We start from the raw sequence: 123,455 nt of genomic DNA, 5'->3' as shown, positions 1-123,455 counted from the left end.
TCTCGTCAAGGAGGCTAGCGCCATTGCCGAGGGCAAGAAGAAGGAGGATGTCTCCAAGAAGCCATACGCCGTCAAGTACGGTCTCAACCACGTCGTCGGCCTGATTGAGAACAAGAAGGCCGCTCTCGTCCTCATCCCCAACGATGTTGACCCAATTGAGTTGGTCATCTTCCTCCCAGCTCTCTGCCGCAAGATGGGTATCCCATACGCAATTGTCAAGGGCAAGGCCCGTCTCGGTACGGTCGTCCACAAGAAGACCGCCGCTGTCCTCGCCATCACCGAGGTCCGCTCCGAGGACAAGACTGAGCTCTCCAAGCTCGTCCAGGCCATCAAGGATGGTTACACCGACAAGTACGAGGAGGCCAAGAGGCAGTGGGGTGGTGGCATCATGGGTGCCAAGGCCAACGCTCGCCAGGAGAAGAAGCGCAAGGCGCTCGAGTCTGCCATCAAGATCTAAGTGTAATAACCCAAAAGTCTTGATTGCGGCTGGTGTCCTTTGGCGTTCCTGGTATGGTTTCAGTAACAGACCGTGGGATTGTCATATCTCTCTAGCTAGCTCTGTATCCATGAATGATAGCTCGATGATACCAATTTTACGGAGCAAATGCTTTTTTATGAACCTCTTTCACGAAAATCCATTGATTCCCACAATGTTTACCGTGTTAGTCACTTCGCGATTTGTTGATTTGTTCACCCGGCGCAAAAATTTCTTTGTTTACGAGTATATATTTGTGTTCTTCGCCAATATTCTCACGAAAAAGAAATTATCGTGCCAAGGCAAATATTTGAGGCGGCGATGGTGTGATTTTCGTAGTGGGCGAATCTGGGCGAATAGCATTGTTGAGACGAGATCTGTTGGTGGGTGGCAGGCGAAACGGGGGTCAGACGCCCCAGACGGTGTTGTAACATCGAATGGTCACTGAGTAAACTGTGCATTTGTCGGCCCGTTGCTCCTCGAGACAGGTTCTTCATGCAATATTATCATATATTTTACAAACTTATCCCATCTCCCTCGTAACTATAATTCGTAAACTCATTTTCCTCATCCTTTTGACGTTTTCGGTCACTGTCGGCGCTTTTCTCAACGAACAAACCCTAAAAACCTTATCGATTAATTCAGATAAAGCTTTTTGCTTATCACTCCACCACTCGACCCGCGGACCCCCGACCGAATGCCGCCGACATAGGAAACGCCTGCACTCGATCCATACTCACCAACAAACAACATCCTAATACCCGACGCTGCTCATTACCACCGAATTTCCTGTCGCGATATTGTTCGAAGGACAATTATTATTTGACGAATTCTGAGTCATTACGAGCGAGAACCCTAATTTACAACCTCGGGTTTGTGCCGGGACAAGCCGCACGTAGGCATTCTCAACGCCTCTCAACATCAATCATCCTCCGACCCCTCTAAGTCGAACCACCCTTCAACACTCACAACACAGTCGCAATGCTTCCCACAGGTATGCACGCAGACCTGCCACATTCCTCGCATCCTGATCACGACCGCGCGCCTCTCGTACCCTCTAAAGACCTCCACTGACCCCCACGCAGCCGACCCCTTCTCCCACGCGCTCTCCTCCAACGCCTCCTGGGCCTCCTACAAATCGCACCAGAACCCGGCCTTCTTCCCAACGCTCGCGACTGGGCAGACGCCCACTATCCTCTGGCTCGGATGCTCCGACTCGCGCATCCCTGAGACCACGGTCCTTGGATTGCAGCCCGGTGACGTCTTCGTCCACCGCAACATCGCCAACATCGTCAGCCCGACCGATATCAACTCCAGCGCAGTCATCGAGTATGCTGTCGCGCACTTGAAGGTCCAGCATATCGTGCTGTGTGGACACACGAGCTGTGGCGGTGCTGGAGCGGCGCTGGGAGATAGTCGCGTTGGTGGAGTTTTGGATACATGGCTCACACCGCTGAAGAAGCTGAGGCGCGAGAACAAGGCTGAGCTTGAGGCGATTACTGATCAGGCCGCGAGGGCTGCTAGGTTAGCGGAGCTGAATGTCGCGGCGGGCGTGGAGACGCTGTTGAGCAATGTTGTTGTTGAAGATGCGGTGAACGAGCGCGGGTTGCTTGTTCACGGTGTACTGTTTGATATTGGGAGTGGCAAACTGAGGGATCTGGGAGTGGGTAATTCGAAGGCAAACTTTGTGGAGAGCGAGAGGATTGTCAGGGGTAACCATGGGATGTTGGTCTTTGGGGGTGAGGGCTCTACGTTGGCGACTAGGTGATGAATTTGTATCATCGACGTAGAAATCAATCATTGCAATGCGAAAGCATGGAGTAGAGGAGTTGATACCCGGCGAGGAGGGAGGCAGACGCCGGTGGATTGGAGCAGTCCCGGTTTTGATTTTTAAACGGCCATGCGGAGTGCTGGTTTTGGGGGATGGGGTTGGAGGCACAGTCTACTGCAGTACGAACATGACTCTATTCTTTTAACAAGAAAGAAAGGTGGCTATAGGTCCGTTGAGTGTATTTCTCTTTTCTCAATGTAGCAAGCGCTGGAGAATAGGAATGCCCATTGTGCAACAAGAATTGGTCTTGTACCTAATTGTCTATACGTGTTGAGGTTTAATTTGTGCAATGCGTGATGATACCGTACGAATATCCACCATAAAAATTGTCAGGTGTATCCAATATCAAATCTCTCCTGCCAAAGTCTATTCACTTCTATTTCTTTGGCTTGTGGTGAGTCTCGGGGGAATCGGAACAAGTCGCAAAACGGGCTTTGCATGTGAAACTATGTATGACAAGCAACAATAGCACAGTCGAACCTAGATATATGCATAGCCTTCCGGCTTCCGGCTGCTAATATAGTGGGTATGTTTATATATCTTATCTTGCAGCAAAAGCCTACTCGTGCCGCCCGAAGAGAGAGTGCCGTTGCGGGGGTTGATGCTAGCAATTTAGACAAATGGAATCATTTCGTTGGCTCTATTTCTCAGCAACTGGCTTATTAATTGCAGCCTTCGGTGATTGAGCGCCTATATTTCAATCATAGTTGATGTAAATGCCAGATATTGTACACTTCTGCACCATCTTTCTTCAGACATTTGGGCGGCGTGTGTTGTGGGAACTGAATATCGTCAACCAAAATAGGTACATATTGACAGATTTAGAATAATTAAACCCTACGTGTAAGAGCATTATGATTTTGAAAGTTCATGAAAGGCACTACGAATGAAAGGGCAAAAGATCACACGAAGCTATTGAGTCTTTGAGGAATTTAATAGAACAAAGCCCTGGATGTGGCACGACCCGCCACTGGTCCAAAGCCCAATTCTTTCCAACATCCATGGTGAAGAACTTGGTACATGCTAGGTTTTGTTTTAAATCTTTATTGCTTTGGATATATACATTTTGTTGTGTCTAGAGGTGGTGTCGTCTTGTGGGTAATTTAACGGAACTTCTTCTCCAACTGCAGACACTGTTAGCATTGATCTCTGACTTCAACACCCACAGAATCAGACTTACCCTCCATGGGTTGTTCAACTCGAATCCCGGGGGCGCAATGGCACTGCCGGTTTGGCCGCGGAGGAAGCCCGTTAACCGCCTGTCGCGGTCCATCACTGTGAGAGGTCAGCCAATATCCCTTTTCGGTTTCTGCCATCCACTGCAGCTATTATATAGAATTCAGGATCTGAGAGGCTCGTACTTTGCTAAAAGACTGTTAGTTTTGCTGTCGTCAATGGAGGGGGTTTGGGGAAAGACGTACGCTATCCCACTGATCGACGGAATGTCTTCCACGCTTTCCACCGTTCTGCATCGCTCTGACCTTCGACAATCCAGCACCGGTAATGCCGAACATCTATACCGCATTGTTAGTATCCAAACCGCCGGGAGATTGAGGGTGTAGGCGTTGGGGAAGTTGACGTACGGTCAGCATGATGGCGAACGGGATGAGGGTTTCGAAAGGGACACCCATTGTGGCTTCGGTGTGTAGCTATTCACTCAATTGTTAGTCTACACACTCTTACATTCCATATCTCGAAGGTAGTGGCGGTCCAACATACCTTGCGCTCGTATCGGGTGGTGTAAAGGCCTGATTGTACCTCTTTCTCGGGAGCTTGAAGTGGACGTCGTTGATTGCATCGCTTACGTAAGGCACCGGGCAACACCACGACGACAGCCCAGCCAGAGCCTCGCCCACGCCGCGACAGCACAACTCTAGAACTGGGGAAATTCGCGTAGTAATTTGTATTTACGCGTCGCACCGGTCTAACCTCTCTACAGAGTCGCGCAGATTCGCTGAAAAGTGTTGTGGTGGACAGTTAGGGCCGCGACTGGTGATTTTGAGCCTCGATCTTCCCACCTCCAATCTAGGGGCGCGACCACAAGGAGCGCGACGAGCGCAAAGGCGGAAACTGAGCGCGGCGGAAGCTGTGCTGCTCAATTCGATAACTGCAGACAAGGCCCATCGCACTCCTCATACGCCTACTTATGTTGAGGTGACGCGGAAGCGCGCTGCTGCTTTGCGAACAGACGAGCTCACCTCGAATCCACGTCCCATAACGATACGAATCGCAACCCCTATACCACTCATGCACCCCGCTACTCCTGGCTGAGACCATGGCGGCCGCGATGCTATCGGAGGAGCAGGTGCAGCAGAGCATGCCGACGTCGGAGGACGACGCGGAGTATGAGGAGGACTATGACCAAGACGTGGACATGGGCGCGAATGCTGAGGCGTTTGCCGCGAATAACCAGCTACTGAATGGAGTTCAGCAAAACCATACGGATGGGAGCGCATATGATGAACACGGAGACGAAAATAATGAGGACGAAGATGAAGACCAAAGGCAGGAAGATGACCTGTCAGATAGAGATGCGGAGGGGGAAGACGACTATGAGCAGGACCATGGAGATACCATTAGAATGAGCATGGGGGCCGATGGAGCCATGGACGACGAGGAAGAAAATGAAGATGACGAGGATGGAGAGGGAGTCGGTGCTGTCAAGATCCAGCCGAGGGAGCTAGAAGATGATGAAGAGGACGCAGAATTTGGACAAGAAGATGCCGAAGAAAGCGAAGATGCGGCCGATGATGCGTCGCATGACTCGAGTGATGAGTCTGAAGTCGAGGCCGAAGCTGAATGGGAGGCCGCTGTGGCGCAAGACGATGAGGCGGAACCTATTGATCCTAACCGTTGCATGTAAGTTTGCCTCGCGGAATCTCCCAATATACTGCTGTATTAATACGTGCAGTTTTTGCCACCAAGACGAGGATCATGATCCCAGCCCTGAGTTTGAGGAGTATCTTGCTTGTGCTGTTTGTGGCGATAATGGTATGGCTATCCACGGTATACCCCTGGATCTAGAACGATGCTGACAAGTGTGTGCACAGCACATCGACAATGCTCGCGAGATGCGGAAGCACTCGAAGTAGATGAAGGTACGGCCCATTGAAACGGTGTATGAGCTTTAACTGACCATTCCAGATGCTGCGAAATGGCGTTGCCCAGGATGTGTGTCCAATGCCCTGGAACCGGAAACCGTAAACCAGGAATCCCCATCGGTAATCACCCTCCAACGGTCGTCAGCACCGAAGCTGGCACGAGACTTACTCCCTTCCCAGAGAGGGGCAATTAAACCCGACTCGCATTCCGTTTTCAATAACTTAATTGTTGACGATGACCCAATGGATGGCTCGAGATTACTACGGAAGCGTAAAACCTCGTCTGCGGAGGCAGAAGAGGGCGTTATATCGTCCATCGGTAAACGCCGGAAGCGAACCTCTGACGGATCTTCGAATGCAATAATGACGGACGCTGAAGCAGCCGAGAATATTGATGGCCACAAATTGGAACCAGCCGAGGGGTTCAACAATGAAAACAAAGCAGCCGAGCCCGCTAGTTCTCGGCCATCTCGATCACTTCGACCCCTAAAGGTTACAAAGCCACCGGTAACAATCGAAAAACATTCACGCACAAGCCTTATTATTCGGATTCGATTGAATGCGACTGACTTGGCACGCATCCTTTCTAACCCCCCAAAACCAGTGAAGAAGCGACCAAGGTCAACACCAGCCGCACGTAGGGCATCAATATCAGCTCCTCCTCCGGCATACGTACCGCGTATCTATTCTCAGCCATTCTATTCTTTCCATGATAAAGACATGGATGAACTGAAGTCGAAACCGTATGGTGGCATACTCACAGAAGCGCAGTCGGATACAACAAAAACGCTGCCCCAGGCTGATGACCGTCGAATGTTTGATAACGCTCGTCAAAAGGCAGAAGAAGAATGGGCGCAGAAGACCGCCTTAGAACATGCGGAAGCAGAAAACGTTAAGAAACCACGCAAGGTGTCCGGTCCAGCATCTCAAATTGAGTGCATCAACTTTGGAGGCTACGAGATCGACACGTGGTATGCGGCGCCCTACCCAGAGGAATACAGTCGAAATCGTGTGCTCCACATTTGTGAATTCTGTCTGAAATACATGAATTCGGAATATGTCGCCTGGCGCCACAAGATGAAGTGCGCAGCAAAGCATCCGCCAGGAGATGAAATTTACAGGGATGTATCCATCTCAGTTTTTGAAGTCGATGGACGAAAGAATCCGGTTTACTGCCAGAACCTATGCCTCCTTGCGAAACTTTTCTTGGGTTCAAAGACTCTCTACTACGATGTGGAACCATTCCTGTTCTATGTTATGACAGAATACGACGAGTTCGGCTGCCATTTTGTGGGATACTTTTCCAAGGAAAAGAGGCCAAGCAGTCAAAATAACGTCTCGTGCATTCTCACCTTGCCCATCCATCAACGCAAAGGCTACGGCAATCTTCTTATCGACTTCTCTTATTTGCTTACCCTCGTGGAGAGAAAATCTGGATCCCCGGAAAAGCCTCTTTCAGATATGGGCCTCGTGTCGTATAGAAACTACTGGCGTCTTGTGTTATGCTACAGATTGCTGGATACAAGAGAGCAGAAGAGGTCGATCAGTGTAATCGAACTATCTCAACAAACTGGTATGACGGCTGACGACATTGTCTCTGCCCTCGAAGGGCTTCGGGCTCTGGTTAGAGACCCAGTCACTGGCACATATGCTCTGAGACTCGACTACGACTTCTACGAAGAATATATCAAGAAATGGGAGGACAAGAACTACGTCAGACTTAACCCGCACGGGCTCGTCTGGACACCCTATATCATGGGCCGCAACAACCAGAATATTATAGAACATGCACCGCCTATGAGCGCTGTTGCGCCGCGCGAGGATGAGGATGAAGATGAAGATGAAGAAGACGAGAATCCAGCTGGCGCCACGCAACCTGCTTTAACCAATGGCGATATCGAAAGCGGACAATCCAACGGTTTAACAAATGGCGTCTCTTTCGCTTCACTGGACGTGGAAGGCGAGCAAGCTGACGAAATGGACTTGGACCCATCCCTCGCTGAAACCTCTGGCCAGGGCTCTCGCCCAGCCACAGAAACAACACCCACGCCGGCCTCCCCCCCATCAAGCCGGCCGTCACTCCAACCTTTCACCAACGGCGGACCCCACCCCGACTACCCCCTCGCCATCAACACTGTTGACGACTTCTCCCCCATCCCCCCATCCCGTTTCGAAATCTACCCCCCAATCAACGCCTCACGCATCAAAGCCCCTCGACTCTCCCTCTCCCAACCCTCAGGCACACCCCGCAGCGCCCGCCCCACCGCCTCCCGCCCCAGCACCGCACGCCGCGCCACAGGCTCGCGCGCACGCTCAACGGGGTCAAGTCGCAAGGCGTCGCGCTCGCGGCGTTCGGCGGGTGGTACAGGACGTGGGCCTGGGCGTTGGCCGAAGGGGACCAAGAAGAGCGATTTCGGGAATGCGGATAGTGGACCTGGGTTACCGCCGCGGCTGAAGGAGAGGAGTCGACTTGGGGTCGAGGTGAGCCTTGGGGAGAGCCTGGACGAGGGGAAGGAGGAGAGTAGTGAGGAAGATGAGGGGATTTTGTATGAGACGCCTGGGATGAGTAGGCGGAGGAATGGGGGTGGACAGGGGAAGGGAAAGGGGAAGATGGTGATTAGTGATGAAGAGGATTTTGTGGTTGGGGATGTGGATGTTGATGCTGAGGGAGAGGATGATGAGTGAGAGATTCTGGCTTGGAGAAGGTGTATACTATACGGCGTCGACATTTATTGCGCGGTGGGGAGTTCGCGGTGGTGTTTGGTGAATGCTGGGTTATAATTCGGAATGTAGTGAGGCGTTGGGTATGGTGGACAAGAGAGATGCTAAGATTGAGAACTGGAGGCTATACAGATAGGTGGTTGTTGTAAACATACGGTGGCTGCTCCTCAGCTCAAAATGTAAACGCTAAGTTGCACTCTCGCTGGCAATTCGGTTAACTTTAGGGGATGAAGTCTGGTGATATAAATATTTTAATGGTTACAAAATTTTAAACTTAAAAAAAACCCAAATCAATAAATAAATAAGCGGTCACATTGTCAACGTTCTCGTCAACTTTGATGGCACAAACCGGTGCTACACACCGTATATTTATGACTCAGTGATGGGCTAACTTATCTCTTATTCTTGCCTATTGGATAGTATGGATAGTGGTTGGGTTTGGTAAATATTATGGATGGTTGCTGCGATGAAAGGGACTTGCTTGGCACTATCACGAATATTTATCATATTTGGCAAAATACTCACCATGGACTTTTAATCACAGAACAGTCACTCACAAAGCAAAAACGAGACACGTCAGAATGTATTTTTTTGAGGGTACCACACAAAACAACTAGCCATTAAAAACATCAAATAATAATAATTTCCCCGAAGCCGCAACCCCGCCACCAAGCCCTCGAGTCTCCACCCCACCTTCCCTCTCAAATCGGTGTCTGAACTATCGGCGCTCATCAAAATCGCCTCTACCACGGCCGCGGCCTCTCCAGCGATAACCGCAGTAAGGGCGATGCTCATCACGGTGGTAACCACGAAATCCGGTGTTATGGCGACGGGCTGCAGCTTCGCGTTCTTCACGGGTATCTTCACGCTCCAGGAAGGACTTAAGACTGGGCGACATGTCACGACGGTCTTCGTAGCTGCGGCGCTCACGAGAACGGCCACGGCGGTCGTGGCGGTCGTGGAAGAGCTCTTGTCCCGAGTTGCTGGGGCTCGATCTCCGTACATCAGAGGCGTAGTGCCGGCGGCTCTTGGGCCTCACAGAGACGTGGTTGGTGTTAGAGAAGGTAGAGAAGGAGCGCTTCCTGGGGGCGACTGAGGCTGGGGTTGGCTCTGTAACCTGGCCTGGAGAGTTCACAGAGTCTTCATCGGAACCCCCTCTCGCAGTTGATCTCGTCTTGGAGCGTCCAGGGAACCTGTCGGCAAATACATCTTCGTCGTCTGTCATTTGAGCCTCTAACTTGGCCTTCTCCTTGTCTAAAGCTTCGATTTTGGCAGCACTCTCGAGGAGGTGTGCCCTTTCCGTGGCCTTTTCCGTGTTGATGGCGATGATGGCGCGGTGGCGCCCGAGGGCGCGTTTGCGGTGAGCAAGATTGTCCCACTTAGTTAGCTTGAGCCAGTCGCGGAGATCATCGTTGCTCAGGAGAACTTTCTCCAGTGGTGAATGTTTTTCTTCCTTCGGGCTATGAATCATGTTGATACTATTCCTATTATTTGCATTTGAGTTATCTTTGTCCTTGCCACAGCTGTCAAGTCGAGGCTTGTCAATCGTATTTGCGTTTGATCCACGTTGTCCAGAATATTCATGTCTTGGTGCAGGCTTCTTGTCCGGTGTAATTGCGCTCCTGTGGAACCCAATGAGACCTTGCATTTCCACAGCACTGGGTGTCGATGGCAATTTTTCCTTCCTCACAACCTCTAGAACAAGCTCATCCGTCAGAACCTTCTCATGCTCTTCTTTGGGTACAGTTCTTCTCTGCTCAATATCTTGAGAAGCTCTGGCCTGAGTTGAAGCTGGTTTTGAATGCATCAAATTAAGCTGCGTTTGGGATCCTTTTGATTGTGCAGTGTTTTGTACAACTTTAGTGGCATCCGGCGATGGTCCAATCCCTGAAGTAGGCAATCCATTGGAACTCAGATTCTTCTTGCAGTTCTCTTCAACAGCAGCTCTGCCAGCCTCAATGAGTTTTGCAACCTCATTCTCGTCAGCCTTGGGTCTTCCTAATATGTCGCAGGCCAAAGTTTTTCGTGCCAAATTAGGTCCAGTATTGCCTGAAATAATTTCCTTTGTAATAATTTTTGGTCCAGTAGAGGACACGATAGAGCAACTCCTGGGACCCTTCGGCTGATTTCTGGGCATAGTAGGAGAGCCTCGAAGCAAACTCGCCATCTCTAGTGACGTTGGATCGAGAGTGCCGGCGACAGCTCCATCTGATTTCTGCGCATTTTTGGCCTTGGCACGTTCCTCTTTGCTCTTTATGAGCTGGGCCTTTAGCTCCTCCGCCCTAGAGTTCAGAGCCATGTTAGCAACAGGTTTGCGTAACGCAGCAGGTTCAGTTGGTGTGTCGGGCCGAGCTGATGTGATGGACCGAGTTGCTTGAACAGAGTGAGTTGATACACCAGGACGGGCCAGCGCAAGAGGCTCCATGGCCTGCTCCTGTGGGGTGTTAGTTCAGACAGGAATTGCTCGGATAAAGATGGAATGATTTGAAGGTATTGCGAGAATGGTGAATATAGATCAGTACTTGGATCTGTAATTCTTCTCTAGGAAGGAGCACAACTTCATGCTCAACTTACCGGATTGGCTGGATTGGTGAAAGAGGCTTGTATAAACTCGTTGTTCCCAAATCCAGGCATTGGATGGAATACGTTTGGCATGTAACCCCCGAAATAGTTTGAACTTGGCGGCGGGTAATATTCAAACGGAAATAGTGGATACACTGGGAAGCCAGCAGTATGGTGAGGGTAGTTAACAAAGTCTTCGCTACCCTGGTTGATCTCACCTCCTTGGTAGTTCTCCTGGTTGGTGTTGCTTTGATTGTTGTTATTGTTGTCCCTGGCGCCGCTGTGGGTGGGCGCGCTGTTGCTTCCAAAATTGTTGCTTCCGAAGTTGTTGTTGGGCCACATATCTGGGCGTGAAATAAGTGGCACTTTCAATCTAGACTGAACTGCTCTTTGGGAGAATACCTTCAGCCTTCAGTGCCACCTTTTGGCAGAAAGATTCGTAGAAGACGCCCAAGTGTGAAATACCAGGGCGTCAAAATCTTGGTGGCTGATCCGGTCGAAGAAGTGCAAGCGAGACGAGCATGAGATTAGTACTGGAGTTCTGGGAAGGATTTTGTAAGAGGTCTATCCAGCCGACCTAGGCTGGGTATTTGGGAGATCGGAGTAAGCAAGGCCAACAAAGGATTCTTGTAGAAAAGTTTGAATAGACCTCAGAGATCTGAGAAACAGACCTAAACACTAGACTCCCGTGTTCGTGGTAAATTGAGGCCCAACAGCAACCTGAACGGTAGTGGCCAAAATCAACAACGGTATTAAAGTTGGCGCGGAGAGTAAACTAGCAATTCATGAAAGGTAGGCTCCTGTTACGTTGTTTCGGGGCTACATGCATATTGAACAAAGAAAGTAGCGTGAGGCAGGCAAGCGCGGAAACGGTCTTGACTATGCTTTATGTTTAGTTTGATAACGACCGTACAAGAAACATGGACAAAGACATGTTTGATAAAGGTGTGAAGAGTTTTGGTGTTTGTTGTCGTTGGTTGAACCGGGTTGAACTTTGAACGCCAGTTTATTGGCAAGAATTACCTACCATCCGCTCACAAAATGAGCAAAACAAGTATCCGGCAGCCTAAATCAATCATAAGTAGAAACAGAGACTGAGAAACACTATTTATATTTGATAGTACAAAAATAGAAGGCTCTCACAGAGCCGTTAACCTAAATACGCTATGCAGGCGGAAGGAACGATGCAAACAGAACCGCCTGGATGAGTCCATACATGACCATGTACATAACCACACCCCTTTCCCAACCGCTACACCTACTTCTTACTTTCGCCTTCCCCTCAACCTGTCCAGCGTCTAGTAAGCTATATGCCAGCCACAAATACCACACGGGCGAAGCAGATGCTAGGCGCGTAATAATCTGGACATGGTAATTGGTGATCGCGAGCACTGCGAGAACAATCTGTGGATACGCCAGACTCCTGAGCAGGCGGATCGTGCGTTGTGAGAGGGCGCGTTCGGTCGGAGTCACTTTGTAGTGGTCAACCTTGTGCGAGGGTCTGGTGGTTTCCCTTGATGTGAGGTCTGCTGTGCGGAGACCGGAGGATAAAAGAATCATGAGGGCCGGCGCCGCAAGAAGGAAGAGCGGAATGTTGGATACTTTCCAGTAGCGGAGGAAGCCCACGTCCCTACCATTCGTGTTAGCACCTGGATACGGAGGAGACAAAGTAGAGACATACCAGTAGTGTTCCTGCACAAAAGTGTAAATACTAGGAGCCAAGCTCGCGCACCACGGCCGGGGTGAGGCGGAAGAGCAGTATTCTTGGTACGCAATGTACTGTGGTAGCAAGAAACCGACAGCAATGCAACATCCACCAGCTCCTACAGCAGCCAATCGTCTGATTTTCTGGACCGTCAACCCCTTTGTAACACTCCAGGCAACTAGCACCGCCTCCTCTGCAAAAACAATGCCGTTTAGCAGCGCATTGCTCCTCACAGTGGTTGCCAACCCCAGCGTCACACCCGCAAGCACCACGAACCCATCCTGCCTCACCGACGACACACCACCGACAGGCACACCCCAGGCAAAAAACAGAACCCCGGCAAAGGTCAAAAATGCAGCAGTGCTCTCACCGCACGGAGCGGAGAGAAAGATCCCGGCCGGTGAGAGGATGTGCAGGCATCCAGCGATAAAAGCTAGCTGTGGCCCAGATGGGCCAGGAAAGATGGCGCAGGCTAGGTGGTAGAGCGCGAAGACCGAGAGGCCGTGGGAGGCATGGGCGATGGTGGCACCTACAAGACTTTCAAGTGGGAGGTATGCGAGGGAGGTCTGGCCGAGATCTGTGGGGCGTTAGTTCGTAAATGGGGATATATATGGAGAGAGGCCTACCGGAGGAGAAAAAGGATATCAAGTTCGTCCAGCCCCATGCAAATGCCCATTCTTGCTCATAGAGATAGCCGCGTCTCGCAACTGTGGTAAAGTAGATGGCATCCCAGGATGTCAGTTTCTCAGCAACAAGCTCGAAAAAGGTGGTCAGGGATGAGCCATCGTTGACAGGGAGGGTGAGAAGGCTGGCAGATGTATCGTAACCGGGGCCAGGGCTGAAGAGGGCGATTAAGAGGACTAGGGACTTATATGCTATGAAGAGGTAGAGGAGGGACTGGTGGGGGGAGTCCAGAGGCCGCGTGAGGAAAAGGGGCTTTGGCATTGGGGCGGTTGTGGCTGGTTGGCCGCTGTCTGTGATGGCGGATACCCTGAAGGGCTTCAGCGGTTCAAGGTAATTTATATATGTCACGTGACACAAAACGTGAAGTTTGATTTCTACGAATGTACCGCTTGCTGGCCAAAGTATTGTACCAGAAAGATGCAGCTATCGTTGCAGTTGTCCGTCCTGCATTCTCCTGAGTTTTGACCTTCAATGGCCGATTGAGTGGTTCCTTAGGATCGCCGCGAAGTATAGGTTGCCGCATCCAAGATACACCCCTCCCGGTTTCCTCAAGCCGATCACTTCATAACTCTAATGCAATAGTTGCTTCTTGTTCTTGTTTGATATTCCTCCATTTGCTCTGGTATACATATACAGTCTTCCCAAATCCCAATACGCCGCCAATGCACTCATGCCGTATCCTACAACAGTGGCTCCCAATATACAAGTATTTCCCTCCGTAGGCTCTTTCGAAATCGTGCTTGCACTCCTCCGGCTCTCCTCATCCTGATATACAGTAGCTTCACATCTTCCGCCGCGTCCTGCGCTCCCTTCACTTCCTCTTCCTCGGTCCGACAATCTGGGGGTACATTCTCGACAAATGGTAGTTGATGGTGTTCTTCTTCAAATCCTTCGATCTCTGTAATCGCATAATTTATTAGCTCTCTATCCCATCTCGGCGTGCACCCTATCCTGCGAAATCTGGAGTAACTTACCGGTGTGTCCATGCATACGCGCAGTGATGTCTCTAAAGCGCTGCAGCCCGCCACGCTGTACCCCGAAGAAGCCCAGCAAGCTATTGTAGATTTCCGTTAGCAACTTGCTCGGTTTGCCCTTAGCTACAAGGATATTTGGTTCTGGGGAGACCTACTGAGAACAGAAGTCATGATTCCCAAGCAAGGGTTGTTATTGTTCTGATTCGGCCTCTTGACACGAAGCTTTGGCAGAGGTGGCAGACGGGTTGCTACCGCTTTCGGCACAGCTACTTTCTTTGGCGGCATCTTGGAAAATCCTCAGACAAACTGTTTCTCTTGAGGGCGAATGCTGAGAGATCTCGAACGGTCGCGAGGAATGTCGTCCCAATTGGTCCCCCAAAAACTTTCGAGGATCAATCAGGCACAAACTCAGGCACAAACACCTCGGTGACGCTAGTGCGTACTTGGGATAGCGGTTGGCCGGTGCGCTGCCGAAAGAAGTGGTGGATGTAAACAAACGAAGAAACTCCCAGTCGATAACAGACAGAGTATTGTTCTCAACGGGACTTATCCTTAATTTACGACTTTGATGCGGTTTTGACGCGTGTACTTTGAGGGAACGAAGGATTTAATTATATTCCTTCTATATTTGCGAACTTTGAACCCCCGATTTTATGTTCTAAACTATCAGTTTTGACGAGCAGAATAGCAGCGACAATGGCTGCGTCGGAGGGTCCTAACCTGCAAGACTGGTATGTACTACTACCTCATTGTGACCACAATGATTGCTTATAATGAATTAGGAATATCAGCAAGTCTGCATTTCTACCCCCTACGAATCGCGGAGCTCTTCGAGCTTGGGACCGCGCGAAGGTGCCCTCACGTGCCCCTCGACTACACGGCAAGAAGGTCTGGAAGAAGGTTGCGCGAGCCTTTGAGAAAGATACAAACGACGAGGAGGCACAGCTGGAATTACAAAAGGAGGGCACGGGATCGAGGAAGAAGTCGCGGGCAACCAGCGCGAAACAGAACATAAGGGATGCGGAGTGGGATGGCACAGAATGGGAGGGCTTCCCAGACGAGATCAGCACTGCTGTTGAAAGTGCGGCACACGCTGGAGATGACGAAAGCTCGATACAAGACGACCTGAAGTTTGTACCGAGGAAAAGGAGGAATGACAACAAGGTCGTCTCGCCAAAGAAGTCCCTCCGCCAAACCAAACTCAACATACAAGCACAATCCGAGCCGCTGCAGATATCACCCGAAGGCGCCATTAAGAGAGCTACGCGGCCGCGGAAATCCCTACGAAAGAGCCTGAGGAGATCGATGCTTATTGACACCGAAGCTGTTACAATCCCCCCTCAGACCGAATCTCCGAAAATCACTCCGGATTTCGACCTAGCGAACGAAGTCTCAATGCTGGAAGTCTTTTCGCCAGTGATTCGATCACCTTTAAAATCTCCCGGAAAGAAACAGAGGTCGCGCGCCGCGAAAGAACAGAGGTCAAGCGCTGGAGGGGACCTTAGGCTCTCTGGAGCCTTTTTCGCTGGTGCTGATAACGAAAGCTCAGCACCCAATGGACCCAGCACAGATAATGCAGGGGTTATGGGAACCCCTGTTCGTGCGGCAAAGGCTACAGCAGTACCAGCTACCGCCCCTCCCAAGGTCCATCTCAGCAGGAGCGAACTCGAGAATCAAATGGTTAACTTCTTCACCCCTATCGCGAAGATGAAGAAGGTGAAGAGGCGCTCATCTCCTATCAAAAGCTATCTTCAGGAGCTTCTGGAAAAGAAATCGCTACCTCTGGAGCCTTTAGAGAAGGAGACGGAAGAGTGCCTGGCATTGGCTGATGATCACATTTCTACTGGGACTGGTGATGTAGAGCAAGGTCAAGAGCAAAAGGACGAAGCTTCCACAGAACCTGCCACTTCTGAGAGTGACGCCCCAAGCACCGATGATGCTCAAGAAATACCTGTGGAACATGAAGAGAATGTTACGAGTGCTACAGATATTACATCAGAAGAACAGGAAGCAACGGACGCGGAGGCCAACGATGCCTCTGAGGACCCAGAGCCAGCAGAAGCTGACAACACTTCTCCCACCCAGCCCGAGCAACCCGTCTTCGAGCACACTGAGGACGCCACCCACTCGGACAGCCCATCCGAGTCAAGTGAGTCCGCCGACTCTCACGAGAGCGCTGAGTCTGCCGAGTCCGCATCCTTCACCCCCCCGGCGGTAGACTACGATCACGACGACACCGACATGCTCCGCTCCTTCCTCACCCGCGTGCAAGCCTCAAAAGCTTCCAAATCTTCACCGAAACGCAAGCGCTCCCCACACTCTCCGCTGCGCATCCCACTGGGGGATATGGATAGCAACCTCTCCCCCTCCCCCGTAAAGACCGCTTCGAAAGAGCCCGTCGACCCGACGTCGAGTTCGCCTGTTAAGCGGTCGAAGCGACTTAACTCGTCGGCGCCGGGTGACGAGCCGACGGAACCGCAGAGTATTCGCCGGAGCGGCCGCACAAGACTCCCTGTTAAATCAGCGGCGCCGGGCGCACCTAGTTTTATTCCAATGAGGAGGCTTGGGGGAGAGGATACAACGCTCACACTTGGGGGGAAGAATGAGGTGAAGGAGCTCGCTGCGCTGACGCGGGTAAATACAAGGAAGAATAAGGCTGGTGCACTAGGCGCCATGGAGTTGCTGGCAAAGAAAGCGGAGGAGAAGGATGACCCTGTCTTGAGGCAGCGGTTGCTGAAGGAGGTGTTTGATGACAAGGAGAAGAAAGGGAAGGGGGGAAAGCCGAAGAAGGCAGTCGTATGGGCGGAGGAATTGACATGTGTGAGGGAATTTGACGAGAAGAAGATTATTTCTAAGAGTATTGCTGGGCCCAAAGGGGCTACGAAGAAGAAGACCGTAGTGGTTGAGGAAGATAAGGAGGAGAAGGCGACCAAGGTCAGGGTCGGGATGGCGAGTTCGAGGGAGAGCAAGATCGCGCTCGGGATGGGTGTGAATGGGACGCCGGCGCCGAAGAGGCGTATCCGGGAGCCAAGGGTGAAGGTGTGAAAGGGGTGCCATATACCCGGACATGTGAAGGACGGGAGAGGAGTTTTATTCAAGGCGTTTAGTTTCCCACGGATTATAGGCGTTTCACTGGCTAGGACGGATGAGCTGGATCGGTAGAAAGGGAAATGATGAAGATGTTCAAACCACCTGCTTGGCGTGATTACTACTGATTACCACTGATTACTACTGATTACTACTGCATGTCTCAGTAGCCTGCGAACCTGGGGAAGCTGAGATCTCGCAACTGTTCCTCTTTTCATCTCTCCAGAGTCGTTGCCACCATGCGTCGCCCTCACCGACGTCGCATCGTCTTCATAAAGTACTGTATCATACACCGCTCTGAATCAACGCGTCTCCCTCTTCGCCCCATCTCGCATAGCCCCCCTTGTAAACCCTCATTCCCCCTGATCTCCCACTATGCACTGCAACCTCGCAACCAACCACCAATCTGCCTGCCGCGCAGCCACAGCCGCCATCGCAGTCCCCGGCACGCCCGGCTGTGTGGAATTTACCAGCTGGCGAGAAAAGGTACTGTACTGTACTATGCTGTATTGTATTGGAGGGAGGTGGTGTGAGGTGGAGATCACCAGCGTCGCCGCCGCATGCCAGGAACAGACACGGGACGAAGCGGACGGCGACAGTGCCGGCTGCCGTGTTGAGGCGTATTTTAGGAGCCTGTGTGGCTGAAGACGGGACGAGGCGTTTCGACGGTGAAGGGGGAGGGGGGAGGGGGAGCCGCTGGATGGATGGGTGGGAAGATGGGACGATGGGGATTGTGGTGGGGAGAGGGGTGGTGGTGGGTACGAGGGATGGAGGGGGTGTTTACTGATTGATTGCTGTGATGTGCTGGATTGATGTACTGTACCTTACGAGTCGTGGACGAGATAGTGGAGTGATGTTTGATATCCCTCGCAGCGATAGATCGTCCCGTTGGTATTGTTGTTGTCGCTGTTGTTTACTTGCAGAAAAATTGCTGGGTGGTACTTACCTTCTTGCAGTATTGTTGTATGTACTGTACTGTACAGGCACGACCGGACAGGAAGGAGTATACAGATACAGGACGCAACGCAAACCCCGACGCGCAGCTCAGGGGGGTCGAAAGGGGAAAACCTGGCAGGACGAGACATCGTTTCGTGCTGCATCTGTCTTTTCCTTGCTTTTCTCCAGCACCAGTAACTGCCGTTGCAGTGCTAGACAGGACAAGAGACAGGACAACTTTCTGTCTCGTCCAGTAGACAGTATTGTCTCTCTCCTGAGACACTGAGACACGCAGCCGCCACCACCTATTCTGCAGCACTATTACAGTAAAATCCCCATAGTACGTGCAATCCGTACCCACCTCTTCCCGTCCCAGTCCCCGCAGGCCAAACCCCTAGCTCCGCCCATCGACAGGTGCGCATCATACCCGCCCGAGTCAGTGGTGCACAGTAGCACGGCGTCGGCTCCGCGGCAGCGGGCCACAGCCAGGGAACACAGGTAACTAGGTAGCTAGGTCGTCTACAGTTCTGTAGCGACCGAAAGAGGTAAGTAGGTTTCGATGCATGCAACGGCGGGGGATCGGCCGGGTCCCCGCGTAGTGCCTAGGCGCTGCCGTCGTCTCGGAATGGGAAGGCTGCGTTCCCGATCTGTCGGCGTGCGTAGGGAGGCGGCGGGGAGGAGAGCTGGTGTCTGGTAGCGGACGAATTAGGGGAGGGCGCCGTGTCTTGGGTGCGAGGTGGGCGGGTGAGGGGAGATGGGATGGAGGGGCATGGCTGCCGTTTGGCGATGGTAACATCACCAGACACGGCGACGACGAGAGTAGTAGCAGCGCAGTGTAGTATCCTTAGAAACATCGACCAAGGTACACACGTGGAACACCTGCGCACAGTACCGTATTGATGGAATCTGTGTGCAAAGAGCGAGACAAGAGTGTCTCATCCCACCCTTCGCTCCCCACAAACTATTGTCTCCCCTATCCCATCGCAGTGAGTCCTGCATGAAGCCGTCGTCTCCTCCCCCAAAACAGCAGCGGCCCTCGAGACGGCGACCCAGATAGGCCAGCCTCTCAGACTCTGCAGCGGCGGCTGTACCGTCGTGGGGACGCTGCGGCCCGTTTAGGAGACAGATCGGCGCGATATATGCACACGCGATCGAAAGCGTCCTGAGGCGCCGAGACGGTGGGTAGAGGTGAACTGGTCAGTGGGTAGGATGCAAGACATGCAGCGCTGGCGTGCCGCTGTCGAGGCACGAAGTGTCATAGCTTCTGGTGCTGGTGGACTGGTGATGTTCCCCTGCTGGATAGTGGCTTCTGCAGCAGCACAGGGCTGGCGTAGGTCTTAGGACGGGTGTGCGCTGTGATGCTTGTTGTTGACGCTTCCTGGATGCTGCATGAGGTGTGTGAGGACGCAGAGACAGGCGATGGTCTGGGCGCTGGCGATCGATGCAGGTCGGCGCAGGTCGGCGCGCGCGCAGAAGCAAGACGATGGAGATGGCGATGGCGATGGCGATGAGATGAGATGCGATGGCCGGGAGAGATCGGTTCCGTGAGTGGCGCAGAGACTGATCAGATTCCTGTGGTGTTTTCCTGAATGTACTCGAGTACAGATGGTTCCGGGTATCTGGGTATTTGGAATCTTTGATGCGGGATGTTGGATGTTTGGACGCCTCGTTGCTTGGATTTGAGCGTGCATCTTGAGAGTGTCCATCGTAATCTGACTTTTCACTGTACGAGAGAGTATCTTGTTGTATGCGATGCTGTATACGATGTTGTATACGAGAACAGTAATCTCCCATGCCACTATCACAACTACAGTTGTTGACAGTGACAGTGACGGTGACAGCGACAGCGACAACACCACTGACTTCCTCTTCCACAGCCTCCAATAACCTCCTTCTATGCCACCCTTTAATTAATTGTTAAACCCTACTACTCGCTTCACCGACGACGATTACTCGTTACCCGTTACCAAACTCGGTATTCCCAAATATACCAACCCTGCCTCATATCCCCGTCTCGAGCCTCTCAAGCCCCTCAAGCCTCTCTCTTCCCCATCATGATATCCTCCAATGCGCTGGTTCCACCAGTAGCAAACCCCGACCGTCCCCCGTTCCCCGGGTTCGATCCCACCCTCACCCACCCCTCGCCCACAAACACCCTGTACCCCCCGTTCCTGTAGCGTAAGATTTACAGCGCTAGGTACCAAGAAACCAGCTAATACCGCTATACTACCACACTCTAACGCCGCACCATGACACCACCAAGTTCCCACAATTCCCAGCAGTTCCCCAGCGATCCCCCCTAGCCTCCTCAGAGTACTGACTGTACCTACAGGACTACCGCCGTACTGCCCACCACCCGCCCCCCGCTCTGGGACTCGTCAGATGTCAGAAAATGCCCTCTAAGAGACACACACACACACACGCCACTCGCTGCGGGGCGGGCAGACCCTTGTCCATACCGTACTCTACAGTACATCTGGGAGCGTACTCTACCGCACGGCACAGCGGCGCAGGACGGGGATCAGGGGTCTCAAGGGCCCAACAGACCGGGCGTGTGGATGCACTGGCTGGGCGATCGGGGCGGGCTGGATGGGAGCGGGCGAGGGGGGATGGGATAGACAGCGTCGAGACAGGCTGGAAGTGGAGGAGGGGGATGATGTGCTGATGCGGATGGGGTGGCCGGGGGGGAGGGTGGATATGAATAGAGGGGGGTTCGCACACTTCTTGAGGAGGGGAGTGAGATAGATAACGGACGATCGATCGAACGAATGTGCTGATTGCAGTAACGAGATATACTGCTGTCGACTTGTCTTTACTGGTTCGACGACGGAGATATTGACTATAACGGAAATTCGAACGCACGCTTGCACTTCTTTCTTGCTGGGAGAGCAAGACTTGATTTGACGCGTACAGACGCAAGACAGACGGAGGGAGATATCGCCAACAAGATGTGTCCGTTTACACAGGTCCGTTACAAGTGCGGACATCGTGTATTCACGGTGCGGGCGTGGTGCGAGACGTATGAGAGGACGCACGTCCGGTGCAAGGTGTATGTTGTTGCGTATGAGAAACGGTATGTTTGTGTGTTTATTCGCAGTTCTCACTTCGGCGGCCGTCGTTCCATTTTGTGGTTCTCTGTTCGCAGGTCTTACTTCCACATCCCTCTCTACAGTTTTCACCTCCACATCCCACCTTCTATATATCTCTTCCTATATCTACCTCAATAACAAAACACTTACATCCCCCAAGCAGCTACGCCTGCGGTCCCTGCCGCCCCGCCGTCGAAGCGCCCTGGATGGAAGCCCTCAAGATCCCCATCCTCACCCAACGCCGCCTCAGCCGTGTATGGCGCCAACAGCCACCTCCTCGCCCCGTCTGGAAGAGCCCATCATCCATCAAATGCCCTCCATCCATGAAATGGGCAGACCACCGGCGGACCATCCTCTCACCACTTCACCAACAACACTCACATCACCGGCATCACTCACCGGCACTGGTAGCATAGGAAGGACATATACGACGGACATAAGATTACACATACGATACAATGATACATATACGATAAAATCGAGCGGCTAGATTTGGTTACATATCCCTATACCTATACCCATTCACATACGCAAAACAATACACCATCATCAAACAGGAGCAAAACAGGAGCAACACGGCGAAAAACAGGCGAACAACAACATGGGACAACAACAACTACAACAACGAGCGGCGGTGCAATATCCCCCCCCACCAAATTTTACTTCCTCGTAAACCTCGGGAGTCAAAGCAATTTTTTTTCTCTCCCAAATTTTACTTTCCCCTCGGAAACACACCGAGTGGAAACCGGGTCGCAAATCAGGCGTGTGACGACGACAAAGTGGGACGACACACATGGATGGAACGGAGAGGGGGACTTGGGAGAGGGCACGTTCGGGCACGTTCTGGTAAACAGCGCGATGACAGGGGGAGCACACACCGCCGACAGGGACACGGGTTGCTGTGCTGGGTGGGTGGTATCGCGATGGGGGGGCATGGATATTGGAGTACGACAGGGGGTTTTGTCGGGACCGGGCGTGGGGGGGGAGTTACTTTACTTTACTTACCTCACTATTTGGTGTACTGGGAAGGGACGGACGGACGGGGGCGGTGTATATTTGCGGGTTTTTCGTGCAATATATATTTCACCTTTGTTTTTCTGTAACGTGGAGGGACTGACTGGTAACTGGGTGACTCTTGTTGTAACGGGCGGGATGATAACGTTGTGCCGTTGGGGGAGGGCGATTACGACATATTGGTGTTATCTCGTCCCATCACACACTCCCTCCCACCTATCCTTCCCTTCTCCAGAGATTGACGACGAAGTCCGAGTCCGAGCCCGGAGATGCATGGAGATGCACGAACACAACAACCCCCCCACAGGGAGTCAGACCCCTATAACCTGGTTCTCCCCTAAGCCACCCCTGCGTAATCTGCTCACCATTACCTACTCCTTGGCAAGAAGCAGTAAATTTAGGAACTTCCCACACACCCACCACCGTCGTATCCCCAGTGCACACCCCCCCCGCTACACAGTGGCTGGCGACCCGAACCAAGTGCTCGGTGCGCGCGCTAGCGGTGATCCCTTCCCACCGGGTGCCTGGTTAGGGCATACCTCGGTATATCACCGTGCTTAGTCGCGGTAGATGAGATGAGGGTAGGAGGCGCGTGGGCGGTGGGATGGAATGAGGGTGAGGGCCAAGAGGGACGAGCGGTGATCAGGTGGGATGGTTAGGTTGAGGAGTTGAGAGTTGGCCGTGGAGTTAGGGACGTTTAGTTTCTGTTAGCACTCGGCACGGTGCGACGGTGCGGTGCGAGGTACGGGGTACGTACAGATGCGAGAGAGACAACGACTGGTACCGAGAAGAGGATGGGCAGAGTGAGTGGAGGGAAATTAAACGTCCCGACAACCCGCGAAGGAAAAGGATCGATGGATAGATGAAATGATGGACATTGAATGGAAGGAAGAACCCCCCCAGAGCCAGCGTATGATTGCCACCAGAGAGGTGTGTCGGCATACCAGTGTTGGAACAGGACATGATCTCACCGATGCGACGCTGATCGCGTACCACATCGTCACGTTACCCCGTCGCTTATGCCCGGTGCGATGCACGATGCTGCGCCGTCGTGGGCGGCGGCACTATCACCGCCGTCATGTCACAGCCACGGTGCCTTCCACGCATAGCCCTGGAGCTGGCCGATGCGACGTCAGGCAGGAACCTCATCTCCGCGGCCATGACTTCCACTCTCATTCCTGGCATCAGCACCAAATCCCGATTCAAATCTCCCTCTAACACGACTTAAAAGCGACCTGTCACATTCTAACACTTCCAAACCAACAGCCGCCCCCCAAATCCGACAGTCCGGCTCACAACCCACGGCCCCTCTCACCCCTCCACCATTGCTGCCATCACTCTCCACACCCCATACTTCACTCCCTAATGCAGCTTATAATAGCGACGCCCTCGACCCGTGGGTGTGGGTATGGTTCGGCTGTGGGTCTCATATAACGATGGACATGCTGCGATGTGATGCGAGATGAGACGCGCCGGTAAGAGGGGCGGGAGGAGATAGATGCTGTAGGTCGATTAGTCGATGGCGGCAGGGAGGTGGGATGGAACAGCAGGTATTTGGAAGAGTTGTCTGGTTATGGAGAGATGGCGGGGAGGGTTGGTGGAGTGATGGGCGCTGCGCGTTGGTATGCGAGGTGTTTAATTACTCGCGGGAGGTACTTGTTGGTTTCAAAACGTCCAAGATGACGGGAAGAGTAATTTCCCGGTTCGAGCCGATGTCTTCGATGCCGGTGCTATCATTGTCGTGATCAGCGGATGAGGTGGTGGAAGGGGGTGGATGCTGTACCAGTCAAATCTGTGAGCGATCCCCATCCGTAACAACCGTAAATTCTTACACTTCCGCCGTTGACAACATCGAACGATATACTCGGTGTAGTAGTATACACGGGAATAAATGCAACCCCTTTTCCATTTAATGCTCCTATGTGGTATCTGTAGACTTTCGGGGCGGGGTTACCGCAAAGAACGCGGTTGACAGCGGCACAGGAAGTCGTGCATTCTTCAAGCGGGTACGACTCATTCACCGACATATCTAGTGCCACATTCCCTCAACACACACAACACACAACAAACTCCTAAAACCACCATATACATCCCACTCACAGAGAGAACAATCCATAACCTCTATACATCTATCTACCCCCCCAAACCCACCACTCCAACCTAACAAAACCCTCAAAAACGAACAACACAAACCCCGAAAATATGCCCGCTATATGACTCCCCCCCCACCCAAGCCATCAATGCGCACTGCTATGCCGGTTTTCCAAGCCCCAAAGCCTGCTCCTGTTCCATGCCATATCGTATATAACCCTGTTCCCATTCATTCAGCCATCCAGACCAGCTCGTGTGTTTCTCTCCCATTCCATGAAAATTTATGTTCTTTCCCAAAGCGAAAAAAAAGGGGCATCAAAATATGCACATGTTTATACGTCTGCTGTTCACACCGATTTCATATCCCACACCTCCCCCAGTAATCGTCGATCAGGCAAAGTAGCTCTTCCACAACACGCCCTCCAGATCCTCCAACTGCTCAGGCGTAAAGTACTAGAAACCCGTTAGTCAAACGCCCCAAACTAAAAAGTAGTACCAAATTAGAAAAGGGGAGAAAACAAACCTTCTGATCCGTCCCCCAAGTATCCTGCCTCGTCTTCTTAAAATCCGCCAAAACTCCCTTAACCGTCTTCCCCACCGCCCCCGCATCCGCCGCCGCCCTCCTCGCCAACATCGCCAACACCCCCGGCATCCACGCTGGCGGCGGCGTCGCATACGGAAACGCCTGCACCAGCGCCCCCAATCCCAGCACCGCCGCATGGCGCCTCAGGACCTGCTTCGCGTGGTCGACTGGTGTATCTGTGCCGGGTCGCTTGCGGGGCATCGGGTTCGCGTCCAGGAGATCCGAGAATTCCTTAATCAACGCCGTGATGGCCGAGGTGCGGAGCGCGAGCGGCGAGCAGCGGATCATCCCTGCCAGAGTAGTGGCGGCGCCCATGCGGACCTCGAGTTGGGTGTCTTGCAGCATAGCGGAGACGGCCGCGAAGAGGGCGGATTGCTGGGCCGGCGCAATCAGGAAGATGCGGCGGAAGTAGAGAACTTGCATGTTAATCAGCGTGCGGAGACGCTGGTGCCAGGAGGTGCTGGAGCGCCCGATGCGGATAAGGGCGTCGATGAAGGCGGCGTCACTGCCGCGGATGGGGATGTTGGGGAGGTGGCGGTAGACGTGGTAGGCGAGGCGCTGGAGTTCGGGGTCCTCTTTGACGTCCATCATGTGCAGGAGCTCTTCCATGAAGGTGTCGGCGAAGAACGGGAGGAGGGACGTGCACTCATATGAGCAGAGTGTGGTGTCGAGCCAGAGCATGACGGTCTTGGAGCCGGAGGTGTACGAGGATGGTGTTTGCTGGCCTGGGGTGCGCTCTGTGCGCCATTTCGCGAGCTGAGTGAAGACGCCTGTGATGGTCGCGGCAAACTCGTCGGTGGGGACGTATGGCTCGATGCCGATCGTCGACTCGGCCTTGTTCGCTGCCAACAGTGCCGGCACGTCCTTGAACGACTCGTAGTAGCGTGTGCGGAAGATGGTTGCCAGGGTACGGCCCATAGCTTCACGCACGCTCTTGTACGGGTGGTCGATGTGGTCGAGAAAGTCTTGCACGATCGGCTTCTCGAGGCGGAAATGCCACCCGGCGTCCGCGATGGCAAACTCCAGCAGCTGTATCTTCGAGCTCTCTTTGAACGCCGCATTGGATGTCATGTCGAGGCGGAACGCCGCGAGACGGTCCACAACCTCGCGCAATCTCCGTGGATCCTTCGAGTTCGTAATCAGATGCAGACACGTCATCCAATATGCGATGTTCTCTGGCGTCAGCCCGTCCGCAAACACACCCTGCATAATCGGCACCGCATATCCCCAGATCTTGTCGCGCAGCTCCAGCGGCTCGTCCATCACGCCAGCAAGGAGGGCGCCTATAATCTCCGCCGTCGCACGATGCTGGTGCTTGTCACTGCCATCCTCAAACACGCGCGTGACTTCCTCCTTCACGTCCTCCAGCGTCGCCGCCGTCAGCCCGTCGTAGAGAAGATCGAACGTGTGCATCAGCAGCATAACGCTGGCCATGCGGAACTGGTCCGATCGCGTGTCTCGCGGCTCCTGCTTCAGGTACGCAAAGTACTTCGCATACCACTCACGTGTGATCAGCTTACCGATGTGTATCCGCGTCTTCATCTCGAGCTCGTCGTACCCGTCAAAACGCTTCGTTGGGCGCGCCGTGAAGGCGTTGAACTTGTTGCCCCACACGAGCCAGCCGGGGTGATCGCTATCGACGAAGTACTCTGGCATTGCCGGGTCGGCGAAGCTGTCAAGGAAGTTCTGCGTCAGGTTCGGGTCGCTGCGGTCGACAGGCACTTGGATCTTGTTTGGCTCCGTCTCCTTCTCCAGGAGGAAGTTCTTGTACTCGTGCGCGTACACGGCACGGAGGTCAATGGTCGAGAAGATGCGTGTGAAGGCCCCCGCGTAGCAAGCGCGGAGCCCGGGATGTGTGTCTATGGCGCCCTGCGCCGAGATGGCGATGAACGAGTCTGGCGCGATGGTCTCGAAGCGTAGCCCGATATTATTGATAAACAGCACACAACGGCTTGCAACAGCCCAGTGCGCCGTCTTCAGCATCTCGACCAGCTCCTCTGCAAACTCTCTCTTCTTCGCCTCGACCGCCGCGCGGCGCTCGACGATGAAATCGTGTCTGCTGTTGATCGCCGCAACCACCGACTCAGATGGCTGGATATCCGCCAGCAACTCCTCGTCTAATATCACCATCCGCTCCAGCGGCCTCCCAAACTCGGACAGCGCGAACAATGCGCCGCCGGTCAGCTTCTGGATGGACGCTTTATCCACGGCGCATGCCTCAAGATACAGTCTAATCATCTCTGGTGCAACCCGCCAATCCTTCGAGATAGTCTTGAGCAGGCTTCCAAAGAGCAGCGTATAGAGACCGCCCTTAACGCGATCGAGGTCTTTAGCCGCAAGAGCAGCCTTGAACGCCTTCAGGAGCGGAGGAATAATCAATGGACGCCCACCAATGAGCACCTTGAGCGCAGACTCCGCTGCCGCCTGCGCATTGCGACGCACTTCCGTGTAGAGCGACATGCTAGACTGCGTGAGGTCGAGAAGCAGCGCCTTGTCGGTGCCGCACTTCTGGCGCCCCGACGCATTATGCCTAACACGCTGAAGATGGTACACGCTGGCTCTCTTGATGAGAAGCGGACGCGGGTAGTTCTTGCGTAAGCCACTGACCTTGAACGGGTTGATATCGGCATTGTACAATTTTATCACGCGGTCGAGCGTGTGCGCCGAACGCTCGGTACCAACATCCGTGATCCACACCTTGTATGCGCTGTATAGCGCCGTGAAGCATGCGACATCGTCCTCCTGGTGCTGGTTGAGGAATGCATGAGTGCGCGACAGCAGCTGCCCAACCTCGCTACGCAGCACGTGGATGCGCACGAATTCCGGGCTGTCTGGCTGGAGGAGGTAGCCCGCCTGGTAATGGAACTGCGGGCGGGTCTCATCATCATCGCCTTCAGCAAGGAGACTATTTTCTTCATCATCCTCGTTCCCATCCGCATCCGTCATATCCAGATCGCGATCCGCGTCACCCTCACCATTCGCCTTATGCGTGCCGCGTTCCCCAGACGCCTCCTTGGGATCGAACAGCGCCGAAAGGCCCGAGATGACGAGACGCAGTTGTGTTAGGTTGCGAGACACCTCGTCAGACCAGACTTTAACCTTGCCGCTGCGGCTCACAGACGGATTATCGCTCATCAGATCCGTTAACCTTTCCGTGGCCGTCTTAACCTGCGACTCGAATAGCTCGACCGCGAAGGCAATCTCTTCCTTGGACGGGCGATGCCAGTTGATGGTAAGCTCCGACAGCGGGGTCTGGCGGCCCCAGTCCTGTGCGTCAACGCCGCGCGCGATCACACTAGGCTCGTACAGAGCGTTGTCGACAGGGTACGTGAGAGTCAAGTTCAGGAGGAGATGGTGGATGTAGTTGGAGATGTGCACTGTAGGCAGTCCACGGCACTTCTCCTGCATGTACAGCGCGATGTCAAAGAGCTCCGTCTTGTAGTCCATGACGTCGGCTCCGACGTGCACGATGATCATGCTGAGCATGCTGATGTGCCATACGAGCGCGCGGTCGCGAGGCAGCACGTCGGTGCCGCTACTACGGTCGGATGCCGCGCCGTTGTGGTCGATCTCGTTGCGGATCCCGACGATGAGCATAGGTACGAAGGTACGCAGCGTCTTCTTCGGGTTCGCCTTGCACATAGCGTTTGTCATGAATGCCACGGCATCGCGAGCCTGATGGACGACGTGTCCGCCTACGAACGCAGCCAGCTTCTCCAGCGCGACTTCGAAGACCTCCGGCGACATTGCGGCGAACAGCGGCGTCAATGCAGCGGGGAGCGTATTGATAACGTTTTCTTCGGGCGATCCGCTCCTGACCCTCGCCGCATCGGGCAAGTTCTCAAGCAGCGTGAATATCTTGCCCAGCAGAGCGCGCACAAACTCCGCAAAGCCCGCGGTGGAGCTACGCAGGATATTAACTTCGTCCTCGTCGCTGAGCCCCTCCTTGTAGTCCAGCACCACGTCCTGGCCCTCAATCTCCATCTTCTCCATCTCGCCCTGTACCCACTGCATCGCCAATGAGGTATCGTGTATCCCGCCGTCTGGCCGCGTGATATCAACAAAGGGAATGCTATATGCGACCGCCTGGAAGAACGTAAGAGTATTCATAGTCTTATCCAGATCATTCGCATCGATGCCAGGCAGCGCGAGTGCCAGCAGTGCCGTGATGTGGCAGCGGAAGCCCTTCTCCCTCGCCATAATAGGCGCCACCATCTGCAGCCCCCGTAACGACGAGCTCGTGCGGTGCACCTCAACCAGACCTTGCAGCGATGGATAAAAGCGCTGTAGTGCACCCGGTAGAATTACGCTAGGCTCCAGGTACGCTAGGCCCTGCAAGGCAGAGAGGTAGTGGTTCAGCGACTTGGAGCTCTTGGCAAAGATTCCCATGAAGGTGACTTCCTTGAGGCACAGCACGAAGCGGCGCTTCAGCGCATCGTTCAGTCTGCGTTCGGGTGGAGTGTCCATCTCGCCGCTGCGCTCGCGGTTCCAGCGCATGACGAAGAAGTCGACGAGGTAGTACGTCAGCTGCGATAGCATTGTCGTCCAGCCACCCTGGTTCGACGGGTGGAAGAACGTATCCACCGACTCTATGAGACCTTCTAGGTTTGCCAGGATGGAGCCCGGGGCGTCCAGACATGCGGGAGACAGCGACATTACGATCCATCGCGAGATAGTATATGCGATGGGATGCTTCTTCTTGTCTCGCTCGAGGTATAGCGCCGCGCCGACGCCGAGGTCGACGTTGCCGCTGTACGGTGATGAGGCTTGGCCGACCGGGATCTCGGTCAGGCGTAGGATGGCGGTGAAAATGAGATCTGATTGCGCCTTCGAGAAGACACCGTGCTCACTAAATGGGACGTGCTCACATGCTAGGATATCGCGTGCAAGCCGGGAGAAAAGGTCGATGAAGATAGTATCGAAAACCTTGGACCTGTTAACCAGCGCCCACAGGTGGAAAAAGGTTGGTAAGTAGTCCGCTGGCTGCAGCTGACCCGGCTCATCCGGCGCCGCTGTCGTTGGCATGAGCACATTCAATACACCCCCTACGATGAACGCCCCTGACACCTCCGAGGTCGAGAAGTACGGGAAGATCTCCTCAAACATCGCTTGCCGCTCCCGCGGATCAAAGTACAGCTGCGCCAGCATACAGAAGCGCGCAAGATGCCTTGAGGGCCGCCTCCTCAAATTCTGATGCGGCGCCGTCTCGGTCGGCAGCACGAGGCTGCGGATCTCACTCCACAGTGGCCGCCAGTCGAGGGTGAGGTCCTTTCCGGGCTTGAGGTAGTGCTTCTTCTTGGTGAGCACGAGGAACATGGTGAGGAAGCGCTCCGCGGAAGATGGGTCCAGGCCAGGCGCAAGGCTGAGCATGTAGTACAGCTTGGCCAGCTTAACACGCAGTTCTCGCGTGATCTCAAACTTGAGACCCAGCCAGCCCTTCAACTCTCGCGTCCAGTGCACCGCGCCCGGTGCAAAGTCCTCAGCCCGCACCGCCGTGTATAGCTGCTTCAGGATCTCTTGTAGGGCGACATTGCGTTCGGTATCGGCTTCGACGGGATATGGTAGAAGCTTGAAGTAAGGAAATGTGCGTGGTCGGTAGCGGTGCTCGCGCTCGGAGTCGCTGCTGCTGCCGTCCCAGCCAAGGCCAGGGGAGGTAGAGCGGGAGAAGGCATCGGAGTGTGGGGTCTGGGCATGTAAGCTGCCATTGCCGAAGTTGTTCATTGTGTTTGTATTTTGGAGGGAGTTTGTGCGCAGATCGCTAGGAGGAGAGGTGGTCGTGTATGACCGTGTTCAGCTGCAGGTCTGGGAAGTAGTTAGCTATTTGTGTTTGCCATTGGTGTGCTTGCCATTGACAAAGGGTGAATCAAGGCTGTAATGTAGAGTCCCATCTTGAAGCAGGTAGAAGTGCATATATCACAGCCTCGTAGACCTCTGTGAGCAGCGCCAGCATCAGACTCACCTTAAATAACCTCAGCTCACCCAACCTTTCCTTCCTTCCCTGTCGACCGAACCAGCCTTCAAGCTTCCCAGCAGCTCACTCAGCCAGCGTCTCCCAAAGGCGCCGTCTATTCCGCGTCTCTATGTCAGCCTTGGCGCAGACGCAAACGATCAATCGGGCTCGTTCTATTCGGTTCCAGTATCTTGGATTCCTGCACAAACAAACAAAAACTGGTTGTGCAGAAGATTGAAGAGGGTGTACAGTGTATAGTTTGTGTAGTGTGGCCTGGTCTCGAAGCTCTTGTCCACAGCCTTGTTGCATAGGCGCCGTCGGTTCAGCGATTACCTAATGCAGTGCAGTGGAAGCTCGGGTACAAGCTCCTAAGCGCGGTGGAGGTGGTGATGGAAGTACCGTGGCAAAGTGGTACCGTGCACACGACCTGTTCCTGCTGTTCCCCACAAAAATGACCTCGTGGGTGTTTGTTATCAACGATCCAAGAGACCCGTATAGTAAACAAATTCAAATACCAGGGAATATAGAACAAGCCTGGTCTCGTCTCAGTCTGTGCAATAATAGCAACTGCAGCATAGATGAAAAATCTACCACAAGAAAATTAATAATATCAGGTTTTTCGTAGAATTATTCTCAAAAGAGAAATTAAAAGGGTTCTGTGTTCCCCCGGGATCCGGGGCTGCGCCGTCTTTATGAGAAAATGCTATATCCCAGGCTCCAAGAAGCTTTACGCAAGCCTCACTGTCACTCACGACTGCTGACAATTAACGCCCATAATATACGTGCTTGTGGCACAGGCAACATCTGTGAACCGCCACTAGGGGCAAAATAATAAGGGGCTGGTAATTACTATACTTAAAGTAAGAACATCACTGGTTTAAAAAGTATACAAAAGGTAAGGGCCCGCGACAGGAACCCCTTCATACCCCTTACCACCAACTGGCCAGTAACACCATCATCATATAAAATCCCTTAACATCAACTAGCTCCCTGCATAATCCAAACAAACGTTATTGATAAATATAGCTAGAAAAAGTCCCGGAATATGACAAAAGTGACAGAAACCGAGATACCAGGCGAGCCTCGGCCGCACGAAATGAACCCGGAAGCTCGAACAACAATCAGAACAGAGCTAGCAAGAAAACTCCTCGAACCCACAAATTATTCAAGTCATTGAAATTCATCAACTATGAGTTTAGAATAGGCTCTAAACTCGTACGTGCGCTCGGCTTTATAGTGAATAAATGTATCCATTAGATCGTGGCGATCGGTGACTAACGAACGTGCTGTAAATATAAATATCCAGGATCACTAATTTTTTAGAGCATCAAGACTGCAACAAGAAAGCCCGCACCGAGGCAAACAGTGCTACCCAGTACTTTGTTGGCAGACCCGGAGTAGACCGGCGATGTACTCGTAGCATTATCCGCCTCCGTGGCCGCTTCAGTTCCAGCAGCATTACCACCAGCATTCACCTCCGCCGCCGGATTCGTCACTGTGACAGCGGCGCCTCCTGCGGTCACGGTTTGTCCTTGGTAGACGACGACGGAAGCAGGTGCGACACCGACGCCAACTTCCGTTGCGCCAATGGCAGGGACCAAATACGTGGAAGGGACGGCACCCTCGCTGTGGATGACTTCGAATCCACCAGGGCCGAGACTGACAACTTGCTGTGGCAGTGTTGGTGCGGCGCCGGCGGCTGAAGAGACTTCGGCTGGAACGGATACGACAGGTGTGTCGGGGTTTGGCTGGTTGACAACTGGAGTATCGGGGTTTGGCTGGTTGACAACTGGAGTATCAGGGGTTGGCTGGTTGACAACAGGAACGTCAGGGGTTGGCTTGTTGACAACTGGGACATCAGGGGTTGGCGCAGTCGGCTCAGGAACAGCAACCGTGTTCGTAGGGAGGTCCGGAACAGCAGTCGGTCCTGTAGCTGCTGATGTAGTTGGTACTACTGGCGGCACAACAGGTGCAGTCGTCGTCACTGGGAAAAGCCCGTCTAGTGTTGGCATAGCATACGGAGGATCGAAGAGCCCAAACTTGTTCCCGACGTTGCCGCAATGGTTCCAGTATGGCAGCCCCATTTGCTTGATCGCCTTTGGGATAACGAGGTTTGGGTTGCAGCGAGAATCAGCGTTCTTCACCGGGTGGGTGTTTGTCATCGCCTCGCTGTTTTCGGTGGTTGGACAGTTCTTGCCGAGATCGCTGAGATAGAGTTGGCGCGTGGCGCGGCGAGTGGTCGCCGTCATATCGTCGTAGGGGACAAGCGTCGAGACGTCGGTGAGGTCGAAGCCAAAGATTCCATTGCTAGTTGTAGGCCCGAGAGGTCCGCATGGATTCCAACCGTAGATGGTGTTAACTACCATGTACACGGAAGGCGATGTGCTATGGCTTGTTAACGAACTGCTCTACTAAAACCATAAGTCTCTAGTGGCCTCTCTTACAATGTATAATCCAGCTGGGAATCATAGATGGTTGCTGGATAGGAGTAGTTCGTATCCGTTGGCCAGTAAGTGAGCTGAACGGTGCCAGCTTGGCTGTTAGATGTGTTAGTTAAAGACTCGAATATGCGCCTTGGAGAAGCAAAACCTACATGCTACACCATGGGTCGTTCCATTGGTATTGACTGATGGTCGAATTGTAGTAAGAGCATGTGTTGATTGGAACCACCTGATCCGAAATTGGCAAGTTTGGGGCCTGAGTGATGGTTGACGGCAGACCGGTAGATGTGGCAGAAACGGCCGTGGAATTCACTTCGCCTACGGGAACAGCTGCAAGATATTAGAAGAAGCGCAATGGCATGACTTCGATCCGCGGAGAAGGCATTATGAGATACATACCAACGGCATTAGTAGCCTTTGCGAAGAAGAAGAGCGCGAGCAATGCGCAAGGCGCTGAAGCGAACGACATTTTTAAACAGGCTCCAAAGAGCAAGCAAATATGTAAGTAAAGACAGTGAGGTAGGTCAAAAACAGGAACAGGAATAGTAACGAAGATCACAGTTATGGAAGTAAAGAAAGAGGAACCACCGCCACTTAGCTCTTGCTTCGAGGCAGGCCTCTTCGTATACCTTGCACGATGGATGGAGACGAGGCGTCATGCTCTCCCACTATCTTGCCACGCCCTATGAATATCAATCCTAGTGAAGGATTCCACATGAGACTAATTAGCCTAGCCATTAATTTCATTACGTTGTATTATTTTGCTGCACCTGCCCACTATGGTACAGAACATAGTATTGATACGTGCCCAGGTGAGGCTGAAGTCTGGGTTGCCCCTGAATAACTGGGGTTTCGATCCAGCCCACCACTCAGATCTAACATATGGCTTCATCCAGGGGACTGAATCCTTCAGTAACGACCCAACGTCGTATGCGGACACATTTGATGGGTGAGAACCATCCGCTGTGACCCCATCTATTGATGGCGGATGGCGAGCCGTCCCACCCCACTTAACAAAGAATGCAACCCACTTATATCATCCAAAATACTGTTCTCATACATCGGCGGGATATTCCATCTCATAAATAGCACTTCCTCGGCGTTATTCCCTGTAGGTGTGTTAGGTTCACCGTCGAAGTGAATCTTAATAAACCCACAATAAGTAGGGGTCAGCAAGGGATAGCATCCGTAGTACACAATAACTCGGGTTCACATGGCTTATTGATAGCTTACCTTGGCATGTTATGCTTGACAGGTATGGCATGGTAAGGCGTTCCTGTCTTCTAGACTGTCTTCGTTGGCTTGTGAGCGTGACTAACCCGGAAAAACGGAGTTGTCGTGATAGTTTAGGATCCATTCCATCCCGCCTCAATTGCGAAATGGCTGCATCGTTTTTAACGTCGTAAAGAAACTCAAACCAAAATGTATTCTGCTCTTGGAACACTGCTTTTCACGCAGTGTCTGATCAGAATATGTGATGCTGTTCCAGACAGCGTTGTGGTCCGTGAGAATATAAACACGGCAGACTTAGCCCAAGCCCTCGTGATCCCGCCAAGTCAATACTTGTCAGTCACCCGCTTTCTCAATACAATTGATCGAGAGTTGCTAACATTTTCGCAAATTTAGTGAAGGCATCGATGGACCATGGAGCACTTTCAACTTGCGTGTTGGGACGCCAGAGCAAGATGTCCGCGTTACGATTTCCACAACTTCCCCTGAGACATTGGTGGTTCTGTCTGAGTATGGATGCTCAACCAAGGTCTTCGCAACCGTCCCAGCGGGTTGCGCAAGCTCGCGTGGTATGATGTTCAGTCCGAACACGTCGTCGACATGGATTGACAACGGTTTCTTTGCGATCAATCAAGATGGTGTTGGCCTTGAAGCCAATCTTGGCTATAGCCAAGCTGCAAATTTCGGAACGGAAACACTCGGCTTGGGTTTGGTAGCTGGTGCAAATGGAGTTACGCTCAAAAACCAGACTGTTGGAGGCATTGCTTCTACGTCGCCCTTCTACTTGTATGACCTCCTTGATATAGAAGATCCCGATCAAACCATACTAATACAGACAGAGGAATTTTCGGCCTCGGTACCCAACCAGCTAACCTCAGCTCACTTGGTAATTCCACAGGGCCGACCTACTTCACGTCTTTGAAGAATCAGAATGTTATTCCTAGCCTTAGCTGGAGCTATACAGCTGGGGCAATGTACCGTATGCTACTCACCTTACTCGCTACTCTCCCATCTCAATCCTGACGTTTTCTCAAATAGGACTCAAACAGGTATATGGACAACTGATTTTCGGCGGCTACGACACTTCTCGGTTTACTTCCAACTCCGTCTCCTTCACCCTCGCTCAAGATGTCAGTCGCGATATAGTCGTCTCTCTACAATCCATCTCCTACAGCGGCACTGTCCAGGCATCCCTCCTCGCCTCGCCAATTCTAATTTTCATCGATTCTACCGACCCCAACCTCTGGCTCCCCGAAACTGCTTGCAAGCAATTCGAAACAGCTTTCGGTCTTACTTTGGACGATACGACTGGGCTATACCTTGTGAATGACTCGCATCACCAGACATTGCTGACGGAGAATGCGCAAGTAAGATTTAGACTCGCGGATACGCCTACCGGCGGGGAAGCGGTTACAATTGTACTTCCATACTCTGCCTTCGATCTTAAAGCAGAATATCCCATGGTCGCGAACTCGAGTCGCTATTTCCCGCTCAAGAAGGCGGCGAATGAGACACAATACACGTTGGGACGAACATTTCTACAAGAAGCGTAAGTTTCCTACGTCTATTGACAAGATATGATGCTGAAGATGAAACTAGTTACCTAACAGTGGACTACGAGCGCGGAAATTTCTCAGTGTCGCCGTGCTCGTGGGTTGAAGGCGCAGCAGCGAATGTCGTTACGACTGCATCAAAGGACTCCACAGCCGTAAACAGCGAAGGGCCATCGACAACTGGAACGGAAGGAACGACAGGGAGCCCGGAATCGACGAAATCCGGGCTTAGCACCGGTGCTATTGCAGGTATAAGCGTCGCGGCCGCCGTCATCGTCCTCGCCCTCGCAATCGGTGGATATTTCTTTCTCAAGAAACAGAGACAAAAGCAAGCCTCAATGCAGACGATCACATCCGTGGACCCAAATGACGATGATGCAATCATTGCCGACTCAAAATCGATACAGAGTCATCAACTATCAAATCTTGGGGAGGTGCCGAAGCATGAGTTAAATGATACCCAGATCTACCAGATGCATGCGGGAGATGAGCCGACGCATGAGTTGAATGATACCCAGATCTACCAAATGCAGGATGCGGGAGGCGTTGCGAATCAGGAATCGAAGGGGCATGTAGCTTACGAGCTGACAGGGTCTGAGGTTCCTAGGGTAGAGCTAGATGCGGCTGAGAAGAGTAAACCTACGAGTCCGTAGAGAGATTTAAAATTTACTTCAAATTGATGAATAGGCACAGGTTGATCCAAGGGCGAGATAGATTATAATCATTAGGTCTAATATTAATCTGCATGTCATGTATTAGCATCGCATTTATGTTTTGTTGGTGTGGGGAGCTATATTACTTTGTCCGTGTTTATTTTCTCACATCTCTCTCATGGTTTCTAGGCGAGCACATAAACGTATTCTCAGATTATAACTTGTTGGTATGCGACAAGTTTCTATAAAGTCTCTATGGCACTGGTAGATCCTATCACACAGTAGCAAACAGACAGTCACTGTGGCACGGTAACAAATAGACTGTCACTGGAGCCAATAGCCCGTTATTCTGTAGCCCAAATATCTAGCTAGACCCTATTTCCCCGAACTCTGCTTTAGATGCGATCGGTTCTCTTTATTCTCTGGTTAAGATGCAGTCACCCCCTTGAATATCCTATGTAGGTCACTAGTTAGCCTTCTCTACGACGTACGTCTAACTACATCTCTACGGTAAGACAGGAACGGCAGGCAACTCACAACGCAGCAAGACGGATACGTGTTAGAGTTTTCTTCCTGGCAGAGATTTCCAAAATCGTCATAGTCCTGCGGCACTCGTGAAGCTACAGAGTGGATTAGTTATGGAAAATGGTAGGGGGTAGGGAGGTGTTGCGAACGGTTCGTGCATTGAGTGTTCCTGCTCATTGTGCAGCACCGGGGGGTATTGAAGGGGCTACTCTTGGTAGGACAGGTGTAGGCCGCAAGGGAGGGGGTGAGGATAGCGGCGTAGCGGCAAAGAGGATAACGATGTGCATTATAGCGGAATAGGGGTTGGAATGGACTTTAAGATGGTATTGGAACGGGGAGATTGACGGTGCGATGGGAGAGGGGAGAAGGGGGGTTATATATACCTCTATCTAGTAAGCTGTATCTACGTATGATTCAATGCTATATTATCTGAGACACTTTATATATACAGCGTCGAATATCTCAGTCTCAGTTCAGCTGGCACAAACTTTGAGCTCTTAAACAAAGTAAGATTCGTTCCCACCTGTGGAATGATTCGCCCTAACCACCTTGCCGGCGTAGCACATGTAATTATATGAGTCCCAGGTCAGCCCTAAGACGCGTACCTAGATTAGCTAGTTGTGCCACCGTCTAAGTGTATATACAAATCTTAAGACTGTCCTAAATTGAAGACTAAGCTTCAACCTAGACGGTTATACACGGTTCTGGGACCGTCTCAGGACCGTTAAAAATTTGATGGATCGCGCCGGCAAGGTAACTACGAAGCAGTAGATAAACCTCCATTATGTGATAGCGGCCATCTCAACTTTAGAAAGTGAATAAGTGAAGATCATAATTAGATCGCGTAGCATCGTGACATTCAATTGCCATGATTGAGTTAAGCTCTTGCCCAGTAACAAACATAGCATTGTACCATGCACATCAACTTCCACCAAGACGTCACTCAAACTCAGCCCCGCAGCACCGCCCCACCCCCACTTCAACCAACACCTTAAAGTACGCGCAGCTTACACTTCAGCTCTCCTTCCTTCACATCAAACATTTCTTTCCTTTAAAAGTTATCTTCATCCTCTTCATCATCCTAATTTTCTCTTTGTTTCTTCAACGGTGAGATTAAACAGCACAATGGGTGTAAGTTGATATCGCACTCAGTTTACCCCACAGCTACGAACTAACTGAACCCCTAGCTCGCATCGAAAATGGCCGCGGCGCAAGGCGCTGCTGGTGCCTACGGAGCTCCTCAACCCCCATACCCAGGTGGTCCAGCTGGCGGGCAGCCTCCTTATCCTGGAGGACCAGCTGGTGGACAGCCTCCATATCCCGGGGGACCTGCACAGGGTGGACAGCCGCCATATGTAAGGCATACTCGCTGTGCGAACCGCTATTTCAAGTGCTGACTGTTTAGCCCGGCGGAGGTGCGCCAGCGTACCAAGCTTATCCAGGAGCGGCGCCCCAGGGTCAGGGTCCACCACAGGGTCAATACGGACAACAGCAAGCATACGGTGCTCCTCCTCCACAGCAGGGTTACCCACAACAGGGTGGACAGAAACCAGTCCGCCAGGCACAGACAAACCCGCAAGCCTACCGCGGGCTTCTCCAAGCAACAATCCAGGAGAAGAATCTCCAAAGCTTCTTCTCGAACCCAGCCACTCTCGATCAGATATGCCAGGGTGCGCCTGGAAAAGTGCAGCACTTGGTTCAGACATGGAAGGTTGAGCCCGAGGTTGGGCAGGATATCGTCAAGCTTGCTCTATTCGATATCATTCTTTACGTTGGTATGTATGCTCGAAAGACAGTCAAAGTAGCTATTCTAACACCGCCCAGATGACAGTGGATCCATGCAATTCGAAGAAAATGGCGAGCGCATCTCAGATCTCAAGCTCATCCTCTCCAAAGTCGCCTTCGCTGCCTCCCTCTTCGACTCCGACGGCATTGAAGTCCGCTTCATGAACAGCGAAATTCAAGGCAACAACATCCGCAACGAAGCCGAAGTTGAGCAGCTCATCTCCCGCGTCCAATTCAAGGGTCTCACACCCATGGGCACCCAGCTCCGCAACAAAGTCCTCGAGCCGCTCGTCATCCAAAAAGTCCGCTCCAACCAGCTCCGCAAGCCCATCCTCGTCATCACAATCACCGATGGCCAGCCCGCCGGCGAAGCCTCCACCGCCGTCTTCGACGCCATTCGCTACACATCTGGCGAGCTGGCCCGCTCGCCTTACGGTAAGGGCGCCGTGAGCTACCAGTTCGCTCAGGTCGGAAACGATCTCAAGGCGCGCGAGTTCCTCGGCAAGCTAGACGACGAGCCTGGAATCGGCGAGCTCATCGACTCCACCTCCAACTTCGAGGTTGAGCAGGATGAGATGTCGCGCGCCAACCCACCGGTCGATTTAACCCCCGACCTGTGGCTGTGCAAGCTCCTCCTTGGTGCCATAGATTCAAGCTACGATACCAAGGACGAGAAATCCAACAGGCCAGCCGGCGGACAGCAGGCATATGGAGCACCACAGGGTCAATATGGCGCTCCCCAGGGTCAGTACGGCGCCCCTCCCCCAGGCGGACAGCCGCCCTACGGCGCACCTCAGGGACAGGGCCAATACGGCGCTCCTCCACCAGGCCAGTATGGTGCTCCTCCTCCAGGCCAGTATGGCCAGCAGCCTCCATACCCTCCCCAGGGACAGGGGCAGTACGGCCAGCAGCCTCCTCAGGGGCAGGGACAGTATGGCCAGCAGCCGCCTTATGGGCAGCAGCAGGGTCAGTACGGTGCGCCACAGGGTGGACAGCAGGGATACCCGCCGCCACCGCAGCAACAGGGCCAGTATGGACAGCAGCAGTATGGTGCCCAGGGGGGATATCCGCCACAGGGGCAGGCTCCGCATAAACCACCTGTGAATTTTTATCCTTTTCGTTCTTGAGAGATCGATCGCTGACAATGAATAGAAGTACTAGACATCCCTACGTCATGATGGTGGGGTAGTCGAAGTCGGGGGGTTGTGGATTGTGGTTTCTACATAACTCTAGCAATGAAGTAGGCTTTGGCCAGATTTTACGTGTGATGAATTGGCTATCTTCTCGAGTACTCGCTGGTATTTTATCGAGGATGGATGTATTTTGATATTAATGTGACAATGATGTTTTACGCCTAATCCCCATCCCAATCCCCATCTCCTGATAATCCTTATATACCCGTGAAGTTTATGTTATACACCTCTACTCCCCTCCGCGCCATCCATCCCTAATCCTGTTCATCGAAAGGCCCGACGATATCCCGGAGCTGGTGTTCGTGTGGCCCCTTGCGCGAGCGGCGGTTGCTAGGGTTACAGAGAGGGAGGGGGGCGAGGAGTTTTTCGAGAGAATGCTGCTGTTGCCGCCTGCTTCTCACCGGCGCCTCATTCTCGACACCACCCCGCCTTCTCACCCCAGTATCCCCATCAACGCCTCAACGTCCATTTCGCATCCTCCATCATAGGTCAGCTTGTGCTTTTCGTGGGAAGCAGCAGAGTCGTTGCCAATGAAGATGGGGGTTCGTTCGATGCTCGATATATATATGTCTCGAACGGGAAATAAATCCGAAGCGTCGGCTACATCCCCAGCTATCCCCCTGTGAATATTCCATGGCAGCCTCCTCCTCCCTATCCCCATCCCCCACCCGCTTCTTATCACATAAACCTAGTCACTAAACCTCGAATACTCCTCAAAACCCCATCCTCATCCCATCCCCGCTCACATCATCCCTACATCCGATCTACGGATTATCAATTTCGCTAGAACTCAAGCAAGCCAACCTCCCCTAGCATACACCCCATTACGAGTTTCTACACATCAAAACACAGCCAACCCACTACTCATCGACACAAGACTCGACCAAGATGCACACTCGTTGACTCGCGATACCCATATCGTCGTCGACCAACTAGCAAAATTAGAGAACAATACAAACACATCAAAATAGATATTCGTCAAATGTTTGTGATTTACAAGCTGGCCCAAAAGTAAGGAATTGTGCGTCATCTCCGTGAAGACAACGATCTATAAGTCCCTGAGCCCTGCCTCTCACCATCGCTCCATTCCGTCACTACCTTTCTCACCACCACGCCTCTCACCGTTAGCACCCCTGCTCACCACCACCGCCCTTCTCGCCGCCACCCCCCCTAACGCCCCTCCCTCCCCCTCACATCCTCCGTCGTACCCTCTCCCTCTCCCTCGCACTCGAGTTCAGTTCCCGAGACCGCCCCTCTATCGTTGGTAAGGCCCATTTTGTGCGTGATTCGAAAATGGTCACAGGAGGAGGGGCGGTTGGATTTTATGCTGTTTTGTGGTGCTAATGGGAAACGGGGGGGGGTTTGGGTGAGGATGTTGAGGGGTGGGGAGGGGGAGGGAGGTGATTTGTGGGGAATATCCCCTAGCTACGTCTTTGTGAATCTATCACCACACATCTCCTCCCAGCCTCGTTCCCTGGCCCTTCTCATCACAGCACCTCGAACACCAAACCTCGAATATCCCCCTAATCTCCATTCCCATCTCCATCTCCATCTCCATCCGCCAACCCTCCCATCAACTCACCAACCACTTCACATATACCCCCCCACCCCATTCCACCCCCCTCTCGATGAATCCAATTCAAATCTTCAGCCACTCCAAACTAGGAAAGATTCAGAGATTTCTAACCACACTCCATTCTTATTTTTCAGTCTCGAGCAGTTCCTCACATACGCCCTCCTCCCTGCCTCTCTCGCTATTACCACCGCCGCCGCTGACTCTGTTCTCGTCACCCCGACCCCCCTTTCTCGCAGCCGAGTTCTCACCACCGCCGCATTCTCGTCACCCACCCCCCTTCCCAATTCTCATCAAACGCACCGCCCTCCCCTTCACGTCCTCCACCATACTCTCTCCCTCGTGCAAACAGTTGAGTTCACAAGAACACAGCCCCATGCCTTCCATGCTATCGGTGGTTCCAATGAGGATGAGGGTTAATTCGAGGCTCGAAAGGGGAATATATAAGAAGCGTCGCCCCTATCTCCCAGCACTATCCCCGTCACGAGCCCTTATCCATGCACGTCTCTCCCTGCTACTTCTCATTACACGCACTCCCGGAACCAAAACACGAGTACTCCCCAAAATCCAAACCCCAAATCCCATCCCCATCCGCATACTCCTCGCTCCCTGCCCCTCAAGCCAACCACGTACATATACCACCCCTCCCACCCCCTTCTCGACATACGCTCTCTAGCACACATAAAAGTAATAAATGACACAGGATCAAGCTTTCCGATACATCAACATCCGATTCCGAGTTTCTAGTCCCATGGAATTGCTACATACGTCTCCCCCCCCCCCACGTCTCCCTCTCGCCCCCTTTCACCACCATCACGCTTCTCGTCACCACCACCACCATATCTAGCCACAGCGGCCTTTCTCACCACCACAAACCTTCTTCTCACTACCGCTCCCCTTTCCCTGCATCCCAGAAGGTCCCCTTTTCTAATGACCACTAGACTTAAATCTCCGCAGTTTCGCAGCTCGGTCGGCCGCCGACGTTGTCCGTCATAGAAAATGGGAATGATCCCAATCTCCTCTAATACCAGGGGACGTGATATCTAGTACTCCCTTATACCAACCTATCGCGACGCGAAAGAGCGAGAGCACATGGATGGGCGGCATCCGTGTTGGCAGGTGGCTGAGGTAAGAAAGAACGTGGTGGGAACAAAGGGAAGTATATATAGGAATATTCTTTCCGCATTCAAAGCTATTCTGATCTGATTGATATGAAAAAAAAGTAGTGGGATGATATACCTCGTATAATCCGCTCTGGTCTCTTTTCTCCTTCCCCCCTCCCGCTCTCAACAAACCCCATCCAAACCTCCCCTAACAGTCTTAAAAACACCACAACAAGTTCACAAAACACCAATCACCCACCAACCACCCCCATTACAAGCACACCCCCATCTCCGCCGCGGTAAGATATATCCCCCTCCGAGTTCCCACCCAGCCCGTCCGTCATGAGCTTCCCGAGTATTCCATCGACCAGAACAAGATATATAACAACGCTGTTCAGTTCACACTCTCAAGATAAATCGTGTACGCCCCCAGGAATACCAAATTTTCTCTACATGGCCGGCCGAACCAGCGTGGGCACTACGGCATCGATCTTGGTGGGGGGGGTGAGATAACAGGGGAAGATGTTAGCAAGACAAGTCAAGGCAAGGCACGGGAAAGTAAGATGAGATGGAATGGGAAGTATCACTCCCCATTCAAAAATCCTATTCCGATTTAATTCCGATATAAAAGTGGTGTAATCTCTACTCGTACAATTACCTCCCGTCCCCCTTTCCAACCACCACCATTAACGCCCCTATCCCAATCCTAATTCCCCATAAACACTCCAAAAAAGAAAAAAACGCAGCATATGCATGTATGTACGCCAGTCTCACCACAGGCCTGATTTCCACCCCCCTCGCACCTCGCTATGCTGATACCCTCCTGTGTATGCGACGCTAAGTTGATAAGTTTCGCCGTCCTCGCCGTCCTCAGCGGCGTCGACAAATAAAAAATGAAATGTGGTTGGTAGTAGTAGTACAAAGTACAAAAGAACAAAACATCGTGCTGTTGAAGTATCGCGTATCGCGTGTTCGTCGAACCATCGTCAACTCCTCCCCCCCTTCCCCCTCCTAAAAAACTTAATAATCGAACTAAACCTCCGATTCTCCTTCTCCTTCTCCTTCTTCACCACCGGTGGCGGCGGCGGCGTCTTCTTCCCACCCACCTCCCTCGCCATACTCCTCCCCACAACCTCCGACACCGGCCTCCTCCGTTCCTTCACCGGGACCTCCCTCCCCACAACGCCAAGCCCCGGACCCAGCACCCCCCCTTCCACCATATCCAACGACGACCCCCTCCCCGGCGTCCTCACCCCCTCACTCCCACTCGAACTCGCCGGCCTCCCCGCCTTCTTCTTAGCAGCCTTCTGCATAAACGCCGCTCCATTCGAGAACGAGCGTTCGGGGGGTTTGAACTGTTGCTGCTGAAACGCCGAGGGCGGGGCCGAGTTGCGTTTATTCCCTGCCCCAGACCCAGCCTCCGACTCGGCCAGAGCGGCGGAGAAGGTACTCGCGCTGAATGTCGCCCTCGCAAACACGCCGCGCCGCGAGCGCGTCGTCCCGGTAGAGCTATCCACCGATTCAGGGATGGAAGTGACGGTGTTACTCCTACTCCGTCTATGTCTCGCCGCACCACTAGGCGTGAGCGAAAACGAGCGCGGCCTCTCCCCCTTAGACGACGGTGTAGACGACGAAGACGGTGTCGCGAATTTCCCCGACGAAGTAGGAGAGCAGTAATCCCCATACTTAAACGACGGACACCACCCCTGCTTCAGCGCCACCCAAACCGCCGAGACCTCGATGAGTAGACGCTGCTCCTCATACACTGTGAGAACCTTGCGATCCACACTCACAGTCACGTTCGAATCGCTATCCCCCTGCTCCCCGCCATCCAACGACGTCCTCGACGACACAGGCGGGTGCTCCTCCTCCGAATTGGCGACGGGACTGTACGTATCCGAGATCTTGAGCGTACCCTGCGTCAACGTCGCCAGGATGGGATGGCGGCGTGTACTCGGATCGATAAAACTAAACTGGTACCTTGGCTCCGCGCCTCCCGCGGCTGCTGCTCCCCTCGCAGGCGTCTGGAGGGAATTCCGTCTCGATGTCCCTCTCGGCACCCAGCGGCCGATCGTGCGTTCGCCGGTTAGGGGGTCCGTTTTGACGAGCTCCAGTACACCCTTTGATGAAGGGCCGGCGGTCCAGCGTGAGCCGTCTTCGAGGCAGATTTCGACTGTTCCTAGGTCGCCTTTGGGGACTTGACATATAACAGCCAACACGTCCCTATCCCGCGCCGCTTCCTCCACAACAGATTCAACCTCCTTATCCTCGTCGAGAGCATCATAGTCATCGCTCCTCACAATCATAACGTCGTTTATCTTTAGCTCTCCCGATCCCCTGTATAAGTTTGGGAATTTCTTCGACAGCCTCGGCACGAATGTCGACGAGGAAATCACATCCACCATCGGGCGCGGCCGTGCATCCGCCGAGAGCTGCTGTAATTGCAACAACAACTTCGGCCTAATATGCAACAACCTCTGCTTCTGCGTCAACGTCGGCGCTGGGTGCGCGAGGTAATACGACGTGCTCCTATGCCTCCCCTTCCTCTTCGACCTCCCCCGCGCCGCAGCACTACCATCAGAGTACCCACACGACCGCCCATCATCGCTCATGACCTCGTCAAAGTCCGGGTCGAGGAAGGCGACGCGGTCGGGGGTATCGCGGGGCTTGGTGGGTGAGAACTGTCCCGTCGTCGTCGTGCGGAGGGATGGCCTGCTGGGTGTGGTGTCTAGCTGCGAGGTGGTCTTCGTGGGGGCGGAGAAGGGTGAGCGGTGTAGTGTGATTCGCGGTGATGGGGAGCGGGATTTGGGTGCGTTCTTGGAGTATTCGTGGCCGTGGAGGCCGGCTCCGGGGTGTAGAAGGTTCATTGCCCTTTTTTGGGGTGTGGTTTGTTTATGTTTTTTGGGTTTTTGGTATGGGTTGCCCCTTCCTGCGGGGTGGTTTTGTTTTGTTTTCGAGTGTGTGGTGGATTGGTTCGCCCCTTCCTTGCGGGGTTATCCTTCGAGGCAATGCAAGGGAAGGTTGGAAGGGAGGGAGGGAGATGTGTTCGAGGTGAGACACTGAAGTTGATATTGTCTCGTTCGTTCAGAGAGCCCAGCAACGGGAATTGGGTCGTATATAATAGGAAGGCGTGCGTGCGTAGGCGGCCGGTCGGGTCACAGAGCGAGGGATATAGCTCGCTCTACATAGCTATGTATATGTAAGGGCTCCATGCAGATTCGGGGGACGGAGGCGGGAAGGCGGACGGTAGAAGTCGGCGGTCTGAGGTCAGTTTTTTCTGGTAGCAGGTAGCAGCAGGGTGATGACCACCGGGCTTTGTCAGGGTGGAAGGGGTATCTGAGTGGATCGAAGGTGCGAGGTATAATTGAGTGTGTTTTGAGGGGAAAGGCGGCTCTAGAGCAGGGGCGTTGGATGGAAATAGGTGTAGATGGAGGTGGAGGAGGTGGAGGAGGTGCAGGGGCGCATGGATGATTACGCCGAGAGGTTGGTTGAGTAGCAGGGGAGTTGTGGAGGTGTAGTAACAGGGTGGTAGTAGGAGGGTAGACCAGGTAACCAGATCGTCGTACTTTTCGTGTATATGTGTGTGTGGTGGTGTCGATTGGTGGGAGGGTAGTGTTCAGGTGTTCAGGTGTTCAGCCGCAGTAGTTGGAAAGGCTGGAATAGTTGGAAGAGAGAAGGGACAGTAGTAGAGAAAGTAAGTGGTAAGCAGGGATAGTAGTAGTTAGTAAAGAGAGTATGAAGGCAAAGAATGGATAGGTAGAAGGCTGATATGTGCACGAGGACTGAAGTCTGTTAGTTTTCCCTGGAAGTAGTAGTTTGTTATCCTGTCATGAAAGTATTCTTCTTCTCCTTCTAGTGCTACAGGCGTGGATACGATGGCTAATACGATGGATACGATGGATACGTGGATATACGCCATGGAAACAGCCGTGTGTGTAATGATGGGTAAACATGGAAGTAGTTCCCCTAAAAAGTGCACCTAAAAAGTAACACACATGTCATGGCAATCCTTCTAATGCTAAAAGGGGATTAAGGTACAGTCTGGGCAGCAGGATAGTCACCAGCTAACTGACTTTACTAACCCCCACTAAACCACAAAGGGAACGACAAGCTTGGACCTCCACACTTACACATCTCAGCACATTCTAGTATAATCTCTTTCATAAACAATTACTAACTTCCTTACCAGAGATCTAGCCAATCACCATCCACCATCATCCTTAGCTAGCATCATTAATAGCCACTAACACAACTAAAACCCCACTCCTCTCCCTCGGCGCCGACACGGACACGGAGGTCGGGTGAATTGAAAGTTCCTGCACCCCTGTCTGTTTAGTCCGTACCCTTGTCGTCAGAGTACCCTAACTATCCATCCTACAGTACTACACCCCTGCACCCGTCATAGCCTACTCTACCAGTTCTCGACTAACCATACCACTAACCATACCCTACCCATACAGCAGTTCTGCATGTCAGTTACCTCGACTCTCGACTCTCGACTCTCCGGTCAGTATAGGCGGCCGAATCCCGAGCTACTACTCTTGTCGGCCGAGCACCAGAGAAGATTGAAGATCATGAGGAAAGTGAAGTGTGGATCTAGCGTGTGGATCATTAAAAACGGCTGGGTTTGACAGGACAGTTGGAGCCATTCTATTTGTTTGTTTTGCTCCGTGGTATGCCGAAAGTGCCGGCGGCAGTTACAAATTAATTGTCTTTGTCTTATTGTAGAGGTTTTTACAAAGATTTCTCAATGGCGCGCCGAGCCAGACCAACGGCGCCGAGAGGGGGATTTCCAAGTTTCGTCTCTTCTCTTTCGCATTCTCTTTCGCATTCGCTTTCCCCACCTCTAGACCTCCCCTACCTAAACTCCGGGATCCGAAAAGAGCCGCCCAACGCCACTTGCTTAGCTGGATTATACATCTGCAGTACAGTACAGTATCTTCAATCTTCAAGTGTGCGACTCGACCCGTCGAAGAATCTCCAAGTAAGACACGACCCCCCCCTCCCTTCCATCTTCTGTTTGGATACCAGTTGTAGACGTGCAGGGGTACTCCAGTGGAGCGGTGGGAGTAATCTAGAGGTGAAGAGTGAAGGGTGAAGGGTACTCCAGTAGAGCAGTAGTACTCCAGAGGCGTAAGGCTGCCACTCTTCGTACGTACGGACTATCCTTCAAACAGACAAGGGCACGGGGACGGACAAGGGAATGGACGAGGATGGACGAGGGGAGCGAGAGCAAGGGTTACACACCACACCCACAGCACCACACAGCACAGTAGAGCTCCATCCATCATCCAGCCATCTCACCTCATCCTACACCGTCTATTCATCATCAACCGTGTATTTCCCTTCACGGTAAGTACATACAGTCAGTACAGTGTCTTTCCCTTCGTGGTAAGTACATACAGTCAGTTTCGCCAGCCAATTCCCTCAATCCCATTCTTAGTAAGACACGCCCAATCCCCCATCTCGTAAGATCCAACCAGTACAATTCAATCCCTTTATCATACGTCACTCTTGGCGCTGTAACGACTGTGAAGACTGTTGCCTTGCCTTGCCTTGTCCTGTCTGTTCGCCACAAAAGTGAAGAAGGAAGGGTACGGATGCGGTGTACTTTGTAACTATGTAAGCAGTAGTAGTAGTGATTAGTAGTAGTAAACCATGAAAATACACTACACCTGCCATCAATCAGCACACACACGACCAGACCAACCAAGCTCATCAATCAAGCAGCCACTATCTATGCACATCTAAGCACACAAGCACTCTAGGCACTCTAATCACCTCGCACATAACCACCTATAGTCGGCCATCCATCAACCCAAGCCACAAAACCCATCACCACCACCACACAACTCCCGCGCATCCGGCAGTCAACCCGCTATACGCTTACCTTACCCCCCCTTCTACCCACTACCAAAAAGATCACCCCGATCATCCCCGATCACCACCCTGCCACTACCCACCACCACCCACCACCACCCTGCCACTCGCTCTGATGACCACGTCGATCCCGCCACCACCCGCTCCGATAACTGGATATAGGTGATGATGGGTGGCTGCTACCCGCTGCTGCCCACATTAATTGCATAACTACCGGTTATGCAATGTATATCACTTTATGTAGGGCTGATGTGATGGGATGGTACAGTAGTAAACGGATACCGCACCTGCCAAGATCCGTAGTGGGGATCATATCCATCCACTACGGCTCGGTCGCTGGTTGTTAGGGGGGAGGGGGCACGTGATAATTTTGATACTCCGACGGCATTGGGAGTGGATGGATGGTTCTGGGGCTATAGTAGAAGAAAGGTAGACTCCGATGATCCGATGGTAGTTTAACTGCCAGCCATAGTGGGTTTTTCTGCCTTCCCGTGGTGGGGGTAGCTAGTAAGTGACTGAGTGAGTGCCTCGGTGATGGGTTCGGCGGGTTGGTGATGGATGGCCTCGGTGACAGAATAGTAATAGTGATGGTGGGTATAATGTTTGGAGTGCACGAAGTGGGATTACTGAACCACACAACAACATCTTGGCGTGTAAAAAATCCCGCAGGATGCCTTTGTAAGAAAAGGCCGTTCTAGAAAAGAAAACGGTGAAAGAGTCATGGCATATACCGCGACTAAGAAGATCACCAGGATACGGTGAGAAGGCCAAGCAAACAGAGCGTAGACGGGGTCTAGAGAAGTGTCCAAAGCCGGGCGGGAAGGACGACACCGACCACCGACTCTGCGGCCCCATTGATGACTAAGCGGACACTGGGCAGTTCCCGTGACCGAGCAGCAGGTAGTGTTAAAAGCTCTAATCGTCGTATCCAACTTCTCGCTTCACTTAAGGTTGGAGGAAGCGAGATGCGCGCCAGAGGAGCAAGCCGAGGTCGTGAGAATGCTATTCTAGATAAATATACGCTCGTGTCGGTGTTTGGTCCTATGGATCTGTAGCCGAGAACAGATCTTATAAGCGCTGGCGCATCGTGATAGCCGCGCGGCTGGCAAATGTAGCACAGCCCCGCTCGCTGAAGATGATGTGCCCATCACCTGGTCGGCATGTTATGACCATAGGTATATATCTACAGGGTCGCTCTTACCGTATACTATCATTTGCTGTCTACAATGGCAGATCCACTGAGCGTTACCGCTAGCCTTTTAGCGCTAGTGACGTTTGCAGCTAAATCAACACAGTCGTTGCATCAGTTAATCTCGAGCTTTAAAAGCAGTCAAAGAACTATACGAGGCTTGAAAGAAGAACTCGAAGCCTTAAATGAGGTCCTGCAGTCTCTCCATGCTACTATCAGCAATGGAAAGGTCGACCTAACATCGCTAACACTTCCTCTTACTCGATGTAACCAGGCTTGTCAAGAATTCGAAGCGATAGTGCTAAAATGCACGAAGCATTCCAGTGGAACAAGGAGGAGCCTTCGCGACTGGACTACTCTAACTTATATGGGCGGTGATATTAACGCATTTAAGAATATGCTAGGAGGCTATAAATCCACAATTGCTATTGCTCTTGGTGACGCCAACATGTTAGTTTGGTCCAGTCTTGGTTCCTGATATCAGCTATAGCTGACACATTTTTGTAGAAGAACGACTAATGTCACGATTTCTCTCCTAAATGAATATAATACGATGATCGCAAACACCACCTCTGATCTCAAAGAGCACTTGCAAGAGTTAGATGAGAAGCTACAGGCTATTTCACAAGGCGCTCAGGCATTCAATGTGGATAATTTAGAGCAACAACGAATCAAAGAAGAGCGAGAAAGTGCACAGAGCTGTTTAGATATCTGCATTCAAGTTTCTGCACACATCGATGATGTACAACAGAATGCTTTTGTGAACACTGCTGGGACATCAGCAAACAATCAAGACTCTGCGGCCGAGTCCAAGAAATTTACACTAGCAGAAGCAGTCACGAACAATACTCTCACTGACTGCAAGTTGGGCCTAGCCCAAACCACATCTCAGCTTAGAGAACAGCTCCACAGGATTAATGAGCAGATGCGCAGCTCTTCGCAACTTCTTACTCCATCCGGCGAACAGGCAATAGAGCAAGAAAGAATAAGAGAAGAATTAAGGAGCGTTGAACAAAGTTTGAAAATCTGCTCAGAAGCAGCTGAGAAAGCAGTTCCAGATCGAATACATGTCTTCGAAGATGTCTTGATGGGTGACGATGGTGATCAAATCATTGTTGCAACTTTTGGAGATCTGATCTCCGCGAAGCGCGTGACGACTGGGTCTAGATCGAGACAATTCCTTGGACAGATGTCAGATACTTCTCTTCAGCTGCTTTCACAGAAGATCAGTCGCGGCCCATTAGAGGTGGATGTTGATAGGTCTACAGGGAGTAACTCCCCATTTGAAGGACGTTATGGAACTGGACGCCCGCTTAATCCAGGAAGATTGGCTTCAGAAAAGCTAGGTTCGCATGAGTGAAAACATTCACAGATCTTTGTTATGCTTGTGGAAGTAAAGCAGACGTTGCTTTTGCACGAATATGACCAGCTGCGGAGCTAGATATGCGCAGCGCTTCTTCAGCTACAGTCTACAATTGGTCAGGATAGTTGCATTATGTGGTGACATTAGCTATCGTATTGTTAGAATGTTAAATGGCACTCAATACTGTGGTTAAAGGGGAGAAAGACGAAAGAAGGGTGACCGCTAAGAATATTGCACCCTTCTGTGCTGCTGCTCACGGAGACGGTGCTCGGGAAGGATCACCCAGGCACGCTCGCCAGCATAAACAACCTCGCAGTAGCGCTTCGCCTGCAAGGAAAGTACGTTAATAGTCATCTTGTCCGGGCCGAGGATGATAATGACATCCCAATCAACCCTACTGGACCCATCGTTCGCCTGCTTTACCGGGCCAGCATGATATCTTATACAAGTATACCAACGGTTCCTGATCTCTACGACAGCAAAAGATTATCGATAGCGCGTCCGCTGCTAGTAATATCCAGGTTAACCGCGCTGGCGTCTTCGATCGTGCTCTGGACTCATCGCCGATGACCAACTTTAACCCGGCTAACCTGCCCGGTACAGTGGACATACCTGGCCTGTCTATGGCAGCCCTGAGTAATCATGGCTTTCCCTCGACATACACCCCCCTCAGCGACTACGAGCCTATCGTGACACCCACCTATCCATTCGATACATTAGTGTCGACACCAAACATGCAGTATGTCCCACCTATATTAGCGGTATCTCCTCACAACTCTAGCACGCCAATCGTCCCGGCTGCTGCGCTATCAATCCATAGCGCACCATCACGACCACAGCGCACTCGCAATCTTCAGGTGAAGCCCATTGAAGTTCCTCTGTCTAGTTTGGGCAGCCAGTTTCGGCACTCAAAGTACGAGTACGACAGTGATTAGAACGATCCATCGTCACAGATCTTCCAGACAAGCATGTTTAAAAATAGTCACTATAATACTGCACATTACAGCAACCCTAATTTTCGGCCTGAAGAATGGAGTCCAGATGAAGAGAGGAGGAACCGTACACCGAGGAGATTTGACGAATCACAAGTCGACGTCCACGGAAGCTTGTAGTGGCGCCATAGAAGGATATCCTAGTATTTACACCTACAACATGTGAGGGAAGTGAGCAGTCAGATCCGACGATTACTTGCAGAATGAAGACAGAAGGCAAAGGTTATAGGGGATCGTGCCGAATCGCAGGACTGTGATTCCTGCTATCGGAGAGGGATCGCGCCGTCGAGTGGGAGGAGTACCGTGCTTGGGAGGGAGATTTAGTTTGCCGGCGACGCGATTACAAGAGTGGGGCAATGGGTGCTGTGTGTGGCTGACGCCTTTGAAATAGGTAGTCACTATATCGAGAGGTGGTTGATCTTTATCTAGGGTTCTTAGCTTCTATCGGAAGTTGTTGGACTGGGGGTTTTCACACGGTGGTGCTACTTCCAGAAGAGACACCTCGCGCGGGAGATTTGAAGAAACTGGTGGTTCTCATACTGCATTCCACTATTGTGATCCGCTAATTGAGGAATCATTCTCGGGGCACACTCGTGTGCTGAGGATCTCTCCACAAGTCACACTCCTTCTCTGAGATAGGCTCAGTGCGACACGACCAGCAATTTTGGCGCAACGACCTCAACCAGAGCAAAGCGAGTTAGCCCCTCAGCACAAACTATTTATGCTCATAGCAGAGAATACCCGAGATACTGGAACTTATAGTTTGCAACGTAGAGGAATATAAGGCAGAGTATAGGTATCAATTTAATATGGAAAAGTAGATTATGAATATATCCCGTTGCTTGGCCAGACTATGAAAAACCAATGAAAGAAACGAGAAATATTGCCATAGTATCTATTACAATATAACGTATGGCGAGCTCCACGAGTTTGCTGATCTCTACTCGTTCAAATCTCAGTCGGGTGTCCATTACGCCTATTCTCTGACCATCTTTGGATTGGGCTTGACGGCCCAGATGCGGTCACAACTGTAGAGTTGTTCCTACTATGCCCTCTACCCTTCTCGGCCATTTCCTGCACCAACAATTCGTCAAGTTCTAGCCTCAGCCTCTTCTTGTCCTCCACTTCCTCGATTCCCCTCTGGACCATCTCCGACTCCTGCGGAAGCCCGAGTCCATTATGGATAAGTGTAACTTCTTTACCCAAAGCCTGCTGGTCTTGTTCAGGCCAGCTGCCAGGGGGACCAGTTGCTGCTTTTGGGGCCTGAACCCGCTTCGTGGCAATAATTATTGGAAACAACGTAAAAACTTCTGTGAATGGTTTCGATTCAACTACTTGTTGAGGGCCACCATCAGCATACAAGGAGTCATAGTCAAGCGCTGCGACATTCCAGTCGCGTTTGTTTTCTTGATTGAGTGTAGAATTGATGGTGAACGTTCGTTCATCGGATTGAGCAGACGTCCAGACTGATATTGCATCTCTTGCAATATCCAAAAGGTCGGCTTTGAACTGAGGTAAACTCGGTGGATCAACCAGCGAACCGAGAATCGAGAGAACAAGGTTGACAAGCTTGTCTTCCCTGCACTTGAAAGACTTTGCTGTACCCGCCTCCTGTAGGATACCCTCCTGACGTCGTGTTTCAGTTGTGGACAAGGATTCAAGTGTTCGTACTGTGACCGCTCTCCAGACGTCTGCAGAACGACCGCTACCATCAGATTTGGCCACTGCGGATCCCATTTTTTCAATAAATGTAGATAATCTCAAGTCATCCGACGTTATATCGGAAGAGAAATGACGCCAGACTGTATTGTATACGGCGTCTGAGATCACTCGCTGGGCATGGGCAGTTCTAAGTTGCAACGACGTTTCACTATTGGACAAAGGAACAGAAGTAAAAGCTGAGTCGGAAGCAGAAATTTTCGCTGGTAGATTTCTCATTTCCTACGCATTGATCAGCTGAGATTAGGGTACGGTGAGTAGGGGTATAAACCTCATTACTTAACTTTCTAGCTAGGTATTGAGAAGAAATGGCCTGGATTTTGGTCGAAATCTTGAGAAATTCGCCGTTGCTGTATTCGTTGTGAGTTGAATTTGACTCTCAAAGTGCTAGCGTGGGTTAACTTACTAATATTCGAGAGGCTTGCTGCTCAGTGAAAATTCTTTCTGGAGATCTTCCAACTTCATAGCAAGTTGTTCCTTTTCCATTTTATACATGTCTTTGGCTTTGTCCAGATCCTCAAATTTTCCAGCCATGACTATCAACTCATTACGTTGCGTCTCAACCTGCAATTTTAGCTCATTGATTGTATCAAGAGCCTTTTTGCTGGTGGCTTCCAGCTTTCGAACTTTTCCCGCTTGCTCCTTCTCTTTCTTCTCTAAGTCTCTCTCTAGAATCTTCCTTTGAGCGATGAATTCTCTGTCCTGTACACCCTTCAATCGCGAGAGCTCGTTGACTGCTTCGACCCTTAGTTTTTCCTCTCTAGCCCTCAACTTCTCATCATCAGCTTCCCTTTGACGCAAAATATCTTCCTTTTCGCTCTGTAGTCTCTCCTTCTCGGCTCGATTGGCTGCAACTTCGCTCTTAGCGGCTTGTTCTTTATCAGAAGCCCTCTGCTCTAAAACGTCCAATGCAATCTTTTGATTTGATATCGTTGCGTCTTTGTCTACAATCTGTCCCCTTAGCTCTTCAAATCTCTTTTGTACCAGTGGTATTTGAGTGATCTCGTCTGCATATTGAATACATGAATCACTGACGGCTTTAACCGCCTTTTCAGCATTTAACAGCTGCTGAGACGCCGCGCGAAGTTCCTTAGTTAAAGGGCCTATGTATGTTTCAATTTCGGCAGCGGAAGACATATCGTCTCGTTGACGACTGGTGGTATTGCTAGGTTGAGTACTGGTATGCCCGTTGGTATCATGTTGTTCCCCACCATCTGGAGCTAAAGAAGAGCGTCGAGCCGCTCGCCGCGAATCTCGCAGAGGAGACTGTCCTCAAAGTTAATTAAGTGGTATTTTAATTTCGCTTTATCACGATATATCTCATACCATTCTTGTATTCGTCGTTGTGCTATCCTGTTGACTAGAGGTTCGACCAAGTCTAATAGATTTTGAGAAGCTCCGTGCCAAGTTGTTGACACCAGATTGAAATGAGGTTCGTTCCTGATCGTGCCTTGTTATAAGCGCCCTGACCGAATGGTGATTCTGTAACATGGGGTGATAGGTAAAGCTAATTACAAGATTATTTAGGGATTACAATCCAGAATTTCGCGTCAAGAACTGATTTAGGGAATATAATATTGCACTTTGAAAGGCCCCCTCGATGGTCTTTTGATAACAAAAAGAACACCGTCTGATATGGAACGAGGCTGCGGCGCCTGCCCTCTTTCAACAATTGAACAGGGTAACACTAGAATGTGCTCTCGTGGCAGCCTCGTTTACGTCGATTCAATTACCTTTCAGAATTAATCGGGCTTGAAGGTCTCAGTACGTGCCTGTATTTTACTGGCTAGGTTATAATCCTCGACTAATTCGGTGTCGTATTGCATTGCATCGATGGTATGCGGCAACCAAGTCGTAAGATCTTGCCCTTTTGGCCGGTGAAAACCATTTGGGATATCTAAGATATTGGTCCAGAGAGAAAGCCGAGGGTGTATCTTCGAGAACATCTATTGGTCTGTCGTCGCGCCTTCACCGAGATATTCAATGAATGGAGTGGCTGCCTAGACGCTATTGCGATCCTATCAGGTTGCGGGCCAAGCAGTCGGAATTCTGTCCTACGTGTCTTGGTGTGAATGGCAAGGCTCGGTGGATCGGCGCAGCAGGGGCTTCATAGTGAAGCCATGTGCATTCGGATGTCCAGATTCGGGGCTCTAATGCATGCAGGTAGCCGGGCAGCCCGCGTGGTGCTACCAATAGACGGGCGTCTATCGTTTGTGAAGACGGAGCGAGGCGAACCTTGATGGCATGGTATCATGCGGAGTATAGTAGTATAGTTTCATAAAAAAGGCGATGTTGGTTCGTATTTGTATGCATTGGCCACTGGAATACAGAAGCCGAGGCGCATAGAACCGCCCTTCGTTCCTTGTACCTCATTGCCTACCTTCGCACATTAATGCCACAATTTCTACAGTGAGTCGTCCGCAGCTGTATCACATGCAGTGATATCCTAATGAGGACCAAGGTCGCATGCACTTCACAGGGAAGATTCAAGGCTACCCACAGAGAAAGAACAGCAGCCCTCACACCATCTTCGTTTTTAAAGACCACAGCGCACACCAAGTCCAGTTGCCGTCGAAAAGCTATTCACTGTGGTCTCAAGTATGCGTAACAAGCACTGAACTATAGCTCTGTGTGAAGTGGGCGGCATGGAGAATGGTGTGAAAGATTTGCCGTGTCCACACCTTGTTTCGCAAGCAGGTTCATGGCTTCCTCATCGGTTTGAAGGTTATGTATCACGTGAAATATCATGTTCCAACAATTTGCGACGTGAGACTGAAGGAAAATGAAGCAGTTGAAGTTCTAGATACTGTTATATTCGGTTCTAGCTCCGTCGTGGTTTGGACATTCTGTTTTGGGGGACTTTTTATATCTGTATGCTGTTCCTGCCAATTAACATCACTTTAAATTTGAGCATGCTTTCACGCCACTGGGCTTTTCGTTTCGCTTTCAGCAGCCTTGATCAAATGATCGAATCGGGCCCCATGTCTGGCTGCCCCACCGTCCCACCGCCCCATATACGCCATGTCTGACATCCTTGTCAGTAGTCTTCTGGATGAACCGATTATCCCCATCCTATTATCCCCCTTTTTGAACGACAAAACTGAGTCCGAGATCGAGCTTATGCCAGCCAAGTCGACCGCGGACGTCAACACGCAAAAAAACATTATAGCCTATAGCAACGCTAGCAGATAGCGCCAGCGAATGGACCTGCCAGCATTGAACCAGGCAAAAGCTATGCGCCCACCCAGACCAAGTTCAGAAGACGTTCTCTGCGGTAGGTGGCCCAAAGCGCAAGTATTTATTCCAATCCTCAGGCTTCCAGCCTTCAGACTCCTCAAAGGGTTTCCGAGAGGAGAAAGGGGACATGGCTGGAGAGGCCCGTAGCTCTGCTGATTTTGAGCGGGTATGAGTGTGATGCGGCTTTAGACCTCGAGCAAATTTAGATGGAGAAACTGGAATTGGGTCGCCGAATGTGAAAAATGGGGCTGGCTTGCCAAATGAGAACTTGGATTCGCCGTTTTGCTTTGGCGTTGGAGGTGGAACGAGTTTGTCTGGCGTAGGTAAAGTAGTCTTTGGAGTTGGTAAAAGTATGGCGGGGGTGTTAGCAGTTGTTGTTGGAGTTGACACAACAGGTTTGACGGAGGGGTGTAAGGCCGCCTCTAGAGTTGACATAGACTTCGCTGGGGAGTTTGCTCTTTTGTCGGAGAATACATCAATCTGCACTGGAGTTGATGCAGGGCTAACTGAAGGGGTTGCAAATGGATTAACCTGCATTAGAGTTGAAGCAGGGCTAGCTAAAAAGCTTGCAACAGCCGCCTTTGGAGTTGAAAGGGAATCAGTTCCAGGTGTGTGAGAGAGTGGAGAGTCTTCATGTGATAGCGAATTTGGAGGGATCGGTACACAAATGATTTTGTTCCGATAGGGCGATTGATGTTCTCCCTTGGATTGAAGAGTGTCCCATTGACCGAGAAGTGTAGCAATTCGAGAATCAGAAACTTTCATACATTCGCCTTGCCTCTTTATTGTTTCGTTTTTTTCGTCGATTGATTTGTTTCGCGACTTTATTAATCCATCTAGTAACTCCATTTCTTCTTCTTGAATCTTTATTATCACATCTTGACGGGCCATCGATTTAGCCTGGCGCCGGACTGTTGATTCCAATTCTTCGATTTGTTTCCGAAGGCCAGCTTCTTCTGTTGCGTAGTGAGCCTCAACCAGCAAGAGCTCCTTTGCAATACCAGATAGCGTTGGAGGATGGATGGCTGACTCCCAATCAGCAGTGGTGATATCAGAAAGGGCATCGCCAATATCAGATAGCGTAGGAAAGCTAGGCGAACTGTTGGTAGTGTCCGACATTGTGAGATGTAAGATGTGAAATTTAATATTGGTTCTGGCTGCTCCACAAAGAATATCTCCAGGAAGAATATTTAGGACACAATGAAAGGTCATTCTACACTATTTGTACTTTTACTTCATGGCAAAGCTCTCGCTTCGAAACATCTTAGAGTCCAACATGTTAGAAGGCTGTGTCGTTGATGCACATTCAAGGATGATATTCAGCTTTAGATGTGAGAACTCGTGAGATGCATGGAATAAACGCCACATTCTGGAGCCTTGACACACATAAAACAACACTGCTGGCCTCTCGATTTTATCCTACCAATCGTGTTCCCATCACTAAAGATGGTGAGCTACGGCATGGTTTACACTTCAGCTCTTGAGGCTCCGGTATTTGCGGCTCTCTCGTCTTCATATTTCGAGTTGTTATGGCAGCTGTCGAGGTTTGGTGGGTATCTGCCAAGAATTAGCGACGGCGGCGCATTGAACGCTCTCAACGACGCGGAACGACTAGCAAGCGCAAGCTGATAGCTCAAGCTTCATTAGAGCTGTTGAGTCTAGAGCTTACAGTAATTAGGACGACACCATTCCCAGCCTCTCGGATTCACAAGACGGAATTCGGAAACGTTCGATGTTTGTTTTGTTTCGTCAAGGATCACATCTGGCCGCATCTCTCCGTGTTACAGGAGAGTTTCGGCGGCAGGGGAACCCTAGCGCTTAGCATCCTAGCTGTATTCATTGGCCAAGCGCATCACTTGGCAGCAAACAAGTCGGCGAAGTTCCTTGTCGAAAACGTGCCTCGTACGCGGTTGAAACAATAAGTGGCACGGTTCTTAGCGCATTTCTGGTATATTTTTAGTGGTGAACTGAACTGTGCCGTTTTTTATTCAACCGCGTACCTCGGTGGCCGCCCAATGGGGCCAATACCCACCGTCTGATGTATCACTTTACTGAGCACGATCATCTTTAGGTTCTATAGTGGACCCCCCGCTCTTTCGGTAACAGAGTTGATATAATGACTTTGGATGGGCAGTTTTGTTGGGTAATAGAGGAAAATAAGAGTAATAGGGAAGAAGAAACCTACTGTGAGACTGCCAAGTCTCACAGTAGGTTTCTGGCTGCGGCACCATCTCCATTTATCCCCAACAGGTCTGTGATGCAATCTGTGATCACGTGCATTTGGGTGTAGCGTGGAGGGTGCGTAAAGCAGCAACTGCACTCTGCTAAATCCAGCAGCTCCAACCCTAAGAGTCCCTTACTAACTATATCCCTGTAATTTTCTGGCCGGTGTACGGCCGGCAATCTGAAAATGCGCAGCAGTGACTAAAATCTAGTAGTGAATGCGCAAGAGTGGAGGAACGTGATGCTGGCTACCGACTGCCGCGTTCCTGCCGCTTGCACACCGAGCGACCACCCCGTTGTGGTCCTCGACAGGGAAGCGCGTAAACACCACTAGAAAAGTCTAGTGGTGGGCAAAATCGGCAGAAGGTTATGCCAGCTAGTGCATGTTTAATTTGAATATGCGCACTATAGTTCAGTGTGCGCAAAGCCAGAGAAATGATAGCTGGCAGGAATCCTGCCCCTATGAATCACGTGCACTGACTTATAGAATCAAACATGCTGCATATGGCGATGATATAGAGTGATCTCTTTATTAGTAATACAAAGGATTCGTCTTCCATAGAATGCTATAGACAGGTGACAGCCCTGCACACGGTCCATAATTGAAAGTGCGCAGAATTGGCTAGAACTGTTTGCTAATCCGCGAAACCGGTGTGTAGCGCCAGCCGGCTAGGCACCAACTTGCTGCTACAGATCACGTGGGCCGACAACTGGCAACACAGCTCGACAGACAGGAACATGGGATAGGTGGGCCATGTTATGTAATCATCTCTTTAATCTATTCACACAATACTGCTGCGCACGATCTCAACTGAAAATGCGCAACAGCAGTGAAATATACTCACCGATGCGCAAAAGCGGAAAATGTAACGGCCAGCAGCCGGCACCAAGTCACAGCACCGGTCAGCAGCCCGCCGGTGCTGTGACTTGCTAGTCGCTAGATATATCATTGTTAGGGACGTCTATGCCACAATGGTCCATGTTAGACCACACCGTCCTGTCTATATGAGTACTGTAGGGGAATCATTCAAATATATGATATATGCCATTCATAGTCACACCAAAATTATTCTTGGTTCATCTCGTCTCGTGCTCGTACTCATTCAACAAGGTCATGCCACGCACACCGACGGTTCATCCCAAAACGCCTCCAATGCCCGTCCTGCCATCACATTTCATCTCATTACAGCCCTGGCGTCAACCGTTGTCGACCCCCTTGTCAGTACATACACCCAACCCAAACCCCTATTTCAACATAGTTCCCCCCCCTTCCCCTCGTGGTATCTCAGTCAAACCTACGGCCTCGAAATCCCCTGTCTCGCCTAAACACAAAAGTCAGTCAGCAATCACTCATCACTACACCCCCACGAACATGACTAACCTTCATCTGCTCAATCTTCGCCTTCAACGCACTCGTCACCTCCGCCGCCCTCTTCCAACTCTCCACCGGCTGTCCATCCCCCGGCGCCGGGCTGGGATTACTCGCCTCCCTCCCCCCCCTATACGCCTCTCTCGCCGGACTCCTCCCACTACTCGTGCTCCCCGTCCTCGACAACCCCCTGCTCAACAAATCCGGACTCCTCAGCTTCCTCATCCCCGCCCCCGGACTCTCATATCCATTCCCATTCTCCTTCTCCTCGCCGTAACCGCCTCTGCCGCCAAACCCAGGCGTCCGGCGGCTTTCTTGGCCATACATACCGGTATCGCGATAGATACCCGCCTCGTCGCTCCCACCGCTCACGCTCCTCTCTCCCATGCCGCCAGGACTCACCGGCCCGGACCCAGCGCGCTCAGCAGCAGTCAACGCGCGCTTCAACCTCTCCATCTCGCGGCGGAGCTGGGCACACATCGCATCCGCGGCCTCGGCCTCGCTCCTCGCGCGGACAAGCTGCGTCTCCTTCGCCTTTATACTCAGCATATCCCTCGTATGATCCTCAATCAACTGCGCGTTCTGGTTGCGGAGTTCCTGCACCTCGGAATTGAGCCTCGATCGCTCTTGGCGCAGATCATCGCAGTTACGCAGTAACCTGTCTTTATCGAGACGCAACTCATCGAGTTCCGCTTTCTCGAGAGCGGAGAAGCCTGAGGAGGGAGGTGGGGAGGGGGAGTCCATGCGGGGTGCTGGGGCGGGCTTGCCGAGTGGGCGACCGGCGAGTCCGCGGCCACCGAGGCCGATGCGCGGGGCGGGTATGACTTCCTCTTCCATCGGTGCAGGCGCCTGACTGAGCGGTCGGCGGGGTGACGCCAAGTTCGGTGCTGGTGCGCCGCCTGGGCCAGCGAGTGTCCGCTTGATCGGCGCTTTAAGCCCAGGCTTCGGGCCGAGTTTAGAGACCCCGCGCGCTGTGGGCTGTGGCTCTAATGCGGCCTGTGGTTGCTGCGCGTAGATGCTCGGCGGGGCTGGCGCCTTCTTCGCCGCGGCTGGCTTCTTAGCTACGACCTTTCTAGCAGCAGCTGGGGCGGCTGCGGCTTTGGGGGGGGCGGCTTGGGGGACTGGCTTGGGCTTGTCCTTCGCCTTGACCTCTGCGGCGTCGAAGAATTCCTTAATCTTGGTTTTGCGGATCTCATCGAGGCCCTCGAGGTGAGGCCCCATGGCGCGCTCGCCCATGATCTTCATGAGCGTGCCTAGAACCTCGGCGCCGCCGGAGCGGAGACCCTCGCTCGACTCGGAGAGGAGCTTCTTGCCGGCTTCGGCGATGGATGCGACTTCTGGCTTGGCGGGGGCTTCGCGCGTGGTTTTCAGGGAGCGGATGAGGAATTTCATTGTGCCTTCTTTGACTTGGGGGTTCTTGTGTTTCAAGCACTCTAGGATCTCCTCTAGGCAGTCGCCGAGACTTGTGGCCATGAAGACTTGGTCGAGAGCGGCGCCTAGGGCGTCGGAAACGGCGACCTTCTTCTCCTTGAGCCTCTCTAGTACGGGTCCCATGATTGTAGAGCGGTATTTGCCGAAAGGTTTCCGGAGGCCCTTGGCGAGAACCTCGATACAATTAGCAGCAGTTGTAACGACCGCCACGTTAGCATCCTTCATGCACTTCGCAAGTCCCCTCGTAACCTCCCCGTAATCACCGTCTTTGATTCTCGGGACGTCCAAAATCTTGAATAGAGCCTCACACGCTTCCTTTCGCTCCTTCCATTTGGAAGATGCTAACTGGTCGCTGAAATCTGGCGACACTTTCGATAGGACGTCTTGTGGTTCCGCCAAATCGAAAACATCAACTTCGACGACCTCCTCTTCCTCTTCCTCCTCTTCTGGTCCTGCGTCTGCGCCTGGCGGTGGAGCACGCGCCATTGCTGCTTGCTGGGATCGTAGGAAGCGTTCTTGTTTCGGTGCCGGTTCCGCCTTGAGCTTCTCGAACTGTGCCTCCAAATCAGTCTGTTGCGTAGGCTTCAGCTCTCCCCAGAACATGGGTTTCATAGCATCTCTCAGCCAGCGGTAGAATTCGAGGGTTAGGTTGGTGGCCTCTGCTCTGACGTTCTTGTCTGCATGGCCAAAAGCCTTCGGGAGGATTTTCAAGACAGGTTTCGGGTCGGCCGTCTTGCATCCAAAGTTGTGGAAGATCGCCGTCAGCGCAGCTAATGTCGCAGCGACAACTTTGGGCTGTTTGTTGCCTAGTGATGGGAGAAGCTCCTCGATCACAGGGCCTGCTGTATCAAGTTCGACATATAGCAATATCCCTTCGAGCGACGACGCTTTCGTTGCTGCCCTTGTCGATGAGAGACCCTTTTCAGCTAGAGATGAGACGACATTTCCTCGTGTTCTACTATTGTTATTATAAATCTCAGACAAACTATTAGAGCCCATCTTACCTTGTACTGCATTCGCGCCCACCAAATTTGAGAAATGCGCAAAGCGCAGCAACACCATCCTGCTGTGCCGCAACGTTCGAGTCCGCCGCGGCTCCCTTCCATAAACTCCCCGAGTCTTGGATGAACGGCTTGAACGCGGGATCATGTTCATCTGGTGTGACTTCGAATTGCTTGACCGCGTCTTCATATCCACCCTTTCGTACTTTCCAGTTCTGTGGAGGGGTTAGCTCAGGGCTCGCCTTGGCTCCAGAATCTGTGGTTCGTCATACCTTGTGCTGAAATCTATCGGGTAGGGGGAGGGCACTGAAATCCTCTTCGGCTTCCGCCATGGTGTGCTAAGTTGGAGGTTGAAATCGAGTCCCAATAGGGGTCTAGCACGCGTGTTAGTCGGCGCATTCACACGAGCAACACAGGGTATGGCAAAAGCTCTCTGGGTAATTCAATACGCGGTTACAGCGCATACGGAGCTATCGCCATAGAGTGCTCTGCTGGGAATAATTGGCTGCGTACGTTTGGGCTCCTAGAGTATTTATGGTTGTTCGTCGTGGGCGCACTGAGGGGTTCCTGGGCCAAGCCGGTATCGGATTAAGCGCGTGTGGTATGGCGGGATAGAGGCGACCTGGGTATGCTGTGCCACTTCCGCAAGCTGTATATGTAACCTCGTCGTTGAAGTTGGCGGCGGTGAGTATTGGGTTGATTTCGATTGTGTTGTTGACGTGAATGTTGGGCTCAGTCGCTACGGTGATCGCCAATATTTCGGGAGCCACATGATAAGGATAGAAGCTCTCAGCCCAACGATAAACAAAACGGGAATTAAGTAAATAAAAGTCATAAGAGCCAGAACAGGCCAAAAAAGACAAAATACACCATATTATATCATATCAGACGCCATCACCATCTTAATATCCCTTGAAACCCCTACCAAATGTGAAAGCAGCTGCCCAAAGACCCCACCTCCTTGGCCAGCTAAAACAAGCTGCACGTGACCTGACGCGCGAACCCATAGTTTTGGACAAGGCCGAACTTCTGCCTTGCCTCCCATAATTACTTTCGCAGCCAATTTCAAGGGTCTCCCAACACAACGTGTCGCTCATGCGCAGCACGTCAACCTGGGATCCGAATCGCACAGCATGAATACCTTCGGTGGAGGATCGTCCTCGGAATCCGAGTCAGAGGATGATTTCCTACACCCATCCGCCGACCCAAATGCCGACGAGTTCGCCGACTACAACCCACGAAAGCGGAGGCGGACAGGGCGTGATGCGAAGGAGAGCGCGGCGCTGGGTGTATTTGGCAGCGAGAGTGAAGATGAGGGGCCTGGGAGGAGGTGGAAGACCAAGACGCTGAGGGGGAAGGGGATGGCATTTGTGTCGTCGGGCGACAACTTACTTAAGGACGAGGAGGACAACGAGGAAGGGGACCATACGACAGCGAGAGTTGGGGGGCAATACCTGGAAGACGCCGAAGATGTGGATATGGACGACGCTGCCGACGACACTGATGAAGTACCACGAGCTGGCCTCGGGGCCCAAAGCGCACCCGGACTTGGACAGCGGAAACCGGGCCTTGGTGGCGGACTGGGATGGCAAAGCCCTGCGGCGCGAAGCATGGGGTTGGGGAATGGCGATTCTACAGCATCACCTTTAGGTCGTGGTTTTATGCCATCCTCTGCGGCGATACCTGTCCTCAAGGACTTCAGCGACGAGAAGCCAGTCAAACGAGTTGCTATGCCCAGCGCATTCTCGACACCCACAGCTGCCAAAGGCGGGCGACCTGGTGCGCAAAAGTCAGCACCTATAAACGCGGGGTCGTTCGCTGCCAGGATGATGGCAAAGATGGGATACAAAGAAGGCGAAGGTCTAGGAAAGGAGGGACAAGGGCGCAGCGGGGTCATCGAGGTTCAATTACGGCCTCAAGGTGCTGGATTGGGAGCTGTGAAGGAGAAATCTAAACAGGAGAAGGAGGAAGAGAAGCGACAAGCTGCTAAGAGGGGCGAGGTGTTGGAGGATTCAGAGGAAGAGGAGAGGAAGAGACGTCGCCGAAAGGCGAAGACGAGCGGGACGGATAGTGGAGTGAGCACGCCAAAGCGACGACCGAAACCGAAATTCCAAAGTCTGCCGGAACTTCAAAAAGCTGCTCCAGGGTTGAAGATCCCAGATGCCTTCACTCCTATCCTGGACATGACTGGTTCTGGTCAGAAATTCCTGACAGCCAGTTCTGGACTTGCAACGCCTACTTCTGGTGTCGTCGAGTCTACTGAGGTGGTGGAGGCTAGAAAGCTAGCACGGAGGGCACAGAATGACCTATCTTCTTTCGTTGAGGAGTGGAAAAACTTGGAGGAACGAAAGGCTTGGGTTGAAATGGAAATACTCCAACAGCAACAAGCGGTGGACGAACAAAATGGCTCTTCGGATCAATTGAGGAAAGCCGCGGAGATTGTCGAGGGGTTATCAGTAGCAGTGCGAGACGGGCAGTGGGACCCAGTCATCGGTGCATTGACGGAAGTGGAAAAACTTGATGTAGCTGGCAACGACGAACTGGCAAGTATCGCCGTTGCTGCTGTCCACCCCTTCCTCCGCCAGGCCATTGAAGGCTGGCAGCCGCTGGAAGACCCAAAACTCAGTGGTGTCGCATCCGACGGATTCGTCTCTGCCATCTCCGGAATCAGCAAACTCCTTGGAATGATCCCCGAACCCAACGGAAGCTCTGCTCATACTACAAAACCTCACAGCAATCGCGTTCATAAAACAACTCCCTACGAATCCCTTATTTACACCGTCTGGTTTCCCAAAGTCCGGTCTGCCATAACCAACACCTGGGACGTGCAAAATCCCACGCCGCTTCTCACACTTCTAGACCTGTGGACTCCGCTACTTCCGGCTTTCATCAAATCTCAAATCTTTGAACATCTTATTTTCCGCAAACTCGACGAGGCCATCGCCGATTGGAACCCCAAAAAGCGGTCCAGAACGAACAGCCTGCCGCACATGTGGCTCTTCCCCTGGCTACAACACCTACCCGCTCATCATTTGGATCCTCGCTCCTCATCTGGATTAGTCGCCGATGTCAAGCGAAAATTCAGAGTGCTCATCGACAGCTGGGATTTCCGCCGCGGCGTCATCCCCGGCCTCACCCAATGGAAGGACCTCCTCCGCCCCTCCACCTCCAGCAAAGTCGACTCCTGGACCCCCCTCCTCCTCAACCACGTCCTCCCGAACCTCGCCTCCTACCTCCGCAACAACTTCCAGGTAACCCCCCAAGACCAAGAACCTTACCTAAAAACCCTCACCAACGTCCTCGCCTGGCAACCCATCCTCGGCAACCGCATCACCGGCCAGCTCCTCGTCGACGAGCTCTTCCCAATGTGGCACGACGTCCTCCACCAATGGCTCACACTAGACGACGTGAACTACCTCGAGATAAGGGACTGGTTCGACTTCTGGCGCTCCATCATCCCCGCCTCCCTCTCCTCCGTCCCCGCAGTCCAGCAAGAATGGCAAAAAGGAAACTCCCTCATCAACACCGCCCTGGACCTCGGCGCGCGCGCTAAGACAGACTTACCCGCCCCAACACGCCCAAGTCGCGTCAGTCCCGCCGCGCAACCAGCACCCGAACCAGCGGCGCCGAAGATGGAGAAGCCCGAGCTGGAGGAGGTGACGTTCAGACACCAGTTGGAGGATTGGTGTATGGCGAGGGATCTGCAGTTTATCCCGGAGAAGAGCACGTTGGAGGCGAATGGGCCGGTGTATCGTGTTACGGCGGCGGCGATTGGGAAGGGGGGCGTGCTTATCTATTTGAGGGGGGATTCGATTTATGCGCAGATTAAGAGGGGGACGTGGACGCCGCTGGGGAAGGAGATGGATGCGTTGTTTGAGTTGGCGCATCGGTAGGGTGGGTGGCGAGTGTATTTTCTCAGCCAGTGTGTGGTGAGACTGGGAAATTGGAAATGTAAGACACTATAATATGGAAGATATGGAAGAAAGTTCAAGGACGCTCAATTTGTGTGATATGCAATGTTTTCTATTCCCTTAAAACGAGTGATCGGGTGTATCATATGCTCCTTCCCCGTCTATCGGCAAAGTTCAAACAAATGCACGCTATCTCGCTCCTCCTCCTCTTCCGCCCTCAAAGGTCCCCAAGGTGAAATGCCTCAAAAAAGCTCAGCGAATCTCCCATATAAAAAGTAGAAAAATAGCCCCATCTACGCCCTCCACCCCCACCGCCCCGCCCCCAAAAAATCGTAAAGACCCTGGCGCATCTCTAGATGCCCAGCTCTCCCACACACACACACACAAAAATATATAGGGGGCCATAAGCCCCCATAAAAAACGAATTCCAAAAATAAATCCCAAAAATGACTCCGATATCAATCAAGGGAGGGGTGAAATAGAGCGTGTTTCCCCCCTCTCCTCCCTGACTGATCCCTCAAGTTTCCCATATCATCTCAAACGTCGCGTTCATAATGTCGATCCTCATCCGTTTCATAAATGCAATCCTTAAATATGCGTCAAAAATATGGTTGGTTCGTCCTCCTCCGTCCCCCTTCGCTCTCTCGGTTTCGTTATGGGATATCATCGATACCTGCCCAGTCGTCTAGCTGGGATCGCGCTGCTCTCTCTCTCTCTCTCTCCAATACTACTACTTCGTCGTCCGACTCTTGCTTGTTGTGAAGCTAAAAGCCCATATTGCCAGTGATGGCCCTTTCTAGCTGACCAGGAAAAACATTCCTAGCACCCCAGCGCTCCCGGCGCTTCACTCCGCCTGTTGTTGTGGTTGTTCAAGTGCTTACTCGATGCTGGCACAGAAGAGCTCAATCTCTCCCAGCATGCCATTCTTGAGACCTTCAATCTGCTGCTCTCGCCACTCCTGGAATGCGATATGGATGTCATCATCTGATTCGATGGTCACGTAATCTCCATCCTCGTCTTGGTATCTCAATCTCATCGTGCCCCTCGCGATCGCGTTATTGCTGAAGCGGCCGACCTTGGCGTCGATGCGGTCAATGAGGCTTTGGTACGTAATGTTGAACGCCACTACCAGCGTGACGTAGTTGCCGTCACAGTTGACCTTCACCTTGAGTTGAGTCGGGAGCGGCATGTCCATTCCAGGTAGCGAGTTGTTTAGCGGCGGCGACATGGTCTGGGTGCGGTCCTCGCCGCCTTGAACTGTCGCAAGAACGGGCGTCGTGTTGCTACGCAGATAAGCCGGTGGTACTGCCGGGTAGCCTGCTTGCGGCGGCTGGGACCTTTCACGTTGGGTGCCCGGGCTCTGCGTGGCGGAGCGAACGGGGATGCCATTGATCGGAGAAACGTTGCTAGAGCGCGGAATGCTGTTGTCATAAGCCGGGTGGAGATGCGGCGGGATACCAGGCACAGCTGGTACTGGCTGGCTGTCGTTGCGGCGACGAGCTGCGTTTACCTGCGCATTGATGTCAGGAGTACTGTATGATCGACTGCGGTTCTGGGCGTTAACCATCTGTGCTTGCTGGGATGACATGACAGGGAGGGAGGGACGCTGGGGGTTGTTCCGGTAGTTAATAGACTGTTGCGACTCGCGCGACGGGGTACGGCCGATGGCTGGGGCGGTGTAGCGGTTGTGGTCCTCCCAGTTTCCTGTTATGGACCCTTGTCGTGGGAAGGGGAACATGGAGTTCTGGCTCGTTCTCGAGGACGCGGGAGATTCGGCGACAGGCGAGAAGTAGGAATCACCACCTCTCGCCCCGGCAGGCGGGGTTTGTAGAGGCATCTGCGTCTGTAAGCTCAATGGCGGCTGGGGTCCCATAGGAAACCGGGGAGGGGCTTGTCTAACCACTCCAGCGATGGATTGAATGCTCTCGCCTGTCGTCGACCTCGAGCGCAAGCTAGTGCTTGAAGTATTTCTGTTCATCCCAAAGGAACTTTGTTCAGGGGGTATAGCTTGTTCGGCAAACACCCCGCTGTTGGCTAATTGCGGATAATCGTCATCATCGTCGTCGTCGTCCTCAGGTTGAGCATAAGGATTTTGGATGGGCGCATTCTGTGCTTGCATCCATGCAAATTCCGGTGTTCCAACTTCAGGTCCTTTTTCTCGGTCGAGGCAATCTTTACGCTGTTTATCAACCGCTGCGGACCACTTTTTCATGACCTCTTCGTGGGAGAATCGAATCATAAAGTTCTCGATTCCAGGATCTCCTTTCCACCAAATCTGCACCGTGTAGGACCCTAAATCACGTCAGCATAAATATTTGGGGGTGGAAGCGGGAAACAAACCAGGCTTAACCATCGACACAACGTCTGTGACGTTGGTCATAAATATGCGGCCTTTCAGCTGAAGCTTAATAGTTTTTCCGGATTTATCCTTCTTATCTTTCGCAGCCTTTTTGTCCTTTTGGCCTCCTCCCATAAGCTTGTCTTTGGTGGCCTTATTAGGGTTCACCTCTTTACAGCAAAGCAATATGCGCTCGAAAAGATATATGGTATACTGCTTGGTCAAAGGGCAGACGAGCCCCTCATGTTAGCTACAGTTTTTGCGGTTCAAACCAAATTACAGGCTTAGAGGCTGATGTGTATGTCCACTGGGACAGTTATTGGCAGAGCCATTAATTTACACCAACCAGAGCATGGATAGGGGTAATAGGCCACTGTTCACTTGACAGGCTAGAAGATACGTTTGTGAACGAGATGAAAGTATTTACCTCTTTCTCCAAATCACTTTTACCAGTGATTACAGTGAAGACACCGTGAAGGAGTAGGTCGCCAAACTGATTAATATCGTGGTTCTTCCAATCATCAACGCGTGTGCAAAGGTCTACCAAAGCCTCGTTCCTCAGCTCCCTATCGACTGCAGCATTGGCTTGGTGCAGAACACGATTGGAAGCTTCCATCCCTGCGGTAAGTTCTGCTTTCGTCTGGTCATCCGCATTCGTTTTATCGCGCAAATCCTAACGGGTATTAGCTAATGCACAGAAGCCAAATGGTAGTTGGTTTCGGAGCCTCACCTTCAATAATAGCGGATATTTGACCAATCTTTGCATAGGTTTTAGCAGGAAGCCATCCAGTGTGTTGAAATCAACAACAACCGGGTGGTCTGCCAACGAGATCTTGTCGAACTCTCGTTTGGCAATATCGGCTGCTCTTCGCTGGTTGGCTATAAATGGTTGATAAATTCCAAAGGATTCTTCATGAACTACAAAAGGCGCGCCCCACTCCTGCCTTGCGTCCGGTTGCGAATTCGTGGTTTCGATCCGGATCAAAAACCTTCGCTGGAAGTCGAGAATCGCATTGATGTTTAAGAATATAGCATGCACAACATCTCCGGGTATAACGCCTTTCTGCTCGATTTGTTTCTTCAGCTCGTGCAAATTCTCCAGGTCCTGCACATATTTGCGCTCGGTATCGACAAGTTCTCGCACAACATGGTCCCTATAGCTCATCTTCCCCCCCACGGCAGCATTTGGAGTCTCGGCCTCGGCCTCCGGAGTTAGGAGCAGACCCCGCTGCTCTGCCACATCCAGCACCACATTCAGGACCTGGGTGACCTTAACAAAACCAGTTGTATCGTCGCCGAACAAATCGTTGAGCACAAAAACCTCCTCAGGGGGTAGCTTCAAGTCTTTTAGGCATGCCAGCACGAACTTTGACGCTGCGCTCTTCGGTTTTTTCGCCTCCGAGACCTTATCATCGACTTGTAGGGGTTCGGGTGGTTGAAGTGCGTTATATATCGTCATTAGGGGGTATCCCTTGCGCAGGCATCGCCACAACGAGGTGACGGGGTCGTCGTCGTAGATCTCGTCGTCGTCCAACTCTTGCAAGTGCTGTTCGAAGCCAGGGACCAGGAGGAGGCGCTGTCGCAGACTGACGCATATCTGGTATAGGGATCGGGAGGCATCTGCCCGCTGATTAATGATATTGTTGGTCGCCACCACATTGCTCCCGTTCTGCGATAGGGTCGTAGTAGTCGATAGAGTGTTTAAGGATGCTGAGGATGCCGACGTGAGTGTAGAGGAGGACATTTTGGAGGATCGAGGCCCATGTCCAATCATTTTATTCGGGAAAGGGTCTCTCGAAGTTCTGGTCGATGTCGATAGAGTTGGCGCGGTGTGAATGCGCGTTAGGCCCGGTCCGTGCGCCATGGCCATTGTGCCAGACGACATCAAAGAGGAGATATGGGTTGAAGAGGATCAAGAATACGCAGCTAGAACATCGCAAAATGGTATACGGTAGAGGCAATAGAGGCAGTAGAGGTCATGCAAAGGCGTCAGAGAGAGTCAAGGTAGCAGAGAGAGGGTCGTCAGCGTCAAAGAGTCTTTAAGGAGGGGGGTTTGTATGGGATGTATGATTCGTACTGCGGCAACTGTGAGACCCACTAAGAACGGGCGCTTGCCGCTTGCCTGATATAGCCTGTAGACTGTAGGGTGTGTAGAGAGGCTGTAGGCGCCCTGGCTTACCTGGCTACCTGGCTACAAAATGCTTGAACAGGGTGCGACTAAAGAGGTATAGCTTCTATATCACGGGATTTTGAAGTCTACAGTAGCACTAGAACACTAGAACCACTATAGTATGTGCGATTCATGTAGAGGTCATGTATAGGTCATGTATAGGGAGGGATTTCATGTCTAAGGTGGCTTGTACAACACAGAGATGCAGAGCAGTCACCCTACCTACCCTCCCCCTCAATCCCCTTGCCATTTAGGTATAGATAGTGTTTAGAAAGAAAGCCTTTAATCACGGGGTCACGGGGTCACGGGGGTGATAAGAGTGATGGGAAACAGTTATTAGGTGATGTGGGTGATGGGTGATGGGTGATGGGTGATATGTGATATGTGATGGGTGTGTTACGGCGGTACGGTGGGTTGTACGACTCAGACGTGCAGGCAGCCCCTCTACCCAACTACCTCCCTCGCCCCTTTGTCGTCACTGTGTGATCCGTGTCCATACTACACTTCTCTCCTATCTGTTATCTGTTATCTGCAATCTGCATATTATCCATTAATGTCACGGGATTTACGGTTGTCCATCCACCACAGAGATGCACTTCCCCAAACATCGGCCCTTGGTTGTCCTTGGTCCCCAATTTGTTATGCTGTGGCAAACCCCCGTCTCTAAAATGATAGAAGGAGGTACTATAGACTTCAACTACCACCAACATGCTCCCACACTACAAAGTATACAGTACTTATCACCATACCACCACCCACAGTAAATAGGCTTCGTTCCAGCCGCATAACATCAACCCCGGCTTACTCTACCCAGCTACACCAGCTGCACCAGCCAAAAGTACTCCACGGCAGTCATCCAGTACCACCATCCCCATAATATTCCATCCTCACCACCACCGAAGAGAGACAACAAACGAGGCATACACCCTCGAGTTCACCAGACTCTGTACATATATACTGTCGCCCGCGTCCATGAAAGGCTGAGCATCGCCAGACCATCGCCAGACCATCGCCATCGTTGCTACTCCAACACGGACCGTGCTCCTTGGCCACCAGATGGCATTGAACAACAACGATAGTCAACACCCAGGTTCACCTCACGCTGTTGGTCGACGATAAGACGACCACCACCCTTGAGACCGCAGTCAACCAACCAACGCCCAACTCGGGCCCCTATAACCCCAACAATGACTCTATTCAATGCCCCTCAAGATGAGGGCTATAGCGAGGCTCCTCTGGGCACGCAGGTGGCGGCGAGAAGCTCGGGGCGCATGGATCCAACCGTAGCCTCGTGGTATTCCTCGTTGGACGTCGATGACCGCATCAGTACGAGATCCCACACGTCTGTTATTCACTGCCTCACTGACCCGTGTCCCTCTAGGCCTTGCCATGACCATTATGGGCGACCTCCCAACATCCGCCGTATACGATATAGTTAATGCCATGGGCCCTTTGTTACACGTCAATTTTTTGGACAGACTCCCCCCCGAAGTGTGCTTGAAAATTCTGGGATTCCTCGATCCGTTGTCAGTGCTGCAGATGGCTCTAACGTCGCGTGGTTCCTTGCCACTGTCCATGGACTGGACTCTATGGCAACAACTATACTACAGGGAGGGCTGGCGTACCAACCAAATCGAGCTTAAGAGCTTTGAGAAAGAGCTGATAAACGAATCGCTCGAGTCCCGATCGGGATTCCGATCACAGGGAGGGGTGGTGCGCAAACAGTCTCCGTCCCATGACCGAGTGCCGCCACGGAAACAATTAAAGCTTACGGAGAATAACAACAGGCCAGAGTTTTATGTTAAGGACCAGGACGATGATTTAGAAATGGCCGACGTTAGTCCAAGATCTCCTCCTGAGCACAAGTCGATATTTGGGAGCCCAGCGCCACAGGTATCACGAAACTTGGCCCCAGAAGGGGCTTATGCCTCAGAACATCCAGCTACTGCACGCAGGGCACCTCCACGGGAAAGTTTGGCACCACAACCTATAATGCGGCGGCCGTCAAACCGGTCGACGAAGGCTGCACCCTCGGATCTTCCAAGCATGTCGTCTCTGGTGGTGTTAGACCGACGGGAGAACAAACGAAAACTCAACTGGCACTATCTTTACGCTCAACGGAGAAGACTAGAGGCCAATTGGGAAGCTGAAAAATATGTCAACTTTCAACTGCCACACCCTGACTACCCTCACGAGGCACACAAAGAGTGTATTTATACCATCCAACACAGCGGCAAATATCTCGTGAGCGGAAGCAGGGACAGAACCCTTCGGATTTGGAATTTAGACACGAAAAGACTTGTTATGCCTCCTCTCCAAGGTCATCAAGGCTCGGTCCTCTGCTTGCAATTCGATCCTGATCCATCTGAAGATATTATCGTTTCAGGGAGTAGCGATTCGACAGTGAGGGTATGGCAATTCTCTACGGGCAGAATGCTTCAAGTTTTGGAGAAGGCACACCCAGAGCCAGTTCTAAACGTCCGGTTTGACCGTCGAATACTCGCCACATGCTCCAAGGACAAGACCATCAAAATATTTAACCGCAGACCGATGCACCCTGGCGAGCTGGGATACCCTGGCGCGAATGAGGGTATTCAACCTGCGGTTATAGTATTAAATAATTACGGCTATAATCCTTCGCCGCGTGAAACCCTTCCTATACTGCCTCCTTTTACCCAGATTGGGTGTCTTGAAGGCCATGGTGCTGCCGTCAACGCCATTCAAATATATAAGAACGAGATAGTCTCGGCATCTGGTGACCGCAACGTCAAGGTCTGGGATTGGCCGCTTCAGACTTGCATTCGTACGCTAGTTGGACATCAAAAGGGCATTGCTTGTGTGCAATACGACGGCCGTCGCATCGTGAGCGGCAGCAGCGATCATGAAGTCAAGGTGTTTGACAAACAGACGGGCCTTGAGGTTGCAAGCCTAAGGGGGCACACCCATCTTGTTCGAACTGTGCAAGCCGGGTTTGGAGACTTGCCGGGGAGTGAAGAAGACGACCAAGCTGCAGCCAAGAATGTAGACAATGACTATTTCAAGGCTGTCGATAGCGGTGTCATTCCCCGTAACCTACCCAAGACACGAAATCGAAACGCGGGATCGAGCAGGCCCGAAGATATCATGGCATACGGAGCCAAGCTACCTCCCGGCGGAGGGGGCGGTAGATACGGCCGCATAGTTTCTGGATCTTACGACGAGAGCATCATCATTTGGCGCCGAGACAAGGAAGGTGTTTGGAAAGCAAAGCACACCTTCCGCCAAGTCGACGCCGCCCGATCCGCCCTGACCAATTTTGAGGGAAACCGTCCCCCACCACCAAGCCTTCCAGCACAGAGCGCCGCGTATTTCCACTCGCTGATCGACCTCGTCGTTCCCCTCGGCGCCAATGTGCTCCGCCTGGTCATCCATGAACACCCGCAAATCATATGGTACAGCCGCCTAGGATCGGCCATCATGGCTGAGCCACTCGAAGCCCGACGACAGCAGTTACGTGCGGTCGTCGATCATGCGATGCACCGGAATACGGGTTTACCTTCATCGGATAACCACGGCCTTGCAACTCGTGGGATGGCACCTGCACAAGACGCGCCTGAAGATTCGGCGCGGCCGCAATCGTCGGTAGCGCAGTCGCAAATTATGGCTGAGCAACAATCAACTAGCATCCCGCAAACAAACAGTGAATCCCCAATTCAGCACACACAATCCGCACCACCACCACCACCACCAATCCCGCAGCCTCAAGCATCGTCGGCACCGCCACTAGATACGCAAGCCACCATCCAGGCAGTCGCACAGGCCCAAGCCACCGCACGAGCCCAGGCCCAAGCACTCCTCCACGCGCAGGCGCAGACGCAAGCCCAAGCCCATGCTCAGCAGGCCGCGGCTGCGGCTCCTGCAACCCCGGGGGCGAACATGGCGAGGGTGTTTAAGCTGCAGTTTGATGCGAGGAGGATTATCTGTTGTAGCCAGACGCCGATTATTATCGGGTGGGACTTTGCGAATGGGGATGCGAAGATTGAGGAGGCGAGTCGGTTCTTTGGGGCGGTGGAGTAATGGGGATGTTTAAGGAGGGGCGGGGTTTAAATGGGAGTTTTGCTTTTGGGGGTGGAGGCAGATGGGGGTTGTAGGACTTGGGAGAAGGGGGTGGGGGTTACATTTTCTCGGCGAGCGGGCGTGCGTGTTTGTGTGTTGACGCGATTCATCTTCTTTTTTTTGAATTATTTGTGTGGGAAGCGCGGTGTTGGTTATTTTTGTTTTTGCCTTATGATCAACGCCTGTGGTATAAGATTATGATCGTATATATATAAAAATAACGAAATCGAATATTCCTCAAGACCTTCGAGTCACGCGGATTTGGAGCTAATGATCTGCCTTCTCGTTGGATCCTGCAGATGCCAGTAGTGTGATGCTATTGTCTGCAAAAAATTGTATTACCCCTATTTTATGTTTTTGAGCCAGAGCGGGTGAAGATGCGTTTCGTGAATAGCTTCATACATTTCACGTTCCCCTTCCTGTGTCGCTATGATATGCTCGTCGTCACTTTGTATTCTCTGCTACTTTGTCAATATGGTACGATCAACTTCATTTCCGTGTTTCTCGGTCACGCATCGTTATTTTCAATACGGCCCTTTCTTGAACACCGTTGTTACTCCCACAGCCCTTACAATCCGCCGTGAAGCGGCAGAGTCGCCAAAGCCGCGCCGGCACAGGTGATTCACTCACCCCTCGGCCTCGTTATATTGATCTAAATTTCGGCTTTGCTTCTTCTCCTTCTTTTCTTTCTTTCAACACTCTGCCTCAACTTATATTCGGCTTCTATTCTTCCACCGAGTATTCATCCATCCGGGCTGGTCCCATCATTCAAGCTGATATTGCAAATCATTCATATCACGACCACTATCACGGGCGCATTTGGATTTCGACTGTCACATATTTATTCATTCATTATCATTGCAGATTCACGCTGGGTCGTGATATCCTTCACCACATTCATTATTATTTTCGCGAAAGCGCTTGCTTCAACGCATTTTTCATTCAAACCGTCACAGTCTGCTTCTATTCTGTCCGAGAAAGATATTGAAAGAATCACCCAAGCGAGCCAAACCACCAGGGCAGTTCCGGTACTGTTATTCAAAGATGGTTGGCACTCAGAAGTGGTCGATGGAGGAGATCCTTTGGGTGATTACGATGGTCAAACAAGGGCTGAAAGACGATGAGATATATGAGAAATTCTGTGGGATATTCAGGAATGCGAGGCATGTTAGAGGGGCAAGCAGTATCAAGTACTGCAGGACGGGGTTTATGAAGCAGGAAGAGTAGGTTCTGGTTTCTGTTTCTTGGCGATGCTTATTCTGATCCCTGAGTTGATGGATACTGACAGTCTATTTGATAGGTACTCTCAGGAGAAGTACTGGGAGGAAACCCCTGGGAAGATAGGATTCGTCCTTGGTCGCTATGATGCTGGCGTCTACAACGGCCAGGTCGTGGCTGATGTGATGCACCATTTCCCAACTCATATCTGGGTCCCGCATATCAAGCCAACGGCCCGGTGCATCGATTTTGTCATAACGAAGTACAGGAAGCTTCAAAACAGGCAAGTGATGCGATTATTATTCTTCGACCAGGTCATTTACTAATGTGGGAATGCTAGATTCTCTGGCTATACTCGAGAAAATCCCCTCGTTGAACCGGTCCTCTGTCTTATTAAGGACGGGGTATCACCTGGAGAGATTTTCAAGACTGCAAATGAGAATGGAATTACGGTGGATGATATTTATTACATCATGGCTAGGTTTTGGATGGAAGTTAATCAACGGTTAGCCCTCCCCCCATATGTTTGAGTGTGGTGTCTGACTGTCACATAGCCCCACTGCCTTTGACAACTCAAACTACGGCCATTCCGGGCCTTCAACAGCCGGCGCAAGCACAAGCCAAGCTGCCCCAGGAAATGTCAAGGCAGGGTCACTCATTTTCGAGCTGCCTCCAACGGACTCCAAAGCTCATGGGTCTCAGCACAACGCCCATCAGTCCTCATCCGACACAAATTCACGCTTGCCTCGTCACGATCCCGAATATGAGTATATCAACCGGGCGGGAATTCAAGTAGCATATCATGGAGTGCAAGGGGATTTTGAATCGTCGTTGTTGAATTCTGGATACCCACAGGGGATATCATCTGCGGCACCATCCCAGACACAACTGCATGCTCTCCAGCGCCGGTCTCAACCAGGACTCTTACAGCCATCACAGCAGCATGATATGAGATTTCAGTATCCACACATGCCCCAAGATAGTCAACTGCAGAACCCGATGGCACAACAGCGCTTTGAGCCACAGAATTTACAGGGATATGGTGGAGAGTACCCAAGTTCAACCGTTCAACAGAACATACCTGGTCAGTTCAATCAGCAAAATTGGGTCCATGATTTTACCTTTGGGGGGCAACGGAGGGTATCGGAACAACCTCAATTTAGTTTCGGGGGCTACCAACAAACTCCCGGCCCCCCTGTCCAGGGAAGCTACGGCAGCTCGTCACAAGCAGGGCAGTTCTCATATCAGGCTATGCCAGGCCATAACATGACACAAGCCTTCTATGGGCACCCTCAGATTCTTACCCAAGAACCCCCGCAGTCTGTTATTCCAGTCGCGGGCTATGAGAATATTGACCCAGCCCTACTGGGAATGGACACAAACCAAGCATCACCTCCAGATTCCAGCATCATGACCCTCTCTCAACCTCCTCTGACCCCACGAATCGCTCCTCAGGATTTTCTACATCCCTTTGCCTATTCAGGTATGCAAAGCGGTCAAGACGTATCCCCGCTGACAATTGAAAATCCACAGTTTCCGGTTACTCTGCCACCAACACCGGAGGTAGCGGCGCATGATGGAGTTGTGCACAGAGGACAGTCAACCATACCAGACCCTTTTGTGAGGGGATCAGTGCTGACGGAACAAGCGAAGTTGGGAATTGACTTGGGTCATTCTAGTGGGATGAACGGTTTTGATCAGGATGCTTTTGTTCGAGCCCTCACGTTAGCAAATGAAGCTATTGATACCAACCCTGGGCATGAAAACTCAAGTGAGTCGATACGTTCCGTGTTGGATGTCCCAGATCAACACGCCGGTCATAAAAAGGATGGAGAAGGTTCAATTGCTAACCAGGGCGGCCAAAATTCCTTCCAAAATCCAAAGTCCATTCTTCATACCACACTTAAAGAAGAGGTGGCGAGCACCCCCATCGCGAACCAAGACCCGCTTTCGGAAGATCAGCCCATGGAATTGGACATTCTTGACGAGATGGCCGAATATGGGGAGCTTTTCGAATTGTTCCCGGATCTTCAGTATCAGAATATTCAGGGGTATAACTTCAATTACGATGAGACTATGATTGGAAGTGGTGCAATTGACCCTTTCGAAAATGGCTTGTCAAACGATAGTCTCGAGGAACATGGTCCACCGCAGAAGTGGCCTTGTGATAACAAATCTTCTTTGGAAGCCATGGATGCCTTGAGCAGGAGTCTGGAAACAAGGATGGCTGGCCCATTTCTTACCCAAAACTCGTCTGAGGATAACGATGTCTCTGGTGGAATTCAGAGTAGCGACTCTGGAGTGTTTGAAGATGATTGGGCGCCGGAAGGGACTTGTTGTGCCCATCATCAGAATTTCGAGTGTTACTTTGAGGTTCCGGATTCGGACGGTGAGAGTGCTACTGTTGAGAAACATTGATACTGGTGTGGGTTTCTCTCTTTCTTTCTGTTGAGGTCGGGTCGGGCACGGAGTTTGAACAAGTGAGTGGATTACGGGAAGCCAGGAAAGTGTTTTATACCCAGTTACTGCGATGATTTTCAAGGTTCAAAACCAAACGGGCTAGGTGTTATTCTGCGTTCCTTTTACCTTTATATGTATTCAAATATGACCAGAATAGGTGATGAATCTATTTTGGATAAACCTTTCTCTCATTTACTTGTTGCGAAATGTGAATATTTATCGTGCAGACACCCCTGAATCCAATAGCTGTCTGAGATTCAGCTACAGTGATACTGCAAATGGAACCAGTGGATGGCCTGTCTCACAACCACCTCGCTCATTCACCCTCAAAACCTAGCATATAAACTGCCTCTTTTTCTCCTCTGTGAGCTTTACATCTTTCGTTTACACCCACCATCTCACAACAAACTACAACACAAACCCCCGCCCAAGATGTCCCAACTAACCCCCCAAACCCACTGTTCCGCTTGCAAAGCCACCGCCGCCCAGTGGACCCGAGCAAACGCCTGCACCCCTTCGAACCTCGACCTCAGCTCCCCCGGCAAACCCTACCCCATCCCCCCAACCTTCGGCACAGACAGCCACCCCTACGCGCGACAGATCGGAGAAACTCAGTTCATGACCGCTCCTGAACCAGAGGTCGAGGTCACACAGAACAAGGGTTGGATAAAGCCAGAGTACGACGTCGTGGTGAAGAAGGATGTTGACATGGAGTATGTGAAAGAGTTAGTTGCCAATATCTTCCCTCCTGGTTCGGCACCGGAGGAGGATGCTATTCCACCACCAAGGCCGAATGTGCCGGATAGGCCACCGAGGAAGTGCCTTTCTAGTGTGGAAATAGTAGATGCTATTCCGCCTCCAAGACCGAATGTGCCTGGTAGGCCTCCAAGGAAGTGTCTTTCTGGTTTGGGAATGGAGGATGCCATTCCCCCTCCAAGACCATTTGTGCCGACCCCGCCATATGAACGTCTTTCTGGCTTCAACCAGGAGGATGTGCTTCCAAATCCAAGGCCGAATATCCCTCTGCCTCCAGACGCGCCTCCGAACCAGGGCCTTTCAAGTTTCAACCCGGAAGATGCGATTCCAACTCCAAGGCCCAGTATCCCACTGCCACCGGATGCGCCTCCAAACCATGGTCTCTCTGGTTTCAAACCGGAGGACGCACTTCCAACTCCAAGGCCTAATATCCCCTTGCCACCAGATGCGCCTCCAAATCGATGATTGGAGACCTGAACGGGTTGTTGTAGTATAGTGGGGGTCTTGGTTGTGCTACGGTAGCGTTTGTGATAGTTCGGTGATTTCTGGGATCTTTTACGATGGTTTAAATTTTTTCAGTCACCATGACAAAAATGTATAATAGAAAGAAGACTAGCAAATAAAGCGCAGATTTCTCATATGCAACCAACCATGCTTGTGCCGTCTAAGTCTATAATCTACGATCTATGGTCTATGCTTCCGCTCCTTTCCTCTTCCAAATCCCCCACCAACAATGCACCCTAACCCTCTCCCCATTAACCTCCCAGTCATCAAATCCCATCTCCTCTCCCTCCTTTACAATCTCAAACCCCCTCCCCCCCAACTCCGTCCTCAACACCTCCCCGTACCCCCTCGTCGTCTCATCCCTTAAAGGAAACCCTATGACCGCCCTCGCCCCCTCGTCTTGTCCCAAGCGCCCATCAATGGCCGCCGCAAGCCACATCGGGTGTTCAGGATCATACAACGGATCCGCTGCAATTACCAGATCATACCTCTGACCTGGACCCATACACGACCAGTCCAGTATGTCGGTCTTAGCACTACCCCCGTGCTCACCAATAGCTCCCTCATTAGCCACAACATTCCTCTCAAGATTCGGTACAATAGCCGGTAAATCCGTCATCACCACCTCCGTCCCCCACAGCGCCGCGGCCGCAAGCCCCAGCAACCCCGTCCCGGCACCTAGCTCAAGGACAGAGGGCGCAGCGAGGCTGGAGGGGAAGAGATGAGGGAGGTACGTGGGGATGTGCGGGAGCACTTTCTGGGCGAGGATGAGGGCTGTGCCCCAGGTTTTGAACCCGATGTTGTCGTTTGTCATTGTTGGCTCATGGATAGCCAGCGAGGTGGGAGGGGTGGTGGGGATGTTGAAGGTGCGGGTTTGGGCGGGCATTCCTGGTGGGGGTCAGCATGTGATTGGGAAAGGGGGGAGGGGTTCCCCTGAGTTTTCACGTGATGCTGATGTTGCGGGTTTTGTTGTAAAGCTTGTGCCACTTGAAATGGGGAGCATTCTTACCATTGCGGCCGGATCGCTCGCTCAGTCTGATGCTGGCTTGCTCCCAGACCTCGACTTGCTCGCCTTCGGTCAGCCACGTGAGGGGACTCGATACGATCTTGGTGAGATACGATGCAATGGCGTTATTGTCCTCTCTTGGCTGGTCATGATCGACATCGCTTTCTTCCCATGATATTGGCTTTGGCTTGAGGGAAACGAGGGCCGAGAGGAGGACTAGGCTGGATGGCTTGGTGTACAGCTGGGGTAGGTCAAAGACTGGTGGCGTTAGTGTGCGTATCTTGTATAATTTTGTCGGACTAAGGAGATAATACTACCATTTATGGGCTCGCCATTTTGGCGAGCATGTTCTGTCTCTCTGATAAGCATTTTTGACACCTATGCTTCTCACAAATATATTTTTCCTCGTCTTATTTATTATATATTTGCAGAAAAAGGGCAATAAATCAGGTGATCACGATGAGGAAGGGCCAGAGGCATAAATGGTATAAAAGTCAGACATAAACAAGCAGACTACCACCACTAAAGGAGCAGTAATCGTTTGAGAAATCGCAGAGCCATTCGCGATACGTAGACGTCGATGTACAGTACGAATATTAGTCTTGCCAATTTATCAAATTTGCTGCTCGACTTAAAAGGGCGCGGATTATAATTAATCCGACCCCAACATTAGGTTCCGAGCGACGACAGGGCGGTTGCACCACCCAGCTCATTCGAAGACAGACATCCAGAAATCGAGCAACTATTAAATGCTGTATAGCTTGTTGGATGCAGGATGAGTGGAGTTGTTATATTTGATACGTTTGTAGATAACGATATTCCCTGAGGATGATTCTTGGAATATTCTATGCTAGATTCCTTCCGCAGGAAGGTAAGCCGTCACACTTTCATCACGGGTTCCAATCATATGCATATTTCATACAGAGAAGAATGTTTCGTATAGTTACACCTTGTTTTTGATTCGGGATATGAGGGGAAGGGATAAGATTACCATTACCTACCTCACCGACACCCTCAATCAAACCAGAAACCACCACTAACACGTGCGCAGGAATCAAAATCGTCCACCAAAAACCCCCCGGCATCATCGTCCCCGAACCCGGCTACGAGACCGCCTCCCTCCTCCACTTCGACGCCATCACCGACTTTGTGATCCCCCGCCAATCCTTCTGCAACCGCTACATCACCGGTCGCGACCCAAGCGGTCAGTACCGCATCCTCGGCTTCCCCGTGTGCGTCCACAACGAGAAGTACGCACGCAACGAATTCATCTTCAACTTCGGCATCGTCATCTCGACCGACCATGACACGGCGCGCTACGAGCCGGTGATCCGGCGGCTGGCGACGACGTTCACGGAGATGGAGGTGCAGACGCAGTTTCTGAGCCAGGAGGGCGTGGCGGATCATGTGCAGAGGAGTATTGGGGGGTTGTTGGAGATTATAAGGGAGGATCTGAATAACTACAATGAGTGCATGATTCCGGTCGACAAGTCGAACACGATTAACATGAAGCTGTTCCCGGTGCAGTGCGATCCGCCGCCGGTGAAGTCGTGGCATGTTCCTATCGCGAAGATCCGGTTCGACGAGATCGTGGATGATAGATGGGACTTGACGATGCGGAAGGTGATCCCGCTCATCGACGGGGTGCGAGACGTGCGACGCATCGCAGCGGCGGCGGATGTGTCGCTTGAGCTGACGAAATTGACGCTGAGGCATCTGCTGTACTATAAGACGATCATGCTGGTGGATATGTTCTTCTTCAGCAACATCTACGCCGTGACGCCGCTGATTCGCGATTTCGTGAATAACGTCGACAATATGCAGGATGAGTGCGCGGCGTATGTGCTTGCGCAGCGGCCCAAGGCGGTGGGATACCAACTCTGCCGACTACTGGGGACGTTTGGGCAGGGTCGCACGATCAGGGAGTGGCTGCGTCTGCACATTGATGATGGGCAGGTGGCGGTGGATGGGCTTGATGTGCGGCGTCTCGTGCAGTTTGGGGTTATCAAGAGCTTGCTGAGGCGCGTGCATAAGTTTCCTGTGTCGGCGATTTATGTGGCTGAGTTGGCGGAGGGGAAGGGGGTGGAGAAGGGGAAGGGGAAGGGAAAGGGGAAGAAGGGGCAACGGGTGGGGGTGGATGATGGAGAGGCGCTGGAGAAGTATACGGACGGGAGGCATCATTTTGATCAGATTATTACGGAGGTTAATTTGGGGGAGGCTGAGATTATGCGGGGGCTGAGCAGGTTGTCGGCGGGGGATGTTCAGATTGTGTATAGGTGAGGGCGGTTGTTGGATGGAGATTGTGGATGGGTTGGGATGGCTGTTAGATGGGAATTGTGTATGGGTGAGAAGGAATGCTGGGCACTTGGTATTGTCAAGTCTGCCATACAGCCATACAATTAGCCGATCTCGAAGAAGACATGGACTTACATTTGAAGTTAGCCAGTCTCGAAGAAGACATAAACTTGCATCTGAGATGCTTGGCTGGAAATCCTTTGAACTGTGGCAGCTTTCAAATTGGGCATCGTGGTGTGTTTGCAGGCAATAATTACCTAAACAATTGCCCATAGTATCCCAATGATGGTAGCTTAAATTAGGGATTGTGGTGTATCCGCAGACAATACGAACTTGAGTATCTGCCCATAGTATTGTACTGTACGTCAACTGTTCTGACCGGTTGTATCCCAAAGCGTCTCGCCGCGGCGCATTTTGTGTGCCAATTTCTTCTCGTTGGACCTATGAGCTACAGTGAATAGCCCATAGCATGCCTACTAACTTCGCTTTCTTGTTTTATTTGTGCAACGCAACCAATTTCTTCTCTCGCTGGACATTGCCCACAGGAAGCCTAATCGTATATTCTCCTTGGCCTCTTCTGTGGTTAAATTCTCCTGATACTTGGATTTGTAAGTCACATAGCTCACAGCAAGCCTATTCATATCTTCTTAGCCTTTTCTGTGTAGGTAATTTCTTCTCTCGTTTGATTTGTAAGTCACATAGCCCATGGCAAGTCTACTCACATACTCTTCTCTTTTGTGCAGCCCTACTCATATCCTCTGCTTAGCCTCTTCCGTGTAGCTGATTTCTTCTCTCGCTGGACCTGTAAGTTTTCTTTTGTGTAGCCAATCTCTTCCCTCACTGGATCTATAAGTCACATAGTCCATAAATCTATTCAGATTCTCTTCTTGCTCTCTTCTGGCTGTCTTCTATGCTTGAGACTACTGGGTATTTCCCCTGGCCATCTCTCCTGGAATCCTCCCAACTGAGCCGTTCTATACGCACCTGTATTCCTTGGTAGCCTCATGCTGAATGAAATAAGTAAAATACCTTGCGACTGTCTTGGCTGATGAAGTAAAGCATACCATACCATACCAGCTCATTAAATATCCTGTACCTGCTTGATCATCAGCCCACACAAGTCAACACCCACCACACCACCAGCCTTCTACGCGCCATCCATCCCCACCACCCGTTCAGCGGCACAGCACTCGCCTCCTCCGCGGAGGCTCAAACCATCATCGTCCCCAGGCACCAGCACGCCCAGAACGTGTTCCCCTTGCACGTCCGTCCATTCCCCAAACCCCCAGGGTCACCGTCTCTACCACCCCTGATTGGCCCATCGCATCTATTAGGATTTCTTCGGTCTCCACTCTCTAACACACCGCAATGTCGTCGTCATCGCATCCAATTGCTGTGGAGTACTTTCATTGCTGTGCCGCCTCCTGACTGGGAAAGTGCGTGCGACGTTGCCTTCCTTCCACAGCCCAGCCGGCGCCCCCGCGTCCGTTGTCTGTGTGGTGTGCGTGCGGGCCACACCACACCACACCACACACCACACACCACACCACACACCACACCTCTAGGGTCTGACTTGGCTGGACTGACTTGACGATACCTTCACTTCTTGGGGGTTGTCGTGTATGGGTAGATGCGAGTGGCTCATGTGGTTGGTTGGTGGGTAATATTGAAAATCAATACCTCGCCGCCGACCTGCATTAGCGTGGCTCATAGTCCCTGTAGTGGTCATAGGTCCCTGTCGCGGTCATCGTTCTGGCACCATTTTGACACCTAAGAGGACTAGTCAGGCACAGTCAGGCACAGCCAGGCACGACGACGACAGGACAACCACGCGAAGGATGGGGGGGTGGATGAGGGTGGATGGGGATAACGGGATGGCAAAAGTCTTGTTCTGCACGGATCAAGCGCTAAAGATACTTGTATTCCCAGGAATATCCACCAATTCCCACCAATCCTCACCACAACCCACGTGCCATGGCTGTGATTGACCCTCATCATCCCTCATCGACCCTCATCCTCGCTCTCTTTACCCCGTGATTGGCACTGCCAGGGCTCTTGGCTAATCCATGACGGGTCTAGTGCTCACCTCGTCTAGATCTTGCCCCTCTTCCTCATCCTGGACTCATCCATCCTTCCTACTTTCCCTTGTCCCCCCATCTTCCCTTCCTCCTTCCTCTCTATCCCTACCTACCCCATCTCTCCCACTATGCTCATTTTTCTCACTTCCTCCTTCCTCCCTCTTCCCATTTTACCGCCTTGGGCATCCTTGGCCCCATCCTCATCCTCATCCTCATCTGTATTGTATACTTCTAATATTACCTATTCTTACTCTTCTTCGCCTTCTCTTGCCCGTTCCTGCCCTCGTCTACCTGTACTCTCGACCCCTCCTTCCACTTTCCTTCCATCATCACCGTCAATCCTGCGGGAGATTGTCTTCGGCTCTACTACTTCCAGAGATGTCCAAGCTCATGCCATCTGTCCCCCCCTCAGATCCCTGCTTGATGTCCCTGTTGATCCCCCACTACACTCCACTATACTGCACAAGGCGCATGTTGGTGCTCGACGACTCCAAGAGTACTTCATCGTTGCTCAGTCTTCTCACTCTGGCAAATGTACTCTGCCTTTCTTTTCATCGTCCTCTTCCTCTTCCTCTTCCTCTCAATCCCTCGTCCTTCCACTTCAGCCCTGCATCTGCCCTGCATTCAGCTCCACCGGCTGTTATAAACTTGTACCTGCATCATTAAAGGTAACCGCTTTGGTCATATCACCCACCTATCCAACACCCCGCCACTATTCCCGGAACCAACATCCGTTCACTATCACCGGCGCCTCCATGAACCAGCCCCATGCCTCCACCGTTTCGTCACCCTCGCCTGCGGGGCCCCCCATGTAGGTTTGGTCACGATCCTCATCTCATCTTATCTTGTTGCCTTTTCCTTTTATCTCTCCTTCTTCCCTCTTTCTCTCTCTTTTCTCACCTCACCCACTTCCTTCACGTCGTCCCTATTCCCACGCGGTATCGTCGATATACCTCGTTGCAGACTTTTGTTTGCGTCCTTTCGTTGAAAGTCAAATCAACACCACGCTCTTTTGCACCGGCCTAGGCCATATCACAATCTTTAAACCCCCTCGCTGCTTCATATATTTATAATGGGTATCTCCAAGACCTTTGCGGCCGTTGCCGCCCTCTCAGCCGTGGCGAGCGCCGCCGGCTCCTCTGCAAGAAGCGCCGTGGCCACATACTGGGTAGGTTTATTGACGGAACGGCACTGAAGCGGAGATGCTGATGATAGAACAGGGCCAAACTGGCGGAACTCTTCGCGACTACTGTGACACAGCTGATACGGATTACATTCCCGTCGGCTTCATCGACTATTTCCCGGCGCAGGGGAACGGATGGCCAGGTTCCAACTATGGCAGTTCATGCTGGGCCTCGACATACACCGCCCCCGGCTACAACGGCGTTGACGATCCTCTCCACAACCGCCTCCTTGACCACTGCACGGGCATGGCACAGGACATCCAGTACTGTCAGTCTAAGGGAAAGAAGATTCTTCTGTCCCTCGGTGGCGGACCTAACACCTACTCCCTAACTGGCAAGAAGGACGGAGAGGCCTTCGCCGATTTCTTATGGGCAGCCTACGGCCCCCCCACCGTGGAGTGGGTTGGCCCCCGCCCCTTCGATCCCCTCCCAGGTACTGAGGGCGAGGGCATCGCGACAATCGTCGATGGATTTGACTTTGATATCGAGCACCCAGACACCGGTAAGATTCGTGTTTCTAAATGCAGAGTGTGTGTCGCTAAATTCTTTAGACAACTCCGTTGGATATATCGCCATGATCAACAGGCTCCGTAGCTACTTCCCTGATGGCGGCTACCTCATCACCGGTGCACCTCAGTGCGTTGTCAACGATGCGAACATGGATTTGATGATCCAGGGCGCCCAATTCGACATCATCTGGGTTCAATTCTACAACACTGATGGTTGCGCTGCTAGAGACTGGGTTAAACTTAACCCTGACTACGCGACAACTGGTGTCGAGACTACTGTCCCCAAAGAGTACCCCCACGGCGGCTTCTCCTACGATGCGTGGTTGAAGCGCCTCCAGGCCCCTGGCTCCAAGAGCAAGAACGCCAAACTTTCCATTGGTGTTTTGGGAGCGCCGAACATGGACCCAACCATTCCTATTGAATACTACCTGTCGGCGGATCAGCTTAAGCCGCTGATCGACGAGTACTACTGCCACGATAACTTTGGCGGGTTCATGATCTGGGACGCCGTCTTTGCCGGCAAAAACAAGGACCAGAACGGCGTTAATTTCCTGGCTCAGATCAAGAACCTCCTGGTTGCCCGCGAGGCCAAGGGATGCGCAGCGCCCACTTCCACTGTCAGCTCGAGCACCAAGGCTCCCGTCACCACTTCCACTGTCAGCTCGAGCACCAAGGCTCCCGTCACCACCTCCACCCCTGGCCCACTCACCACCGGCCCATCCACCACCGCCGTGACCACCTCGACCGGCCACTGGGGCAACAACACCATCAGTGACTCCCCAACCCTCACCTCCACCATCCTCCGCACCACCGTCTACACCGTGACCAGCTGTGCCCCCACCGTGACCAACTGCCCCCTCGGCCACGTCACCACCGCCACCCTCACCGACTACACCACCTGGTGCCCCGGCAACCCCACCATCACCCCGGCCCCAACCACCACCAGCGCCGCCAAGCCAACCAAGTCCGGGAAGCCCAGCACCGTCTACACCACCATCATCCACACCATCACCGCTTGCCCGCCTAGTGTGACAAACTGCCCCGCCAACGAGAAGACCACCAGCGTCGTTACGGAAACGAAGGCGATTTACACCACTATCTGTGACGAGGAGACTACCCTCCAGACCGCTATCCCGACTGGCGGCATCAAGGCCGTTGGCACTGGAAGCCCGACGATCCCCCAGACTCCGTTCGTTGGAGGTGGTGGACGCGTCGGTGGTAGCGTCTTTGCGGCGGCTGTTGTGGGTGTGTTGGCACTGCTGATGTAAATGTGTGTGTGTGGGGATGGGATCTGAAATATTCGCTTCTATGTTTTAAGGAAATATTGTGACAATATTTATTTTTTGGAGATAATGCTTGTTGAAATCTGAGTTTAGCGATGGAGAGGGGAGTGAAGAAACATATTGGATTGGACTGTGTTCATGTTTCCGAGCGTTTAGTTGGGTAGGTATCCTAATGTCATTTATGGATCCAGCAGGATGCTATGGAAGGTTGTTTTAGTTTTAAAATTTTATGAAGAAAACTTGAATGAAGGTATTATGCTTGATATCGGATGGTCTTTTGATTGAGTGTTGTTGGTGCGAGTGTGTGTGGTGGTCGAAAGTTATAAGACCCCCAACCCCTTTATTCAGTCTCATCGATCCACCTCCAAACCCCACGTATACCCGCCAAATAAGCTAAATAGAGAGTCAATCCATATCTTCATCGACGAATCCGAATTAAAGGCAGAGCCTGGCTTACTTTGACAACTAGCGCTAATGCAAGCGTAATTTAGAGTTATCATCCCTCCCCCTTGGCAACGCTGCTCATTACCTGATCCGGGTTCTCGTATCGTATCACATCGACTGGGGATCGGATCGGGCCTTGTGGTTACACGATCCATACGAGAATGCCGATCACTTTCAAAGTCTATTTATTGTCCTAGCCATTCTCGCTGCTAAAAAGAAACAATACATGGGGAAACAGACAAGCTACTCTAAAATGCCCTCTCGCTCTCTTGTTGGTATATTTATATCTCTACAGCCCACTTTCCCCCCCTTCAATCCCTCTCCCTCAATCTCTCTCCCTGAATCCCTCTCCCTCGATCCCTCTCCCTCAATCTCCCTCCCTCGATCCCTCTCCCTCAATCTCTCTCCCTCAATCGCTCTCCCTCAATCCCTCCCCACCCAAGCCTGACTCCCAACCCACACCCCCCTCCCCTCCTCCTCCCTCAAATCCTGCTTCACCACACACCCCCCAAACCCACCATCCGGACAAACCCCCTCCCTCACAAGTTTCTTATCCCACGGGCCCCTCGGCCCATCAACCCACCTCCTCCACCCCCACCACCAGCTCTGCCTCTCATCTCCATCTTTATACTGTTTATCCCCCCAGCGACCCCTGAACTCCATCGCGCCTACTGGATTGCCTTCTTCTCCGCCTATACCCGCCGCGCCTGTGAATGAGGCGGTGATGGCGTCGTAGGTGTACCAGAACGCGTTTAGGGTGGGATCCCATAACGTCCCGTTAGAGGAGTAATCCGTCAGCAGGAGGTCGAAGGGTAGGTGCGTCCCGGGGAGTAACATATCATGCCGTCCCGGCGAGGCATAATTCGCATGCGTCCCCTTCGCCGAGTACCCCACGGGCCGCTTCCCGATCTTCTCAACAGCGGAGTAAGCGAACGCTTGCCCGCCGCCGTGCTGCGAGAACCACATCGCCTCGGGAACCCCATCAACGAAGCGGATCATGTTGTGTTCCCAGTCCCCGACGTGGTTGCCTAGCTGCTGACCTAGGACTGTGGGACCGAGGTTGAAGGAGTAGAAGTAGGTGTAGAAGACGTCCACAACACCAGCGGAGCGGGGGACGGCGATTATGGCGGCGGAGGTGGAGGATGTGAGGCCCGTGGAGGAGGGTTTTGTGCCGGTTAGCCAGGGCGGGAGAGTGGTTACGTCGAGGTTGGATGTGAGGAAGATGTTAAGCCCTTCATCGCCGAGGGCGTTGAGGAGGGAGAGGTTGGTGAGATCGAGTGTTGTGTTGAAGGTTAGGGCGTCGTGGTCGAGAGATGGGTGCGTGTTTTGGATGTGGGTGGCGAGGGAGGAGGGGAAGTATTCTTCGTTGACGTCGAGCCAGATTAGGGGCGCTGGAGGGGAGGTTAGAACGGGGAGTTGTGAGGGCTGGAGTGAGGGGTCGAACCGTAGTCGATTGCGTAGGAGGGGATGGTCCCTTGGGGATTGGGGGTTTGGTCCGTGGTGTCTGAGGGCGTGTAGCGCGGTTGGAAGATGAGGGCTAGGATTGCTATGCTGCAGAGAGCCTGAAGGTACTGTGTTAGTAACGTGTTATCTGTAGTGGTGGTAAGGAATCGCACCAGTGTATATGAAAGGAGGCGGCTTTGTATCCTCTCCTTCGTCCACCTCGCAGTGGCCCAGTCTACGGGTTCCTCGAACTCTCCCTTCTCTATGTCGACCTTCTCTATATCGGTCGTCTCTATGCCGGTCTTCTGTATACCGGTCTTCTCTATATCCATGATCGCGATGAGTCCTGCCGACTGGGCTCAGATTTTATTTATTTGTGTATGTCGCAAAGCATGCCCACGTGAGCCTAGTATCTGTGTCACGCTCTAGACCACGAGGCCATTCACAGTAGTCCGACAAGAAACTTTTGGGCGCACTGTAATGTACAATTGGTCGTTCTTGGCTTCAGGTTCAGCTCACATACTGATAGAAAAAATTTGCCATCATGTAGGATAGATCGGCATGAACTGTCCTCGTCAGTTGTTAGACATTGTGTCACTTGGAAGGCAAGAAGGTCTCAACATTCTCAGGGTTAAGACGATGACGTTTCCCTTGTCGCGTTATCTTATCTACCCTGATATTTCCCTCTTGTACCTTGGCAGTTAGCAGCAAAAGGGCACGCGACGCAATGATTACTGGGAGGAAAATAAGAGTATGACAACGAGTGTTGTGTTTGCTTAATTAATACAAGCATATTGTTAAAGCTTATAAGTTGCTTAAAAGGATCAATGTTAATTGGTATTATCATTATTTGAAGTAGAGGATGCTGTCCGTTGAATCTTCACACAGGGTATGAAAACTTCAAAGCACGCACCATTCCCCACTTTCTCCATACGTAATCATATTCGTCACCCAAGAATATTTCTATTCTATGTAAGATTACTGCCACACTATAGTTTCCCATTAAAGTATGGCGCGTGAGTTGTAGCGCGACCTCCCTCATTAGCTATGTTGCAAACACTGAGGCTTTTGGGCAACTGGTATAACACCTTGGTATAACACCTTGGTAAAATACCGAAGCGTCGGCCTGGCAAGTCGGTCTTGCCTGTCAGCTCGGAGAACTGAAACCTCAAGTAAGCTACAGCCAGAAATATGGCCTGCGCATATCCCTGGAGAATGGGTTTCTTGGCTCCGTCCTGCTGAGCATGTGAGGGTAGTGGTGTGTGTCTGGTGATGGCTCCCGTCGAAGGTGCCTTCAGCTCCTGTTAACTGCCTCATCGTCTTCGCCCAGCCTCTTCACTTCCGTTCTGTCCATGACACTCGTGTCTAAGTTGACCTTGGTCACCTCTTCTGCAACCACAGCCTCCCAGGACTGAATCAAAGGGTGTGCATCCACGACGTCCTTCCACCCACCACCACTTTCTATTACATCATATACCCAGATGCCGTCTTCGCCCCAGTACTGTCTGCTGAAGACACCTTCGGTACGTAGATCACTGCGTGCCTTCACGACCAAAGCCTTCAGCCTCTCAGTCTCTGGTTGAGCTCCAGTGCCAATTTGGACTCCACCTTCATCCAGAGCTGGGGCACGCTTGGTGTCTGGTTTCGCAACTGCAGCATAGATCCCCTCCAATGTCCCTAGAATGGAACCTATCCTCAAGCCCATAGTTGCGCCCAGGCCAAACCCCTCGTCAAATCCTTCTTGAATGGTCGTGCCTTTCGCAGTCGTTATGCCGTCTCGGTATCCAGCAGTGCTATGCGCAGACCGCAGTCGGGGGACCTCAGAGGGCTCATCATTGCGGGTAGATCTCGTGGCATAGGAGAGAGTGGGAGATGACGGGGCGGACCCGAATACGTCGTCGAGGTTGTTTGCCTCGTCCTGGCGCGTCGTTGGAGATGGTGGCGGGGATTGGCGGGGTTGAGAGGAGGAGGGATGGAAGGAGTCGTCGCGGAACATGGTGAGGCGGCTTGTTCTACAGCCAGAAAATAATTTCGTGAATGGTAGCGTGAGAGGGTGCTTCTGTGGCGCAATAGGCGCTGTTGGCCGGTAATCAAGTAGTTGGCAGCGGTGTGCGTTACTCACAGTTGCAACATATCACAGTGTGTTGAAGTGGGGTAAATAATTTACAATTTACAACCACCACCCACCACAACATTTCCCACCATGAGCTTACCAACATCGGCAGAATAACACACCGCCTTCCATAAATAGTACATGCCGCGGGTTAATATTCCCCGTCGCCAGCCATTATAGCGGGGTCCGTGGAGCAACAAAGTCCGGCCACACAGCAAAACACGCAGCAGAACACAACGGAAACAACAGAAACAACAGAACAGCTCACCCATGGTGTGTGTCAATGGGGAGAGTGGAGATCATTCCCCTCACACCAACTTATCCGGTGTATCTCCAGCTGTATCTCCAACGGATCACAGCATACAACATACCACACGGCACTCCGGTAATGGTACATATTCAATATCCCGTCTTGTTCTTTTCTCCATCTACTTGTGTACACAATGCCATGCATGGTGTGATATACTCTTGGCTACTTGTTCTTTTTCTTGTTCATCTTAAGTAATCCAGTTAGTAAGTGCTGCTATATTACTCTGCACCCACCTCTTTCAGTCTTGGTTCTTTTCGGTCTTCTCTTGTCCTCCTTTTCTCTAGTACTCTTTTCCTCTATTCAGGCAGAATTCCCCCGGCCGCCCGAAGACCAGAGGAAAAAGCAAATTGTACGTGTCCGTAGATGCACCGAGCCCCCACATCACAGACCGATAGCGAGTGAGTACATCCTCCCTCCCAACACCCTGCAGGCCGCCTGTATCGGAGATACTAACAGCCAAATAAGAGACAAGTAATCAAATCGTGCAGGCCATCTGTGCGACCGAACACCACAGAACCGATTCAGCAGCTGAGACCCCGCCGAACCGAACTCCTCACATTTTCTCATCGCGGCCGCATTCTCCTTCACTCTACCCGTCGTCCACGCCCTCGTATCCGTCTGCGCGAATCGTAGAATGGATTCTGAATTGTCGAAGCAAAGCCTCTGGGTCCCTCGACGGGCTTCCACCGCCTCTCCCATAGAGTCTCCCACCTCCCCCACCAGCGGTGCCCAGGTACAGCCATCAGTCCCCGAGCACACTGAGAACGACGACGAGCCCTCCCCGTTGTCCCCGTCGGACCCGACATCCGGGGAACCACAGCAGCGGCAGCGACGGGACTCGCGCGTCAAGAATACCGGGCGCCGCATCGCGCAGATCGTTAAATTGAAGCCCGAGTTTGTGGAACAGTACAAGGAGTATCACGCAAATGTGTGGCCCGAGGTGTTGAAGCAGATCAAGGAGTGCCAGATCCGTGATTGTGAGACCCCTCCACCATCCATGTTGGCGGAACAGACGCTAATGAGATGCAGATTCGATATTCCACGATCCCGGAACTGGAATACTCTTCGCTTCATTCCTGTATGTCGGCTATGGGTTCGCTGACGACATGGAGCGCATGCGCGATAATCCGAAGGTGAGGGAGTGGTGGGCGCTGACCGACGGGATGCAAGAGAGTCTCGTTGAAGGGGCGGTCTCTAGCGCCGACGGTGGGTGGTGGAGGGAGGTCGAGAGCGTTTTCTACGCTGCATGAGAAGAATGTTCTCAAATGATGCATACTCAAGTACCAAGGGCAAGGTCACAGCAGCGAGAGGTTGGAGCGCAGATTGAGTGGTCGCTCCTGGAGTCTGACGATTGATCTAAGATAGCTGTCATGGTTGGGAGGGCCCGAGCTCTTATGTATGAGCGGGACAGGTTCGTTGCTTGTGCATACAGCCGAGGAGCTTTATAACATAGCAATACTTCTACAATTTATCTTACTATATCCCACCTATCTACCCTTCCACCAGCTCTTCAACCAGTCGGCTAGTCATAACTTCCCAAACAATCCCCCGAATAACCCCGTCCCTGTGCCGCCTCCCCCGGTCCCCTCTCCGTGCCGCCGAGCTTGCCGCTCAATCCACTCTCTCAGCCACTGCTCATTACTCATATTCTTCACGTCCGTCTCCCTGTCCACCACCTCCCCTCTATCAAAGACGACCAGCGTCGGCAGAGAGGAGATTATAAAATCCATACCAAGGCTGCTCCCCATATTCTCTGGTGCGTCGAACTCAACCTCGACGAAGCCAACCTTGTTGCCAGGATCGGCCGGGCAGGGCGGCGAGTCAGAGGATATGATCTGGTGGAGGATTGGCGAGATGACCTTGCAGGGCGGGCAGTACCCTGCGGACCAGTATGTGATGAGGGGCGTCCGGGACGACGTTGACAGCAAGATAGTCTCGTGCAGGGCAGCGGGGTGGCGGATCCTGGGGAAGGGGGTGGAGGGTCAGCGGTGTAGAGCAGAAAGTGGGGAGTGAACGGCGGGGAAGGGACCACTTACGGCGTGTAGATGCGGTTTTTGGACGAGTGGGGTGCGGACGAGGAGAACTGGCGAATGCTGCGGATGCACACTCGCACGGTGGGGGTGGTAGAGGGGAGTCTGATCGCCATGATTGACGTTTGCGTGCCGGGGCGCCTCGGTGAAGATGGTATTAATGGTAGGGTTTATATGGCTGCTTCACAATTCGAGTGGCATCTCACATGCAGGTGTGCTCGTCTTACCCCAAAACAGGGTGTCGACATGGATACGGTGCCTAAGATGCGCCTCGTGCGTCATAGTTCACGGAGCGGAATATCTTTAATTCGGCGCTCCGCCGCGGTGTTGAGGCGATGCATCAGTCAGATATGCCCGTGGGAGGGTTGATAGGTGAAGACGGTGAGGCCGTTATTAACATAAACAACGTTTCTATACCTAAGTTACCGTTCATGTTGTGTAGCTCATCAGCGTAGGAGACATATACCAGCGCTAATCCCACGTACCGCTCACCGACAGTCGACATCATCCATCCATCTGCTCACTATCCTCAACAACCTCAAAGAGTGTTTTCTTCTCGTCCCATTAATACGACTTCCTAGGAGATATCAACGACCCCAGTCCCCCCCGCCTTCTAGTTCTCTACCCCCGTACCCGCGTTTGCCATAGACCTCCCTATTCCACCAGCTGATCGTCGACACCGCCTCCCGCCCGCAGCCTGCACCTATCCCCTTCCGCGGAGCCTGAGACACATAGCTCTTGGCCAGCGACCCCCACCTACTATCAAGGTGTCATATGCCAGGGTAGCAAGAGACAGATAACATGGCATAAGGCCCTCGAGTCGACGTCTTTGCTCATATCATTATTGTTGCTCACAACACTACCAAGCTACTCTGCCGGAGCTCGAGTTCTTGGCTACTTTTCCCCCCGCTTTGCGAAATCACTAGATATATTTACCCCCTCGGCGGCTCTCATCTTCAGATATAACTTGTGCTGAGTTGATCTTTGCCCTTTGTTTACCATGGAATCCTCCTTAGACTCCCAGGACGGGGAGAAGCCTCCACGCTCGCGATGGCGCTCGTTCTTCGGGCGCAACACAGGCACACCAGGATCGCAGCCTGACCAGTCCGACGGCGACAGAGAGAACTTACCTTCGAAATGGAGCATGGGCGTTCTCAACGATAGAGAAACCCATGAAGTGCCTGGTGCGTATCCTACACTTTGAGTCTACGTCCAACGTACTAATAACAACGATAGGCTCTGTCCTCCTCCTTGCCAACCTCCGAAATGAACCTCTTGGCTTGCGAAACGCGCCGGCGCGCACTTCGCATTCTTCTCTCCCTTCGCAATACCCATCGCCGTCACCAACACCATCACGAAGACAAGTTAGGAGGGCCGTGTCCGATATTGCGTCAAAGAAGAAGACGAGTGACGGCACCATCGTTCTCGAACCACAACCTGAAGACTCAGATAATGACCCCCTGAATTGGCCAGCATGGCGCCGAGATAGCGCGCTTCTGTCGTTAGGCCTCTACTGTATGGTTGGTGGAGGAATGACATCTGTCCTTGCGGCTGGCTTCACCGACGTCGCCAAGACGTACGATGTGTCGGTGCCACAGGTCGCTCTGACTACAGGTTTATACATGATGGGCTTAGGAGTAGGCTCAGTATTTGCAAGCCCAACGGCTATTCTGTACGGAAAGAGACCTGTATACCTGGCCGGCTGCGTCTTGTTCGTTGCAACCTCAGTGTGGTGTGCGGCATCTCCTAGCTATCCATCATTGGTAGCCGCGAGAGTGTTGCAGGGCATGTCGGTTAGCCCTGTAGAGTGTCTTCCCTCAGCTACTATTGCTGAGATTTTCTTTTTGCATGAGCGGGCGTACCGGATTGGCATTTATACCCTTTTGTTACTTGGTGGGAAGAACTTGGTGCCTTTGGTTAGCGCTGCCATCATTGAGGGGCTAGATTGGAGATGGGTTTTTTGGTAAGTAATCCGATCTTTGCAGAAGTTGATTTCGGTGCTGACTTCTTCAGGATTGTCGCCATGATTGTTGGCTTTTGCGGAGTACTTGTTTTCTTTTTCGTCCCAGAGACCTTCTGGGACCGCACGCCTCGCCCTCGAGGTCGCACGTTGTCGAGGCTCCCAAGCGTCGTCCAAATGTACCACAGCGTGGCTAGCACACACAGGAAGAAAGCAAAGGGTGATGCCGATGGTTTGGATGATGGGAAGAACGTGACCTCTTCAATCCCGCCCACTCCGACTGTCGGTGATGCGCCTAGAGGGCCTCACCCAAGGCCAGGATTAAACCGAAAGAAGACACCGCTTCATGTTGGGTTTTCTGTACCGAGCTCAGGGCATGAAGACGGACCACCTGATGCGGACTACTTTGGACTCCCGATGTCTACAATCGCGGATCGCGATAATGTTGATACCCCAACTATATCTATTAATCAGGGTGAAGCAATAGAGACTCCTGCTCCAACAGCACGCCCACAAACTTCGCAAAGCGAATCTCAGGGCCAGGTCCGTGCAGTCGCCGATCTCTCCAGCAGTCCGATGAGGGAAAGAGCTGAAAGCCCTGGGCTGGCTCCCGGCGCCGACCTTTCTGATATTCCTTCTGACTTGGAAGCTGCCATCGGTAGGCCACCTGGGCGTAACCCCAAGACCGGCGAAAGGTATACAACTGTCCTGAGAACTGCGCCCAAACGCTCTTTTATCCAGCAGCTGCGTCTGTACGAAGGCCGCCTGCACCAAGATAACTGGTTCCGTGTTGCCATCAGGCCGTTTATCCTCTTCGCCTACCCAGCAGTCTTGTGGTCCGCGGTCGTTTATGCATGCTCTGTCGGCTGGCTCATCGTTCTCTCTGAGACTGTGGCAGTAGTCTACCGTAACCCCGAAACATACAACTTCTCTGCTCTGGGCACGGGTCTCATCTATCTCTCCCCCTTCATCGGCGGCATTCTCGGAACGGTCGTGGCGGGCAAGGTGAGCGACATCATTGTACGTGCGCTCGCACGTCGCAATGGCGGGCTGTACGAGCCGGAGTTTCGTCTTGTTATGGCGATTCCCGTTGCGTTTACTACTGTCATCGGGCTTATGGGGTTCGGATGGTCGGCTGAGAACCGTGATTCGTGGATCGTGCCGACGATATTCTTTGGTCTTATGTCGTTTGGGTGCACGTTGGGCAGCACGACGGCTATCACGTTCTGCGTGGATAGCTATCGGCAGTATGCTGGTGAGGCCCTTGTGACTCTCAACTTCTCGAAGAATGTCTTTCATGGGCTGGTCTTCAGTCTGTTTGTCAATAAGTGGATTGATGATAAGGGATTGAAGGATGTGTTCCTTGCGTTGGGGGGGATCCAGCTCGCTCTGCTGGCGATGACGGTGCCCATGTATATCTATGGAAAGAGAGCAAGGATGTGGACTGTGCGGATGAATCTGATGGAGAGATTTTGAGTAGTTTGAAGTTCAGGATAGGTTTATATTGAAAGGAGGCAGCATTTTTTCTTGGGAGGTGTTCTTCGGGGTTTGCAACAGGCTGGTGTAACAGGTGGGAGTTTGCATCATTGGCGTTACATCTTCTGTACAGCGCGGAACTGTTCATTCGATTGCTTATAATACCGTATGACCTATCACTCATATCCCCAATATATTTTGGTCTCGAACCGCTTGCACGTTACAATAGTGGACACGAAGTTACCATTGATTAAACATCTTTATTCTCATACATAGGCTGGAAGACCCGTGCTGTTCAGCTATAAATTATGTGTACTCGTTATATTACCTCGACGCTTCCACTCTCTCAATAATAAAATGAACATCAATAACGCCGTAGGCCATGCCGTTATCCTTCCCTCCTGTACCCCTGCGAGTTAGGGGACCTCTCGTGAGCTTTTACCCTGTTATACAAAGCACCTTCATGTGCGCTTAGAAGCAAAGAAATCCGGAGACAATGCCGTAGTCGTTGACAGTGCTATTGTATATACATAGTGGCCCATTCAGGGCGATTTTCGTTAAAAAGTTATCCATCTGCCACTCATGTCGAGTGAAGAGAGCCAAGCAGGTAGACGATACCGAAAATGATGAATGCGAAAGCTCCACCCAGAGTTACTGCATTCGAGGGTTAGCAAATTGGAACTATATACGTTAAAGTGGGTGGGATTAAACTTACCAACTCTCAGTGATACTTTGCCGGCAATTGCCCTTCCTCCAATAACAGCGACACCAGTGCAAACCGCGTGCCCGCAAATGGCTCCTGCAGTCACCCACCAGTAATCCTGCCCTGCTGCCATAGCAATGGTAGCAATCTGACTCCTATCACCCCATTCGCCCAAAAACGTCATAACGAAGGTTTGAACCCAGGCAGGACTCAACAATAGAGATACAAGATTACCGAATCCAGCTGCTGCATTCTTCAACGCGGAACCCGGGACTGGCGATGATCCTCGCGATGATGATGGGCTCCTTGGAGGAGACGGCAAGCGCGTCTTTGATCTAGACTTCCTCGAGTTATGGCCCAAGCCCATCTCTAAGGCATATGGAGAGGCCGACGAGCGACGACCCTGTTGGCGCAATTCAAGTTCTTTCTCCTCAAGTTCCATTTCGACTTCTTGCATTTCCGCCGCGACACCTTCGGTTGGGCTCATAGCCTGTCCCTCTCTCAACATCTTCACGCCGAATATCAAAAATAGAATTGCAGCCATGAAGTTGGTAAAGCGTTGTGGAAGCAGGCTAGGAACAGCGTGGCCGAGAACTGCGGAGAGGACAGTCATGGTGATCAGTGCAGAGAAAGCTGCAGAGAAGACGAGGATTCTGTCGTGCTTCATGGCCATCAAGGCTGCGATGAGGAAGGTCTTGTCGCCAATTTCAGAGACGAGAATCATAGTGAGGGAGAGGATAAACGAATGCAGGGGTTGGATGAGACCTTCAACCCCCTCAGCATCAACGTCGGATTGGCCAGTCTTAGCGGGCTTTGTGAAATCCAAGTGGTCCTTGTGGGCAGAGTCGGGGATTGGATGTGGTAAATCTACCGGTTTCTTTGGTAGCTCATCGGGTTTCTGTGTATATTAGATTTGGCTGCACTAAAACACTCAAGAACAAGACATACCTCAAGACCCGCAAGTTCGTAATCATCATCGGGGTCTGCTTCTTTAGCTTTTGGCTTCTTCGTGTCCTTGTCTCCCTTTTCATTGCCAGTGTTAATCAGCTCTTGTTCGCTGTGTGGCAACGGAGGGGCTTCTTTCGGCGGGTCTGGTTTCTTTTCTAGTCGCTCTCCGGTCTGTCCCTCTTGTGCCTTCCTATCTTTATCCTTCTGGCTAACCCCTCCCTCTGTCCCAGTCGTCCCATCTTTTGGTAACTGGCGTTCCGGGTCGTTCATGACGCCGTCGTTTACATCGGGTATTTTTTGGCCATCGACCATGGTGATATCCTCCGGTGCCCCCTTCAGGGGTGTTTGCTTCTTTGCTTCGACAAGCTCATCCGAAGCGCCTGTTGGCTCAGGCTTCTTTCTATCCGAGTCGACAAAGGGGCCAGCGTGCGGTTTGCCGTCCTTTCCGTCGACAGGCGCGTCCTTCGTTCCATGGAGGCCCAGGGAGGTGGGCTTCTGGCCGGCGATCTGGGCACCAAGTTCGGTGGCTGAAGGCGGGATTTCTCTTGCCACGGCGATGTTCGTTGGAGTTGGAGTGTCCGATGCATCACCTGCAATGGCGGCAGCTGCTACCAACGAAGGAACGAGCAGAACGAGGAGTGGCGACGCACGACATAATCGAAGCTTCATGGTTATAATGTGACGCTGATGTCGAGTAAAATGTCGCTAGGCTCGTCGATTTGGGCGAGATACAGCGATGGAGGCAATGGCTGTCCTAAATATCGATTAAAAGGAGCGATGTGGCCCAACAGGTATTGGCTCAATTCCAATAGTTTTTGCCTGCGCTATATGATGTGTGTCGGCAAAAAACCGGTTGACTCTCTGCCCAAACGGACGATAATGAAAATTATTGTTGTGTCCGCGTTTGTAGAGTAGATGCGATAGGAAGTTTGGTGGAGGAAGGGATGAAGTCGCGTGTACTGTAAAGTCGAGTAGTGCCACAGGGCCTTTGACAGATCTATGGTACACTTTTATGGGGGAGAGTGAGCTAGGCTGTTCACGGAATAAGTTAATATGGATCTCAGAGACACGGGATGGAGGGGAAGTATTGGTCCGCGTACTTTATATAGATCTCAAGTATCTATCCGGGGGAAATTACCAAAGAAGGCAGTTCAAGGAGACAGATATTCGGAAATGAAGTTTGTAAGAAAAGTGAGGAAAATAAGAGATATAAGGTGTAAGAAACAACAGATATATAAGAAATCCTGCAAAGAAAGGTTCGGACTCTTTAGAGAGGAGAGGATGAAGAGAGGATGAATAAGGAGGAGGAGTATTGTACTTCATGTGAAGGTGAAGGGGTGCCTGAGGACACATTCGCATGCGCATTCGCCACAGATACAATTCATCCTCAGGCATCAATCCTCAGGCATAAAGTTCTAGATTACTTTCTGTGGTGTGGTACAAAAATAGACAAGCTTAAAAGTCCCGTGACCCCGCGTGTGTCGCGTAAAGATTAAGTTCGTCCTCGTTAGCCTTCCCATGACGCGCCCCGATAACAAACAATCTAGTCGAAAACAGCCATTGTTACCCACGCTTCGCTTGCTTCCCCAACTTCCCCAACTTCAACAGGGAGTTTCATTAAGCAAAACGAGCAAGCTATGAGTGTACCATAGTTCTATATTTCTACTATTTTTTATACTCGAAGGCAACGCTTAAACAACAACTCCGAAACCTAGTGCAGATCCAAACTCCGCCACCAACCGCCCACAATCACAATGGCCCGTCGAACCTCATCGCGAGCAGCCAGCCATGATCAAGCTTCATCGCCACCCAAGCCCGACGCTTCCAGGCGCACTGTTCGAAGCCCACAGAAACGTTCAACGCGCGCAACCCGCAGCCAGAGTCGAGATCTTGATGAACCTTATGCGCCGGACCTGAGACAAGGCGGGGGTCGCAATGAGAGGCAGGGCAGCGTGAATAGTGTAGGCAGCGACGCTAGCACGGCGAACAATAGTCGCGGAAAGAAGGTGCGCGGTAATGCGCCGATACAAACAGGTAAGATTATCGAAGCAAAAGCGCAAGATTGCGATCTAACATACGATCAGACTTATCAATGGTAGCTGAGGATGAAGAAATGCAAGAATCGCTCCGAAATGAAGCAGAGGCTCGGGAATTTCCCAACGTTCACCAACATCCAGAGCCTATGTCAGGCCTTTCTGAAATACCACATCCAGCGCCTGCGGCTAAGAAATCCCTTCTCCCTGCCGCTCAGATCCGTAGTACCTCGCGAGGAAACAGGTGTGTAGAATCCGTCTCTACCTCGGGTTGTTAATTTTATTTCAAATATGGCAGATCAGTTGAAGGTAACCCACTAGACCACAATACCCATTCTGACAGTCACTTTAGTAACCCCAAGCGACTGACCGGCCTCAGCTATCTCATGTCCAAAAAGCCCCAGGCAAGTGCGGCACCGCCCTCGAACCAGCAACAACTACAGCAGCAAGTCGCCGCCGGTCCCTCAGCACCTAAAACGCCGCAGAATAATGTGACGCGCCAGCTACCCTTGACCGCCCCGGCGAAAACATCACAGGAAGAACACCCAGAGGCGGATGACAACAGGCCATTCCATTTCTCGAATGAGGATTTTGCAAATAAGATGACAGAATATGACGCAGAGAAGAACAAAGAAAACAGGCCTCTCCCTGCCGAGGCCATCCCTCAAACGTTAGCAGCCACACTTCCTGCAAACCCTCAACGCAAGTCCTTCATTGAGCGCCAACCCAGCGCCCATAGAGTATCTCAAATCAGTGACTCCGACGCTGATTCTCAGCCGGAACCCACGGCCAGGCAACACGCCAAGCGGGCACGAGAAGAGCCCGAAGAAGTGTCTGAACACGAGGTAGAAGCGGCTATGGATGAGGACGAAATCTCGGAAGATGATGGCTTCGAGCAGGACCGCAATCAACTACCTAGTCGCTTCCGAGAACCGCCACCCGAGGTCATACAGGTCACAGGAGGTGCGCGCAAACGCGCAAGGATTCCCAGCCGTGTCGTTTCGCACGGCCTGGCAGGGGAAGTACAGTCCAGGCAACCGCGCATCGAGGCTACAGCATCCAGATTGCCGCAGCAGCCCAGTTCCAGCCGAGTGCAGGGTAGAAATTCTGTCGTTTCTCCCATCGAAGAGGAATTGAACAATGGAATGAAGGCGTACCGTGAAGCGCAGCACCAAGCAACGCAGTACGATGCAGCGCGAGAGATGGCGGCGCAACAGGCGCAGGCGCGCCTGCTGAATATTGGTGCCCACAGACCGACCCAAAGGCGGACGAAGTGGACACAAGACGAAGAGGCCGGGTTCATAGACCTGATAGGACGGTTTGGGGTTGGCTGGGCAGCACTGCATGCGAGAGGTCAGGCTGAGGGGATATTCGACGAATGTCGGAACCAGGGATCACTGAAGGACAAGGCTAGGAATATGAAAGTTGACTTCCTGATGTGAGTTGCCTCTACCACCCCTCTCCCATTGCTAGTATTTCCATTAGCGAGAGCATTGAGGGATCGATGTGAGTATCGAAAGCAGCTAATGAAAATAGTTCGGGGTCACCTCTCCCTTCGAATTTTGACCTCATCGCGATAGGCCAGAAGGAGAGAGATAAGGTGATGAGCAGGGGTAGGAACCCCTATCGCAAGGAAGGCGAGATCGTGGGGCAAGAAGCTATTGATATGGATGGGCAACCCAGAGGTGTCTTTGACTGACCCCCTGTCTCTGTTGTAAGGTGTGCGAGCTGTGTGTCGTATGACTACAGAGGGATTCGGGTTGGGCGGAGTAGGGAGTTGGTCGCGTTTCTGTCTTTTCAATATACCCAGGAGGATCACGATTCCGATGGATGAGTTTCTTCCATCGTTCACAAGTGGGCTCACGAGCCCGTTTTATTTATATATGATGGCTTTCCTTCGCGTCTTTATGGTTGTTTTGGATGGCCCGGTACTGTTACGATATAAGGAGAGAGCCGCGTTGATTGGGGGTATAATAAGTATTTTGATATCATAATTACAATCAACATGGGGAGCTGGAGTCTTCCTTCTTTACACTTCCCTCTTTGTAATAAGACAGATCTTTTGATTGAACCAAGTCACTTGCAACCCCTGACAGCCACCTCACTATGTGGGCCATTCCACCAGTAAATCCATTACTGCCAGTACCGTATCCTACACTTAACCGCTTTTGACACGTACACACTCACCAAAAAGGCACCATCGCTAGCTTTCAAAGTGCCTGCTTCGACGTCGGCTGCACATCTAGTAGGAACCAGGGCGAACAGAAAGCATTCCGCCGTCAGGTAGCAAGATGCACCCCATTCACAAAAGCACCTGCTCTAGATGCCAAATAAAGCACAGCACCGGCAATATCCTTGCAGGAATATTAGCATTCAATCAGTTCAGACTGGAGTGTTAGCATACCTCTTCTGTGCCTGCTCGTGTAACTGGGATAGCTTGCCACGGCAAAGAGCCGACGACGCTGATATCTCCCTCTGGGGTGTAGGCCTACTTGGATGTAAGCTTCTACTCAACAGTCAAAAGACTTTTTTTTTTTGTTGTATCACATTCCTCTGTCATTTCTGTAACAAAAGTCCCGGGGGCAATAGCATTGGCCCGGATGCTATGTTTGGCATACTCCGATGACAAAGTCTTCGTCAAGTGGCTCAGAGCAGCCTTGCTGGCATTGTAGACATAGCTAGGAGCTTCAGCTCGGCACAAGCCACCAAAACTAGTAGTACTAATAAACTGACTCTGCAGTAGTCCACTCTTTCCTATGCTGTCAGAGTGCGTATTGCCAGCTCCTAACAAGCCCAAGAAGGCGAGGAAGGTAAAATACGATCCGGCTATGTTAGTGGTAACAACTTTAGTTGCATCTTCGTAGGTTGACTTGTCCCACAGCTCCTTTTAAAGTTCACCTAGAGTCTGCTCTGCCGGCCTAGGGACCATACCGCTAACCTCCCCGAGATAACCTGAATTGGCAATAAGAAGATTAATAAATGGCGTCTGCTTTTCGATTGTCGACACTGCAGCCTCCAAGGATTCTTTGGATGTCACATCGCATACGAGCGGGATGAGAGAGCCATTTTTCTAAAAAGCAATTAGCTTAGTGGGGCGAATCAGAAGTCAACACATACTGCTTTTGATGCAACCTCCCTGAGTTTGGACTCTCGGCGGCCGAGAATGAAGACTTTAGCTGCGCCGTTAACATCCAGAGCATGGGCCATAACTTCGCCCAAACCAGAGCTGGCGCCTGTGACTACAGCAACCAGTCCCTTGACAGAGAATAGCTGAGCAGCGTCGAGGTTCGACATGTTTGTTTGTTATTGTTGAAAAAAGTAAGCTTTACTAGTGACATATGACGGGGTTTTTGCAGGGCTGAGGCAGATATAAGGAGATGATAGGGAATATTAAAAGAGTCCAGGGCAGTTAGTTGTCTTTGTGATTGGAAGTATGACGTCGATTATATGCTGTCGATTAGAAATCAGATTGGTTTCTAAGCTGAATATTCGATAAACACTATAATTAATTTAATATATATAGCGCCCCTTATAACTTCAGATGGCATTTTTAGTTTGATAGACTCGATGGGGTTGATAAATCCAACTAATTTAATTCAAGAGTCCAACAGCCTTCTATTGTCCCATCAGTTCAATACCCACAAGTCACGCAATTTCAATTATTATAGCCCTACTATTTATATATAACCTCCATGTGTTGCATATTTTAGGGTTGGTTCGGCTCATAGTATTGATATTCTACTAGGTCTCGATATTCACTATGTAAGGAGGCCATAAATAGTTATAGGGAGATGCTAGGGCGAATAATCCGTAGCAAAGAATATTATCATCAGATTATCTTTGGAATCAGTGTATTTTAGTGGCGTAGAGAAGATTGCTGGACCCGCGATTGAAGCCCAAAAAATTAACCATTTAGCTTGATTTTATAGTAATTTTCTTGTTGGATGTAGGAATAGCAGGCCGAGAAGACTTGAACGGTCTATTAATTAATTCACTAATTCATTTATAGTTGCTGTGATCACTTGGAGCAATGATGGATTCCCTCCCTGGTGTGGTGTTCCTGTGCCTCTGATATGGGTTGGGTCTGGAGTCATGCACGGTCCCTTAAACCTCGGTGCTATGAGCGACTACCGGTACCTTGCACGCAATACGCGTTATACCCCTGGCTGGACGTGCAACCGCAGGTTTAATTATTGTAGCAAGGTTTGACCGAAGAGTGTCTTCCTTTTCCAATTCACTGCCTGTGATTTATCGCTCGTTTTGTCTTCCATGTCTGCGAAATCCAATTAGTCCTCATAATTGCATCCGTTGCTTTTGTTTACTCGCTCTCCACATCTGAACTCGCCAACGGCCGCCACAATGCACGCGTTGACCAGATTCAGCGTTGCTCTCCTCGGCCTGGCCTCCTTTGTGCCCTCTGCACTCGCCGTACCGGGCTATCGTCGTGGTATTGCTTTATAACAGCTCCTCTAATTGTTACACATGCTGACATCGTTTCCCTAAGCAGATAACTCAGGTCTCGAACCGTACATAACCATCAATCCGGATGGTGCTGCGTCAACTGTTACGCCAGTAGCCACAACCATCAGTGGCGTAGCAACGACCATAAATGCCTCCCCAAGCGCAACTACAACTGGTGCGGGTGCCCAGCAGACACAAGCAGGCGGCTCATCCTTCGACGTCTGCCACAACAAAGACGGTCCCAACGCGCCGTTCTGCGTACCTACCAACGGCACACACCTTGAACCCGGCTCCACATACTATGTAACCTGGGATACAAGCGCATTCCCCGGAAACGCATCTGTGTTCGTCCTTGGGAATTACTTCAATGCCTCTGTTGGCGGCGAGCAAGCGTTTGAGTCAAAAACACTGTCGGGCTCTCGCGGGTGGTACGCCATGAGTGTCATAGATGAATGGAAACAGGGATCTAAGGAGAACTATATCGATTTGTTCCTGGCCACCGAAACAGGTGGGAAACGCCTGCCGGGCCCACGGATAGCAATTGGCACTGCGCCAGAGGAAGTCGAGTTCAAGCCTACGCAGGTGCCCAAGGGACCGGCACTATACATCGCGCTACCGGCAGTGTTTGGGTTCATCATCCTCTGCGTGTGCGGCGGCTTCTGGTGGAACAGACACGCCAGGGTCATTGGGCTGGGCAACGTGATGGGACGGAGGAAGGGGTATGGGATCGGGAAGAGCAGGGGCGAGCGGTTGGGGATGGGGCGGAAGGGGGCGATTAAGTTGCAGGAGCGGGAAGCAGAGGCTGGCGCTCCCCTCGATGCCCAGACGTCGTTCAGGGATGACACGTTTGACTTTGAGCAGGAGAGGCCGAGGAGGAGGGATAGCGATCTGGGGAGCTTGGTGAGCACCCCGACAAGACCCGAGTTCGGGAATGGCGTGGGGGGAGGGGCAGGGGGAAGTAATGTATTCAGGAGTGAGATGGAGAGGCAGGAGCGTGAGAGGCGGGCTTAAGGCTGAGGGTTGGTGGGTGCCGAGGCAAAGGCGTTTTTGGGCTTGTGTATAATGTAGGATATATATATACCACTACCACAGTTTGTTCTGTAGGTTCGATTACATGGTGTGTGGAGTTCTACTGTAGAGAGTGTATTGTAAGAGGGAAGGGGAAGAAGGCTACGGACAAGGCTGAGAGAAACGGATAGGCCATCCATGGACACCGCGGTAGCACGTCTTGGCTTGTGGTGGATGGGATTAAGTGGGTGAAGTGGGTGAAGTGGATAAAGTGGTAAGGTACGAGTCGTGATAGATTACTTTCCGTACTGTAACCCCAGAGTATGCGAGTTTCTGTACCTACAATAGAGTCAGTTAAGGTCGTTAGGTCGTGGTTGCTCCTGACCATATGATTGGCCGAAACGACGACATTCGACCATCGCCAGTCTTGGCACCTCTCGTCCACGAGAAACCATGCACGTTTCTGGGCAATCCGAGTAATCTGATCAATGAGAGATCACCATTCCTCTACTCATACTAGTCTACTCATACTAGAGTACACGTACAAGAGTACTGCGGACGGACTGGTCTCAACATTCAACGGAGACGATCTTTAGGATCGTCGAATCTGATGAGAGCCAGGGACTTGTCTACTGTACTTACTTTAAATGGCTACAATTGCAGTGCAGCACCCCTACAGATCCGTACAGCGCCAGTACAATATACTACTCGTCCAGCACAGTGTAACCAGGCCATGTGCCGCGATGATAGGTCGATGCAGCCCCGTTCCATCAGAACCACAACGGCCTGTCAACGAAAGCTCCCCCTGTCCCCCAAGACGACGATGCTGCAGCTATTCAGTATGCAGATGTTGCAGATGGGAGTCACACTGTGGTCTGTTACACTACTCCACCGCCGCCCTGAACCGATAACCGGCCAGATAGTGGGATAGTGGGATGTTACTGTGGACCACGAGGGGTTATCAACTGAGTCTTGATCGTCCCCTGCTCCTTCTCTTGGTCCTCCTGCTCCTGCTGAATCAGTCCACGTTGTGTGTGTATTGCTCGACGTTGAAACCTCACATCTCGCCCTCACTCACCCCGCCTCCACCCCTCCTACTGCCACCCACACACAGCTATGCCTACCCCCAGCACGGCCCATTGGGCCTTTATATCTCCCCGCTGCTGTCCCCTTCCTCTCTTTCCTTTTTCCTCTTCCCTTTGATTTCTTGCAACTACCTATTACCTCCGCCCAGCAGCTTGCTTCATTGTGCTGTTTCTATCCAAATCTCCGCGGTGCTTTTCTCACACACTATGAGAGAGTACCATGGCTTCTCTTATCCCTAACATCCTGCCCAAGGATTCCCACACTCAAATTATTGCTGCCGGAGCATCTATTGCGATTCTTGTCGGTATTGTGTTTGTCACAACCTTCGGGGGAAAGAAGACCCCCAAAAATGACGAAGAGCTGAGCACGTGGTCCTCGTTCATCCGCTTCTTCTACGCGTGCTTTCTCAAGCCGCACGAGAAGAGCGGCGAGAATGGCCAGCAAGATGCCCTCGAGAGCTTCTACAAGGCGCAAGCTGGCGTCTATGACGCGACCCGCAAACGACTCCTGTGTGGCCGAGAGGACATGCTTGGGTTGGTGGCTGCGCAGTTGAAGCAAAAGGCTACAACAGCCAACCAGTCGAAGAACCAGAGACGTATTTGGGTTGATGTGAGTACAGCCGTATCCCCCGGCCAGTCGCGGCAACTGATGCGCAAGATACCCAGGTTGGTGGCGGGACAGGCTACAATATCGAGGCTATGTCCAAATACCTAAATGTCCCCGAGTTCTTCTCCAGCGTCTATCTTGTCGACTTCTCGCCCTCGCTGTGCGAAGTGGCGCGTAAGAGATTTGTTCGCCTTGGATGGAACAATGTGAAAGTTGTTTGCCAGGATGCGAGACTTTTCCGACTTGAAGATCACGAGGGAGAGAGCGACGAGTCTTCCAGCGACCTCATTCTCCCCCCACCTGCCATTGATGAGTACTTTTCCGACTCGAAATCAGCTGTGGGAGCAGACTTGGTTACAATGTCATACAGCTTGTCAATGATTGTGAGTGACGCTTCCAGTTTAAAAGTACTAAGCTAATTGTGTAGCCTGATTTCTACTCAGTGATCGACTCTCTCACCAACCTCCTCGCTCCATCCGGAGTTATTGGAGTTGTCGACTTTTACGTGCAATCTGTCGTCGATTTGAGCTCCAGGAACTACACCGGTGGCGCCCTGACACGCCACGTCAACTGGGTTAGCCGACTGTTCTGGCGTGCGTGGTTCGACATCGACCGCGTTGGTCTCGATGCCAGCCGCCGTGATTACCTTGAATACCGATTTGGAACGGTTCTCTCTGCAGACAGCCGCAACTATCTCCTAGGCGCCATCCCTTACTACATGTGGCTTGGATGCCCCAAGAAGCACTCGACAGCACTGTCCCCGTCCAGCCATGACATTATCGAGCGCATAGATGCGGCCGTCACCGAATCTCCTTACCTACACCCTGCGAACTACACAGCCAACCTGTCGAAGGCAGTTGAGAAGGCAAACCCAGAAATCCGATCCAAGGCTTACTCTGCCGCCCTCCTGAACCTGACCTCCAACCTTCCTCTCCCTTCATTTTTCTACCAAAACCACCACTACCGCATTCATTTCGATGATCAGTTACAGAAGCACACCCAGTTTAACAACGAGTACATCTACGCCTTTACTTGGGAAGATACCCGTGTGGACGACCGTATTCTGAATCTCACCCCCTCCGACGTCGTACTCGCCATCACCAGCGCTGGCGACAACATCCTCTCGTACGCTCTACGCTCTCCAGCTCGCATTCACGCCGTGGACCTGAACCCTTCTCAGAACAACCTCCTCGAACTCAAGGTCGCTGGATATCACTGCCTCCCTTACGCCGATTTCTGGAAGATCTTCGGCGAAGGAAAGCATGCCAACTTCCGCGAGCTGCTGATTGAGAAACTTTCGCCACACTTGTCGAGCCGCGCGTTCCAGTACTGGCTCGATAATGTATCTGTTTTCTCGCCCAAGGGTCGCGGATTATACGAGACAGGTGGAAGCCGATACGCCGTGAAGTTATTCCGTTACATGTCGAATGTGTTCGGTCTCTCCAACGAGGTACGAAAGGTACTCAGCGCAAAGACTTTGATTGAGCAACGAGAGATCTACCGCTCCTCAATCCGACCAGTAATCCTCTCGCGCATCCTCTCAAGCGTTTTAATCTCGCAGCCGCGCTTTTTGTGGGCCGCACTCGGCGTGCCAAAGAACCAACTTGCGGTTATTGAGAGCGACTATCCTTGCATATCTCAGGGCACCGAATCTTCTGATGGGAAAATCTTGGATAAGAAGGTGAGGGAGCAAAACAGAGGCAAGGCAGTTTGGCAGTACATGGTTGATACGCTTGACCCAGTCGTTGAGCATACTCTCATCGGACAGGATAACCATTACTACCAGGTCTGTATGGCGGGTACATACACGCCACAGTGTCACCCAGAGTATCTGGACGAGAGGGCGCACAAGAAGCTATCTCGCAAGGATGCGTTCGAGGGCCTACGCATTCACACCGATGAGATCGAAGAGGTCGTAAACAGGATACGACCCGGCACATTGACTGTGGCGGTCGTGATGGACAGCATGGATTGGTTTGACCCAGGGAGCCAAGCGGCGGCCACGCAGATTGCGAAGTTGAACAATGCGCTCAAGCTCGGTGGTAGGGTTATGCTGAGGAGTGCTGGCAAAAAGCCGTGGTATATCGACGAATTTGAGAAGTGGGGATTTGTGGCTAAGAGGGAGGGTGTTAGAGAGAATGGCGGTTGTATTGATCGGTATGTTAACCTTTTTATCCCCTGGAAGAAAATGGCTAACTCCTAAACAGCGTCAATATGTATGCGTCATGCTGGATCCTCACCAAGACCAAGGGTGTTCCTGTGGAGGTGGTGACAAGGGATACCGCGAGTCCAGAGGCATTGGAGATTTAATGAACTACGGTGTTGACCCTTGCCATCTATTTTTCATCACATGTGGGCTTGAAGACGCCTCGGACGGGCGCAGGGACGGACGGAATATGGACAGACTGCCTGTTATACAATTTGTGATACCGGCTGGTGAAGTTACTAGCTAGCTAAGTTGCAGCTATCAACCATCGATCTTAAGACTGCAATTAGGCCTAGCATCCGACGAATCTGACGATGTATTATTGGACAAGATCGTCCTCGTTGTCCTCTTCTAGGCCACGTGGTTGCAGTTATTTTGCATTTGATTGATCCAAATTAAAAATGCCCCATATATATGGCTTCTTCTCCAGTCTGCTCCAGCCGCTTGCTTTATTGAGGCGTCTATATCAATCTAAGTGCTAGGTTCGGCATTGTGCCTAAATCCCCACATTAACCCCGCAACGCTTAAAAGCATCCAGATCTGTCTCGCATTGACCCCCGGGTCAAATCAACAACCGGGATGTCGGCAAATTCTAGAAGGCGATGCTCGTGACGGGATGCCATCCAGCCGACTAAATGACAATAAGGCGGGGATCTCAATTTAAAGCCCCATGCGTTAGCATGTTTCCTCATCCAATAGGGCATTTCCGATCCCTGGTGCTTCGTGGCCTGCCAACCGTCGTCTATGCCGCGGATCTCACTGCATGTGTTAGAACGCTATTTTGGTTAAAGTGTTTTGATGGCAGATACTGATTGCGATATGGTTCGGCATATGGCCCGGCCACGCTGGGCAGCCGGTGGAGACCTTATTATTGAAACTGCACTCGACTGTTGTTCCTGGCGGGTAAATAAGGAAAGCTTCCATTCCGGGGGAAGGGAAAGGCTCGAGAGGTCATCAAGACGAGAAAAGCTTGGTAGGAAATACCACCTCATGATGGGTGGGCCGTCTCATTCTCATATGGCTATAAAGCCAGCATTTCCCTTTCTCTCTTCAGCTCTTCCCTTCCCCATCTCAAATATATCCAGGTCCCAATTCCTACAGCAGCACTCATCTATCTATTCAGCTTCTCAACATGCTCAAGGCAGCTACTTCCCTTCTTCTCCTCGGCGGCGCGCTCGCGTCGCCAGCAGGCGTACTTGAAGAACGCCAGAGCAGCTGTCCTGGTATTCACATCTTTGGGGCTCGCGAGACTACGGTGTCTCCAGGCTATGGTACCGCCGGGGTTGTTGTTAACTTGGTTCTGAACGCACACTCCGGATCCACCGCTGAGGCCATTGTCTACCCAGCTTGTGGTGGACAATCCAGCTGTGGCGGAGTTAGCTACGCCAACTCTGTTCAGCAGGGAGTCAAGGCTGTCGCCAGCGCTGTTAACGCATTCAACACCAGATGCCCAAGCACGCAGCTCGTCCTTGTCGGATACTCTCAGGTTAGCAACCAGCTGGAGCTGATGGTTAATTATAGAGGAGAGAAGCTAACTAGTTAATAGGGTGGTCAAATCTTTGACGATGCGTTCTGCGGTGGTGGTGATACCAATGAGGGGATCAGCGATACCTCAATTCCCATCCAGGCTTCAGCCGTCAACATGATCAAGGCTGCTATCTTCATGGGTGACCCACGCCACATCCCCGGCCTGTCCTACAACGTCGGAACCTGCCAAGCAAGCGGAGTAAGCCTTCCTCCCACCATTCAGACTTAACCATAGCTAATAAAACCCCCAGTTCGCCCCCCGCCCATCGGGTTTCCAGTGCCCATCCGCCAGCAAGATCAAGAGCTACTGCGACGCCGCTGACCCCTACTGCTGCAACGGCAATGACGCGAACACGCACCAGAGCTACGGAAACGTGTACGGACAGCAGGCACTGGCCTTCATCAACAGCCAGCTCAGCGCCACCGGCACCAACCCGCCGACCACTACTCCCACGGGTGGATCGGGTAGCGGTACCGTTGCGAAGTACGGACAGTGTGGTGGTCAGGGATGGACTGGCGGAACTGTTTGCGCTAGCGGAAGCACTTGCCAGGCTGCTAACCAGTGGTACTCGCAGTGCTTGTAAATGGAGGAGCGTTTGGTTGATGTCTTTGGTGAGACAAGTGAGTAGGTTTGGGTTGTATTTAGTTGGCAAAGAACGTATATAGGGCCACTATAGTCGAAATTTCATTGGAAATATTGGACTAATTCTATCTTTCATTTCGTTTATTTTGCTTTGCACAGTCTGCTCTGTAGACCAACGCTTGCTTACGCCGGTCAATCTATGATACAAATAAGATGGGAAGCTTTCTCTTTAGCCAGGCGTGCCAGCGAATATGGAGACATCCCTATGAGCAACGCAGACGGCGCACCCCCCCATTATGAACGCTACAAAGGATAGCAGCCGTCCCATTCCCAACCGGGCACTCCAGGGACATATACACCCCCTCCATATGGTCCTTCACGAGACGGCCAACAACCCTTTGTATTTTGCCCTCCAGCGTGAATAAACCGAGCCACAGCTTATCACCTGTTCATATTCCAGCAATTCCAGCGACAAGCAATGCATAACGCCTTACACCAGCTTGAACCTCCGCGCATCTGTATGTCATCTAGCTCTTTGGTCAGGTCGGGGCGTGCTACTACTGCTTCTTTATGGAGGTCTATTTCTTCCCATAGCAGAGAGTCACCATCGAGATGTGGGGGAGGGCCGAGAGAAGTAGTGGCTACATCCTTCTCATATTCCATATTGGGGTATCTATATGGTTGGCTGGCGCTGGGATAGCGATGTGCTGAAGAGGACATGATGTTGAAAGTTGGGTGTGTGAATAGCTTGTTCTCATATCACGGGTTTCATGGACTGGGAACTGGTTCGCTGAGTGAAGATGGCAGTGGAGGCAAGAGGGTAATAAAAGCAGGCGCAAAATAGTTTTTGGTATAGTCTATTCATAGGGATTGATGGTCTCGTACATAGTATACCAAGTGAATGAGCGCTTTGTAGGGCACAGTATATTCACAAAACTTTAGTCACACCCCCACGAACCTCTTGTTTGAAGCCAATATCATACAAGAAACCAAATATATAAAGGTATCTGTCTGCTATATATGCCCAGTACTTACAATACAAATCATAGCTTCGTTTTATGGTACAGGAAAAGATCCTTTGCCTCTTCCCTCAGCGCCAGCTCACTGAGAATTTCCTCGCTTCCACCACCTGCAAGTATGAATTAGAGCCCTTCCTGTGATTAACGGATGGGAGGAACTTACCAACAGCCATAACTCTCACGTCTCTCGAAATTGCCTCAATTCTCCCGCCTTTGCCGCCCTTGGAGTATCCCAACCCGCCCATAACCTGTTGCGCTTCTCTAACGCACGACTCCAAGCACCTCGTCGCCATTACTTTCCCCATAGCCGTCATTCCCCCAATCCTGATGTCAGTCCTCCCGGTCTTCCGGCTCTCCTCCATCATCCAAGTTAGCTGTTCCAAGAAAGCAAAGGCAGGCTCGATTAACCTGCCCATCTTCAGGAACTTCGCGCGAATAATAGGGTTTTCGATCAGCTTCTTGCCAAATGTCTCGCGTGTGCTGGCATGCATGTATGCATCCTCACAGCACACCCTCGACATACGTAGCGCAGATGTAATCATACTCTTTCGCTCCGGATTGAAATTCGACATGATAACCTCAAAGCCTCGGCCTTCCTTGTGGAGTAAGTTTGACACGGGCACCTTGACATTGTCGAACTCAATGAATGTAGATCCGGATGCACCAACTCCAGAGTTGAACATTTTGCGAGTGGTGACACCCTCAACTTTCATGGGGATGACGAGCACCGAGATGCCCTTTGAGCCAGGGCCACCAGTGCGGACAGCAGCTGTGACATAGTCCGCCCAGATGCCGTTGGTAATCCACTTCTTCGAACCATTGACAATGTAGTGGTCGCCTTGACGGATGGCGGTTGTCTTGATGTTGGCCACGTCGGATCCAGCTGTGAATGTCAGCTATCAAAAGCTAACTAGGGAGAAGATTCCTTACCATCTGGCTCCGTAATACCCAAGCAAAAGCGAATACTACCGTCGGCCACTCCAGGTAAAAAGCGGTCTTTCTGCTCCTGAGTTCCAAAGTTTGCAATCGGAGGAACTCCAATGCCGTTGCCACCACCAAGTCCCCATAAGATTCCAGTGTATCCCTTTTCATAAATTAGAAATCGAAACCAACGAATATTTTGTTGGAGGCCTAACCACTCGTGCGAGCTCATCGGTAATAATCAGAGTATGCCAATTATCCCAGTCCTTCAATAGAATATCGCCTGGAAGCCGCACATTGTCAAGTTTTGTGTGCAAGGCGTGAAAGCCCAGTTCCGCGTGTCGCTTGAGGGCCTATATTCAGATTATAAGTTGTGGTTTCCGTTATCACAACTCCAGTTCGCAGCTTACCCAGTCTGGCACTTCCCCTGCAGACTCCCATTCAAACGCGTAAGGGAGAAGCTCGTCGTCAACATATGCTCTTATCGCAGCTCTTAGTTTGCGATGGGACTCGTTATAATGCGGGGTCAGGTTCCGGGAGTACCACAAAGGCTCTGCGAATGGTGTAGGCGAGCCAAAAGGCTTTAATTCTGTAGATGTTGCCATTATTGCGGAGGATTAGATGGTATACACAAATCTACAATCATGTCACTACGGAAATGGCAATCATTCGCCTCATATGTTATAAAGTTGATAGCGCGTAGTTGCAATGGAGCCGTTGCGCCTTTACCGAGGTGTTTGGGCCTCGGCTTGTTACGAGCGTGGTGGAGTCAGTAAAAAGATGGGGATACCGAGCAATCAAGCAATTGAGCTATCGAGCTATATAAACTAGTAAACCCTACTATCTCCAGTTTCTTGCTGCGGTAGGCCAAGAAGCGAGTACTGTATCCCTGATAATCGATGTTCGTGTGTCAGGATTATGGACTCCATTCATGTGCGTGGAGCTTTCCCCAGATTTCGGGGCAATTGCGGGGTCTCCACTAAATAAATACCTTCATGAACTGACGACGAAAGGCTTTCGTCATGGTCAATAAAATGCTATTATAAAATACCATTATTATCCCGAGAACATTCCTATGTTTACTGTTGCTTGCTTTTAGGTGCTGATGTGGTAGGTTATTCCGATGCAGGCAATTCATACACACGGAACGAATGGAAGACAGTAGTATCAAAGCTGTTATGGTGTTTTATTAAAGTCATGAATGGTCATGGCTACAGCAAGAATGTAACGTGAGAGTTCCTGTGGCACTTCTGTGATCCTACCCTGTCCGCCTCATCTTCTCTCAATCCGATCTATCCACCAAGGTACGACACATTGCGGGGATTGTCCATTCAAATGTTGGTCCCTCGCCGGTTCGAAGCCTTAGAGCCCTTACAAGGCCACAGCAACGCCCAAGAGCGCCATTGCTACCCCGCCAAATGCAGTGGCCATGGCAGCCGCACCGCCAGTCGAGGAGCTGGGCGCCTGGGCCCCACCACCTCCGGTTGTCGTCGCGGCAGGGCCATCGGTGGTGCTGACGTCGCTTGAGGTCGTCGTGTCACTGGAGTCGCCTGAGGTGCTTGGGACAGAGGTGGTTTCGGTAGAGGTGGTTTCGGCAGAGGTGCTTCGGTCGGATGTGATGGTGGGTGCAGCAGTAGACTCGGAGTTCTTGGAGTCACTGGCTGTGCTGCCCGTCGTTGCAGTCGCAGAGCCAGACTGTGTGGCAAAGTAGGAGGAGCATGCCGCGCTTCCGGCCGCAATGACAGCAGGAATCTCTTCGGCGGAGCATGAGGTAATCAGGCAAGGGGCGCCGGCGGTGCCAATTTCAGCTTGCTTAGCGGGAGTGCAGGCGCAAGCATTGTCACCAGGAGTGCATGATGCGGCGACGATGGCGGAGGAGAGACAGGCGGTTGCGCAGTCGGGGATAGCCTGGGCGTGGATGAGAACGGGAAGGAGAACAGCGGATAGCACGGAAAGCTTCATTTTGACAGGATTGCGATTCGTTGGTTGTAATGTCAGATGGAAAGTGACTCAATTATAAACGCCAGTAGAAGTTGAAAACGGCAGGAGCAGTGAGGGATGTTGGTTGAAGAGAGGAGGAGAGGGGAGAAGGAAGGAGGGAAGGGAGAAGGGAAAGGAGGAGAGGGAAGAGGAGAAGGGTAATATATTGGTGGCGTTGACGTTTGTTTACGTTGCTTGGGGGCTGGGGGGGAGTGTTGGGCCGTGGTGCCTGGCTGGCTACAGTGGTACATGCATTACCATTATCACAGCAGTACACGGCTTGTAATATTGCATGGGTACACACTTAATGTAATAATGTAAGCGTGTAAGTATGTAAGGCGACTCTCACAGCAACTTGGTAACTTGGACTGGGGTAGCTTAATACAAAACTCGGAGTATATACTGTACTACAAATGGCAATGTTCCCAGTGGCAGAGTGAAAGAGTGCGTACATTGCAAGTCGTTTGGTTTGTTGTTGTAGCGGAGAAGTTAGAGCAGTTAACCCCCTGTTTGCGGGGAAGCAAGGTCAGGAACTTGACCTGTCAGGGACGAGGGCGGGGGTGTACAGGCTGAAGTCACATAAGACAAAGGGGACCTGAAAACGAGAATAAAGAATATACAGTAATTTCGAGGGAATTAGGGACCGATGAGTAGAAGTGTGCGTGTCTGTCTTACTTGCATGCATTGTAGTTGCAAATAATAAAACAAATTCGAAATAAATTCGGGTTCGTAGCTTAGTTAAATCTTCCCCCGCATAACAGAAATATAGCAATATATGAAGAAGCAACAAAGGTATGAAAAAAGGCAAAAAATGTACTGATGGGTCTTGCCCGAGATCGAATCGGGGACCTCTCGCAAACATTGCTGTAGGGTGGACCCTAAGCGAGAATCATACCACTAGACCACAAGACCCGTTTTAGTGATTGGATGTCTCCATTTGCTCTATATATACTGAATGCGAGGGACACGAGTAACACCGTCTGTGTAGTACCTGCTTCAAACCTATCCTTCTCCCAACAACAAACTATAAAGCTGCCCTATATCGAGTGAAACCGGGGCATAGTAACCAAATAATGACCTGTAACGGTAGTTGTTCTATTTGACTCACACACAGTATCTGCTACCAGTGCGGTTTAGATTGGTGGTGGGATGGTGGCTTTCTGCCATGACATACCGCCCGCAGCCGGACCATGAATGTAGCCTTGAGGGCTATATTCTTTCCTCATTCTTTCCTCATTACCCTCACTCACTTGGCTTGCCAATCTAGGAAGCAGGAATACTATCAATATGTCTACTCCAGAAGATCCAGAACCGCTATATACTGTTATAGTCAGGGTACCATTCCCACGAGATAACTTTGTGGATCCTCCACCGGTATGTTGCCCGACCTCTTTTCCTACCATCTGTCTGACCTCTTTGTGAAGGTTGCCTGGGATGCATCGAAGGATAGGTCGCTGTGGAAGATCCTTTCCAAGACACCCAAGAACAATGAGATGAATTGGAACACATTGGCAGAGAGTTATGATGTTTCTTTATCGTTCCTACTACAGCAAGCAGCATACCTCTACGACCGTCAATTTTCCCAAGTTAGGGCCCAGCTTCGAAAGGTTGGAGCATCAAAGAACACGGTTCAATCGCCTATTCTGGGTACAGAAAGCACTGGTGGTGAGGCCATGGTAAGAACGGTATCTGGTGGTAGCCAACAACAAACTCCATCCTCTCTCTCGATTCGGAGAGATTCTCCCGCGCCAAATGCAGACGGCAGTGTTCAACAACCCACCGGGCGCGCTGGTGCCCCCCAAATAAGCCGCACATCATCCTCGAACACAGCAACCCAGATCCAAAGTCGACACACCATCATCCCCTCCAGCCCCCATACTGCGAAGGCCCAGCTTTATGGCCGGTCCATGTCGCCTTTGTCAAGGGCACGGAGGCCGTCCAATACAATCAACACCGCACACCCGCACATTTCTTCACGCCCAACCCCGTTTTCGCCAACATCTGTACTCGAGTCAAGTTCAGAAGAGTCCTCCTCCGACTCGGATCTCCCAGTTCAGAGTCGAATGCTACGTCGTCCACCCCGTCGCCTCCACCACTCTGAAGATGGCGACGATGACGAAGATTCGCCTACATTCCTCCCATTTACCGCCACAACCAAGCCTCCTGCCGCCTATAACCCAAGCGCAACCGCTGCACACGAAGATACGATTGGAGGTTCACATCGCAAGAAAGCATCCGATGCCGTGCTTCGGTCACATACATCTGATTCTTCAGCCAGCTCGACCGCGCAGAACCATCCGCCTAGCCATAGAGATCCGAAGCAGGTCCGGGGCTTGGCTGGCGCAGGTCCAATTCCCGGCCGCAGAACCGCGGAGCTAGCAGGGAGGAGTCCAGTAAGTAAAGGTAAGGAACAGGGGATGGGGAGAGAGAGCGATGGGACACCAAGTATGGGTAGTAGTTTCAGCGACCTTGATGGTGAGATTGCCCGATGTATGCTGCTATTAGAGGCTGTTACTGACACATTCTTGAATAGATGCCTCCGTGACCCAATCCGCGCTCGAAGAGGCGTTGCTCAGTAATATGCAGCATGGTGGCATGGCAAGCAAGATGAGCACTTTCAGTCATGCATTCCGCAGCAGGTACTTGTAGTTATAGTTTTGTCCTTGGTAAGTTAGGATATTTAGCATAATTTTGGCACCAGGAGGGGTCACAAGTTAATTTAACGTATGTAGCCCGTTAAAAATGTGCCTGTGCCAAAACTGTTATTCGTCATTATATGAGATAATAAATAGCCTTCGAATTTGATTTCTAGCTTGACGTCGATTTTTTCATCCCAGCCACTCAGACTGTTTACACTTCTGTAAGGGGGACGACCGAGAGGAGTAAGTAAGTTAAGCTAAGCGCGAAATAAAACGTCTTTCGCCAATGTGTAACTTACGTCTTGCTATAGGGCCTGACCTCTGGTGTCCCACACCCTTGGTTAAATACCCTCAGTCACCAAAGCCTTAAGAAACCTGTTCAGTCAAACTCCTTGACCAACTCCTGCCCATTCGCCTCTAAATATACTCGCGTCAACTTGCGCCGAGCTCCAGTTATGGCGCAAAGTTCGAGCACACTCACCCGCCTTTCCGAAACCTTCGTTATCAGCTGTGGTACAATCACCCTGGATCCAGTCGAGAAGAGGATACTTCTTATTCAATGGAAGAAAAACGAGGAGATTTTTCTCCCTAAAGGCCGTAAGAATATTGGAGAAAGTCTACTGGAAGCTGCAGTACGAGAGACCTATGAAGAAACAGGCTTCCGAGTTACCATACTTCCCCTGCGGATCCCCACGCTTGCAACACCAAAAGCAACTGTCGAGCAAGTCAACGAGCTAAACACGGAGCCTATTGCCTTTAGCCAGCGTCTCACAGACAACGACACACTAAAGCTTATATTTTGGTTTTCTGCACAGGGGGACTCTACCGCGGCGCCTGGTGTTGGAACCCAAGAGGAAGGAGAAGACTTTGACCCCATCTGGGTAGATCTAGACAGTGCGATCGAGACTCTGACCTTTGCCGATGACAAACGGGTCGTGAAGCGATATTAGCCTTGTGCCCTCCTATTTAGCTGCATAACTTTATTGGTTTTTCGCATTCCAAGCTTCATACCCTACCTACTATGTAGGGCCTCTAAGAGGGTCGTTATTGATCCTAGAGACATGCTTACATTAGCGCCAATGTGATGATCCCATTCTGCCAATCATCCTAGCTCTATTGCGCTGGATTAAGGGATAGTCACATCCATCTCGTGTGTTATTATTCTACCTAACGTAAGTCGTGGCGTAATGGGTATAGTAGGGTTAAGCCACCCTATCAAAAATATCATCAACTTTAAAAAATCGCAAATAATTCAATTACTACCACCCTAATTCATCTATATCATCCTCTGAAGGCTCTTCTTCGCTCCCTTCATCTATTTCCTTAATTGTAGCTTCGTTTATAGGTCGTGGTGTAGTTCTAGACCTCTATGAAGCTACTGCTGTTACTGCTTCTGCTTCTACAACTTGCGACTAGAGTTCTTCTGTAGAAATATGGAATTAACCCTTTAAAACTAACGTAAGTCGTGGCGTACTGGCGGGAATGGCGTACTGGCGGTAGTGGGGTTGCAGCTACCCCATCAACAACTTCAAAAAATCGAAATAATTCAATTACTACAGCCCTAATTCATCTATATCATCCTCTAAAGGCTCTTCTTCGCTCTCTTCATCTATTTCCTCAATTATAGCTTCGTTTATAGGCTGTGGCGTTGTTCTAGGCCTCTGTAAAGCTGTTGCTGTTGCTGTTGCTGCTTCTGCTTCTATAACTTGCAACTGGAGTTCTTCTATAGAAATGTAGAATTGACCCTTCAAAACAGCTCTTTTACCCTTATTCTATGCCCTACGCTTCTAAATAATTGAATGTAAGTTATTACACTCTCTTTTTTTAAAGGGTATTATGTGTATTAAGGCGTTCTAACTTATCTACTAACTTATTAATATATCGCTTTGTAGGAGTATTCAAAACACCTTGATTTAAGGCTATATAGAGCATAGAATTCGCTTTTTAAAGGGTATTAAAATTAGGTGGACTACTGTTTAAGAATACCTTCTTAAAAATATTATGCTCTATAGGAGTATGTGGCCGTTCTAATACTACTATGTCTATAGTAGGAAGTGTAGCTGCTCGAATGACTGTTTGTAGTTGAAATAGCTGTAGGCTACTCCCTCTCTATATAGAAGTTATGTTTGAAGTTGAAAAAGCAGCTGCTTTTGCTTTTATATATGCTTCTAGCCACTCTACTTTCTATATATATAGGAGTTGCACCTCATTTAGGTGTAAGAGAGCAGTTGTAAGGTGTTGCTTTAAGGGCCTAAAAATTGAAATATTAAGTAGCTATAGAACATAAGATGTATAAGGAGGTAGTATAAGGAGCGATATTCAATTTTAAATGTAGTGTGATATAAAGCTTCTACTTATATAGCTATCATAGCTATTGCAAATTAGGAGCTGTTGCTGTAACGTAAGTCGTGGCTATACCGGCTACATGGCCATACCGGCTATTTTGCCGACCCCACCAAAATCCAGGACTAGACCACCAAACTACTTCTACTACTCAACTTAACATGGTCAAACGCAAGAGTATTAAGACTTAGGAGCGTGATTTTCGACTTTCTAAAGCTATTTTAGGAATACAGACTAGAAAATATAAGTCTGCAAATGCAGCAGCTATTGCCTTAGGGCTAAGGCCAGATACTGTGCGTAGGCGTATAAGCGGAATACATCATACACATACAGAAGGACATTTACTACAACAACTCCTCTCAAAAAACCAAGAACAAATACTTTTAAAGTGGATTAAAGAGCTTACTGCAAGCGGCTACGCTCCTAGCCATCGGATATTACGTGAGGTTGCAGATGAAGTCCGGTCAAATAAGTGTCGCGTTTTTCAGCCTCAACAACAACACATACAACAACAACCTCAAACTCAACAACTACAACCTCAAATAC

General features: G+C 51.6%; 39 protein-coding genes and 1 non-coding gene across 40 annotated transcripts in view; 20 read left to right on the top strand and 20 right to left on the bottom strand.

Annotated features, from left to right (window-relative positions):
• Positions 1 to 603, top strand: part of RPL8B (60S ribosomal protein L8-B) — a 1,251-nt gene extending 648 nt beyond the window's left edge. Inside the window, exon 3 of the mRNA XM_018272064.2 lies at positions 1 to 603. This exon is cut by the window's left edge and continues 254 nt beyond it. Coding sequence (XP_018132898.1) covers positions 1 to 457 — 457 coding nt within the window. The 3' untranslated portion in view covers positions 458 to 603.
• Positions 604 to 975: 372 nt separating this feature from the next.
• VE01_02555 (uncharacterized protein) lies at positions 976 to 2,642 on the top strand. The gene is made up of 2 exons (XM_018272063.2): positions 976 to 1,469; positions 1,561 to 2,642. The coding sequence occupies exons 1-2, from the start codon at positions 1,457 to 1,459 to the stop codon at positions 2,241 to 2,243; spliced, it is 696 nt and encodes a 231-aa protein (XP_018132895.1). The 5' UTR covers positions 976 to 1,456; the 3' UTR covers positions 2,244 to 2,642.
• A 569-nt stretch (positions 2,643 to 3,211) lies between these two features.
• On the bottom strand, positions 3,212 to 4,047 carry VE01_02554 (uncharacterized protein). Its single transcript, XM_059463450.1, has 6 exons — positions 4,026 to 4,047; positions 3,890 to 3,955; positions 3,728 to 3,820; positions 3,668 to 3,671; positions 3,487 to 3,581; positions 3,212 to 3,430 (listed from the first exon to the last, which is right to left on the bottom strand). The coding sequence occupies exons 2-6, from the start codon at positions 3,935 to 3,937 to the stop codon at positions 3,410 to 3,412; spliced, it is 261 nt and encodes an 86-aa protein (XP_059319919.1). The 5' UTR covers positions 3,938 to 3,955; positions 4,026 to 4,047; the 3' UTR covers positions 3,212 to 3,409.
• Positions 4,048 to 4,169: 122 nt separating this feature from the next.
• VE01_02553 (uncharacterized protein) lies at positions 4,170 to 8,439 on the top strand. Its single transcript, XM_059463449.1, has 5 exons — positions 4,170 to 5,165; positions 5,218 to 5,297; positions 5,357 to 5,404; positions 5,451 to 5,527; positions 5,588 to 8,439. Exons 1-5 carry the CDS (start codon positions 4,582 to 4,584, stop codon positions 8,090 to 8,092), a joined length of 3,294 nt encoding a protein of 1,097 aa, XP_059319920.1. The 5' UTR covers positions 4,170 to 4,581; the 3' UTR covers positions 8,093 to 8,439.
• Positions 8,440 to 8,703: 264 nt separating this feature from the next.
• GPI18 (ER membrane glycoprotein subunit of the GPI transamidase complex-like protein) lies at positions 8,704 to 13,340 on the bottom strand (the record flags this gene model as incomplete). Its single annotated transcript, XM_018272060.2, has 5 exons — positions 8,704 to 10,562; positions 10,703 to 11,034; positions 11,953 to 12,320; positions 12,372 to 12,972; positions 13,022 to 13,340. The coding sequence occupies 5 exons, from the start codon at positions 13,338 to 13,340 to the stop codon at positions 8,847 to 8,849; spliced, it is 3,336 nt and encodes a 1,111-aa protein (XP_018132902.1). The 3' UTR covers positions 8,704 to 8,846.
• Positions 13,341 to 13,684: 344 nt separating this feature from the next.
• Positions 13,685 to 14,394, bottom strand: VE01_02551 (uncharacterized protein). The gene is made up of 3 exons (XM_018272059.2): positions 14,209 to 14,394; positions 14,054 to 14,133; positions 13,685 to 13,977 (listed from the first exon to the last, which is right to left on the bottom strand). The coding sequence occupies exons 1-3, from the start codon at positions 14,336 to 14,338 to the stop codon at positions 13,891 to 13,893; spliced, it is 297 nt and encodes a 98-aa protein (XP_018132899.1). The 5' UTR covers positions 14,339 to 14,394; the 3' UTR covers positions 13,685 to 13,890.
• A 184-nt stretch (positions 14,395 to 14,578) lies between these two features.
• VE01_02550 (uncharacterized protein) lies at positions 14,579 to 17,246 on the top strand. Its single transcript, XM_018272058.2, has 2 exons — positions 14,579 to 14,784; positions 14,836 to 17,246. The coding sequence occupies exons 1-2, from the start codon at positions 14,750 to 14,752 to the stop codon at positions 17,096 to 17,098; spliced, it is 2,298 nt and encodes a 765-aa protein (XP_018132900.1). The 5' UTR covers positions 14,579 to 14,749; the 3' UTR covers positions 17,099 to 17,246.
• A 7,104-nt stretch (positions 17,247 to 24,350) lies between these two features.
• VE01_02549 (uncharacterized protein) lies at positions 24,351 to 31,448 on the bottom strand. The gene is made up of 3 exons (XM_018272057.2): positions 30,813 to 31,448; positions 24,794 to 30,655; positions 24,351 to 24,723 (listed from the first exon to the last, which is right to left on the bottom strand). The coding sequence occupies exons 2-3, from the start codon at positions 30,572 to 30,574 to the stop codon at positions 24,661 to 24,663; spliced, it is 5,844 nt and encodes a 1,947-aa protein (XP_018133111.1). The 5' UTR covers positions 30,575 to 30,655; positions 30,813 to 31,448; the 3' UTR covers positions 24,351 to 24,660.
• Positions 31,449 to 31,756: 308 nt separating this feature from the next.
• On the bottom strand, positions 31,757 to 33,713 carry VE01_02548 (uncharacterized protein; the record flags this gene model as incomplete). Its single annotated transcript, XM_018272056.2, has 4 exons — positions 31,757 to 33,188; positions 33,248 to 33,340; positions 33,397 to 33,574; positions 33,644 to 33,713. The coding sequence occupies 4 exons, from the start codon at positions 33,711 to 33,713 to the stop codon at positions 32,123 to 32,125; spliced, it is 1,407 nt and encodes a 468-aa protein (XP_018133110.1). The 3' UTR covers positions 31,757 to 32,122.
• Positions 33,714 to 34,666: 953 nt separating this feature from the next.
• VE01_02547 (uncharacterized protein) lies at positions 34,667 to 36,680 on the top strand (the record flags this gene model as incomplete). The annotated part of the gene is made up of 5 exons (XM_018272055.1): positions 34,667 to 34,809; positions 34,871 to 35,260; positions 35,314 to 35,453; positions 35,513 to 36,023; positions 36,074 to 36,680. 5 exons carry the CDS (start codon positions 34,667 to 34,669, stop codon positions 36,678 to 36,680), a joined length of 1,791 nt encoding a protein of 596 aa, XP_018133113.1.
• A 1,564-nt stretch (positions 36,681 to 38,244) lies between these two features.
• VE01_02546 (uncharacterized protein) lies at positions 38,245 to 40,329 on the top strand. Its single transcript, XM_059463448.1, has 5 exons — positions 38,245 to 38,336; positions 38,393 to 38,560; positions 38,611 to 38,980; positions 39,030 to 40,090; positions 40,143 to 40,329. Exons 1-5 carry the CDS (start codon positions 38,331 to 38,333, stop codon positions 40,149 to 40,151), a joined length of 1,614 nt encoding a protein of 537 aa, XP_059319941.1. The 5' UTR covers positions 38,245 to 38,330; the 3' UTR covers positions 40,152 to 40,329.
• Positions 40,330 to 43,447: 3,118 nt separating this feature from the next.
• VE01_02545 (uncharacterized protein) lies at positions 43,448 to 46,835 on the bottom strand. Its single transcript, XM_018272053.2, has one exon. It carries the CDS (start codon positions 45,724 to 45,726, stop codon positions 43,846 to 43,848), a length of 1,881 nt encoding a protein of 626 aa, XP_018133115.1. The 5' UTR covers positions 45,727 to 46,835; the 3' UTR covers positions 43,448 to 43,845.
• Positions 46,836 to 49,965: 3,130 nt separating this feature from the next.
• VE01_02544 (uncharacterized protein) lies at positions 49,966 to 52,226 on the top strand (the record flags this gene model as incomplete). Its single annotated transcript, XM_018272052.1, has 4 exons — positions 49,966 to 50,378; positions 50,436 to 51,274; positions 51,578 to 51,699; positions 51,771 to 52,226. The coding sequence occupies 4 exons, from the start codon at positions 49,966 to 49,968 to the stop codon at positions 52,224 to 52,226; spliced, it is 1,830 nt and encodes a 609-aa protein (XP_018133114.1).
• An 889-nt stretch (positions 52,227 to 53,115) lies between these two features.
• VE01_02543 (uncharacterized protein) lies at positions 53,116 to 56,297 on the bottom strand. Its single transcript, XM_018272051.2, has 4 exons — positions 55,329 to 56,297; positions 54,409 to 55,268; positions 54,274 to 54,352; positions 53,116 to 54,224 (listed from the first exon to the last, which is right to left on the bottom strand). The coding sequence occupies exons 1-4, from the start codon at positions 55,491 to 55,493 to the stop codon at positions 53,232 to 53,234; spliced, it is 2,097 nt and encodes a 698-aa protein (XP_018133117.2). The 5' UTR covers positions 55,494 to 56,297; the 3' UTR covers positions 53,116 to 53,231.
• A 537-nt stretch (positions 56,298 to 56,834) lies between these two features.
• VE01_02542 (uncharacterized protein) lies at positions 56,835 to 59,254 on the bottom strand. The gene is made up of 3 exons (XM_018272050.2): positions 59,240 to 59,254; positions 58,909 to 59,184; positions 56,835 to 58,796 (listed from the first exon to the last, which is right to left on the bottom strand). Exon 3 carries the CDS (start codon positions 58,449 to 58,451, stop codon positions 57,258 to 57,260), a length of 1,194 nt encoding a protein of 397 aa, XP_018133116.2. The 5' UTR covers positions 58,452 to 58,796; positions 58,909 to 59,184; positions 59,240 to 59,254; the 3' UTR covers positions 56,835 to 57,257.
• Positions 59,255 to 60,397: 1,143 nt separating this feature from the next.
• On the bottom strand, positions 60,398 to 64,193 carry STU2. The gene is made up of 5 exons (XM_018272049.2): positions 63,777 to 64,193; positions 63,536 to 63,637; positions 63,267 to 63,478; positions 60,844 to 63,217; positions 60,398 to 60,784 (listed from the first exon to the last, which is right to left on the bottom strand). Exons 2-5 carry the CDS (start codon positions 63,593 to 63,595, stop codon positions 60,758 to 60,760), a joined length of 2,673 nt encoding a protein of 890 aa, XP_018133119.1. The 5' UTR covers positions 63,596 to 63,637; positions 63,777 to 64,193; the 3' UTR covers positions 60,398 to 60,757.
• VE01_02540 (uncharacterized protein) lies at positions 64,162 to 67,461 on the top strand. The gene has a single exon (XM_018272048.2). The coding sequence runs from the start codon at positions 64,397 to 64,399 to the stop codon at positions 67,154 to 67,156; it is 2,760 nt and encodes a 919-aa protein (XP_018133118.1). The 5' UTR covers positions 64,162 to 64,396; the 3' UTR covers positions 67,157 to 67,461.
• A 33-nt stretch (positions 67,462 to 67,494) lies between these two features.
• On the bottom strand, positions 67,495 to 71,570 carry VE01_02539 (uncharacterized protein). The gene is made up of 4 exons (XM_018272047.2): positions 70,243 to 71,570; positions 69,940 to 70,185; positions 69,515 to 69,725; positions 67,495 to 69,466 (listed from the first exon to the last, which is right to left on the bottom strand). Exons 1-4 carry the CDS (start codon positions 71,395 to 71,397, stop codon positions 68,052 to 68,054), a joined length of 3,027 nt encoding a protein of 1,008 aa, XP_018132998.2. The 5' UTR covers positions 71,398 to 71,570; the 3' UTR covers positions 67,495 to 68,051.
• Positions 71,571 to 72,292: 722 nt separating this feature from the next.
• VE01_02538 (uncharacterized protein) lies at positions 72,293 to 75,772 on the top strand. Its single transcript, XM_018272046.2, has 3 exons — positions 72,293 to 72,415; positions 72,497 to 73,008; positions 73,064 to 75,772. The coding sequence occupies exons 2-3, from the start codon at positions 72,870 to 72,872 to the stop codon at positions 75,736 to 75,738; spliced, it is 2,814 nt and encodes a 937-aa protein (XP_018132999.1). The 5' UTR covers positions 72,293 to 72,415; positions 72,497 to 72,869; the 3' UTR covers positions 75,739 to 75,772.
• Positions 75,773 to 75,838: 66 nt separating this feature from the next.
• On the top strand, positions 75,839 to 79,561 carry VE01_02537 (uncharacterized protein). Its single transcript, XM_059463447.1, has 4 exons — positions 75,839 to 77,000; positions 77,078 to 77,278; positions 77,336 to 77,500; positions 77,550 to 79,561. Exons 1-4 carry the CDS (start codon positions 76,822 to 76,824, stop codon positions 79,411 to 79,413), a joined length of 2,409 nt encoding a protein of 802 aa, XP_059319929.1. The 5' UTR covers positions 75,839 to 76,821; the 3' UTR covers positions 79,414 to 79,561.
• A 326-nt stretch (positions 79,562 to 79,887) lies between these two features.
• On the top strand, positions 79,888 to 80,676 carry VE01_02536 (uncharacterized protein; the record flags this gene model as incomplete). Its single annotated transcript, XM_018272044.1, has 1 exon — positions 79,888 to 80,676. The coding sequence occupies one exon, from the start codon at positions 79,888 to 79,890 to the stop codon at positions 80,674 to 80,676; it is 789 nt and encodes a 262-aa protein (XP_018133005.1).
• A 226-nt stretch (positions 80,677 to 80,902) lies between these two features.
• Positions 80,903 to 82,303, bottom strand: VE01_02535 (uncharacterized protein; the record flags this gene model as incomplete). Its single annotated transcript, XM_018272043.2, has 3 exons — positions 82,039 to 82,303; positions 81,725 to 81,979; positions 80,903 to 81,603 (listed from the first exon to the last, which is right to left on the bottom strand). The coding sequence occupies exons 1-3, from the start codon at positions 82,088 to 82,090 to the stop codon at positions 80,903 to 80,905; spliced, it is 1,008 nt and encodes a 335-aa protein (XP_018133006.1). The 5' UTR covers positions 82,091 to 82,303.
• A 131-nt stretch (positions 82,304 to 82,434) lies between these two features.
• On the top strand, positions 82,435 to 84,362 carry NPR2 (nitrogen permease regulating protein). Its single transcript, XM_018272042.2, has 2 exons — positions 82,435 to 82,592; positions 82,773 to 84,362. The coding sequence occupies exons 1-2, from the start codon at positions 82,550 to 82,552 to the stop codon at positions 83,999 to 84,001; spliced, it is 1,272 nt and encodes a 423-aa protein (XP_018133007.1). The 5' UTR covers positions 82,435 to 82,549; the 3' UTR covers positions 84,002 to 84,362.
• A 2,303-nt stretch (positions 84,363 to 86,665) lies between these two features.
• On the top strand, positions 86,666 to 89,332 carry VE01_02533 (uncharacterized protein). The gene is made up of 3 exons (XM_018272041.2): positions 86,666 to 87,262; positions 87,315 to 87,780; positions 87,830 to 89,332. The coding sequence occupies exons 1-3, from the start codon at positions 87,167 to 87,169 to the stop codon at positions 89,053 to 89,055; spliced, it is 1,788 nt and encodes a 595-aa protein (XP_018133000.1). The 5' UTR covers positions 86,666 to 87,166; the 3' UTR covers positions 89,056 to 89,332.
• Positions 89,333 to 89,937: 605 nt separating this feature from the next.
• Positions 89,938 to 91,579, bottom strand: VE01_02532 (uncharacterized protein; the record flags this gene model as incomplete). The annotated part of the gene is made up of 3 exons (XM_018272040.2): positions 91,131 to 91,579; positions 90,959 to 91,076; positions 89,938 to 90,905 (listed from the first exon to the last, which is right to left on the bottom strand). The coding sequence occupies exons 1-3, from the start codon at positions 91,287 to 91,289 to the stop codon at positions 89,938 to 89,940; spliced, it is 1,245 nt and encodes a 414-aa protein (XP_018133001.1). The 5' UTR covers positions 91,290 to 91,579.
• A 672-nt stretch (positions 91,580 to 92,251) lies between these two features.
• Positions 92,252 to 92,953, bottom strand: YAE1 (Essential protein Yae1, N terminal; the record flags this gene model as incomplete). Its single annotated transcript, XM_018272039.1, has 1 exon — positions 92,252 to 92,953. One exon carries the CDS (start codon positions 92,951 to 92,953, stop codon positions 92,252 to 92,254), a length of 702 nt encoding a protein of 233 aa, XP_018133002.1.
• Positions 92,954 to 94,014: 1,061 nt separating this feature from the next.
• On the top strand, positions 94,015 to 94,630 carry VE01_02530 (uncharacterized protein; the record flags this gene model as incomplete). Its single annotated transcript, XM_018272038.1, has 2 exons — positions 94,015 to 94,357; positions 94,410 to 94,630. 2 exons carry the CDS (start codon positions 94,015 to 94,017, stop codon positions 94,628 to 94,630), a joined length of 564 nt encoding a protein of 187 aa, XP_018133003.1.
• A 115-nt stretch (positions 94,631 to 94,745) lies between these two features.
• Positions 94,746 to 95,610, bottom strand: VE01_02529 (uncharacterized protein). The gene is made up of 2 exons (XM_018272037.2): positions 95,417 to 95,610; positions 94,746 to 95,342 (listed from the first exon to the last, which is right to left on the bottom strand). The coding sequence occupies exons 1-2, from the start codon at positions 95,524 to 95,526 to the stop codon at positions 94,907 to 94,909; spliced, it is 546 nt and encodes a 181-aa protein (XP_018133109.1). The 5' UTR covers positions 95,527 to 95,610; the 3' UTR covers positions 94,746 to 94,906.
• On the top strand, positions 95,576 to 99,080 carry VE01_02528 (uncharacterized protein). The gene is made up of 3 exons (XM_018272036.2): positions 95,576 to 96,594; positions 96,647 to 97,373; positions 97,424 to 99,080. The coding sequence occupies exons 1-3, from the start codon at positions 96,411 to 96,413 to the stop codon at positions 98,844 to 98,846; spliced, it is 2,334 nt and encodes a 777-aa protein (XP_018133108.1). The 5' UTR covers positions 95,576 to 96,410; the 3' UTR covers positions 98,847 to 99,080.
• A 10-nt stretch (positions 99,081 to 99,090) lies between these two features.
• VE01_02527 (uncharacterized protein) lies at positions 99,091 to 101,778 on the bottom strand. The gene is made up of 4 exons (XM_018272035.2): positions 101,598 to 101,778; positions 100,498 to 101,529; positions 99,562 to 100,447; positions 99,091 to 99,500 (listed from the first exon to the last, which is right to left on the bottom strand). Exons 2-4 carry the CDS (start codon positions 101,164 to 101,166, stop codon positions 99,427 to 99,429), a joined length of 1,629 nt encoding a protein of 542 aa, XP_018133107.1. The 5' UTR covers positions 101,167 to 101,529; positions 101,598 to 101,778; the 3' UTR covers positions 99,091 to 99,426.
• Positions 101,779 to 102,009: 231 nt separating this feature from the next.
• Positions 102,010 to 104,565, top strand: VE01_02526 (uncharacterized protein). Its single transcript, XM_018272034.2, has 4 exons — positions 102,010 to 102,531; positions 102,582 to 102,774; positions 102,883 to 103,968; positions 104,067 to 104,565. The coding sequence occupies exons 1-4, from the start codon at positions 102,252 to 102,254 to the stop codon at positions 104,227 to 104,229; spliced, it is 1,722 nt and encodes a 573-aa protein (XP_018133071.2). The 5' UTR covers positions 102,010 to 102,251; the 3' UTR covers positions 104,230 to 104,565.
• A 244-nt stretch (positions 104,566 to 104,809) lies between these two features.
• On the bottom strand, positions 104,810 to 105,824 carry VE01_02525 (uncharacterized protein; the record flags this gene model as incomplete). Its single annotated transcript, XM_018272033.1, has 5 exons — positions 104,810 to 104,884; positions 104,935 to 105,018; positions 105,100 to 105,356; positions 105,429 to 105,600; positions 105,648 to 105,824. 5 exons carry the CDS (start codon positions 105,822 to 105,824, stop codon positions 104,810 to 104,812), a joined length of 765 nt encoding a protein of 254 aa, XP_018133070.1.
• An 865-nt stretch (positions 105,825 to 106,689) lies between these two features.
• Positions 106,690 to 108,146, top strand: VE01_02524 (uncharacterized protein). The gene is made up of 2 exons (XM_018272032.2): positions 106,690 to 106,977; positions 107,038 to 108,146. The coding sequence occupies exons 1-2, from the start codon at positions 106,890 to 106,892 to the stop codon at positions 108,000 to 108,002; spliced, it is 1,053 nt and encodes a 350-aa protein (XP_018133069.1). The 5' UTR covers positions 106,690 to 106,889; the 3' UTR covers positions 108,003 to 108,146.
• An 810-nt stretch (positions 108,147 to 108,956) lies between these two features.
• VE01_02523 (uncharacterized protein) lies at positions 108,957 to 112,083 on the top strand. The gene is made up of 4 exons (XM_018272031.2): positions 108,957 to 109,694; positions 109,751 to 110,074; positions 110,119 to 111,848; positions 111,899 to 112,083. The coding sequence occupies exons 1-4, from the start codon at positions 109,305 to 109,307 to the stop codon at positions 111,999 to 112,001; spliced, it is 2,547 nt and encodes an 848-aa protein (XP_018133095.1). The 5' UTR covers positions 108,957 to 109,304; the 3' UTR covers positions 112,002 to 112,083.
• AXE1 (1 carbohydrate esterase) lies at positions 112,084 to 114,132 on the top strand. The gene is made up of 3 exons (XM_018272030.2): positions 112,084 to 113,383; positions 113,444 to 113,623; positions 113,676 to 114,132. The coding sequence occupies exons 1-3, from the start codon at positions 113,030 to 113,032 to the stop codon at positions 114,006 to 114,008; spliced, it is 867 nt and encodes a 288-aa protein (XP_018133094.1). The 5' UTR covers positions 112,084 to 113,029; the 3' UTR covers positions 114,009 to 114,132.
• Positions 114,133 to 114,270: 138 nt separating this feature from the next.
• On the bottom strand, positions 114,271 to 114,670 carry VE01_02521 (uncharacterized protein; the record flags this gene model as incomplete). Its single annotated transcript, XM_018272029.1, has 2 exons — positions 114,271 to 114,452; positions 114,502 to 114,670. 2 exons carry the CDS (start codon positions 114,668 to 114,670, stop codon positions 114,271 to 114,273), a joined length of 351 nt encoding a protein of 116 aa, XP_018133073.1.
• Positions 114,671 to 115,016: 346 nt separating this feature from the next.
• On the bottom strand, positions 115,017 to 117,125 carry VE01_02520 (uncharacterized protein). The gene is made up of 5 exons (XM_018272028.2): positions 116,358 to 117,125; positions 116,163 to 116,300; positions 115,957 to 116,110; positions 115,190 to 115,909; positions 115,017 to 115,136 (listed from the first exon to the last, which is right to left on the bottom strand). Exons 1-5 carry the CDS (start codon positions 116,550 to 116,552, stop codon positions 115,051 to 115,053), a joined length of 1,293 nt encoding a protein of 430 aa, XP_018133072.1. The 5' UTR covers positions 116,553 to 117,125; the 3' UTR covers positions 115,017 to 115,050.
• On the bottom strand, positions 117,126 to 118,086 carry VE01_02519 (uncharacterized protein). Its single transcript, XM_018272027.2, has one exon. It carries the CDS (start codon positions 117,907 to 117,909, stop codon positions 117,319 to 117,321), a length of 591 nt encoding a protein of 196 aa, XP_018132997.1. The 5' UTR covers positions 117,910 to 118,086; the 3' UTR covers positions 117,126 to 117,318.
• A 662-nt stretch (positions 118,087 to 118,748) lies between these two features.
• VE01_02518 lies at positions 118,749 to 118,840 on the bottom strand (the record flags this gene model as incomplete). The annotated part of the gene is made up of 1 exon: positions 118,749 to 118,840. It is a non-coding gene; the product is annotated as a tRNA-Pro (tRNA).
• Positions 118,841 to 119,214: 374 nt separating this feature from the next.
• On the top strand, positions 119,215 to 121,516 carry VE01_02517 (uncharacterized protein; the record flags this gene model as incomplete). Its single annotated transcript, XM_018272026.1, has 4 exons — positions 119,215 to 119,301; positions 119,352 to 120,402; positions 120,461 to 120,566; positions 120,922 to 121,516. The coding sequence occupies 4 exons, from the start codon at positions 119,215 to 119,217 to the stop codon at positions 121,514 to 121,516; spliced, it is 1,839 nt and encodes a 612-aa protein (XP_018132996.1).
• Between the last annotated feature and the right edge of the window lie 1,939 nt (positions 121,517 to 123,455).

Source organism: Pseudogymnoascus verrucosus, assembly GCF_001662655.1.
Source record: "Pseudogymnoascus verrucosus strain UAMH 10579 unplaced genomic scaffold scaffold_8, whole genome shotgun sequence".
Taxonomy (NCBI): domain Eukaryota; kingdom Fungi; phylum Ascomycota; class Leotiomycetes; order Thelebolales; family Thelebolaceae; genus Pseudogymnoascus; species Pseudogymnoascus verrucosus.
This window is presented reverse-complemented; position numbering and strand designations above follow the sequence as displayed.

What these genes read in the sequence shown, in the direction of transcription:
- VE01_02542 (XM_018272050.2), bottom strand. Translation starts at nt 58,451, where the DNA reads ATGACCTTTCATTGTGTCCTAAATATTCTTCCTGGAGATATTCTTTGT.
- VE01_02524 (XM_018272032.2), top strand. Translation starts at nt 106,890, where the DNA reads ATGCACGCGTTGACCAGATTCAGCGTTGCTCTCCTCGGCCTGGCCTCC. An exon ending in CGTACCGGGCTATCGTCGTG is followed by an intron (nt 106,978 to 107,037) that starts GTATTGCTTTAT and finishes TTCCCTAAGCAG; the next exon opens with ATAACTCAGGTCTCGAACCG.
- VE01_02529 (XM_018272037.2), bottom strand. Translation starts at nt 95,526, where the DNA reads ATGGCGATCAGACTCCCCTCTACCACCCCCACCGTGCGAGTGTGCATC. An exon ending in AAAAACCGCATCTACACGCC is followed by an intron (nt 95,343 to 95,416) that starts GTAAGTGGTCCC and finishes CCCCTTCCCCAG; the next exon opens with GATCCGCCACCCCGCTGCCC.
- VE01_02546 (XM_059463448.1), top strand. An exon ending in AGGGTGGACAGCCGCCATAT is followed by an intron (nt 38,561 to 38,610) that starts GTAAGGCATACT and finishes CTGACTGTTTAG; the next exon opens with CCCGGCGGAGGTGCGCCAGC. An exon ending in CGATATCATTCTTTACGTTG is followed by an intron (nt 38,981 to 39,029) that starts GTATGTATGCTC and finishes AACACCGCCCAG; the next exon opens with ATGACAGTGGATCCATGCAA.
- VE01_02538 (XM_018272046.2), top strand. Translation starts at nt 72,870, where the DNA reads ATGACTCTATTCAATGCCCCTCAAGATGAGGGCTATAGCGAGGCTCCT. An exon ending in GGACGTCGATGACCGCATCA is followed by an intron (nt 73,009 to 73,063) that starts GTACGAGATCCC and finishes GTGTCCCTCTAG; the next exon opens with GCCTTGCCATGACCATTATG.
- VE01_02533 (XM_018272041.2), top strand. Translation starts at nt 87,167, where the DNA reads ATGGGTATCTCCAAGACCTTTGCGGCCGTTGCCGCCCTCTCAGCCGTG. An exon ending in GCGCCGTGGCCACATACTGG is followed by an intron (nt 87,263 to 87,314) that starts GTAGGTTTATTG and finishes ATGATAGAACAG; the next exon opens with GGCCAAACTGGCGGAACTCT. An exon ending in TATCGAGCACCCAGACACCG is followed by an intron (nt 87,781 to 87,829) that starts GTAAGATTCGTG and finishes TAAATTCTTTAG; the next exon opens with ACAACTCCGTTGGATATATC.
- VE01_02526 (XM_018272034.2), top strand. Translation starts at nt 102,252, where the DNA reads ATGGCCCGTCGAACCTCATCGCGAGCAGCCAGCCATGATCAAGCTTCA. An exon ending in TAATGCGCCGATACAAACAG is followed by an intron (nt 102,532 to 102,581) that starts GTAAGATTATCG and finishes ACATACGATCAG; the next exon opens with ACTTATCAATGGTAGCTGAG. An exon ending in ATGAAAGTTGACTTCCTGAT is followed by an intron (nt 103,969 to 104,066) that starts GTGAGTTGCCTC and finishes TAATGAAAATAG; the next exon opens with TTCGGGGTCACCTCTCCCTT.
- STU2 (XM_018272049.2), bottom strand. Translation starts at nt 63,595, where the DNA reads ATGGCGGAAGCCGAAGAGGATTTCAGTGCCCTCCCCCTACCCGATAGA. An exon ending in GGGCGCGAATGCAGTACAAG is followed by an intron (nt 63,218 to 63,266) that starts GTAAGATGGGCT and finishes TAACAATAGTAG; the next exon opens with AACACGAGGAAATGTCGTCT. An exon ending in CGAAGATTGAGCAGATGAAG is followed by an intron (nt 60,785 to 60,843) that starts GTTAGTCATGTT and finishes TTTTGTGTTTAG; the next exon opens with GCGAGACAGGGGATTTCGAG.
- VE01_02553 (XM_059463449.1), top strand. Translation starts at nt 4,582, where the DNA reads ATGGCGGCCGCGATGCTATCGGAGGAGCAGGTGCAGCAGAGCATGCCG. An exon ending in AGCACTCGAAGTAGATGAAG is followed by an intron (nt 5,405 to 5,450) that starts GTACGGCCCATT and finishes TGACCATTCCAG; the next exon opens with ATGCTGCGAAATGGCGTTGC. An exon ending in TAAACCAGGAATCCCCATCG is followed by an intron (nt 5,528 to 5,587) that starts GTAATCACCCTC and finishes CTCCCTTCCCAG; the next exon opens with AGAGGGGCAATTAAACCCGA.
- VE01_02527 (XM_018272035.2), bottom strand. Translation starts at nt 101,166, where the DNA reads ATGAAGCTTCGATTATGTCGTGCGTCGCCACTCCTCGTTCTGCTCGTT. An exon ending in ACGAACTTGCGGGTCTTGAG is followed by an intron (nt 100,448 to 100,497) that starts GTATGTCTTGTT and finishes TAATATACACAG; the next exon opens with AAACCCGATGAGCTACCAAA. An exon ending in CAAAGTATCACTGAGAGTTG is followed by an intron (nt 99,501 to 99,561) that starts GTAAGTTTAATC and finishes CCTCGAATGCAG; the next exon opens with TAACTCTGGGTGGAGCTTTC.
- VE01_02540 (XM_018272048.2), top strand. Translation starts at nt 64,397, where the DNA reads ATGAATACCTTCGGTGGAGGATCGTCCTCGGAATCCGAGTCAGAGGAT.
- VE01_02550 (XM_018272058.2), top strand. Translation starts at nt 14,750, where the DNA reads ATGGCTGCGTCGGAGGGTCCTAACCTGCAAGACTG. An exon ending in GGTCCTAACCTGCAAGACTG is followed by an intron (nt 14,785 to 14,835) that starts GTATGTACTACT and finishes ATAATGAATTAG; the next exon opens with GAATATCAGCAAGTCTGCAT.
- VE01_02554 (XM_059463450.1), bottom strand. Translation starts at nt 3,937, where the DNA reads ATGGGTGTCCCTTTCGAAACCCTCATCCCGTTCGCCATCATGCTGACC. An exon ending in CGTTCGCCATCATGCTGACC is followed by an intron (nt 3,821 to 3,889) that starts GTACGTCAACTT and finishes AATGCGGTATAG; the next exon opens with ATGTTCGGCATTACCGGTGC. An exon ending in AGTTGAACAACCCATGGAGG is followed by an intron (nt 3,431 to 3,486) that starts GTAAGTCTGATT and finishes CAGTGTCTGCAG; the next exon opens with TTGGAGAAGAAGTTCCGTTA.
- AXE1 (XM_018272030.2), top strand. Translation starts at nt 113,030, where the DNA reads ATGCTCAAGGCAGCTACTTCCCTTCTTCTCCTCGGCGGCGCGCTCGCG. An exon ending in TCCTTGTCGGATACTCTCAG is followed by an intron (nt 113,384 to 113,443) that starts GTTAGCAACCAG and finishes ACTAGTTAATAG; the next exon opens with GGTGGTCAAATCTTTGACGA. An exon ending in GAACCTGCCAAGCAAGCGGA is followed by an intron (nt 113,624 to 113,675) that starts GTAAGCCTTCCT and finishes TAAAACCCCCAG; the next exon opens with TTCGCCCCCCGCCCATCGGG.
- VE01_02539 (XM_018272047.2), bottom strand. Translation starts at nt 71,397, where the DNA reads ATGTCGTCTGGCACAATGGCCATGGCGCACGGACCGGGCCTAACGCGC. An exon ending in AAAGTGATTTGGAGAAAGAG is followed by an intron (nt 69,726 to 69,939) that starts GTAAATACTTTC and finishes TTGACCAAGCAG; the next exon opens with TATACCATATATCTTTTCGA. An exon ending in TGTGTCGATGGTTAAGCCTG is followed by an intron (nt 69,467 to 69,514) that starts GTTTGTTTCCCG and finishes GACGTGATTTAG; the next exon opens with GGTCCTACACGGTGCAGATT.
- VE01_02543 (XM_018272051.2), bottom strand. Translation starts at nt 55,493, where the DNA reads ATGTTACAGAATCACCATTCGGTCAGGGCGCTTATAACAAGGCACGAT. An exon ending in CAACGACGAATACAAGAATG is followed by an intron (nt 55,269 to 55,328) that starts GTATGAGATATA and finishes CTTTGAGGACAG; the next exon opens with TCTCCTCTGCGAGATTCGCG. An exon ending in AGCAAGCCTCTCGAATATTA is followed by an intron (nt 54,353 to 54,408) that starts GTAAGTTAACCC and finishes CAACGAATACAG; the next exon opens with CAACGGCGAATTTCTCAAGA.
- NPR2 (XM_018272042.2), top strand. Translation starts at nt 82,550, where the DNA reads ATGATTCTTGGAATATTCTATGCTAGATTCCTTCCGCAGGAAG. An exon ending in TAGATTCCTTCCGCAGGAAG is followed by an intron (nt 82,593 to 82,772) that starts GTAAGCCGTCAC and finishes ACACGTGCGCAG; the next exon opens with GAATCAAAATCGTCCACCAA.
- VE01_02520 (XM_018272028.2), bottom strand. Translation starts at nt 116,552, where the DNA reads ATGGCAACATCTACAGAATTAAAGCCTTTTGGCTCGCCTACACCATTC. An exon ending in GGGTATTACGGAGCCAGATG is followed by an intron (nt 115,910 to 115,956) that starts GTAAGGAATCTT and finishes TGACATTCACAG; the next exon opens with CTGGATCCGACGTGGCCAAC. An exon ending in CGTGAGAGTTATGGCTGTTG is followed by an intron (nt 115,137 to 115,189) that starts GTAAGTTCCTCC and finishes TCATACTTGCAG; the next exon opens with GTGGTGGAAGCGAGGAAATT.
- VE01_02519 (XM_018272027.2), bottom strand. Translation starts at nt 117,909, where the DNA reads ATGAAGCTTTCCGTGCTATCCGCTGTTCTCCTTCCCGTTCTCATCCAC.
- VE01_02537 (XM_059463447.1), top strand. Translation starts at nt 76,822, where the DNA reads ATGGTTGGCACTCAGAAGTGGTCGATGGAGGAGATCCTTTGGGTGATT. An exon ending in GGGTTTATGAAGCAGGAAGA is followed by an intron (nt 77,001 to 77,077) that starts GTAGGTTCTGGT and finishes TCTATTTGATAG; the next exon opens with GTACTCTCAGGAGAAGTACT. An exon ending in TGGATGGAAGTTAATCAACG is followed by an intron (nt 77,501 to 77,549) that starts GTTAGCCCTCCC and finishes ACTGTCACATAG; the next exon opens with CCCCACTGCCTTTGACAACT.
- VE01_02545 (XM_018272053.2), bottom strand. Translation starts at nt 45,726, where the DNA reads ATGAACCTTCTACACCCCGGAGCCGGCCTCCACGGCCACGAATACTCC.
- VE01_02523 (XM_018272031.2), top strand. Translation starts at nt 109,305, where the DNA reads ATGGCTTCTCTTATCCCTAACATCCTGCCCAAGGATTCCCACACTCAA. An exon ending in AGAGACGTATTTGGGTTGAT is followed by an intron (nt 109,695 to 109,750) that starts GTGAGTACAGCC and finishes CAAGATACCCAG; the next exon opens with GTTGGTGGCGGGACAGGCTA. An exon ending in AATGGCGGTTGTATTGATCG is followed by an intron (nt 111,849 to 111,898) that starts GTATGTTAACCT and finishes ACTCCTAAACAG; the next exon opens with CGTCAATATGTATGCGTCAT.
- VE01_02551 (XM_018272059.2), bottom strand. Translation starts at nt 14,338, where the DNA reads ATGCCGCCAAAGAAAGTAGCTGTGCCGAAAGCGGTAGCAACCCGTCTG. An exon ending in AATCATGACTTCTGTTCTCA is followed by an intron (nt 14,134 to 14,208) that starts GTAGGTCTCCCC and finishes AATCTACAATAG; the next exon opens with CTTGCTGGGCTTCTTCGGGG. An exon ending in GCGTATGCATGGACACACCG is followed by an intron (nt 13,978 to 14,053) that starts GTAAGTTACTCC and finishes ATGCGATTACAG; the next exon opens with AGATCGAAGGATTTGAAGAA.
- VE01_02528 (XM_018272036.2), top strand. Translation starts at nt 96,411, where the DNA reads ATGGAATCCTCCTTAGACTCCCAGGACGGGGAGAAGCCTCCACGCTCG. An exon ending in AGAAACCCATGAAGTGCCTG is followed by an intron (nt 96,595 to 96,646) that starts GTGCGTATCCTA and finishes TAACAACGATAG; the next exon opens with GCTCTGTCCTCCTCCTTGCC. An exon ending in GATTGGAGATGGGTTTTTTG is followed by an intron (nt 97,374 to 97,423) that starts GTAAGTAATCCG and finishes TGACTTCTTCAG; the next exon opens with GATTGTCGCCATGATTGTTG.
- VE01_02549 (XM_018272057.2), bottom strand. Translation starts at nt 30,574, where the DNA reads ATGAACAACTTCGGCAATGGCAGCTTACATGCCCAGACCCCACACTCC. An exon ending in CTTGGGGGACGGATCAGAAG is followed by an intron (nt 24,724 to 24,793) that starts GTTTGTTTTCTC and finishes ACGGGTTTCTAG; the next exon opens with TACTTTACGCCTGAGCAGTT.